Genomic DNA, 139,703 nt, shown 5'->3' with positions numbered 1-139,703 from the left:
TTCATCCATCCCTATTTACTAATGGCATGGAAAGGGGGTTCTTTAACAAAGCATTCTATGTAACATCTCTACCAAACTAAACATAAACTTTTTTTGGTAGTTAAATGCAGAAGGTTGATTTTTTTTCACCCTTTCCTCCTTCTACATGGTAAGTGAAACTCTATCTGGCTTGAGAGTAGACTCTATCTGCTAATCTTTAGCCAGTGAAGAAGATTCAGAGAAAATAATACAACCATCAACTAGAAAAAGAAGAGACAACAAAGGAAATATTTAAGCTGTGGCCTCAGTCATGCATTCTTGTGTAAGGTGCCATGATTTGCCACAGAAGTAACAGTTGACTTCACTTGTCTTGCTGCAGTTGATGGCTACATGACCAGTTTCGCTACACCTATAGCACTTCACTTTGGTGCAGTCTTTTTGAATATGTCCAAATTCTCCACAAGAATAATACTTCTGCTCATCTGCATAGTTACGGTCTTGAGCCAGATGGTCTGGTTTGCCACAGTTGTAGCAGCATTGTTCTCAGTCTCTCTTAGTTTCTTTGCAGTCCTTGGCAATGTGGCCATCTCTACTGCAGTTATAGCAGGCATCCTTCTGAAGATCACAATCCTTGGCAAGATGACCAGACTCACCACAGCAACAACAGATGTCTGGAAGAGAGGAGGAAACAAACAGGAAACCACTCTGCCATGGCTTCGAATTCCACAATCATGCCCTCCACCAGTAGGTCATTCCCAGGCCCATGGCCAGATCGTCCACTCTTGAAGCACTCACTGCTGCTCATGGCTGCAAGTTAGATCTTTGTCATCTGAGCTGGCCTGTAGCAATAGAGACTGAGATGCAGGCCAAGGTAGGTGGCTCATATGATAGCAGTTCTTTATTTTCAGGAGAGTCTTTGCCTGCACCACATCAATTTTGTTTATCTTTTCAAAGAACCAGCTGTTAGTTTCATTGTATCTTTTGGTATTGGATCTTTGGTATTATTTTTTGGACTCTATTTCATTTATTTCTCCTCTGAGCTTTATTATTTCTTTTTTTTCTTCTCACTTTGGGCTTCTTTTGATTTTTCCTTGATCTTGTTGTTAATCCATTCATTGTTTTGTAATATGTTATTTAGTCTCCATGTGTTTGTGTGTTTTTTACTTGTTTCCTGTAATTGGTTTAATGCCATTATGGTTGGAGAAGATGCTTGATATGGTTTCAATCTTCCTATATTTATTGAGACTTGTTTTGTGCCCTAACATGCAGTCTTTCCTGGAAAATGTTCCATGTGCACTTGAAACGAATGTATACTCTGCAACATTGTTGTGAAATATTATAAAAATATCAATGAACTCCATCTGGTCTAATGTGTCATTTAAGGCTGCTGTTTCCTTGTTGATTTTTTGGTCTGAGAGATCTATCCAGTGATGACAACAAGATGCTGAATTCCCCTACTATACTGTATTACTATTAATCTCTGCCTTTATGTCCATCAATATTTGCTTTATATATTTAGGTGCTTCTATGTTGGCTGCATAAAAGTTTATAGGAGTTTAAAGGTTTGTTGGAATATGTATGTATATTGTTGTACACTTTCAATTTATACAAAGTTATTTGTTAATAAATATCAATAAAAGTGGGAAAATTAAAAATTAAAAAGTGGTTTGTTGGCTTGATTCCTTTATCATTCTGTAATGTCATTCCTCTTTGCTGGCTAAAGTGCAGACATAATAATTAGAGCCCCAGCAGTCATATTAGACCATGAGAACTCTTGAAAATGCAAGTCACAAGCCATCCATAAAGTAGAAAGAAGAGGAAAAGAGCCTGGTCCCTCACACCAGGGAGATAAAAGCAGTCTGAACTATTGCCCCTTGGACTTCTTAAACTTGAAAGAGATATAAACATCTATCTTGCTTGTCATTGTTATTATTCTGTCTTACTAACAACTAAACTTTATTTTAGCAATACACCTTGAAAGAGAAACTAAATTTCAGATAGGCTTGAGTTTTGTCCCTTATAGATTTTCTTTTTATTTGCCATTTTATTTTCATTTCTCTAATGAAAAGAAAATATATAGTATTTTATTTTGATTAATTTTACATACTATTTAACCTATCCCCTGCATCTTCTTACCCTTTAGTGATTTAAAATAAATTTGATTGTATTTCACTTATAAAAAGCATACAATCATATTTTATTTTTAAAGAAAAACTATTACTATACTTGAATTTAATAAATAGTCAAATTTATAATGCAATCAAAAGATAATTTGTAAGATTATAAGGTACTAGTTTATTCTAATTATTCTATCTTTAAAAGCATATTTGCACTGATCATTTATTTAACCTGATGAGTTCAGTTTTAGGGGAAAATTCTGATTAGTCATATTATCTACCTAACCTAATTTATATTATTTTATGGTCAAAGTCTTTGAGGCAACATCTGGTTTGATTAGTGGCCTATAACATTCCATTTCTAGATCAGACCTTAGTAGCTTTTGAAGGTCACTATCTTATTGGTTGGATATATTTGGTTGCCCATTGTTTGGATTTCTAACTCAGGTATACTCATACATGAAGTTCATTTGAAATTCCCATTATTCCTATAAAATATTCCTTACTTCTGGAATCCTGAACTAGTTATAAACTCATACTTATGAGCAGGACTAGCAATGTAATTTGCAGGACCCAGTGCAGAATGTAAATGTGAGGTTGCTTGTTCAAATTTTTTAAGAATTTCAAGATAGTAATATCAGAGCACAAGTGCAGGGTACTTCTGAGCAATGAGGTTTTGTGTCATGAAGCTGGCCCTTGGTAGACCCTCAGTTGAATCAATTCACATACTTATTGTCTGATAGAAGAACATGCACACCCATGTCTGGAGATAAATATTATTTACCTCAGTTTCTACTATTCTTAAACACACCAAATCCAACATTCAATTCAAATTACAAGAGATACCAAAAAGGAAAGTAAAATTAGATAAAGCAGTAACCAGAGTTAAACAAAGAGAAGGTGCAGATGTTCAAACTATCAAAGACTTTAAAATAACTATGGTGTGGGAATTGACTGTGGGAGTGGGGACTGGAATGGGCAGAGAAGAGCAAAGGGAGGAAAATTGGGAAACTGTAATAGAATAACAACAGAAAATGATTTAATAAAAATAAATAAAAAATAACTGTACTTAATGTGTTAAAATGTTCTGTGGAAGAGGCGAACAGTATGCATGATGGAATTTTAACAGATGGATGGAAACTCTAAAAAAAGAGTTACTTGATAATGCTAGAAAAGAACACCATTTTCTGAGACTAAATTGTCACCTCTCCCCTTCCTCCCCAAATTTATATGCTAGTTCAACATTAGTCTGTTAGTTCAATATTGGTCTGTTAGTTCAACATATAAATTTTGGGAGAAATACCCCCAATTTGACTGTATTTGCAGATAGGGCTTGCCCTAGCAGACTAATGGAACCATGATATGAGACATGAAGAATTCCTTCAACAGGCTTATTAGCACAGTGGACATAGCAGAGGAAAGAATCAGTGAATTTGAAAATAGGTCAACACTGAAATGTAAGGGGTAAAACAGGACAAAAAATAACAGTATTCAAAAGTGGTGGAATGATATGAAATGGTCTAAGCAGACACCTAACTGAGTCCTATAAGAGTAAGAGAGAGAGGAAGACAGAAGATAATAGCTGAGATTTTCCCAAAATGAATGAAAAACAACAGATTTCAAATCCAGGAAGCTCAGAGAACCCCAAGTAATATAAATACAAATAAAAACACAACTAGCACATCATAGGCAAACTGCTGAATATCAGTGATAAGGGGGAAATCTTGAAAATGGCAAGAAAATAATGAAATAGTCCATAAGACATATATTCAGCAGACTTGACATCAGGCACTGTGCAAACCAGAAGATGATGAAGTGGCATATTTAAAGTACACGTGGTTCTAACTTATGATGGTGCACCTTGCAGTATTTCAACTTTACTATGGTGCAAAAGTGATACACATGATAAATTACTTGAGATAGACAACACTTTATTATAAATTAGGCTTTGTGCTAATGATTTTACCCAATTTTAGGCTAATGTAAATATTCAGAGCACATTTAGGGTAAGCTAGGCTAAAGTATGATGTTTGATGGGTTAGTTGTATCAATTGCATTTTGACTTCATGATGTTTTCAACATTCAATGGGTTTATTGGGATGATACCCCACTGTAAGTCAAGGAACATCTATACTGAAAAAAAAAAGGTCAACCTGTAATTCCATATTCAGTGAAAATATCTCACAAATGGAAGTTTTTTTTAAAGGCAAGTACATGCTAAGTGAATTTATCACCTGTAGACCTGCATTACAGGAAATATTAAAGTAAATACTTCAGGCAGAAGGAATATGAGACTAGAAAGAAATATGGATCTACATAAAGGAATGTAGGGTGCTGGAAATGATACAAAATGGGCAAATATGAAGACTGTCTTTTCTTATTTTTAATCTTGTTCAAGGATAATTTACTTTCTAAAGCAAAAATAGTATCAATATATGTTGGAAATTATAACATGCAGAAGTAAAATGAACTTCAGCACTAACACAAACAATGGGAGAGAGGAAATGGAAATATACTTTTGAAAGATTATTGTGCTTAAGGTAAGGTGCTACAATATTATTTGAAGATAGATTGTGACAGGTAAAAAAAATGTGTATTATAAGACCTTAGAGCAACCACTAAAAAAGAAAAAGGTAGAGCTAACAAGCCAACGGTAGATATAACACAGAATAATACAAAATAATTAAAAAGTTAGGAAACAAGAAAAAAGTAATAAAGAACACATGGGACAAATAGAAAATGCATAGCAAGATGACAGATTTAAACTCAACCATATTGTTAATTAAATTAAATATAAGTGGTTTAAGCAGTTCAATAAATTAGATTGTCAGATTGGATTTAAAGATTACTTATTAATTTATTTAGAGGGCAAGGGAGGAAGAAAGAGACAGAGAGAAACACCCATTGGTAGCCTCTTGCACACACAACAACTGGAGACCTGCCCACAACCCAGGCATGTGCCCTGACCAAGAATCAAACTAGCGACCTTTTTTTTTGCTTTGTGGAATGATGCTCATCCAATGGAGCCACATAGGTCAGGGCTGTCAGATTGGATTTAAAGAGCAAAACCCAACTATATTATCACTATAAGAAATCCATTTTAAATATAAAGACACAAATGGGTTAAAACAATGGGGAAAGACATCATGCTAGCACTCAAAAGAAAACTGGAGCTATATGAATATCAGATTTTGAATTCAAAGAATTTGAATAAAAAATAAAGACTATTACCAGGGATACAGAAGGACATCATATACTAACAGGATAAATTAATCAAGAAGGCACTACAATATAAATGTTAAAGTACTTTATAACAGAGCTTCAAAACACATCAAACCACCGCAAGGAGAAAGGAACAAATGTTTGGAAAGCCAGTGAAACATTTCTAAATAATTCATGGTTCAAGTTAGATGTCACTAGATAAGACAGAAATTTTTAGCTGAATGATATGAAGATACATTTCAAAATTTATGAGCTGCAGACAATGCAAGCTTAGAGGAAAATTTATCACATTGAATGCTTGTATTAAAGAGAAAGATTTCAAATCAATGATCTCAACTTTCACCTTAGGGAAATAGAAAGGAAGAGCAAAAAAAAAAAAACCTAAAAGTAAGCACAATGAAGAGATAACTATATTAGCAGATCACTGAAACTGAAACAGAAAACCAATGGAGAAAATCAAGGACACTAATAGGTAGTGTTTTGGAAAAGTAACAAGAGACACAAATTACAAATAATATGAATTAAGGAATACATGTCACTACAGATCTACAGATAATAAAAAGATATTATTTATGAGTAATAATTTGACAAGATAGATGAAATGATCAAATTCCATGAGAGACAGAAACTCAACCCAGGAAGTGCTCCAAGGGAAGTGCTGGGTGTCACTCTTATGTCATAGTGCCACAGTGCTTTGTGAGCCTACAGTCAGAATCTAGAATCATTTGAAGTCAGAGTTCAAGGTACTTGAGTCTGGGCTTTCCTACATACTAGCTATGTCTTAGCTTCCTTCTACCTCCAGTTTTTCATCTGCAAGTTGCAAATGGAAGTGAGGTTTTTGTGGGTTGCAGGCTCCTCCAGAATGGTCTATGAAGCGTGTTGTAACCAAGGTAAAGCTGGGTCAGCAGGGAAAAGCTATCGGGGGGATGTTGCTGGGGCCAAGAGAGACTAGGGCGCAATTTATGACTGCTGCAGCTCAGAACTCCAGCTGGGCAATCAGTTTTGAGGTCTGGAGACACAGAGGATGATGGTCTTTTAGCACCCAGGTTGTTTCCCGTGGGCATGAAGTTGCATGAACCATTCTCCCCCACCTCCCCAGCTCCACACTATCTGGAAACCATTTTAGGGCAAAAAATGGAAGGAGAGGATATTTGAGACAATGAGCATTTTTATTAAAGAGAGACTGAACAATGCCTACAGGATGGTTTAAATTGGATAGGACATTTTGTTAGTTTCCCTATCAATTAGTAGGTGGGGTCTGCCTGATTCATTACAGATTTATTATAGATTATAGAAGTTATAATTTGTGAGCATCACCGAATAGTACTATATCAGAGTGAGGCAGGTTAGGCTTCAGTGACAAACCACCCCCAAATATTAGCAGCTTATAACAACACATGTTTTATTCAAGTTACATTTTAGCATAGTTTGGCTCAGACTCTGCCTCAGCTCAGCTTCACACTGAGAACCAGGCTAACAGAGAAATGTCTGTCTGGAAAATTGCTGTGGTGAAGCATGTGCTGTAACTTAAAGCTTCAGCCCAGGGGTTACGCCCATGTTTCTCATACTTATTAATCAAAGCAAGTCACATGACCATAGCTGAGTTTAAGAGGGTGGACAACAGAATTCTCCTCCATGGTGGGGCACTGAATATTTGGGAACAGCTGTACCCATTAGAGGTATAACATGACCTGCTATGCTTGCAGTTTATTTATTCTCTAATACTGCCTTGTAGGGTTCCTTTGAGCTGCAGTAAATGGTTTGTCAATTTGTAAAGACTGATACAACTCTAAGGAGGGAAACTATTGGAGAAGAAGAAAGGGAAAAACTGAATCCCAAAGGTGCACTTTGTGGAGCAAAGATACCATCTGATTTTTTTCCCAGGCAGATTGAGCAGTTACCTTTGCAGGGGCCAGGGTGCCAGGAGCATTTTAGACATTTGATTTCTGATTCTAAACCTCTGATCTTCCAGGTGCTTTCAATTGAAGCTTATCCACTCCATGTTTCTGTTTAGTCCACCTTATTAATTTCTTAGGCCAATTATTAACTGAGGCAGAGTTTAGTTCAAAATCCCACCTCAGGATTCCATGCCTTCTCCCTCTGGTACTTCTGTCAGGGTGCAGGCAGTCTGGGATTCCTGGAAGGAGAGGCTGGTGGTGGTTACAAATGGCCACACTTTGGAGACGAGGCGTTGGGGAGTTCGGGGGTGGGGGGTGGTATCTCCTGTTTCTGCCCCATATGGCTGATGATTCCTGTTCCTAGTCCTGGCAGGTGGCAGCAGACAGGTCTGTGGGTACCATTCACTTCCTAGCTCAGAGACTCACTAATGTTCTGGGCCTCCACTCCCTTGGGGCCTATGGAAAGTTCTCAGGCTCCTTGCTCGGTGATGCCCTGGAAAGTGTGCCCACCCATGCCCTAAGTTAACCTCTCTTCACCATGTGGATACACAGGGACATTTAGGTAATGTTTGGGCTGGAAGAAAGCTCAGAGGCCTTTCTGGAAGCTCTTTCTTGTTTTTCCCACTTCTAGTGGTACAGGGTTGGTATTCCTGGCTGTGCTCTCTAAATAGCCAAGTGCCCCTAGCACCCTTCCCCAACCCTTTTAACCGCTTCACTGAGATATTTTTGACATAAAAGTTATATATCCTTAAGGTGTACAATTTGATATTTTGATACATGTATGCATTGTGAAAAGATTACCACAATCAAGCTAATTAACATCTCCATCACTTTACATAGTTGCCTAGGTTCCCAGTCCTCTAAGTTTAATGGCATACTGTGTATCAGAACCTCCCCTTCCTCCACAGATCCCAGGGCAAGGGGAAGGTGGAGCCATTAAGCATAGATGTCACTATCTCCTTTCTGCTTTTCCTTCACAGCTTGGGCAGTGAGAGTGGTATAGGCAAGGAAACCAGTTCTCCTGGTTGTCCCATATTTCCCTACCTTTTCTGTCCACACCCAGTGGAGCGTTCTTTGAAACCAGTAGATAAGCACCTGGTGACTTTGTTTTTATGGGTCTAAGAGTAGGTGGTTGCAGGGGTGTGCAACATAATGTGATGCTTTAATTTCTACCTCTGCCAAAACGTAATACTTGGCATGTCAGCCTATCCCACCAGCTATGGAGCCTTCTGTTTGCGGGTTTTCCCTTGGGAGTGGTATTACATACTTGTAAAATGAATACATGGAGGTAGACCCTCCCCAGAAGTGGCACCAAGCAGAATCTGGTAGCACCTGGGCAATGGTGGCCAGTGCAGCTGTCTGTCACGCTGCGGAACCTGCCCAAGCACTGAACACGAGACGATCCCGCCATGGGATGTGCTGCTTGTCCATCACAAACAGGACTGCTTCTTCACAGTTCTAGGGCAGTTCTGAGATGGCCAGTGCATCTTCTGGGCCTCCCTGGCCATGGCAGCCTTGGGTCAACCCATTCCCAGCACGACAGAGTTTCCAGACTGGGGCTGCTTGGGTATGTGCACCACACTCTGGCGCTACAGCTTGCTGGTAGTCTGTGGCACCACCTGTACCCTTGTACTTGTGCTGATCTTCTCCTTCTTCTCTACGCATTCAGTGATACTATAGGAGAGCCCAGGCTATAGATGAGCAGGTGACCCTAACCACTCATGCCCTTTTTCCCTTGGGTGCCCATTTCACTTTTCCCTTGAGCCAGGTATCCTGCATGGGGCCAATGGGGTGAAGTCCCTGCCCTGTTGCCTCTAAAGGTCAAAGGCCAGTGACTACTTCTTGGACAAAGCTGGACATTTCTCAAACACAGGAAGCCCTTGGAAAACACTGTGCGTGTCTACCATAGCCTGTGTAAAAACAGCCTCAGGACATTCACCCCTTCCAAGGCAGAATAAAAACTGAACATGAGGGATGGGGTGACAACCAGAGTCACACAAGTTGGCCCAAGATTCATGAGCAAAAAATAAAAGCAGCCATCCCAAGTGCAGATGCCTTAAAACAACAATAGCAACGAAACAACAAAACAAAATGAATAGTGGAGTGCTGTAATCCAGAGGCTCTAACAGATGTTTCAACACTGTCTTCTTGATATATGCAGATTGGAAGTTCAGTTGGCCACTCACTTGAATTGGCCAGTGGAATTTACATGTCTCTGGGCATGTCTGATGAACTGACAGGGCAGAATGAAGGAATCAATTTGCCGTTTTGGAGGAGTGAGCCAAGGGGAGAAGAATGGGGAGGAATAGAGAGGACATCCTGGTGCTTGAAACTGCTCCATTGTTCTGGCCTCAGCCATGTGTGAGAACCCGATGGAAAGAAAAACTATAGGCATAACCTGAGGATACATGTTTCTTGGAGGACTTGGTGGGAATCTAGGGCACAAGTACCTTCTTTTAGTGCAAATGCAGTCCTGCCAACTGGATCATGGAGATGCCCAGAAGTGTTTGAATGAGTCTGTGTGTGTATATGTGCATGGGTGCATGTAGGGTTGAAGTTCTGCAATAGCAGATGGAGCAAGAATCAAGGAATTATGGGTTACTATCAATAGCATGACCTCACCTACCAACTGGTGAGACCAAGGAACATTTCAGTCAGAAATCAACCCCACCACCAACAAATAAAAAAAGAGAAACAAATTAGAAACCTGAAAAACTCCAGAAACTGGCCAGGAATTTCAGAGGTGATTTTTTCTTTTTCTTTTTTTTTTTTTACAGAGAGTTTTATTGAGGGTTTAGTTGACATGCAAAAACTGCACATATTTGAAGCATATGGTTTGATGAGTTTCAATATGTCTACACCTGTAAAAACCACAATCAAGACAATGGTCCTTTGCAATCTTCTCTCCTGCCTCTTTCTACCCTCTCCCCTGACAATCTGCTTTCTGTCACTGTACATTTGTTTACATTTATATAAAATAAATGGATTCAAACAGTAAGTATTCTTTTTCTAGAAAATTGTGGTAAAAACACATAACACAAAATTTACCATTTTAACCTTTTTAAGTGTATAATCCATGGCACTAAATACATTCACACTGTTGTGCAACCATCACCACCATCCATCTTCATAACTTTTCATCTTGCAAAACTAAAATCTGTGCCTATTAAACAGTAACTCCCTAAACTCCACTTTCTACAGCCTTGGCAACCACCATTCCACCTCTGTCTTTAAGATTTTGACTATTCCAAGTATTTCATTTAAATGGAATCAGACAATATTTGTATTTTTATAACTAGCTTATTTTATTAGTATAATGTCCTTGAGGTCCATCTGCCTTATAGCCCATTACAAAATTTCCCTCCTTTTTTTAAAAAAAATTATTTTAATCATTGTTCAAGTACAGTTTTCTCCCTTTTATCTCCAGTCCAGCCCAGCCTCCCAACCCTCCCCACTTCTCTCCAATTACCACCCTCCCTCCCCCTAGTTTTTGTCCATGTGTCCTTTAAATTTGTTCCCGTAAACCCTTCCCGATTGTCCCCTGAAATTCCCTCTTCTCTCCCTTGTGGTCACTGTAAGCCTGTCCTCTATTTCAGTGTCTTTGGTTATATTTTGCTTCTTTCTTTGTTTTGTTGTTTAGGTTCCTGTTAAAGGTGAGATCATATGGTATTTATCTTTCACTGCCTGGCTTATTTCACTCAGCATAATGCTTTCCAGCTCCATCCAAGCTGTTGCAAAGGGTAGGAGCTCCTTCTTTCTTTCTGCTGCATAGAATTCCATTGTGTAAATGTACCATAGTGTTTTGATCCATTCATTTACTGATGGGCATCTAGGTTGCTTCCAGCACCTATCTATTGTAAATTGTGCTGCTATGAACATCGGGGTGCAAAGGTTCTTTTGTATTGGTGTTTTAGTGTTCTTCGGATAGAGTCCCAGCAATGGAATTGGAGGGTCAAAAGGCAGATCCATGTTCAGTTTTCTGAGGAAGTTCCATACTGCTTTCCATAGTGGTTGTACCAGTCTGCAGTCCCACCAGCAGTGCACTAGGGTCCCCTTTTCTCCACAACCTCTCCAACACTTGTTGTTTGTTGCTTTGTTTATGATGGCCATTCTGTCTGGTGTGCAGTGGTATCTCATTGTGGTTTTAATTTGCATCTCTCTGATAGCTAGCGATATTGAACATCGTTTCATGTGTCTTTGGATTGTCTGTATGTCCTCCTTGGAGAAGTGTCTGTTCAAGTCCTTTGCCCACTTTTTAATTGGATTCCTTGTCTTTTTATAGTGCAGTCTTGTAAGTTCTTTATATATTTTGGAGATTAAACCCTTGTCTGAGGTATCATTGGCAAATATGTTTTCCCATACAATTGGTTCTTTTCTAATTTTGATACTGTTTTCTTTAGCTGTGCAAAAGCTTTTTATTTTGATGAGGTCCCATTTGTTTATTCTTTCCTTTATGTCCCTTGCTCTAGGACACATGTCAGTAAAAAAGTTTCTGCATGAAATATCTGAGATTTTCCTACCTACATTCTCTTCTGGGATTTAATGGTGTCACGGTTTATATTTAAGTCTTTATCCACCTTGAATTTATTTTTGTAGAAGGTGTAAGTTGGTGCTCGAGTTTCATTTTTTTGCACGTAGCTGTCCAGTTCTCCCAACACCATTTGTTGAAGAGACTATTTTTATTCCATTTTATGTTGCTGCTTCCTTTGTCAAATATTAATTGACCGTAGAGACTTGGGTTTATTTCTGGCCTCTCTGTTCTGTTCCATTGGTCCATGTGCCTGTTTTTATGCCAGTACCAGGTGTTTTGATTACAGTGGCCTTGTAGTATAGTTTAGTGTTGGGTATTGTGATCCCTCCTACTTTACTCTTCTTTCTCAAAATTGCAGAAGCTATTCAGGGTCGTTTATGGTTCCATATAAATTGTTGAAGTGTTTGTTCTATGTCTTTGAAATAAGCCATTGGTACTTTAATAGGTATTGCATTGAATGTGTAAATTGCTTTTGGTAGTATGGACATTTTCATGATATTAATTCTTCGAATCCATGAACACGGTATTTGTTTCCATTTGTTTGTGTCTTCCTTGATTTCTTTCCTGAGTGTTATGTAGTTTTCTAAATACAGGTCTTTTACTTCTTTTGTTAGGTTTATTCCTAGATATTTTATTTTTCTTTTAGCTATTTCAAATGGGATTTTTTCCCTTGATTTCTGCTTCTGCTGTTTCATTGTTGGTGTACAGAAATGCCTTTGATTTCTGGATATTGACTTTGTATCCCGCTGTTTTGCCAAATTCATTTACTAGGTCAAGCAGTTCTTTTGTGGAGTCTATAGGATTTTCTATGTATCATGTCATCTGCAAACAGTGACAGTTTTGTTTCCTCCTTTCCAATTTGGATGCCTTTTATTTCTTTTTCTTGTCTGATCACTGTGGCTAAAACTTCCAGGACTATATTGAATAGAAGTGGTGAAAGTGGACATCCTTGTCTTGTTCCTGTTCTTAGTGGAAAAGATTTTAATTTTTGCTCATTGAGTATGATGCTGGTTGTATGTCTCTCATATATGGCCTTTATTATGTTGAGGAATGCTCCCTCTATTCCTACTTTGCTGAGTGTTTTTATCATAAATGGGTGCTGTACCTTATCAAATGCTTCTTCTGCATCTATTGATATGATCATATGGTTTTTGTCTTTGCTTTTGTTTATTTGATGTATTACATTTACTGATTTGTGAATACTGTACCATCCTTGCATCCCTGGAATGAATCCCACTTGGTCATGGTGTATGATCTTTTTAATGTATTGTTGGATGCGGTTTGCCAGTATTTTGTTGAGGATTTTGGCATCAATGTTCATCAGCGATATTGGCCTGAAGTTTTTTTTCTTTGTTGTGTCTTTATCTGGTTTTGGAATTAGGATGATGTTGGCCTCATAAAAAAGAGTTTCGGAGTCTCCCATCTTTTTGGATTTTTGGAATAGTCTGTGAAGGATGGGGGTTAGCTCTTCCTTAAATGCTTTGTAGAATTCTCCTGTGAAACCATCTGGCCCAGGGCTTTTGTGTGTTGGGAGTTTTTTTGATTACTGCTTCAATTTCTTTTAGTTGTTATTGGTCTGTTCAGGCTTTCTGCTTCTTTTCCATTGAGTTTTGGAAGATTATATTTTTCTACAAAGTTGTCCATTTCACCTAGGTTTTCAAATTTCTTGGCATACAGTTCCTCGTAGTAATTTCTTACAGTCCTTTGTATTTCTGTGGTATCTGTTGTAATCTCTCGTCTTTCATTTCTGATTGTGTTTATTTGGGTCTTCTCTCTTTTTTTCTTGATGAGTCTGCTTAAAGGCTTGTCGATTTTGTTTATCTTTTCAAAGAACCAGCTCTTGGATTCATTGATCCTTAGAATTGTGCTTTTAGTCTCTATATCATTTAATTCTGCTTTGATCTTGGTTATTTCCTTCCTTCTGCTTGCTCTGGGCTGTCTTTGTTGTTGTTCCTGGAATTCTTGTAGACGTAGGGTTAGGTTGTTTGTTTGGAATGTTTCTAACTTTTTTAGGTGGGCCTGTATCGCTATGAACTTCCCTCTCAGGACTGCCTTAGCTGTGTCCCATAAGTTTTGGGTTGTCGTGAGTTCATTTTCATTTGTTTCCAGAAACCTTTTGATTTCTTCCCTAATAACATTCTTGACCCATTCATTGTTTAATAGCATGCTATTTAATCTCCATGATTTTGAGTGTTTTGGGTTTTTTCCTTTGGGTTGGTTTCTAGCTTCAGTCCCTTGTGGTCCGAGAAAATGCTTGGTATGATTTCAATTTTCTTGAAATTCTTGAGGCTTGTTTTGTGTCCTATCATGTGGTCAATCTTTGAAAATGTTCCATGTACATTTGAAAAGAATGTGCATTTAGCTTCTTTTGGATGGAGGGCCCTGTATATATCAGTAAAGTCCATTTCATCAAGGGTATTTTTCAATGCCACAATATCTTTGTTGATATTTTGTTTAGAAGATCTGTCCATTTTTGATAGTGGGGTGTTAAAATCCCCCACAATAATTGTGCTGCTGTCCATATCTTTCTTGAAGTTCTCTAAGATTTTCTTTATGTATTTCAGTGCTCCTATGTTGGGTGCATATATATTTACAATGTTTATGTCTTCTTGGTGGATTCTTCCCTTGAGTATTATGAAGTGACCTTCTGGGTCTCTCTTTATGGACCATTTTTGGAAGTCTATTTTGTCTGATATGACTATTGCTACCCCAGCTTTTTTTTCCTGTCCATTTGCTTGGAAAATTTGTTTCCAGACCTTCACTTTCAGCCTGTGCAGGTCTTTTATCCTGAGGTGGGTCTCTTGTAGGCAGCATATATGTGGATCATTTTTTCTTATCCATTCAGCTATTCAATGTCTTTTGATTGGAGCATTTAATCCATTTACATTTAAGGTTATTATTGATACGTACTTATTCATTGCCTTTTATGTACATGTGTTCCTCTCTCTCTCCTTTCCTTCCCTTCCTTAAAGAAGTCACTTTAGAATCTCTTGCAGAGCTGGTTTGGTGGAAGTGTATTCTTTTAGACTTCTTTTGTCTGGGAAACTTCTTATTTGGCCTTCTATCTTGATTGAGAGCCTTGCTGGGTAAAGTAGCCTTGGTTGCAGACCTCTGGTTCTCATTACTTGGAATATTTCTTGCCATTCTCTTCTGGCTTGAAGTGTTTCCATTGAGAAGTCAGCTGTTAGCCTTATTGGGGCTCCCTTGTATTTTACTTCCTGTTTCTCCCTTGCTGCCTTTAAGATTCTCTCTTTGTCTTGAAATTTTGCCATTTTAATTATGATGTGTCTTGAGGTGGGCCTCTTTGGGTTCCTCTTGATTGGGACTCTCTGTGTTTCCTGGATTTTTGTGACTTTTTCTCTCATCAAATTAGGGAAGTTTTCCTTCATTACTTTTTCAAATAGGTTTTCAATCCCTTGCTCTACTTCTTCTCCTTCTGGTATCCCTATTATATAGATATTATTACGTTTTATATTGTCTTGCATTTCTCTTAATCCCTCTTCATTCTTTCTGAGCCTCTTTTCCTTTTCTTGCTCTTTCTGGGTGTTGTTTTCTACTTTGTCCTCTAGCTCGCTAATCTGATCTTCTGCTTCATCAATCCTGCTGTTCATTCCTTCTGTGTTCCTCAGTTCAGAAATGGCATTCTTCATTTCCTCTTGGCCCTTGTTGAGAGTTTCTATTTCCTTTTTCATGTTTATATAGTTTGCAGTGAGATTTTTGTAGCTTCCCCCTAGTTTCTAATAGCTCATTGTGAGTTCATTGAACTTCCTGATAATCATTGAACTCACCATCTGATAATTGAGTTGCCTCTATTTCATTTAGCATTTTTCCTGAGGCTTCCTCCTTTCCCTTCAATTGGGGATTGTTTCTTTGTTTTCTCATTGTTCGTGGGTTTCTTCTTGTTAGCCTCTGTTTCTTAAATTGATATGTTCTGGTTCCCTGTAATCATGTTGTGAGCTTCTGTGGTAGAATACTTGTGAGATTCAGTGGTGCAGTCTCTTTCATGTATCCTGGTGTTCACAACTTCCCCCTACTCTTTTTTTGTGATCAGTTGGAGGATTAAGGCAAAATGGTTTAAGACAGCAAGACAGTATGCTATGATATTTACATTAGCAGCCAGTAGAGAAGAGATGGGTTATCCTTTGGCTCCTTGTAGTGTTAACCGTGATTCTCCACTCCACTAGCCACGTTTTGGAAAGGATGGAAAGAACATATGACTCTTACTGGGGACAAAAGGATTGTTAGTTGGATCTAGCATGCTGTGAGGCTGTGGGAGGTCAGATTCTAAGGTAGGGTTGGAATAAAGATTAGTAAATAGGAGTAGTGTGTAAAAGAATAGAGACAACCCCCACAATATTATAGTTCTGGAAATTGCAAAGTGGGCTGAGATCAGGTAGGGGTGTTGAGTAGAATTTACAATTGTATGAACTAGGTCTTATTTACAGTAATAGTAAAGCAACAGTCTTGTGGCATAATCGATGAGATCTAGATAACAAGAATAAGGAGTATAGAACCTTGAGAGGTGTATTAATGGAACACAGATGAAGGATAGTAAATTATCAACACACTGTGAGTGAGATATCAGGGGGAACCTATCAAATGACAGTATAACCAGCCAAGCAAAGAAGATTATACAGAAAGAAAAAGACTACCAAAATATTATTAAAATAAAAAATGTCGGAAAAGTGAGAAAAAAGATAATACAAATTTGCAGTAACTTGCAAGATCTAAAAAAAAAAGGGAAAAAAGCAGGAGATGGAGTGCAGGAGAGATAAATTTGGAGTGGAAAGAATAATATTAGGATGAATGGAAGAGAAACATAAGGGATTGAGAGATATAAAAGTAATAAGAATTGAAAAATAAAAAGTCACTTAAAACACAAGATAAAATCAATCACCAACAACAGCCAAAAGAACAAAACAAAACAAAACATAACAAGTCAAAACATAACAAAACAAAACAAAACAAAAAAACCTCTTGTTGGTTTCTAACTGGCTAGACCAGTTTTTCTGATCTTGCTGGCTTCAGCTGGCTGAGGGACATTTGAAATGCTCTTCACTCTTCCCAGCCAAGTCTCAGTAAGTCTCTCAGGTACTATCCCCAGGGCCAATCTGACTTTCCCCTACAGGACCCTGGGCGCTCCCGAGCAAGCTTGCTCTCTGGAGCTCACTGCCATGGTCTCCCGGGGTCCGGGGCCCCACAGGGCTCCTTTGACTTTTCGGTTTCAGGATGCATGCTCTGGGATTGCAAGGAGACTTGCCCATCCCCCAAATTACACGATGGCAAGCTCTATGATCTCAGGAAGCACCCTCGATGTTTTGGGATTCATGGTGTCATCTCTGAGGATCGTAAAAGGGCGCACCCATCCACCAAATTTTTGAGTTTTGGGCTCTAGGAACTCACTAAGCTCTGCGTCCCTTCCGGGTTCACAGCTCGAGAGTCAGGATTCCCGAGGGGGTGCGTGCTTCCACAGTTCAGCACCGCAGGCTCCAGAAACCTGAGAACGCCTGCACCCTTTCCTTGCTCAGAGCTGCGAGGTCTGGGTTTTCCACTGATTCACACTCCCACTGGGCTAGGGGTGCGGGTGCACTTCCAGGCCACCCCTGGTCGTGCCAGCTGGAGGCACTCACTTCTCCCAGGGGTATGGGTGGGTGCTCACAGTCCCTGGGCGATTTTTTCCCAGTCCAACTGGCCTCTCTGTGCCTTCAAGCAACAAGGTCTCCCCTGGTGTTGCTCAACCCCCATAGTCCTGGAAGGGAGCAGCAACTCCCCTTTCCCGGGTGCCCTGAAGCAGACCCGAGAGCACCGGGCCTGGGGACTGCAACCCCCCCTGGTCCCTGCACTGATCCCTGGATCCCTTTTGTCCTGAAGCAGTCTCCTTACCATCTGGTTTTTCAATGATCGCTATAATTTTTGATGTCCTGTTTTCAAAAATGTTTCAGTAACCTAGGCCACTTGCTCTGTTCCTCCACCAACCCGCAAGTTTCCCTCCTCTTCACAGAAGCCTAGAATCACACTGCCTAGAGTAAAGCCGCCATCTTTCCCCCTCCTCCCTCCTTCTTAAGGCTGCATAATATCCCATTGTATGTATAGAGCACATCTTGTTTATTCATTCACCTGCTGAGGTATGGGTAGCTTCCATGCTTTAGCAATTATGAATAATGCTGCTATAAACATGGGTATACAGATATGTTTTTGAGACCCTGCTTTCAATTTTTGGGATATATATCCACAAGTGGAATTTCTGATTCATATGGTGGCTTTATTTTTAATTTTTTGAGGAGACTATATACTGTTTTCCTCAGTACCCCACCATTTCCCATTCTTATCAATGGTGCACAAGAGTTCTAATTTTTCCACATCTTTGTCACCACTTGTTATTTTCTGTTTTGTTTTGTTTTAGCCAATCTGATCCATGTGAGGTGCCCATCATTGTAGTGTTGATTTGCATTTTCCTAAGGATTAGTGATATTGAGGATCTTTTCATGTGCTGTTATTTTTTATTTAGTCTTTTTTCCCTCTGTGTTTTATTTCATATAGTTTCTTTTGATTTTTTTCCCCAGAGCTCACAGTTGTGTTTTGTTTTCATTGTTGTTATTTTTCACTTTCTGTGTTTTACTTTACATGATTTCTATTGCTATGTCTTCAACTTCACTAATTTTTTCTTCTGCAATATTTAATCTGCTGTTAATCCCATCCAGTATATTTTAAAATCTAAGATAATGTAGTTTCAAGTATAAAAGTTTTATTTGGGTTTTTAAAAAATTATCTGCTATATCTCTATTAACATGTATGACCTTTCCTCTAGCTTTTTAAACTAATGGAACAGAATTATTGTTATTGGATTTGGTTTTTTTGCCTTTGTCTTTTTTTAACATTTGTTTTATTGTTGTTCAAGTACAGTTTTCTGCCTTTCCCCCCTGTTGTTACTGTTTGAATATGCTTGCCTGCTAGTTCTAACATCTATGTCTGTTCTGCTTTTATTTTGATTGATCATCATATCATTGTGAGTCATGTTTTCCTGTTTGTTTGCATGGCTGGTAATTCTTGACTGAGTTGTGAGTTTTACCTTCTTGGTTAGTGGATATCTTTTGCATTCCTGTAAAAGTTTCTGAGCTTTGTTCTGTGATGTAGTTAAGTGCTTGGATATATTTTGATCCTTTGGGGTCTTGCTTTTAAGGTATTAGGCAGGATTAGAGCACCTTTTAGTCCAGGGATACTTACTCCCCACTACTGAGTCATGGCCTTTCTCAGCACCTTACTTAATGATCCATGAATTATGGAATTAGAAGGTGATTAAGGCTGGATGATGGAAACAGGCATTATTTTCAACTCCATGTAAGCTGAGTGTTGTTGCCTCTAATCGTTTAGGGTGGCTCTTTTCCTGGCCTTGAGAAGTTTGTGTAAGGTACACACATTTGGTGATCAGTACTCTGGTGAAATTTAGGACACTAAAGCAGTCTTTCCATAATCAGCAGGTCTCTGGGTTCTCTCTCACTGTTGCCCTTTTCTCTCTGTCCTCCTCCCTGTGAGCTCTAATGGCCTTGATCTCTCTGGAAACTCAGCTCCTTCTCCAACTCAGGAAATCTGTTGGTCTCCACCTGGGCTCCTCCCCCTGGCACCATGACAGAAAACTCTCTCAAGGTAGCAAGCTGGGACTGGCACAGGGCTCAACTTGTTTCTTTCCTATCTCTCAGGGATCAGATTCATTGCCTCATACCCAACGTTTTAAAGATTGTTATCTCATATATTTTGTTCATTTTTAGTTGTTTTAGACATAAAGGTAAAATTTTTTCCCTATTACTCCATCTTGGCTAGAAATGGAAGGCTAAACAGAACTTTTATTTTTAATACAAGGATGTGGTTACATAAATGTTTTAAGGGCTGAGGAACAAAATGGAAGTAACTCAGAGATTTGTACTGCAGGAAGCAAAGTCTAGAGAAACAAAAAGAAGGAGGTGATATTATATGAGTCTAGCAGTACTTAAGGCTAGTACTGGTGAAAACTGTTGCTGCTATTAAAATTAACGCTGCTGTAACTGCAAAGATTTTCAGAGTCTAACTCCCAGAAGCCGGTGATGGTAGTCAACCACTTCTCTCTTTGCTGGAGCTGCCACAGGCTGCTGGAGCCTGGAACCATCTCTTGCTGATAGAGATGCCTGATGCTTCAGCACTTCCGCTGTTGCTTCTTTTACTCCATTGCTGATTAATGGTACTATTTTCACAATTAATTACTTTGTTCTAAAGCATTTATTCCACCCAAAATGCTGAAGATTTCAAATATTTAGTATCCTCTCTTAGTAGGTCCTATTTTTCAAGGTCATCTAAAGAGCTTAAACCAAATTTTCTCTCTTGATCTAATTAGAAATGAAAAATACCTAGCTGCCTGCCTTACCTGACTGCTCAAAGATAGCTCGCTAGCTATTAGTCTATTTTCTTCAGATACTTTATTCTCTTAGTGTTGTTTCCATAATATTTTGTCATTTGATCTTTGTATAATTTTTTCCTTGTTGGTCTGTTCAGTGTACCACACAACATTTTTCTTTCATAGTTACTTATGGAAACACATCTGCCAGGGATTCCCAAACACCAGGTATAGGAGGTGGCAGTTGCATATCCTAAACAACTCTGGAACTGGTTGTGTGCATAAATGTTGAACAGATTAATATAAGAATAAAAACTATCTGGTGACTGGTTTAAAGGAAGAATTTCAGAATCTTTCACAAAAAATATTCTACATGCCAAACACAAAGAATGTAAGAGAAAAGAATTATTAGTGGGCAGTAATAAGGACCAGGATCTACATCTACAACTCTGGGGTACAGTTAAAAATATCTGTACTCTTATGTCTGATGCCCAACCAATAGGTGTTAATTGGTAGGTCTAATGAGGTAAAAGACCCATTTTTTCCTCAAATATTAAGGGATGGTTATTATTTGCATAGCACTAAGGTAAATAGTGGAATTCTATGACATACAACAAGCTCCAAATTGGGGAGGTAGGGAAGAAAAATAAAATACAAAGAGTTTACTCACATGGTACAGCCATTGTGAAAATTGTATACAGGTTTCTCAAAAATGAAACAGGGACTATCTTACCATTCAGCAATTGCACTTTTGTGAATACCAGAGGAAATAAAACTAGTATATCAATAAGATATCTGCACTCTCATGTTCACTGCAGCATTATTCACAAGAGTCAAAATATGGAAACAACTTAAGTGTCCATCAACAGATGAAGAGATAAAGAAAATGTGATATACACAGAGAAAAAATATTATTCAACCCTAAAAAGAAAATCCTGTATTTGTGACAACATGGATGAAACTGGCAGATAGTGTGCTAAATTAAATAAGCCAGACACAGAAAAACAAATACTGTATGACCCCACTTATATGATGACTCTAAAAAGGTCAAATTTATAGAATTAGAGAGTAGAATGGTAGTTACCAGGGGTGGGGGTGTGGGGTAAATGGAAGATATTAGTCAAGGGTTATAAAGTTTCAGTTATTCAGGATGAGCAAGTTCTGGAGATCTAATGTTTACCATGGCAATTATAGTTAATACTGCCTTGTGTATTTGAAATTTTCTGAGACCATATCTTAATTGTTTTCACATATACACAAAAAGGTAACTATATGAGGTGATGAATATGCTAATTAGCTTTGATTGTAGTGATCATTTAATAATGTTTATATACATCAAACATCACATTGCACACCTTAAATATATGGGGGGAAAGTTAACTGACAACAACTGTCAACTAAGTGAAAATGAATGCCGAGTTGAAAGGACGAGACTGTGATTGGCACATGGCAGAGCTCAGGTGGTGGGACTTGCAATGGCTCTGGTCGATGGACAGAAGTGAAATAAGGGGAGTAGCACTGGTGTTTAGAGGACAGCATGTAATAGAGCATCTCGGTCGGAGTGGAGGGTAGAAAAGTTTAAATTGACAGACTGAGATTATGTACTTGATCTTATAGCTGGTGGAGTCTTTGAACCTCCTGAGCAAGAGATTGGTGGAGGGGAGGAAAGAATCATTGATGAGTATCATGGAACATAAGGAGGATTGGGCACACATTATATATTCTTCCAGTGCTCTCTGACTGGCACAGAGCTGTGTCCCAGACCACACACACACATATGTAAGAAGAGGAGAAAATTTTCTAAGCCCATCTCAACCCTTTTCCTTCCTCATTCCCCATCTCCAATCTCTATAGTCTGCTGGTGCCTGCTTTTTAATATCAAGGTCCAAGTGCTTCTGAGTCTTCACCTTCCCCTCTTCTGCCCAACCCAACACTCCCATCCCAATTCCATTCTAATCCATAGTACTACTTCTCAGATACTGAGTCCAAGTTTTGCTTGGACAGCCTAGCACACTGTCAATGGAAGAACATCAAAGAAGTTTTTCTACACCTTTAAAAATTCCCATATACAGTCCTAACAAATTTTTGTCCACATTTTTTCCTATTCTCATGACTAAGCTTTGACCTAATTCTTTCTAGGCTTTGTGATAGTATGATTATTGTAAAAATTTAGGATTTTAAAAATAAAATAATACTTCCTCATGGGAGATAAAGAAAAGTATGTTTATTTATCCCTATATCAATTCTCCCTTCTTTTGGTGACAACCTACTTTTCATTTGTTTTTTATAATTCTCCCCACTCCAAGTAGCCAATGAGGGAAGCTGATTCCACTCTTAATTCTAAGGGTGGGATATGTGGGTCAAACCCAAGGAAATGTGTCATTTTATATGTTTTTGCTACAGTGCAGAGTAGACATGAGGCCTAATTTGAGCCAAAAACACTGAAGAACCCATTTCCTGGGACCGCCTTAGGAAAGAAGCTCTTTTTATTTCTAGATATGGTGATCTGATAAAAATTCTGGAATATTTACAGCTTATTTGACACCATGAAATTAATCTTGTTATTGGATAAAGTTGACATCACTGGAAACAGAGGAGAAAGATGAAAAATCCCCCAAAAACTATGTTCTTGATAAGATGGTTGAGCTATGAAGGAAACTAATTCTTATCTTTTGATCACATAAATTTCTTTTGGTCCCTGTTCCCAAAGCAGTAGTAGAGCTACAAAGGCATATTTCTCAATATTGTAGAAGAAGAGGACATTTTTCAAAAGAGGAGTGGAAATAACAGGGATTGGCTTTGAAAATCTCAGCAGCTCCTTCTTTCTGATTCCTGTCTTAGTCAGAAAGCACCATCTGTCAGGAACATCAGTTGTGAGCCAATATTTTTGGAAAGCCTTCAGGGACATTGTAAATTAACTGTAGTCATTCTCTGAAGATGAGTAGGGAGCAGTTAAATTACTACAAAGAATTGACACTGTTTTCTCTGTTATACTTATTTACCTCCCAGAGGAAAAAATTTTAAGGTAGTATTTATGGAAATGAAAACATGTATTTACCTGAAAGTCTGCTTGAAGGGTGAAAGCTATTCTTGTATCATTTTCTACTGAAAATATTTTAATGCTAATATTACAGTATAAGTCAAGTTGGGGGGAGGGGCATGTACATGCCAGATATTAGTAGAGATGGATTACTGTTATAGGATGCTGGTATAACTGCTCCAAGGAGGGCAAAAACCACACTGGCCTGAATGGGAGGGTATTTCTGTCTCAGGTACAGTACAAATGTAAACAGTCCTGGTGTGGCACCTCCAAAGTGTCAGATATCCAGGCTCCTCTGGTCTTGTTTCCTAGTCATACTTAAGATTCAGTTTCTATCCCATTGGAAGTTCTAACTCTCACCAAGACCACCTGCCAGCCAGTGGAACAGACAAAGAAGGAGAAAGGTATACCTTTTCTCTTCAAAGACATATCCTGAAAATGTCACACTTCTGCTCATGTCTCAATGGTCAGAACTTAGTCATATGACCAGACTCAGCTACAAGGGAGGCTAGCAAATATTATCCTTAGCTGGGGAGAGGGATGTGTTCCACTGAATCCTGGGGCTTTTACTACCAATGGAAGAATAAGAGGGGGAATTTAGGGGGACATAGCAAAATATGTCAGAATGATTTATTTCCCACAGTTGTTTTAAATCCCTAGTCTCATAATTCCAACATCTCTGCCATAGCTGAGTTTGGTTCTGATACTGGCTTTGTCTCTTCAAACTGTGTTTTTGCCTTTTAGTGTACCTCATAATTTTTTGTTGAACGCTGAACACAACGTAGTAGGTAAAAAAACTGAGATAAGTAGGCCTTTGGTGTGTGAGGCTTTATGTTCATCTGGCTAGGAGTTATTATGTGTTTATTCTTTGCTGTTACTGTGGTGTTAGAGACAAAATTTTCTCTATTGTCTTTGTCTCCTCTATTGTCTCTGAGTTTCCCTAGAGACTTCTTAAATAGAATATGAGACCTTTAGTTCTTATGGCTGCCTTTCCCTATTGCCAGGAGAAGTGCTATTTTTGTGATGCTATGGTGTGGGGGAGGGAATTGTTCCACGTCCTACAATTAGGAATTAGATTTGTCTTTTAGCGAGATTGTTGTGTTTATCATTCCAGAAAAACATGTATACCCAACAAGTAATCACTCTCTTCAAGCCCTGGTAAGCACTAATTTACTTTCTGTCTCTATGAAGTTGCCTATTCTGCATATACCATATGAAAGAAATGTGTGACCTTCCGTATCTCGCTTCTTTCACTTAGCATGTTTTTGAGGCTTATCTACATTGTGGCATGCATCAGTACTTCCTTCCTTTTTGTGGCTGAATAATATTGCAGTGTGTGGATATACAACAATTTCCTTAGCCATGCTTCCATTGACAGGAATTTGGGTTGTTTTTACCTCTTGGCTATTTAGCTATAATGTTCTTATAAATAGTCATGTGTAAGTTTCTGTGTGGACATAGGTTTTCATCTCTCTTGGGTATATACTTAGGAGTAAAACTGCTAACATGTAGTAAGTAATTCAATGTTTAAATTTTTGAGGAACCATCAACCTGTTTTTTTCACAGTGGCTATATCATTTACATTCCCATCAGCAATGAGCAATGCATGAAGGTTCCTATTTCTCCATATCTTACTCAACATTTCTCCTCCCTCCCTCCTTCCCTCCCTCTCTTCCTTCCTTCCTTCCTCCCTCCCTTCCTTCCTTCCTTCCTCTCTTCCTTTTTCCTTTCTTTTTCTTTCCTTCCTTCCTATCTTTGTTTCTCCTTCCTTCCTCTCTTCCTTTTTTCTTTCTTTCCTTCCGTCCTTTTCTCCTTCTTCTCCTTCTCCTCCTTCTTCTTCAAGTCATCTCATTGTGGTTTTGATTTGCATTTCTAAAATGACTAATGATAATGTGCTTATTAGCTATTTTTCATGACCTCTGTAAGTTATTAAAAGTATTGAGGATCCCAAAGAGCTTTTGTTTATGCAGTTACATCTAGTAATATCATATTTAGACAATAAAATCAGGAAATGTTTAAAATATTATTTATTAACTCCTTTATAAACAATGGTAATAAACTCACTGTATGTTAACATCAGAGTGATGACATTATCACATTATGTAGCTTCTTGAAAACTCCACCCTACACTTGTAAGACAATGAGAATGAGAAAGGAAAATAAACATCTTATTTATTATGAAAAAATTTGATCTCATAGTCCTCTCTCTCCCAAATGAGTAACAAAACTTCCACTCAATTTTACTCAAGTAAGATAGGTAAGATTAAAGAGAATTTTTTTTTGTCTGAGTATCCTCTCAACTCTAACCTCAAAACACAAATTTGGGGGGGGGTGTCAGGCGAGGAATACTGACAATGGAATCTGTATGGTACTTGGTGGGTCACAGAAAGGACAGAAAGTGGTTCTTTAATCTTCATATGGACCTGCTGACACCTGCCCATTTTTTTCATAACATTTTCCTGCCCTTCCAGAAATGAAGACTGGTTACTGGTTTAAACTTCTCATTAATTTCCTTAGTCATGTGATTTTGTCCAAGTGGGACATCTGAAGTCAACCAATTTTAGCACTGAGCTCTTATGTAAAAGTCTGTACAAGAAATTTCACTGAAATCCCAGCACCTGTAGCTGTTGTTGTTTTTTTTTTTCAGTAGGCATTGAGGATCAGTGGGCATGGAGAAGTATAACCCAATGGTTCTCAAAGTATGGTAGATGGACCAGAATCATCAGCCTCACCTGGAATTTGTTAGAAATGTAAATTTTCAGGACCAGCCCAGACCTGTTGATTCTGAAACTCTAGAGATGAACCCAGTCATCTGTATTTTTTTCTCAGATTTTTATTTATTTATTTATTTTTAGAAAGAGGGGAAGGAAGGTAAAAAGAGGTGGATAGAAACATCAGTCCTGTCATAAGGTCGCCTCTTATATGCACCCTGACCAGGAACTGAACCTGCATCCTAGTCATGTGCCCTGAGAGGGAGTGAACCAGCAACCTTTTAAAGTGTGGGATGAAGCTCAGCCAGCTGAGCCACTGTTTTGGGCAACCATCTGTGTTTTAACAAGGCCTCCAGGAGATTCTGATTTGCTAACAGTTTGAGGACCACTGGTATGTCCTTTCTCATAGTCACACCTGATCAGTATGATCTTCCTTTCCCCTCCTCAATTCCTTCTTCTTTCTTTCCTTCTTTCTATAAACGTCGAATGTATTTGATCTCTTATTGGTGTTTCTATGATGATTATCTGGAAGTGTACACATTTGCACATCATATGTCTGTCTATAAACATCAAATTATTGCAAGACTAATTCAGAGTGTCATTTATAGCAACCCCAAAGAAACTAACTCTTAAAGAAACCTATTAGTAATGAATAATTGAAGCTTTTTAATAGGTATAATTAACTGGGACTCACCATATTTTGCCATGCATAATGTGCACCCACTTTTTTGGTCCAAACTTTCAGGGAAAAAATCTTTCATCTTAACTTTTTAATTCAATTTTTTATTTATATCTAAAACTTATTATGGTATTCCAGAGTATTATTTTGCATATGGATATTGTTATTGCTTTTAGAGTTATACTTTTAATGCATAACCACAAATAAAAGAATTAAAAATGTTTCCATAGATATGAAATTAGTACTACACATGTATAGTGTGTATCCTTATTTTCCCCTCAGAAATTTGGGCAAAAAAGTGAACATTATAGATGGCAAAACATGGTAGTTTATCTTTCTTTTCTTGACATGACCTTCATTAAAATTCTTTCAAATATTGAAGCTCTACAATTCCAAGGCTTGATTTGCTGTTACCCAAATATAATTCTGCCATGACCTCTGTTCTTTTGAAATTCCAAATCGAAGTTTCAGTGGAGGGGGTGCTAGTTTAGAGGACTGACCTAAGAACAAAAGGGTGCAGTCAAGATACCAGTCCAGAGTTCTTTGAGGGTATTCACTAAGAGATATGAGCAGGAGAATGGGCTAGTCAACTGGAGGCTGGGAAAGGATCTTTGTGGATCAAGGGACAAGGTCCTATTACATATGCTAGAGAGCCTGTGTGTGCCTTTTAAATTAGGGCTGGAGTTTTCCTTGGGATGTCTAAACTGGGAAGTTGGGATAAAATTCACATTAAGCCATTTTCTTTATACTATATAGGGTGTGGAGAGAGTTCCTTGCTTATCAAGCTTCACATACATGTGAAAATAAGAGTGAGAGTTCTGGTTGTTCCACTCTGTTCCCCCAATGATCTTGGAAGTGCTACTTAGAAGCAGGTTGAGCTCACTCATTAATACTCCAGAGCTGGCTTCATGATGGGGTTGCAGCTGCCAGTTGTTCTGTGATGTGTCTTCAGAGTTTTTTAAAACCCAGGGGATCACAGGAGATGCAGCTTGGGAGAATGTTTAATTTCTTTGATTTTGCTTGTGCTTCATGACTTCTGTGGGCTCTTCTTGGCTGTGGGCTATACCACTCTGAATTTTTAGATTGTTCTTCTATTCTTCCTCCTGTAGTGATATAACTAAGTCTTAGTTATCAGTGTAATACTGCACCAAGAAAAATGTGGTTCCACCTTAAACTGATGTGGGTAGAACATTCAACTAAGCCCCATTGACCTACTAACTATAAATTCCACTCCAGGATATTAGTACCTTTGCATATGCTGACATCTGACCTCAAGACTCCTCCATCTCACCAAGACTGCCCTGTGGTTCTTACAGAATAAAAATCCAATCATTGTGCAGTGAGTCAATCTGGGAAAGAGCCTGAGAAAGCCCTTCCATTTTCCTGCCAGTTCCAGGACTGAACAGTTAAGGTGTGGAGGCTGAGCATGTCCCAGGTAATGGACTACAGGATGGGCTCTGCTTGGGGGTTAACCTCCACAGGGTATACTACTGTATACCCTCACTTTACATTTCATCCCACTGTGTAGTGACTACTGGGTCCTACCGTCACACTCTATAACTGGGACTCATCTTGAGTCACCCGTCTTCCTTACCCTCACTTCCAATCAGCTATCTTAATTTCCTTTATGTGTTTTTTTATTCTTTTGCTCCTTTTTAACTTGTGCCTGCTGACCTAGTTTGTGCTGTCATCCTCTCCTATGTGGATTTACTCCATCGTGACATAATCAAACTGCCACCACTATTACCCACCTTAAATCCAGCCTCTGTTGTAGCTAGACCATTCAAGGGGCTGATGCTAATTTGTTCCATAAGTAAAACTTCTGTGGTGCTCTCTGTTGCCCTCTGGATAGGCTCTATACCCCTCAGTCTGGCCTGATCTTCCATGACTTGATCACTGTCCATCCCCAGGGCATCATCGTCACCACTGCCCCATGCACTTTGTGTTCAGAACTCTGTGGCTTCTCCCAAACATTATTATGCTCCTTCTCACCACTTTCTCTGTCCCTTGCTCCCTCTGTCCAGCAGCTATCTCCTGCCTTTTAAAATCTGGCTTCAGGTATCTCAGGCACCTTCAACTCTAAAAGCCTTCTTGGTGCCCCCATGTAGGGCTAAGTGTCCTTTTCCTTTGTTCCTGTAAACACCTCAATCTTATGCTTTCACAAATTTATTTAAAGTTTCCATTTTTTCCCCTTCTCCTCTACTAGCTATAAGCTCCTGAGAGGAGGGGTCATTTGTATTTATCTTTGGGTCCAGATAAGTACCTGCTACATGTTAGATATTCTTTAAAAATATATATATGTATGTAAATATATATGTATATACAGGTGTGAGCAAAAGTAGGTTTATAGTTGTGAGTACACAAAACACAGAGTTTATTCTTTTATTATTTTTATTATTGTATTATTTGTCTTATTATTATTGTTATCATTTTGTATTCTTAGTTATGATTTATCCTTTAGGTAATGATAGCTGGTGATTTAACATATTTTGCTGATCCTTGTATATTTTTATGAAATTTATTGGGGTTACATTGGTTACTAAAATTCAGATATTCATGTAATAATTTTTTGAGATATAATTGACATATAATATTGTTTGAGTTCAAGGTATAAACCTGTTAATTTGATACATTTATATATTGCAATATGATTACCACCATAGCATCAGCTAACACCTCCACTGTGTCACGTAATAATCGTTCTTTTTGTGGTGAGAGGAGGTAAGATCTAGTGTCTCAGAAACTTCGAAGTGTATAATGCAGTATTGTTGACTATAACCACAGTGCTGTGCATTATATCCCCCGAACTTGTTCATCTACTAACTGGAAGTTTGTATTTTTTAACCAACATCTACATAGGAGATACTCAATACATTTTTTAAACTATATGGAATACAATAGTTTCTGAAAAGGAATAATAATAGTAATGAGCTATGCTAAGTGATGTTCATGAACTGAAAATGCTCAGTTTCTAGCCAGCACTGTGCTATAAGAACTTTGTGATGACGGAAATATTTTGCATCTGTGTTGTCGAATAAGGTAGCCACCAGGGCTTTGGAACACTTGAAAAGAGGCTAATGCAACTAATGAACTGAATTTTTAACTATATCTTATTTATCTAAGTTTAAACTTAAATAGTCACATGTGACTAGCAGCTAGTGGTATTGGATAGTACAGTTCTTACTTTCCCCAGCTTTTATTTAGCCCAATTGGATACGTTCTACCTTGTCCAGAACTCCCATGGGAGCTGAATGTTTAACAACCAGCTCTCCGAAAAAGTTTGCCTATTTTTATGGTGTAAACACTCCCACATCACCTAGTTTCAAGCTACTAATATGACATCACTGAATACAAAGTTGGAAAGAGATGTGCAGTAGCAAACCATTACACAGCATTTTCTTAACATAGATGCAATAGATGTAAACAACCCTGAGGACAAAGAAAGCAGTGAAATGCAGTAAAATAATTAGAAATGTGATTACTTTTGAGTACTTAATTTTGTATTTAATGTAATTTATTTAATTATATGTTTATATACTTTAATTTTTCATAATGACTATGCTTAAAAACAGTTTGAAAAATTTCTGAACATTTAACTTTAGCTCTTAGAGGCCAGTATAAGCCAGCTCTGACTCATCACTAGCCCCTATTAATTGCTAAAATAAACAAATAAATGAATGAATAAATAAATTGTAGGATTCTGTTTGGCCATAAGAGGGCACTATCAGCTGAAAATTGATTTTAGGAGGAATTTGGACTAGCCTCTGGCACACTGGGTCTGAGTCTCCTGGAAGATTGTCAGTCTGGAAGAGCTTGTGGGAACTCAATTTTAGGCTGTTCTTTGTTTCACAACATAAATTCCAAAACCTTTACCACTCCCAAATACCTTCATCCGTTTGTGTATGAAGGTGGTTGGTCTTTAAGCTACTGAAATGAAAAGATCCTTGAGATGTATCTTCTTGTCATTGAAGGAAGGAGAGGACCTAACAAATATCTTCTCAGGGTCTTACTGGGGAGTTTATATTAGGGTTGGCCAGAGTGCACTCTGGTGTGCGGGTAGGGACTCCCTGGATCATCGAGAGAGTGACATGCTAGGTCTCTATAGTCTGCTCTCTAAAGGGAGGGAGAAGTGCGCTCTCTCTCTCTCTCTTTCTCTCTCCCTCTCTCTCTCTCAATCTCTCTCAAAGAGAAATGACTTCACTCTCTTGATTCTTAACATTGTTAGTCTCATGCAATGGTTCTCAAAGTTTGGTTCTATAACAGAAGTATCCAGATGATGTGGGAATTTGTTAGGAATGTACATTTTCAGGTCCTATCCCAGACCTGATCCCAGAATCTCCACCAGGAGATGCTGGTACCCACTCAAGTTTGAGAGCCACTGGCTTAGTGCAGAACTATCAAAATTGGATGTGTATGTATTTGATGCATCTGAGAAGATCTTAAAAAGTACTTATTTTCTAGTCCAACGAGGTTATATATTATATGATTCCATTTATATGAAATGCCCAGAACAGGTAAATCCACAGAGATGGAAGTAGATCAGTGGTTGCCAGGGAATGGGGGAAATGGGGAATTGGGAAATTCAGGTTTGCTTTTTGGGGTGATGGCATTATTCTAATGAATAATTAATGGTGGTGTATATACAACATTGCTAAAAACCACCAAGTAATGCACTTGAAATTGGTTATAATAATTAATGTTATCTCAATTGAAAAGAAGAAAGTACTTATGTCTGGGGCCCACCCCCAGAAATTCTGGTTGGGGCCCAAGCATTGATATTTAAAAAAGTACCTCCTGGTTGTTCCAATGTGTAGTCAGGATTGAGAATCCAAGTTAATGCAAATAAGGCCACACATGGGTCATATTCCCAGTCAAGGATGCTCTGGTGTAGCATCTGCTGGAGATGGGGTGGGGAGCACAGGGGAGAAGAAACTCAGGATAGACCTACTTTGCTTCTAGCCAGGTAATGGGGCAGAAGGGTCCTGGGCTCTTGATTCAGACTGCAGTTGGCACCTCTGCTGTGCAATCTTGTTTACATTACTTAATCTGTCTAAGATGTAGCCATGAGAAGGTTTCTGAGAAGATGGGTTGTGATAATGCTTATTAGATAAGCATTGAGCTTGGTATACGGCAGGGGTGTCAAATTCATTTTCACGGGGGGCCACATCAGCCTTGCGGTTGCCTTCAAAAAGCCGATTGTAATTTTAAGACTGTATAAATGTAACTATTCTGTAATAGTTAAGCGAGAGCTTGGTGCTGCCACCAGGGAGAAACAGGGTGCTGGACCAGATGAAACAAGGTGGAGGGCTGGATTCAGCCATAGGCCTTGTGTTTGCCACCTATGGTATACGGTAAGTGCTCAACGAATGTGAGTTTCTTTTGCTCTCCCAGTTCCCTGTGGCTTTAATTCTTGTTGATTGACTCTTTGGGAGTGTGTACACTGGCCAAATCTCCCTCTACTGTTCCCCAAACTGCTGGTGGGTAGTAAGACAATGGGGTGGGCTGGGGGCATGGGTATGGCTGCCTTGGTGCTTTTCCTACTCTGGTTTCACTGATAGCTTGGGCAAGGGCTTCCTTAATATGGGACTCACCATCTCCGCTGCCCGGTGAATGCACTCAGAAGGAGGATACTGATCAGCAGGAGAATGCAGCCAGCCACTGTTGACAAAGAAGCAGTTCAGCAAAGGTATGCCCTGGGCCAGGTCACAGAGCAAACTCAGAAAGTCCCCCCTGAGCAAGGATTTTCTGAAGAGGTGAGCCCTGCAGCTTCTGATTTCCCCTCCCAGAGTGCAGCTCCCTCCCTCAACAATTTCTTACGGGGCTCGAGGACTAGGCTAGGACTGGGTGAGGTGACATGGGCCGAGGAGGGAGGAGGGCATGGCACCTTTCCTTAAAAGGCTTTCAGGTGAGATCCCCCTGACAGGCACTCTCTTCAGAAAGGTTCAGAGACCAGACCTTGGTTTAAGTCGGCCCTGAGTGAGGCCTGTGACAAGTAAAAGAGATATTGAAATATAAAGATAAATGATAAACACTTTAGCATCTCTTGAAAGTGTCCATATTTCCCAACTAGTACTGGAGTGAGCCACCTATCTATATATGTATCTACCTACCTACCTATCTATCTTAAAGCCTGTGTCTCAAAGCCTATTTTTCTTCTTTTCCCCCTGGCTTTATCGAGATATAATTGGCATATACATGGTGTAAGTGTAAGGTGTACAGCTTGTTGGTTTGATACACCTACGTATTTCCATATAATTACCATGACAGCGATATCTAATACCTCCATTACGTCACATAATTACCATTTCTTTTTTGTGGTGAGAACAGGTAAGATCTAGCCTCTTAACTTTCAAATATGCAATACAGTATTGTTAACTGTAACCACCATGCTGTACATTCCACCCGACTTACCTTCTAACTGGAAACTCATGTCCTCTGACCACCATCTCCCTATCTGCCCCAGCTCCTGGTGACCAGGTTCTACTCTTGTTTCTGAGCTCGTTTTTTATTTTTTATTTTCTTGCTGCAAGGCATATTTTTCCCCTTCTCACCAGGAAACAATGATAGTGCTTACAGAATGTTTTTTTTTCCTTTGCCTTATTGTAGTGCCTCCCTCCTCTTTTGCCTCACCCCTCACATACAGGCACAGGGTATTTTGTCATTTAGAATCCATTCAAGGAGGAACTGATTGGGGCAGGTTTGAGACTTCACACAGAACTTACTGTAACTGATTACTGTGATTTTAAGTTATGTTAATTTCTGGATTAGTCTTTGACTCTTATAAACATAAAGTGTAAATAGAGGGCCATTTTAAACAACTAACCAATCTATCCAACAAACAACATGCCCCACAGCCTCTGTCTAGGGTACATTTTGTCAGTAACAGAAGTGGCTCCTACCCACCTGCTATCTGATACTCGGTGGTAAATATGAACATCTTCGGGGTTGTACTCACTTCAATATGTTCCGTATATTTTTCAAAATCTGTGCAAAATAGAAAAGGGAAGATACTCTGTTTATGCAATTATCAGGCTGCACAGGCTAGAGAGTGTAGGGCTTCTCCCTGAGCTAGGACCTCTGAAACTGATGGACGGGATGTAAAAGACAAGGGGAGGCCATTCGCAAGCATTCTGTTCTTCTGCCTTGATACATCGCCCTCAGTCTGGTTTCTCCTCTTTCTGACACTCACTTTCCAGCGAGGATTTGAGGGTTGGGAGAATGGATGCAGATGCCTGATGATCTTTAAACATCCATGGGGCAGCTCTCACCCATCTGCTGGAGGTGCTGCTCCAGGCAAACTGTCTTCCCTTTCTCCTGTTATCATTCAATGACCAAGCTTTTATCTTCACAGAAACAAACTCTAGCCATACCTGTAGTAGTACCTGTCGTTATTAAGGGACAGGAAGTTTCACTCTCAGAAGGAGTGTCCGTGCTTGCTTGAGACTCTTCATCACCTGGAGGAGACAGTAAGCAATGCTATGTAACTGAATGTGGGGGGTACTGGGGAACCTCACATCCAACCCCACCTGCCCTCCTCAGTGGACTTCAGACATACTAGTTAACGTGTCAGTCTCAGTTCTGGACACGTGCTCTATGCGTGCCACATCACATGGCTCCCTATCAGAGTCACAGGGAGGTGGATAAGTGGCCTCTGCAGAGCCCTGTAAGAGGAAATTCTAGTTGTGATTCTGGTTTTCCATAGAACTCTGAGAAACATTCCTACTCAGCCCTGGTTTCCATCTGTGGCTTGGAGACAGGTTATGATAATACAAATTCCATTGAACCATCAAACAAAGTAGAAAGGCATGAAAGGATAGCTTTTCTCTGACAGGTCCCCCATTACTAATGGGTATGGTCAGTTACCTGGGATTCTACCCTGCTTTCTCATCCTTTTACAAAGGAAATCAGGAGCATGCCGTGACCAGCAATGTGGCTCACTGAAGACAGTCTATGGGAAAGAAACACAGAATTCCCGAGGAATCCAAGAGGAAGACATGGGACAGGGGAAAGGGTGGTGAGCAAAGAAACCAGTAATCCATAGTTAAATGTAAGTGGCTTTTTATTGTGGAAATAGTAACATGATTTCAGAATGAAAATAGCAGAAGACCTTAATATAGGTTGGTTGTGTGTATGTGTGAGTGGGGGTGTGCATGTGGGGGGGTGTGCGCATGTTTGTGCTTGAATAAATCCCTTCCCTGTATATTTGCACTCTTATCAAAGCTCAGTGGGAATGATACAGGGGAAGTTGCATGCCAACAGTGTAGTGCTGTACAAAAAAATGGATTTATATTGTACATCAGTAAATTAGAAATCTGTGGGTTACAGACTGGACTTTCCCCTTTATGTTGTTTTTGTTTGTTTGTTTTAAGATTTTATTTATTTTTAGAGAGGGGAAGGGAAGGAGAAAAAGAGGGAGAGAAATATCAATGTATGGTTGCCTCTCACACGCCCCCTACTGGGGACCTGGCCCACAACCCGAGTATGTGCCCTGACTGGGAATCAAACTAGCGACCTCTTGGTTCACAGCCTATGCTCAATCTACTCAGCCACACCTGCCAGGGTAAGGACTTTCCCTTTTGAATGAGAGGAAGTCTTGGTAGCTTAGAGGAAGAAGTGAAATTTCAGAATCATCTAGGAAAGGGGGAGAATTATTATCATTGAGTGATCTGGGGGCTTTGGGACACTCAAAAGACCTTATCTCATCTTCTGTCTCCTGCTACTTATCCCCACTCAGGGTACAGGGGACCTTCAGTGCTAGAGACCTTAGAGTTTATCTAGTGGTTTTTCTAGAATGAGAAAAAACAGAGACCCAAGGAGATTAAGTGTCTTGCCCAAGGTTACACAGGTGGTGGGTCAGGAATTCCACCCTGGTTGGCCTGATGGAAAAACCAAGGTAGTGAACTCAAGAAGGTGCCCTCCATATCTAGGAACTGGTTGTTCTTACCTTCCCTTATGCACTTGAGCTGGGGCTGTGTCCACCTCCTCTCCCCACAGATCATTTTGCAGGTGCTCTTGGCAGGACCTCTTTGTAGGGCCCTGAATCCCTGGGCACACTCATAGTGAATGATCTGCCCCTCCACGAAATGATAAATTCTCTCTGAACTTTCGTGTTCCCATGGTGGAGGCTCCTTGCAATGACCTTGAAGAGGGAAAGAAAATTCCAAAGTCAAGGTGGGGAAGCAATATGAGTAAATCCAAGTTTCCCCTTCCTAGAGTCTGGACCTTGGTTCTGATTCTTTTGTTTATTCACTTGCTCATTCATTTTATTTCACTTAACCAATATGTATTGAGAACAACTGTGTGTCAGGAAATTTCCTGGGCACCTTGTGGGAAGGCACAAAGATCCAGTCACTCGTGCAGGAGGGGTCAGTTAATTGGGTAAGAAAGGCACATGAAGGCAGGATGTACTGAGTGTTAGAGTTAAGGAACAGACGCTTGCTACGCAGAAGGATGAGTAATTGCTTCTGACCACAGTGAGGGTTTTCATAAGTGGACAGGAGCAGGAAGGGAGGTCTCAGCTGAGAGATAAGGGCAGGCTTAAGCCAGTTTGAGTCACTGAAAAGTGAAGACCACCCTGGATCTCCACTGCCGATTGAGGAAGTTACATCCTTGGGTTGTGCTAATGGTCACCTTGAGACCATGGTAAAAGGGCTGGGGACAAAGCCAAAGCCATGAGGAGAGAAGGGCTGAGAGAATCTCAGAGAACTAGAGCCTGATCTTTAATCAAGCCATACCTGAAACTTGCCCTCCCTGAGTCCATCAAGGCCTCTGAAAATTCCCCATGCCCAGGAGCTTCCCACTTACCAACCCAAACCCAACTATGACTGACCTTTAACCCCAGAGATCATGTCCTGCTCTAAATTAATGTCAGGGTTTTCTACCCCACCCCTTATCTGAACCTATGGAACCACATGTATCCTCTATCCCCAGACATGTGAAGCTACACGTATTCTCTGACCTTTCAGATTTTTTACAACCTGACTACCCAATATAACCTACAAAGACTCTGTGTAACCTCTCTGCCACAGCAGGAAGCCTAGTGGTTCTGTCCTGAGGGCCTGCTCTGGTGTAGCACCTTGCAAATCATGACTGAACTTATGTTTTAGGCTCAAAAAAATTTCTTGCACAGCCAATGAAAACCAGAATGTCTGAACCGGTTTGAATTGGGTTTGCTTCTTTTACATGAAAACATCCTAATTAAGACAATCTGTGAAATATCCCATAGCCAGAACCAGCTGCTTATTTATTAAGGAAAACAAACACTGACCTTCTGAGAAAAAATTCAATAATTGTGGAGGGTAATGTAGGAGAAGTAGAGAAAAACAAACAAATGTGTTTTAAAACATCATTCCATTACAAAGTTTGAGGGGCAAATGGATAAAAACTTCATGTTGCAACAATGCCCCTGGATTAGTTTTTTTAATAATTAGTTTTTAAAAATAATTAGGCAAGTCTTTTACCTTCTTGATAGCTCTATTTCTTTTGTAAATTGAAGAAGTAATACCCTTGCTCCCTGACTCACTGTGTCCTGGGGTTCAAGTGAGATCATATACACTATGATAAAGTTCTTTGTAAAGTTATAAAATCATCATGGGACCACAAGGTTTCATAAGGTCAGCTGGTTCCCCCGCAAAGCTCAGGCTTCCCCAATAGGCTCTACTTCCTCCTGACATTATGGTGACTTCAATCAATATGATTCATTGTAGAAAATTGCCAAAGTAACTGGGTAGTTATGGTGTTCACTCATCCACAGGCCATTAGCTAGGAGATATTTGTCTACAACTTCGAAACTCACCAGTATGGCCCAGCACATTTCACAACCCCACGGTGAGAAACATCTTGAAGTAAATTGTTTTGCTGGCAGTTCATTATCTTCTACTTAGGGGAAAAATAAAGTATTTCCCTAGAGCAGGGACTATTGTCTGATCATGTCTGTATCTTCTTTGGCAGTGCCTGGCACCTTTAGTCCCAACACCTGCTAATTGAATTAAATTGGACTGGATTGGATTGGACTGGATTGAATTGAATCATATTCAGCTAGCTCCCAAACCAGGAAGAAACCCAGAGCCCAGGTTGGCTACTGTGAGACTGACTTGAAATGCTAAGCCAATAGCCTGCAAATTCTATACAACAGTTCTTGGTGACATGATAACCTTGGAAGAGAGGATAGTGGGACAGACTTCCTTCCTCTGGGGAACACATCACATACCTGCAAGAGAAAGGTTGGGTCCTTGTATTCAGCTAGACAACAGTTGTTCAGATTCACCTCTTACCTTGGTTAACTTGGTCTGTGGACTGCATTTGGCTTTGCATTTCTGTGTTTTTTCCTTTCTTCTGTTCATCAGGTTTAGGAGTAGCTTGTTTTTGTTTGTTCCCAAGGTCTAGAGAATATGAACAGAAGGAAGCAAATAACTTCACAAAGGTTTATAATAATAAACCTTCTTCATGTATTATTTACTCAGAAAGTGTCTCTCTAGTGTTTGTGGTGTGCCAGGAAATATCTAGGTGCTGGGGTTACAAAGATGACCCACACATATGCCCTGCCCTTAGGGTATTTTCAGGGGGCCTTGCTCATGTCAAGCCCAGGACAGTACTAGCCTTCAGTATTCCTGTGTGTAAAGACAATGGCCTCCAGCATGTTTCTGAAAGGACTAAGAGATTTTCTGGTGGAATTTTTTGTGTATGTGTGTCTCCCCAAAAGGGACTGCATCCTGGCCATCTACCCTGACGACGCTGTGCATGGATGTATGTGTGACGGCACTGAAGAGCGATCTGACTCAAAAGCCCACTGACTGACTCCCTTGTTTCCCTGAAGCAGCTCATTTAAAAGTTGGAGAGATGCAATCTTAAAGTAATGAGAAGAAGACCTCTCTACAACCCCTCTTCTATTATGAAGATTTTGGCAAAGGAGTTGAGTAAGGGCACCAAAATGAGGGGGAGTTGGGATTCTAACTTAGGGTTCAAGAAGGGATCTTCTGGGGAAAAAGAAATGGGGTACTTCAACAGAGCAGCAATCTCCTGACATGCAGTCTGTTACGGTCTAGGTGGGACAAAAGTCACTGCCACTCATCAACACCATCTCCAGGATTAAGAAGTAAAAGGACATGAATCCACCACTATTCACCACTTTCCAATATCACAGAGTGGACACAGGGCCTCATAGGGAAATTGGACTCACGAGAGAACTTTCAGGATTCAAAGAAGAACGTTAAATGGCAAAGTCATGGTATCAGGTCAATTTAGGTTTAGAAAGCATCTTGGGGGTCATTCCCATCAATTCCGTTCCAGGGAGGCGATCTACCTACAATATCTGGGAAGTAGCTCTGCAATCTCTTCTTGCCCCCCCCCCAGCAACCTTGAGGCTGAGACTCATTCCACCAGTGATGCCAGTCATGTCTGGTAATGAGGGCCTTGAGCTCTCAAGCCATGTTTGGAAATTCAGACATAAAGAAATGCTAAGTGAACAACTTCCTCTGCCTCTCTGCTTCCCTCGTGCTGATTTGGGGCCTCACCCCCACCCACACCAGTCTGACCTCCCTGTGGCTTGTTATTCTGACCCCAGCAAGGGGATGTGGAACCTCTGGGGAATATTCCTCATGCTCTGGTATGCCAGTTCCTGACAGTGGGCTGGGGAAGAACCTGGATTTACAATATATTTCTGCTTGACTATATACTTCCTCTCCAAAGGAATCTCCCAAAGGCCTCATGGTACCCAGAGTGAAAAATGTCAGTAATAGATAAGACTCTAGATTTCAGTAGCATGAGCTTCTATTTCCTTTTTACCCTTGTCAGGGGAGGAAATGCCTTTCCCATTGCTCCTGTTTTTGTACCTAGAACTTTTCCCTTAGGTTTGCAGAGCTGGTAACCAAAAAGGAGAGGGAGGAAGAGGGGTCATGGGGCATTCTTAGGAATACACATTGCTGTGTTTCTGGAGATGGAACTAGAATAAGTATATTTCATCAGTCAGGATATTGATGGTATGAAGTGTGAGCTTTGGAAATCAGAACACAAACAAGTTAATGCAGCCCTGTAGAATTCAGCCCTATATTGGGCAGCCCTATATTGCCCACTAGAATTGGCTTTTTACTATATGTATTCTTTATATAGGTTTATTCACACTATTCCTTTTTTGAAAATGTGATAAAATAAATATAACATAAAATTTACCATACCAATCATTTTAAATGTACAGTTCAATGGCATTTATGCTGCTGTGAACTAGAGTTATTTTTTTAATTGTTCAGTAATTATTAGTGTAATATCTGCTCTCTGCCTATCCCTGGAATATGTTTCTTGAATGTTGGGTATCCCGCATGCCCAGACCAGTCCTTGGAACTAGAAGATGCTCCTTAAATATTTGTTAAGTAAATGAATATTCCAGGAACTACTAAAATTAGTTATATAGTTCAGACTGGTCAATTTTTGTCTATGAGGCTGAGTAAACAAAAGCTGGAGCTCTGTCTCTCTCTTTGCTACAGCTCCCTTCCCTTTGGTAGTTACAAAAGGAAACACTTACAAATGCTTACACACTGACATTGGTTTTCCCAGGAAGAGTGACCAGAGTTTTCTGTACAATTCATGTAGGGTAACCTGTTGCTCATTCTACGGAAGCCTTTCTTGCATTCACAGTTGAGCAGGGTGCCGATTTTGTACGTGAGGGCTTTGTATGTGGCATGGCTGACATATGGTAGCTTGTGATGACAATGCGCTGCAAAGAAAAAGAAGCATGTTAGGAATTCAGGAAGGCCCAGGCAAACATTCACATATTTAATCATGTAGTGATTTAGTCACCCATTTCTTCATTTTATTTAACGGATTTATGTACACCCCACTTTTTCCTAGAAAGAAACTAAGGCTGTTGCCATTGTTCTTTAGAAACCGTTGTATGACACAATTCAAAATTTAATTTCAACCAAATCCCTCTTTAGACTACAATATATTTCAAAGTAAATGAATAGAAATGAATATGGTTTTGTTCTGAATATGCCTCCTGCTGAGCAAGTAGAGAGAGGAAGAGCTGAAATATGAGGAAAAGAAGAGAGGAAAGCCATGTAAATTTAATTAAGGGACAAAATTTGTGTGTGAGTGAAGTAAGAACTTTTCAGGAAATAAGCATTGTCTAACTTTCTATAATTAATCATTCTGTACCATTAAAAAAAGAGGAATGTAAAGTGCTTCTTCACTCAATGTCTAGCTGGGAGGAAGAGTGTATTTCTCACCCACCTACCCACCTGTGAGTTTTCCAAATCCCTTTGCATGCTGTAAAGACCTGACCCTTTCTCAGCCCCAAAAATGGACACTAGTTTCCCATACTTGATACAGTGGCCAAATACTCAACTATTAAGGGGAAAAGGCATTGGTCTAATCAGAAAGATGACTTCATTGCATATCTTGAAACAAGTTCTCTTGCCTCAAGAAACTAGATTTTTAGGAAAAAAGCCACCCACTGGATGAAAGAAGTGGATAGGAAGGATCATGGGAAACAGGAAAAGGTGAGAAAGCAGGGGCCTCTATCACAGCCAGCCTCTCCATCCACCAGAATAGACTGAATCTGGGCTGGTTGCCACACTCATTGCTGGCAGAGGACCATCCGCTAATTGCTTATTAATCACTTGGGTTGTAGTGAAGCTTCTCTGTGCCCTCACACTCTGCCCAGAGTCTTGTCATCCTAGAAGCCAACCCATCCAAGATTTAGGACACCCCTATTACCCCCGGGAACAGAAGGTGAGGAGATCGTGGGCAGCTTGCCCCACGTCTATACAAGAAGGCATTAAATGAAAGCAATTTGAGTGGTTCAGTGGGCCAGCAATTGTAGAGGAACATGTACCATAAGCACTCAATAAATTCTGGTAATTATAATAACATCTACTAAGACAAGAAAGGCAGCATGGTGGAAAGGGGAGAGAGATGGTTTTCTAGATTATACCTCTACCACTTTACTAGCTATATAGCTTTATTATTTTTGCTTATCTAAGATGTGGCTTCCTTTTCTGTATAGTGGCTGTTATAGTAATTATTTCCTTTTCTGTATAGTGGGTATTATAATAATTATTTTACTGATTTGTTTTAAAGACTGTATGATATAACATACTAAGATAACTTACAGAGCATCTGACACAAAATAGGCATAGATAGTTGCTAGTTCCATTTTTTTCCTCTGTCCAGAAAAAGAGGATAGTGGTTCACATCCTCTGGGTCACCCCAGAGGATGTTTATCCCTTAACTTCTGCAAAAGGGCATCTCCCTCTATAGCCCATATGATTAGTACCACTCTCTAGCACTTATCAGACATCAACACTAACCAACTTTTTAAGTATCAGATGGTGAATCTGTTTCTAAAACAAACTATGTATAATAATCAGAAAAAACAGTGGAGGAACATGGCAAGGACATTACCTTTAACAGCTGCTTTTCAACCTTGTACTAGTCCTAGCTAATGTAACAGAAAAAAAAAAGAAAAGAAAAGGTATACAGATTGGGAAGGAAGAAATGAAATTTTCTGTTTGCAGACATCACGACTGACTATGTAGAAAATCTGAAAGAACAGACAAAAAAAAACCTGTTCATACTAATAAGTAATTATAACAAGGTTACATGATACAAAGCTAATTTACAGAAGTCAATTGCTTCGCTATATAGCAGCAATGAACAAGTGAAAATTGAAATTAAAAACACAATAGCATTTAATTAGCAACCCAAAAATAAAGTACTTAGATATAAATCTAAGAAAATAGGTATGGGATCTATATGAAGCAAACTATAAAACTCTGATGAAAGAAATCAAAGAACTAAATAAATGGAGAAATATTCCACATTCATGGATAGGAAGATTCAATGTTGTCAATATATCAGTTGTTTCCAACTTGAACTATAGACAATGCAATCCCAATCAAAATTACAGCAGGTTGTTTTGTGGATGTCAACAAGCTGATTCCAAAGTTTGCATGGAGAAGCAAAGCGCTCAGAATAGCCAACACAATATTGAAGGACAAAGGTGGAAGATTGACACTACCTGACTTCAAGATTTCCTATAAAGCTACAGTAATTAACACAGTGTAGAATTGGTGAAAGAATGGACAAAAAGATCTATGTAACAGAATAGAGATGCCATAAATAAATTTACATGAATATGGTCAACTGATCTTTGAGAGAAGAGCAAAGCAATACAATGGAACAAAGGCAGTCTTTTCAAGAAATGATGCTGGAACAACTGGACATCCACATGCAAAAAGTGGATCTAGACAGACAGCCTATGTTTTCCACAAAAATTAATTCAGAATGGATCACATACCTAAATGTAAAACACAAAACTATGAAACTCCTAGAAGATAACATAAGAGAAAGCCCAGATGACCTTGGTTTTGATAATGACTTTTTAGATGCAACACCAATGGCATGATCCATGAAAGAAAGAATTGAAAAACTAGATTTCATTAAAATAAAATATTTCTGCTCTCAAAAGAATGAAAAGATAAGCCACAGACTAGGAGAAAATATTTGTAAAAGATATATTTGATTAAGGACTGTTATATAAAATATACAAAGAATGCTTAAAAGTAAACAATACAAAAATTGACAATCTGAATTTAAAAATGGGCCAATCGCCTTGGCTGGTGTAGCTCAGTGGATTGAGTGAGGGCCTGCACACCAAAGGGTCACCACTTCAATTGCCAGTCAAGACACATGCCTGGATTGTGGGACAGGTGCCCGGTAAGGGGCATGGGAGAGGCAATAACACATTGGTTTCTCTCCTTTTCTTTCTCCCTCTTTTACCCTCTCTCTAAAAATAAATAAATAAAAAAACTTAAAAAATGGGCCAATGACTTTAATAGCACCTTATCACAGAAAATGTACGCATGGCAAATAAGCATATGAAAAGATGCCCCAAATCATATGTCATCATGGAAATGCAAATTAAAACAATAAATGTGATACCATTAAACACCTTTAGAATGGCCAAAATCCAGAATACCAAATGCTGGTGAGGATATAGAGCATCAGGAACCCTCATATGTTGCTGGTGGGGATGCAAAATGGTGCAGCCACTTTGGAAGACAGTTTGGCAGATTCTTACAAAATTAAACTTACTCTTTCTGTGCAATCCAATAATCATGTTTCTTGGGATTTACCCAAAGGATCTGAAAACTTGTGTCTCTGCAAAAACTTGCACATGGATGTTTATAGCAGTTTTATTCATAATTGCCAAAACTTGGAAGCAACCCCACAGATATCCTTCAGCAGGTGAATGGACAAGTAAACTGAGGTACGTCAGACCATGGTATATACTTCAGCATTAAAAAGGCAATGAGCTGTCAAGCCATAAAAAGACATGAAGGAAACTTAAATGCGTATTATTAAGTAAAAGAAGCCAATCTCAAAAGGCCTCATACTGTATAATTCCAACTCTATAATTCCAACTCTTCTGGAAAAGGCAAAACTGTGGAGATAGTACAAAGATCAGTGGTTGACAGGCATTAGGGAGGGGGGTGGGATGTATACAAAAAGTGCAGAGGACTTTTGGAGCAGTGAAAATACTCTGTATGTTACGATAATGGTGAATACATATCATTATATGTTTGTCTAAATTCATACAATCTATAACACCAAGAGTGAATCCTAATGTCAGCTGTGGACTCTGGGGGATAATGATGTGTCGGGGTAGGTTTATTGGTGTAACAAGTTAGAAACAGATAGCAAGAAGATAGACTTAAAGCCGTTCATACATGAAACATAAATTAAAAGTCAGATACTTTCAGACTGGGTAAAATGACAAGGCCCAACTATATGCTATTTGTGAGAGAACACACTTTCAATATAAGGACAATGATAGAATAAAAATATGATATATTATGCAAAGGTACACATAAGAAAGCGGGTGTGGCTATATATACACATATATACACACATGTGTAGATATATATATATATATATATATATATGCAAATGTCAGAAAGATTTTAAAATAAGAAACATTATTCACAGATGATTTGATTGTTTACATAAAATTAGTAAGAAATCTACCAACTAACTACTAGAACTTAGTAAATTTAGTAATCTCAATATATAAAAATCACTTGTGGTTAGTTCTTTTTTTCTTTTTAAAAATTTATCTATTTATTTATTTGTAGAGAGAGGGGAAGGGAAGGAGAAAGAGAGGAAGAGAAACATCAGTGTGTTTGCCTCTCACATGCCCCCTACTGGGGACCTGGCCCCCAACCCAGACAAGTACCCTGACAGGGAATCAAACCCGTTACCCTTCAGTTCTCAGGTCAACACTTAATCCACTGAGCCACACAAGCCAGGACCACTTATAGTTAGTTTTAAGTACTGGAAGAAACCAATTATAAAATAAAAAATTTTTAAACAATTCCCTTTACAATAGTATCAAGAACATAAAATACTCATGAATAAAGTTACCAAAAACTTGCAAGACCTCTAAACTGAAAACTGTGAAATATTGCTAAAATAAATTAAAGAGCAATATAAGTGGAGAAATGTACAATGTTCATGGATTGGAACATTCTTTTTTTAAGAAAAATATCTCAATTCATCTTAAATTTATCAATAAATTCAATGTACAATTACGATGGACAATTACAATTAAATTAAATTACAATTTTAAAAATCCAGCACACTTCTGGGTAAAAATTTGGCAGGCTGATTCTAAAACTTTTTTGGAAATGCAAAGGACCTAGAATTTCTTAGACAACTTTAAACAGATGTACAAATTTAGGGGATTCACATAATTTTATGTCAAGACTTTCTATAAAGTTACAATGAACAAGACAGTACATATTAGTAAAGGATTGACAAATAGAATAATAAAACAGAACAGAAAATTCAGAAATAGATATTTCTGAGTAACATGTAAATTCAGTTGATTGTTTACAAACATACTAGAGCAATTCAGTGAAAAAAGGGAAAATGCTTCTGGAACAAATGAATAGATATATAGTGAAAAAAAAAAGAACCTCACTCCATATACAAACATTCATTTTATTATATATCTAAACATTTATGTACTAGATCTGGATATCATAGATATAAACATAAAAGTTGAAACTATATGCTTCTAAAAGCAAATAAAGGTAAATAGTTTTGCAAGCTAGGTATAGTCAGAGTGTTTTTAGAGAGGACACAAAAAGCACTCACCATAAAAGAGAAGTAAATTAAAAACTTCTACTCATCCTAAGACATTAAGAAAATGGAAAAAAATAAGTGATAGAAATAGACTTGAAGAAAATGTTTGTGACATATATATGTGATAAAAAGGCCTGTATCCACATTATATAAAGAACTACAAATCATTATTAAAAGGCAAACAATCTAATAAATAAATGGGCAAAGACTTGAAGGATCACTTCTCCAAAGAACATATATGATTATCAGTAAGCACAGGAAAGAGTGCTCAACATCAGCAGACAGAAACGATAAAAAAGCAAATTGGAAATGACCATGAAATAGTTCATTAGAAGGGGTAAAATGTATAAAAGAATGATACTACCAAATGCTGGAGAGGAAGTAAAGCTACTGGAACTCTCTTACATTACTGATAGGACTGTAAAATAATACCATTACTTTGGAAAATTGAAAGTTTTTAAAGTGAAGTTAAATACATATCTATTCTACATCTAGCAACTCCATTTCCAGATATTGGTCTAAAAGGAATGAAAGCATGTGTCTACAAAAAGTTATATAAAATATTTATAGTAGCTTTAAATAATCTCAAAAACATTATATTGAACAAAAGAATATAGACATAAAACGCTACATATTGTTTGATTCTATTTATATGAAGTTCAAGAAAAGACAGACCTAGTATACAGAAAGTAAGCAGGTTGCTTGTGGTAGGTGGGGATTGACTAGAAGGGTGGGTCACAGAGATGTTGATTATATGGGAGTACATATTTGCTAAAATTCATCAAATTGTACACTTAACATCTGTGCATTTCACTGTCAGTAATTTTACCTCAAAAATCATTAAGAAGTATACTTAGCAACTCTTGTAGTTATTAATTACCAGAAATAATCAAGGGTTAACCTCAGATGCATTTGGAATCTGATAACTTAACCACAAACCAAGACAATTTCTAAACACATAAATTTGAAAAAAGACATACAGATGTCCTTAAAAACTTTTTAATTATGTAATAGCATGCTTTTCTAAGTAATGCCATGGAAATTTCCATAGTCATTATAAATTAGCCTGAGTATCTGAGGAGTTCATGTGGGGATAAGGGGAAGTTCCAGAACTTCTTACTGCCATAAATTTCCCTTCCATAAAAGCACCTTTTCTGTAATTCAGAAACACTGAAACTTCTCTGGTCTATAGCTAAGAACCAATAATAAGATAGATTATAATTCTTTTCCCTAAAATGCCTTACCAAGGGTGTTCCAAATACCATCTGAAGAAAATGGGAGGTAGAAGAGTACGTGGGTGAGGTAGCCCTGGAGGTTTGTTTCTTTTTACTCTAATGGGAATAAATCTGGACTGTTTTTTTGGCCCTTCTCAGTAGGGTGTCATAAAAGAAACAGCAGTATATTTAAAAAAAAGAATTGAAAGTACGTTGTCTATCCTGAAGTCTTGCAGAGGAATAATAAAGAATTCTATTTTCATGACTCAACAAAATGTCTTTAAATCTTCTTTCCCTGTATTATCCCTTAAAAATGTCTTCCTACATGGAATAGCATCTTTGCTTATTCTCTCTGTTTACTCACTAAAGACTTTGAAAATTCTTTCTTGAAATTCAGCTAACAGGGAGGGGCTTTTCTCCACCTTTCCTCTTGTACCTGTCCTTCTCATTTCCACCAGTGGCTCTGACTCTTTAGCAGCCATTGGTCTGTGCTCTCAGCTCTACCCATTGCCCTGACTTGCACTGCAGTGGGCCTAGAAGCTCAGGAGGCAAACAGAATTTTCTTTAGAAGGTGGGAAGGGAAATGTTTTTCTCTCTGTAATTTTTAAGTATCAGTACAAGTCTGGATATAGATGTCATTTCCTCTCCTGAGAGCATTTAAAGTATCTGCTGCTGATGGCTGCCTGCCTGTGAAGGGTGCGAAGATCTCCAGCCCCAAATCCCTGCCCACCCCCGCATCCAACTGCTCATGAGGTGGTACAAACCATCCTTCATTTAGTCATCCTTTCCTTAGGGTTTTCTCTCCTTCAGCATCCTCTTTCCAGTGCTCAGAATATTAGGTCATTTATCATTAACTCTTCATTAGGGGCTGAATCATGTCCCCTCAGATTCATGTATTGAAACTAACTCCCAGAACCTTGGAATTGACTGTATTTAGAGAACCAGCCTTTAAAAAGGTAATTAAGATTAAATTAGGTCATACCTGGCTGTTGTGGCTCAGTGGAATGAGTGCTGGCCTGCAAACCAAAAGGTTGCTGGTTCGATTCCCAGTCAGGGCACATTCCTGGATTGGGGGCCAAGCACCCAGTAGGGGGCATGCAAGAGGCAACCACACATTGATATTTCTCTACCTTCCTCTCTCTCCAAAAATGAATAAATAAAATCTTTAAAAAACAAATTAAAAATATAAGTTTACATTAAGTCATATGGGTGGGCCCTGATCCAATCTGACTTGTGTCCTTACAAGAAGAATTAATTTGGACATGCAGGAGATGCCAGGGATTCCCAGAGAAAAGACCCCGTGAAGAGGCAGTATGAGGGTAGTGTCTTCAAACCAGAGAGAGGCCTCAGGGGAAACCAGCCCTGCCAGCACCTTGATCTTGAACTTCCAGCCTCCAGAGGTTTAAGAAAATAAATTTCTGTTGTTTAAGCTGCTAAGTCTGTGGCATTTTATCATGGTAGGCTGAGCAGACCAATACCACTCCTTAATGTAAAGTAGTTTATACGGCCTTCTGCTCTTTGCTAACTAGTTGAGGTTTGGAGTAGAAAACTGGAAACAGGTTCTCTCCAAGAAGGGAAAGATCTGGATTCCCAAAGAATTATAAAGGAACTAAGTGCATGAGAGGGGTGGTAGATTGGAAGTAAGAGATAGAGAAAGAGAAAGAGGAAGGTTGGTATACTACTAATATATGACATTTGTATGGATTATTTGGTTCCAAAGGGCTTTCATATTAGCATTTCATCCTGACAACAGTGTTTGAGGGAAACGTTGTCTCCATTTCACAGATGAGGAACCAGAATCTCACAGATGTGTGGCTTGCTCAGGGTCATCCTCAGAACCTAAACTCAGACCCAGTACCATCAAGTTACATAGATGACAAGTGTTTTTGGCTTCCCAGGTTTGTTGTGGCCATCTTGTGCATCCCACTGGTGCTTCCACTGTGCTTCCTGGCCTGTGTGATCTTGACTTTTACAGGGAGAAAAGGCCAAACCACCAGTTAACCCAATGGTTTTATATTGCAACCTCCTACCACAACTGAGACCCCCTACAGGGCCAGAACTGTCTTAGTCCCCTTGGCAGCCTCTTGCAACACCTGATATAGAGCCTTATACAGATGAGCACAATATTTGCTGATTGAACTAACATGGCCCTACTTTATTTCTTGCAAAAGTGAGGTCTGGATTAAATCAAAGCCAGTCCCTTTAAACCATCATTGTGATAAAATTCATTCGTGTGGCAGTGTGTTTGGAAAACTCAGAGTTCATTTTCCAATTAAATAAGTGATATAAAGACATATCAAAAACCATGGATGTATTTATAATCATTGATCCCAGAATCCCACTACAAGGAACATGCCCTAAGCAACCAATTCAACAGGAAAGAGAGCAAAGATGTTCAGTGATTCCTCTTGTTGTTAAACCACAAACGTAAATACCATTGATTGTGCCATAAACAAAAATGGTTAAATAAGAGAAATCAGTGTGTTGTGACATTATGCAAATATCGAAAATCATTATGATATTTTATTACCTGGGAAATATCTATAATATAAGATTAGACAGAAGATATATCTGGTATGTGGACCAAGATGGTGTCATATTATTTTTAAAATAAAACAATACAAAAAGTGATGCAAAATTTAGTTAGTTCTCTGCATCAGTGCAAAGAAGCTCTTTAACTTAAATGTAGTTAACCTAATCATTCCATCCTCAGTTCTAGGGCCTGAAGAAAGACTCTGCAAAAGTAAAATTGGAGAGAGAGAAGAAAGAATTGAGGAGGAGGGGAAGGCAGAGGAGAAAATGATGGGTAAAGATTTCCAACAATCTTGCTCTTAGTTCGTATTTGCTTTAATGTTTGTCTCAACCTAGCTTCTTTAGTTTCCTAAATTAACACCTTCCCTGAGTTACAATTTCTTTTCTGATTTTATACGTCTCTCCAATTGAACACAAGATTCTCTCTTCAGTTAATATTATTGTAAAACAAGATCTATGGGTATCAGTAAATACTTGATTAAAACATTTAAAAAGTGTCTGCTGCTTATACTTGTAAGCAGAGTAAAACTTCAGATTTCTTACCTGGTGTTGAGAGATGGGGACAAGTAAGTGCTCAGAGCTTGCAAAGCGGGGCTCCCAGTAGGGACTCTTACTATAAGCGCAGAGATACAATAATGTGCCCTTACCTTTTAGCTCTTACACCTTTTATGTGGGCAGTGGGAAAAGGAGACAGCCAACACTTATCATTAATCCTGAAAATCCTGAGGGCTCCAGCATCCACTAAGAGAGTGTTAAACTGGGCTCTTCTGGTGTTGAAAATGTTTCATATCTTATTTCATAATTTTTCTATGAATGGCAATTTGAAAGACACAGGCAGGATCCCAGAGTTCCACTCCCTTATCATACCCCATTTCCATCACTGCCTTGAAATATTATTATGGGTGGATCTTACCTTGGGATATTTATGGATTCGTTGCCTCATACTCAACTGAAGTGTGACTCTATAGGTACTTTTGGCTTCTTCAGCTGACACTAGTGATAAATAACTGAGAACAACTTTCCTCTGGCTTGTATCACCAAAGAGATCTGGGAGAAAGGTGGGTGAAGGACCTTTTAAAACCCTTCTCCTTTCACTGTTAACTTTTTGTTGTTGTTGATTTCCCTCCAATGGATTGCTGGGGACTCAACTTCTCCATCTCACTCACCATGACCATGCTGGGCTGGGAGAGATTAGGCATTTGTAGGATACACAGCAACAGATTTAGGGGTTCCAACCAGCTTCCTGTCTCCCAGGTATCTGCTTTCTCCTTTCAAGAGTTAGACCGTATCATCAACCGCCCATCACTATTCCCAGAGGAACAAATGTGTAGCTTCTCCTGCTTGGGTTTCAAATAAAAGATGAGAAACATAGTGAAGTGAGGTGCCCTCTTTTCTTCCTGTAAATGGGTGGCATCACCGCACAGTAAGAAGGACAGGAGCTAGAGATCCAGGAGTCCTTAATCAGATTTGGAATCCTGACACCCTTTTATTTTGTTTTGCCAACTCCCCCTGTATTTTTTATTGTTTTGTTTTTTAAATGGAATAAAACTAAAATGAGTTTTGTGCTGAGATATTTTTGTGTTTCTTGAGTTAACTAGAAATGTCAACACTTGGAGGTCATTTGATCTGGGAGAGTGATGTCTAAGTTCTCTCCAGCCAGTAGAACTTATGTCTAAGCTGTTCATAGCCATGCTTCTCAAACTTTCACGTGCATGCAAGTCCCCTGTGGGGTCTTGTTAAAATGCTCATTTGGATTCCCTAGGCTAGTGTTGGGGCTAACATCTGACAAGCTCCCAATTGCTGCTGGTTCTGCAATCACACACTTGAAGTGGCAATGGCTGGGATAGCCTCCCTCTCCAGCTGCCCTCTTCCTAAGGACCACCTCCCTGAGTAGGTAGACAGCAGGGGCCCTGAGGTGCTATGCAACCTGCTGACAGCATCTTGTTCCCAGGCACTTCACTCAGTGTCTAAAATGGTGCAGTGAAAATTTCCTTGACTGGAGGGAAGATGGGTGGGTGAAAACCAGTTGTGGGCTAGGTAACTTTTTTTTTTGTCCAATGTTGTTTAAAATGAGAAAGAATTCATCTGGCTCTTGTAGACCCTGTGAGCAACATGAAAGGTAAAGAAAGGGAAGGGGCTTCAAAAGGATGTGGACAGAGTCTCAGATAAGATTCTTTGCTCTGTGGGGGAATCAAGGTCAAGTTATATTTACCCACAGCCCAGCTAGCACTGTTTCCAAAACTCAGTAAAGGCTTCATCTTTGTGCCTCTCCACTTTTCCATTTAGGGTGTCCAACCTTTTGGCATCTCTGGGCCACACTGGGAGAAGAACCATCTTGGGTCACACATTAAATACACAAACAATAACAAAAAACTGATGAGCAATAAAAAAAGGTTTTAAGTAAATTTACAATTTTGTGTTGGTCTGTGTTAATAGCCATCCTGGGCCACATGCAGCCTGCAGGCTGCAGGTTGGACACCCCTGATGGGGGATGGACATTAGAATAACTCACTAAGCACAGAAACTTCTAGATGATGATTCACTAAGCTTTACACTGGGGCATAGAAGTACATCAAAAGCTTGGGGCGCTTGATAAAGAAATGACCTTGTTCTTGACCTAAAGCCATTTATCTATGTCAGATCTAAGAAGAACCACAATGCTATACCTAATGTCAAACATAGTATACAACTTCCTTAGGAAACCCAACCAGCAAAAACCAAGTGTTTCTGGTGCAAAATACCATAGAACCTGTCGAATATAACTCTTACTAGGATCCTAAGATCTGAGAGCTTAGAGAAACCCAAAAGATCATTTAGGACAACCTCCACATTTTGTGGCTGAAAAAACAGGTTGTGTGTCATTCTTCCAGTCATGGGAACCCTGATTCCCAGCTCAGTGTTTTCCCATCATGCAGAATCATAAACTTCAGGAACGAGTGTGCTTTTCACCCAGCAGTGGAGTCTTCTTTTTGCTGAGAAGTAGGGCTATATCTAAACTATCTGGGTCACTGGAAAGTGTTTGTGAAATATTGTGGTTTAATTCTGATCATTATCTTTGAAGAAGTCAGAGAGCTCAGGGCCTCCAGTTGGGGCCATTTATGTAATAGTAACTACATTATATGAGCCTGCCTGTGTGCTGCTACTTTGTCTAGATTACCTTTAGTGCTCACTACACTCCTGAAAGGTAAATACTGTCATCCCAATTTTACATAGCAGGAGATTGAAGTTCAGAAAGAGGTGGATGGACAGGAATCACGAGAAATCCTACTATTGCTGCCCTCTTTTCTGCCTTTAAAAATTTGTTGTTTTCACTTTAAGGAAATTCTTTCAAGTAGCAAACTTAAATGTGTCAAGAAGGAGAAAGGATGAAGAGGACAGAAGTGTGGATAAAAGGTGTGCATGGACCTTAGGAAACTATAAAAACTCAGAGGCTGATGCCATTGGCTTTTTGCAGGAACAAGATTCAAAATATTGAACAAGCAGGCTAGCAGGGTCAGGGACAAATGTGAAGGAATGCCAATGTAGGATGACATAGAGGGTCCTGAAGCCCCTGTGGCTAAGCATTAACACTTTAGTTGCTGATGTGTAGGAAGGGCCAAGGTAATGAGTACACAGGGGTCATTTGAGAGGCTCAAAGCCAGATATGTATCAAGAAGCTTGGAAGTATTTAAATTTTTTAACAACCAATATGACTAGGGCAGTGATTCTCAAACCATTTGTTATCAGGACCCTTTTACACTTTTAAATGTGACTGAGAGCCCCCCAAAGCTTTTGTTTTTGTGGGTTATATCAATCATTGTTTACCATATTGGAAATTAAAACTGAGACTACTTAAAAGTATGTACTTACCAGGTAATTCATTTTACAATAACAATAATGAGCCATTACACTAACAAATAATTTTTATGAAAATGACTAAATTTTCCAAAATTTAGTGAGAAGAGTGAAATTGTTTTACATTTTTGCAAACTTTTAAATTTCTTCACTTAATATAAGGGGAATTATCACATTCATTTCAAGCTACTATAATACGTTGTTTTGGTTGAAGTACCTGAAGAAAATGCAGCCTTTTACAGTTAAAAAAGAGAAAAGTATTTTAATAGCCTTTTCAGATGATTGCAGGTATTATTCTTTGATATTAACTCAATAGGTGGTAGTTTCTTTATTGCAGGTTGCAGATCGATGTTTTACTAGATTAAAACCCATAGGTCTATTTTGCACTTTGAATGGGTCTTGTGCTTATACCTGATTTTGAATCAGTCATTTGGGGGGAAAAATGGTTCACTGAGTTATACAGAGCTCCTTAATATTGACACATTCATTATATAATACCAACAAATCAGATTTGTTAATGTCACCTCTGATCTCATCAGAAAAATCTTTTAAGCACTGAAAAATAGTCAAGCTCACAGTGGAAACACAAGTTTTTCAGAATTTTAATTGTGCTCACATTTGATCATTTTATCAAAATTTATCAATTAACATTATGAAACCTCAAAAGTTATCATAATAAATAGTATGATTGTTTTCCCTGGAATTGGCAGACTCACTGTCCAATTTCAAGAAATGCCTGCAAACCATATACTTAGAGAACTTCTCTACTAGGGTATACCAGGTGAATATTAGTTTTGCTCCTCAGTTTCCTGAATGTTACGTCTTTCTGCATGTGCTGGAAATGTCACAGGACTAGAATTAATTCCAAGATTCACATATGATGAGTTGTTAAAAAATCTGTTATATTCTATTACATGTTTGATTCAGTTAACTTCTCTAAAATCTATGTTGATTATATATAAATACAACTCTTTGTCCCTTTTAAAGAAATCTATGCTGCCTGAGTAGTAGAAAATTAGCATGAAATTCCAGCTTCCTCCCAGAAACCCACCCTGGAGTGCCTCAGGAGAAAAAGGGTTCTGAAGAGATCTATGAAACTAGAACAGACACAGTGGAAAGTGGCTGGATCTTTCTTTCAGTTTGTGTTTGTGTGTAGGACAGGGGTCCCAGCTCCAGGGCCCTGGACCAGTACGGGTCAGTGACCTGTTAGGAACTGGCTCAAGAGGGTAGCCCGCTTGAGCTCTGCCTCCTGTTTCGTCCTCCTCTTCCCCATCCCCCCACCCTTGGAAAAACCGGCCCCTAGTGCCTAAAAGGTTGGGGGCTGCTGGTGTAGAAGACTTGAGGCAGCCAAGATTAGGAGGGTGGGAAGCATGCAGAGGGTTTTTTTTTTTTTTTTTTTTTTTAGAGAGAGGGAAGGGAGGGAGATAGAGAGAGAGAGAAACATCAATGTGTGGTTGCTGGGGGTTATGGCCTGCAACCCAGGAATGTACCCTGGCTGGGGATCGAACCTGGGACACTTTGGTTTCCAGCCTGAGCTCAATCCACTGAGCTACGCCAGCCAGCATGCAGAGTTTTTAATTGTGTCCTTAGCTCTCCCTTACTTACACTTCCTTCTCTATTACCTCTCTAACGCAGAAAACCAGCAACCAGACCAATACCAGCAAAGTGGAGTGGATTTACCCCGGGGGCAACTTTAAATATAGCTGGGTGAAAAGAGGAAGAGTGACGGACCTGGGGACTGCCTGATCCCTGGGCACTCTCTCCTCCTGCTGCTCTTTTCCCGTCCAAGGCTAAGTGAATACCACTGAGAAAGCTCTTGGAGAAACGCAGAGCCCTTCTCTGCTGAGAGGCTGCCTGAGAGAGGTGCTGTGGCCAATGTGGGAGGGGAAGACAGATTATAACAACAGAATTCTTTGGCCTGAAGAATGTTCTGCCCCCTCCCAATTTTAATTCAGCATCTGGCCACTACTGGGGCCAACCTTTGCCCCTTCTCATAGGACATTTGGGTTGAAATCCCCAGGAGGAATGATCTCAAAAGGGAAAATAAAAGGACTGAGGATGGCCACCATTAGGAAAGAAAGAACAACAAACTGAAAGGCTTACACTTGCCAAAGCAGAATAAATAGAACAAAATAAATGAGAATTTTTATAAACTTTTAATACCCTAACAGGGATAAGAGAGAATATGGAAAATATGAGACATAAATTAAAAAACATAGGATTGGTTAAAAGACCTGATATAAAGGACTCACAGATGGATTGAACATGAATGTAGCAGTAACATGAATTAAGAATTTGACAGACCTTTTGTTGAGAAAGTTTCAAAAAGCATCAGGTAGGGTTAATGACAAATTAGGTGATGCAGAGACCAGAATTAGCTGTGTCACCATCTCTGGATTTGTAAACTTACCCTATAGTTTTGTCAATTTTTGTTTTGTCTATGTTGAAGCCATATTATTGGTTGCATACACGTTAATATGTCCCTAGTGTATTGAACTTCTATCAATATTAACTGATCTTGGATTTCTATTAATTTTCTAAACTGCAGAGTTGGTCCATTTATATTGATTAAAACTACTAATGCATATGTGTTGATTTTTATCATGTTACTTTGTTCTAATGATGTATTTCAAAGAGAAAAGTAATGAGCCCAGAAAGAAAATATGAATTGCAAGAAGAGATGGTAAGCGAAGGTAAAAGTAAACTTGTGAGTGAATTGAAGTCAATATGATAGTATATAACAATCAAAATGTCTGTTTTGTGAGGTTAAAATATAGAACTCAAATCCTCGTAGTCAGAAAGGTGAGTAGAGTTAAAGCATTCTAAGGTTATTTATGTTTGTAAGGAGGGTTATGATATTGATTAAATCTGAAATGTTTAAATTCTGGGTTCATGTTAAAAATTTGAAAATGACATCTAAAATGACAGTAAAGTAAATACCTGAAAACTAGTAAAGAGAAAAGAATTAAATTGAGTTAAAACTTATTTAAGATGAAAGAAGTGAGGAAAAAATACATAGAAAGAGAAGAGCAAAAATAAAGAGAATAAGATAGTGGGAATCAATCCAAACATATCAACTATAAGAACCAATATAATGGATTAACTCTGCAGGTAAAGAAAAAAGAATTTAAAATATAAAGTTATGTGATGTTTATAAGAGACATGCTTAAAGCATAAGAGCTCTGAAAGTTTGAACCTAAAAAAAATGGGCAATTACAACCCAAAATAATGTTGTATTAACTAATATCATACTTAAAGGCAAAAACAATAATAGAAATCCAGAAGTCTTACAAATTGTTAAAGGAATACAAGCTTCAAAATATACAAAGCAAACACCAAGAAAAAAAAATTCTTTACTTGTATGGACTAAATAACATAGCTTCAAAACATATGAAGAAAATATTGATGGAGAATGATAAATTTATAAGTCTACTATCATAATGAGAGATTTTTTAACAAAGCCTTCCTTTGTGGTTGATGAATCAAGCAGACAAAAAATAAGAATATAAAAAAATGGACCAACACAATTAACAAAGTTGATATAGTGGGCAACTCTAGGAAAATACAACAAAAACAGAATCCACTTTTATTTCATGCATACATGAGACATTTATACTGTAGTCAAGGAGTTGAAGGCCAACTAGGGACATAAAAGAGGGTGTTGGTGGGGAAAATGAAAGTCTAAATAAAGAATAGAGAGAAGGAAAATAACAATGAGAGAGGGATGCTGTGCAGATGCATGAGAACAGTGTACCATGAACCAATAATAATGATTAAGCCAATTCTTGATCTAACTGTAAAATGAATGAATGAGTAAATAAAATTAAAACCAAAGTAAAGGTTTAATATAAAATCAGTGAGTCTCCAGAGCATAGTAAGGTGGCTCAAAAAACAAGGAGAGGTTTTTCTATTGTAGCATCAGGATGGTTGTTTCTAATAATGTGTTCCAGCTCCCAAGATGAAAGACTTGCTCAAAAGGTCTTTTCCTGGGAGAAGCCGTACCCAGAACTTGTGGAAGAAAAATGGGTGAAATCATATGATATTTGATCTCACCTATAAATGGAACCTAATCAACAAAACAAACAAGCAAGAAAATATAGCCAGAGTCATTAAAATAAAGAACAATCCAACAGTAACCAGAGGGGTGGTGGGAGGGAGATAATGGAGGAAACAAAGGGAAGGGTTGTTAAGGAACATGTATAAAGGACCCATGGACAAAGCCAAAGGGGGATTTGATCAAGGATGGGAGGTTGGGGTGGGTGAGGTGGGGGAGAGTAGTTGGAGGAAAAATGGAGGCAAATATACTTAAACAACAATTTAAAAAAAAAGAAGGAAAGAAAAATGAAGAAAAGAGGGAAAATTATTTCCTCCTGGGTATGAATTGCTTCTGGTTGTTTAAAAAGGAAACTTAAATTATTTTGAAACCCAGGAAAGAGGTGATTAACAGCACTGAGTTCCTGATGGATTTGTAACAGTATCCCTCTTCAAAAGGCATTACTGATATGACTTAAGTACTTTACAACTGACAGTGAACTAGATTGCAAAGTAGAACACAGATGTGGAGCACTGTATGTGGAGCCCTTGCTGAGGCCTGGGGATTAGCATGAATAACAGAGATGGACCCCTGCCCTCATGGATCTTATATTCTAGACAGATATTATATTAAGATAGATATTAAATAAATTTTACAAATAAGCAAACAGTTACAAAGATGTGAAATGATAAAAAGATGTAGTATAAGCTACTATCAGAGTGCATTTATATTTAATGTTTTTCCCTTTAGCTTTGATAGTGACATTCTGTTTATGATTGATGATGTGAATTAATGTTGGTTCCTTATGGATGATTCATCCAATGACAATGACTAAGTATTCACAACCCAAGAAGATAACTAAAAAATGAAGGTACACAGCAAAAGAAGCCATCAACAAGACAAAAAGGCAACCAACCAAAAGGGAGAAGATATTTGCAAACAACACCTCCAATAAGGGATTAATATCCAAAATATATGAAGAACTCCTACAATTTAACAACAAAAAATCCAATTAAAAATGTGCAGAGGACCTGAACAAGCACTTCTCCCAAAAAAGACACACCAATGGCCAACAGACATACAAAAGTATACTTAACTTCACTAACTGTTAGGGAATAGAAATCAAAACTACAATGACATGCCACACCTGTTAGAATGGCTATTATCAACAAGACTGGTACAACCACTATAGAAAACAGTACGAAGTCTCCTCAGAAAATTAAGTATGGAGCTGACGTATGACCCAGAAACTCGTCTTCTGAGTATCTATCTGAAAAACTTGAAAACATTTATTTGCAAAGATATATGCACACCTATGTTCATTGCAGCACTATTCACAGTGGCCAAGACATGGAAACAACTGGAGTGATTAGTCATTTGGGGGAAAAAAAAAACAACTGGAAGCCACAAGATGTAATACATCTATACAATGAAATATGCTCAGCCATAAGAAAAGATAAAATACTGCCACTCCTGAAAACATGGGCAGATCTTGAGAATATTATACTAAGTGAAATAAGTCAGGTGGAAAAGGTCAAGAATTATATTATTTCACTTATATGTAGTCTATAAAACTGAAGCAACAAATCTATAAACAACAAACAAAACAAAACTCGTAGACAGACAACAATATGGTGGTCACCAGAGGGAAAGGAGGATGGGATAGAGGTAGTAGAGGGTAAAAGGAGTGAAATACATGGTAACAGAAGGAGATTTGACTTGGGGTGGTAAATACAGAATGCAATACACAGATGATATATTATAGAATTGTACACTTGAAACCTATATAAATTTACTAACCAATGTCACACAAATAAATTTTTTAAAATGAAGCTGCAATCCCTGCCTCTATGTCTTTGTAATTTAGTAAAGAAGATAAGGACAGGTATGCAATTTTAAGGCAAAGCAGAAAAGTGATAACTGGTAGGAAGAAAAGAACAAATGCAAAGTGATATGAGTTCCCAGAAGGAAGCCATTACTTTCATATGGTAGGTAAGACAGTGTGAAGAAAGTTATGGAAATAATGACTCTGTAAGCACACCTGGAGGGATTAAAAGCATTTCCCAGGCACAGATTGGTAGAATAGCACAAGAAAGGCAAGGTGATGTGTTGGAGAAATACTGTGTATGTATGAGGAACTTTGAGTGGACCTATTTAGTTCAGGTTATCATTGAGTCTGAGCACTCAAGATATTTAGCAGAGAAAGCAAGAAGGAAATCATCAGAATGAAATCATGGAGGAAATCATGTGAACATCACTAGGGAGCCATTTGAAAATTTATGACTGTGGGGTGCTGTACTCAGGTCTATTTTTTAAGAAGAACATTTGTTGGCAGTAGTGTACAGATGGCTAGTTGCGGGCAGCAGAAGGGTAGACAGAGGTGGGCGGTAGAGTGACCAATTGGGCTAGTGCTTCCCAAACTTTTGTGTGCACAAGTTACATGGGGGAATTTATTAAAACGCAAATCCTGATCCAGCAGATCTGGAGGGGGGCCTGAGAATGTGTATTTCTCTGAGGGATTGCTGATGCTGTTCCTACCACAGTTTGAAGGGTAAGGAATTAGTAGACCATTATAATAGGCTGAGTGAGAGCTAAGAGGAGTCTTGGGAATGGGAAAGAACAGAGGGGACAGGTAGGTTGGAGAGATGGAAGAGAAGGGATATTAGTATGACTGTACAACCACTAGCAAGTGGGGAGCAAAGGAAGAGGAAAAATGAGAGATGACATCATGGATCTCAACAGAGCAAAGAGAGTTTCTGGTGCAGTCAACAGAGTAGATGTTGGTGAGGTAAGAAATGTGAACACTTTCAAAGAAGAGAACACTTTGTCCTCATTTTAAAATGTCAAGTGTTTAGCAATGATGACCTTGAGTTTAGAGCCTGTTGGCTGATTTGGATCTGCCACCTAAGTGTAGAAGGAAAGCAAATCAGTTCTGAGTGTTAAAGGCTCAAGTCTTCTTCCATTTCCACTCACTGGTTCACTGTAGTCTCACCTTGGATGTTTGTCCATGAGATGGAGTAAGAAGAATTCCTCCTAGGTCCCTGGTCAAATTTCACAGTGCCTGAAGCTCATCTACCCCCTGCCCCCGGAGGAAATTCCCATGGGAAGTTAGGAAGAGTACCATGGAATGAGAGACTGCCTTGATAGTTGGGTGAAGTTTATAAGAATTCGAGAACCTTTAGAGGGGCTTTTCTAGCTTGAAAATTGTAATATTTGGCACACAGATTTTTTTTAAGTTTACCTAAGATTTTTTGTGACATGCTTTTAAAAGGAATTCCTATCTTATTCATAAATGAGGAAATGTAGCCTAAGAGTCTGTCTGATTAGCTTATTCAAAGTTATACAGCTAGTGGTACAGAGCCAGTGCCAGAAGTCAAAAGATTAGGCACTGTTCTGCATTCTACTGCCACCCCAACCCTTAGTGATACTACGAATTTGGTCAGGTGAAGTATTTGCTTCATTGCCCTTTTTCACTTACCTGCTACTTTCTCCCTTAGTTTTGAAGTTCCTCAACATTTCTTTCAATATCTCAAAATGGGCCCATCTTTACTCATCATTTCCTCTGTTTTCTCTTTCTACATAAAACATATTCCTGATCTCTTTAAAGTTGACACCAGTGTGCCTTGTATCACTTCTTCTCTACAGCCACTGGAGCTGTGCCCTCTCAGCTGTCCCTGCTGCAGCATCCCCACTCCCACCAGATCCCCTCCTCAGCCTATAAACATCTCAGTTACTTCAAGTCCCCCCCAATCAATCATTATTTCTTTTCTTCCTAATTCAGTATTTCATAAGAACTGTTCACCTCATTTCTATTTCCTGCCTACCCACTCATTCCATAACTGTTCAGTGTGTCTTCTGCTTCCACTGGAAATATTTTTTTCAGAGCAAACCAATAAGCCACCAGTCAAGCTTCTTGTCATATCTAATGGTTCTCATTCTCCTCAACATTTGTCTAGCATATGCTTCCAAATTTAACTCTTCCTTTTTGAAATTTCACTTTTGGTATCATAAGGCATCACAATCCCTTGGTTGCTCATCTCTTTGGCTTTCTTTTTCTGAATGAGCACTTTACTCTCATTTTATAAATTTCCTGACCCAAGATTTCCTTATTACTGATATTTTACATTAGTATGTTACATTTGTCACAGCTAATTAACCAATATGGATACATTATTATTAACTAAAGTTTATACTTTATTCAGATTTCCTCACTTTTCCCCAATGTCCTTTTTTTTTTTTCATTGTTCCAAGATCCCATCCAGGGGTCTGAATTACCCTTAGTTGTCATGTCTCCTTAAGTTCTTCTTGGCTGTAGAAAAGATATGATAGTTTCTCATTTTCTTTTTTTTTTTAATGACATTGACTGTTTTGATTAACACTGGTCAGGTATTTTGTAGGATGCCCCACTACTGGAATTTGTCTGATGTCCTTGTCATGATTAGACTGGAATAAGAAGGATGATAGCTTTCATGAGATTCTCAGATTAATCCATGACCAAAAAATTGTTAAGAATGGGTCAGTCTAGGAGTTTCCCAATGATCTGACCTTGGCTCTTGTCATTCTATTCTTTCTCAGAAGTCTCATCATTTCAGTCCTCATCTCTATGCCGTGGCTTCCAAATGATAAAAAAAAAAATCTAATATTTATTGAGTTCTCACCAATTTCCAAGAATAATTTTAAGCCCTTTATAGATATTAACTAATTTAATTCTGAAAACTATGCTATGAAGTAAATGCTGTGAATATTACTGCCATTTTTCAAATGAGACATTGAGGTCCGGGGAGGTTTGATAAATTGCCTGAGGTAATCCCTCGCAAGGTCACACAACTAGAGGACCTACAGTAATGGAGCTGAGAGTCTTGTCTAGGCTTCAGAGCCCATGTTCTTAGTAATGATGCTATGCTGTCTCTTCCAGATCCGTATCTCTATCCCTGAGCTCCAGCGCCACTCTGTGCCCTTCTACCTTCCACTTCACTGTCCTCTGGTACTGCAACTCTGTTCAAAACTTTGTTACTAGTCTTCCAGCCAAAATAATAGTGTAGGTAAATACACTTTGCCTCCTCACATAATCAAAAGAAGGACAATAACAAATTTAAGCACAAAATACAACCAGAACTGCCAGGAAATTGAACTGTATGGAAGTGTGACAGCCAAGAAGTTAAAGAAGAAACATTCACCTAGACTTGTACACAAAGACAAAGAAATATGGCCCAAATGAAAGAACAGATCAAAACTCCAGAAAAGGAACTAAGCAACGAAGAAATGGCTAACCTATCAGATGGAGAGTCAAAACACTGGTCATCAGGATGTTCATAGAAATGGTTGAGGTCGCAAAATAGAGGAAAAGGTGAAGGCTATGCAAAGTGAAAAAAAAGAAAAATATACAAAGAACCAACAGTGACGGGAAGGAAACTGGGAAGGAAATCAATGATTTGGAGCAGAAGCAAGAAATAAACATTCAACCGGAACAGAATGAAGAAACAAGAATTCAAAAAAAATAAGAAGAGGCTTAGGAACCTCTGGGACAACTTTAAATGTTCCAACATCCAAATTCTTGGGGTTCCAGGAGGAGAAGAGGAAAAGCAACAAAGTGAAAATTTATTTGAAAACATAATGAAAGGAACTTCCCCAATCTGGCAAAAGAAATAGACTTCCAGGAAGTCCAGGAAGCTCAGAGAGTCCCAAAGAAACTGGACCCAAGGAAGCACACTCCAAGGTACATCATAATTATATTACCCAAGAATAAAGATAAGGACAGAATCTTCAAAGCAGCAAGATAAAAGAGAAAAGGAGAGAGTTACCTGAAAAGGCGTTCCCATAAGACTATCAGCTGATTTCTCAAAAGAAACCTTGCAGGCAGAGAGGGGCTGGCAAGAAGTATTCCAAGTCATGACAGGCAAGGACCTACATCCAAGATTGCTCTATCTAGCAAAGATATCATTTAGAATGGAAGGGCAGATAAAATGCTTCCCAGATAAGGTAAAGTTAAAGGAGCTCATCATCACCAAGCTCTTATTATATGAAATGTTAAAGGGACTTATCTGAGAAAAAGATCAAAACTGTGAACAGTAAAGTGACAACAAACTCACAACTATCAACAACTGAACCTAAAAAAAAAACTAAGGAAACAACTAGAACAGGAACAGATTCACAGAAATGGAGATCACACGGAGGCTTATCAGCAGGGAGGGGGAGGTAGAAGAATGGGGGAAAAAGTACAGGAAGTAAGAGGCATAAATGGTAGGTACACAGTAGACAAGGGGAGGTTAAGAATAGCACAGGAAATGGAGGAGCCAAAGAACTTACATGTATGACCCATGGACATGAACTAAATGTGGTGGATCCTGATGGGAGGGAGAATACAGGATGGAAGATGATAAAGGGGAGAAAAAAATGAGACAACTGTAATAGCATAATCAATAAAATGTACTTAAGAAAAAAACTTTGTTCCTAGGCTACTATTTTATCTTTGTTCCTAGAGTACTATTTTATCTTCTACTTAACATTGCCATTGAGGTTTTAGCCAATGCAATCAGACAACATAATGTAGAGGCATAAAAATTGGAAATAAAAGAAATAAAACTATCTCAGTTTGCAAATTATATGATAGTACATCTAATAAATCCAAGAGAATAAATGATTAAAGTACTAAAATAATTTTAAAAGATAGCAATTCATGGTGATGCTAAAAAACCATGGGGTGTGTAAGGGGGGGGCAGAAACCTGTCTTTTACAGAATAATGCCAGCTAAAGAATGCAGAAAGATGTATCTCAAGGGACTGAATTTGAATGAGAAAACCCAATTTCAAAGATTACATATTATATTATTCCATTTATTTAGCATTCTTAAAATGACAAATTATAGAAATGGAAAATGTCTTAGTTGTTGTCAGGGGTTACGAAGGAAGGAGGTAGGTGGCTGTGGCTCCATCAGGGTAGCAGGAAGGATTTTTCTGATAGGAACTGTTATGCATCTTAACTGTGGTGGAGGTCGCATGACTGTATACATGTGATAAAGTTGAATAGAACTAAATACACACATACACTATTGAGTCCATATAAAATTGGCACAATCTGAATAAGATTGATAGATTGTCTCAATGTCAATTTCCTGGTTGTGATATTGTGCTATAATCATGGGGGAAACTGAATGAAGACTATATGAGACTTCTATTCTTATTTACAGTTGCATATGAATCTACAATTAACTCAAAATTAAAAGTTAAAAACAAATACACAATCTTCTGATCCTTTTCTTGGACTTGTTTCTGTTAATGACCCTCACAGTCTCCCAAGCTTGACCCTTCTGCATCTTTTTAAAATTCCACCTGTCCTTTGCCCTCATATCAAATAGCTTCCCAAGAGTCACTATTTTTACCTCTGCAATACTCTTGTTCACATCTTTTCTCACCTCCACTTTCATTACCTCCTAACTGTTCACCTGCCATAGCAACAGTATTTTATTGTTTCTCTCTACCTTTGATCTCTCCATCCCTCCAATATATCTTTAAAATATTGTCATATCAAGCATCCTAAAATACAGAACTGATTATACCAGTAGCATAACAAATGGCCTAGAGGTGAGGTTTTATGTGTTCTCCACCTGTGTGATTTATCTCTGGCTACAACAAAAAAAAAAGTCTCCCCCCTTTTTTTTTTAAGAGAGAGAAAGGGGAAGTGAGGGAGGGAGACAGAGAGGGAAACATTGATTTGAGAGAGAAGCATTGAACCAAACCTTGCAACCCAGGCACATGCCCGACCACCAATAGGACCAGCAACGCTTTGTTTTATGGGATGGCACTCCAACCAACTGAGCCACACTGGCTAGGGCCTCCCTTCTTTTTCTTTTGATCCAGGAAATGGGTTTTTCTCACATGAACTAAGTTTTTGTTGGGAGATATTGACTGCATTTTGTTGCTTCACTTTGGCAACTGAGTTTGCCAGTGAAAAAGTAGATGGCAGATTCCTCAGAGTCATTAACCAACATGTGACCATAGGAGCTTCTTAGATACCCCAAGTTGTTGCCTTTGGCCATGCTGATTGGTCTCAGGGTCTCCTGACATGGTGCCCCCTGTTGAGGAATCTTACCCCAGTCCATGAACCAGATAAGGAGAAAAGCTGCTCTTGGCTGTATCATGTTTGAAGAGTGAATAGGGTTTCACCTGGGAGGTTCCACAGAATAGCTTACCTGGCAGAGGGAGTGTTATTTTCAGGGGACTATAAGTAGAATGTTTTGCTGGAGTGTGAATCACAAGGTTATGGATGACAGAAATATGTCAGTGGAGCCCTGGCTGGTGTGGCTCAGTGGATTGAATGCTGGCTTGCGAACCAAAGGATCGCTGGTTCGATTCCCAGTCAGAGCACATGCCTGGGTTACAGGCCAGGTCTCTAGTAGGGGGTGTGTGAGAGGCAACCACACATTGATGTTTCTTGAAATCTTTTTCCTTCCCTTTCCTTCTCTCTAAAAAATACATTAAAATATTTTTAAAAGAAATATATCAGTGGAAATAATGTAATTGAAAAAATCTTAAAATCTGTAAAAAGCCTCATAAATCCTGTGTATTGCCTTTATAACTTCTCAAACAGTGCTGTTTTTAGGACAAAATGATAAAATATGTAAGGTTGCTTTGTGACCTGGAAAAAATTATTTAACATGTTAATTACTTAAAGCTTCATTGTGTCAGAGCAAGGAAATGGAGTTCCTTTTGAATTCATCTTCTAAGAACTATTTATGAGAATTTTATATCAGTTTCCTTCCTCGTACATATATTCACATGAATAGTTTATAATGAATTTCAAATCTATTAAAATATGGTCAATTCCCTGATCACTGTCAGCTAGGTCACCATCATTTAGTTTGAATACTTACAGTCACTTTGGGCTGTTGTTGGGGGCCCACATCCCCCATTATTTATTTAAACTATTTTATCAACACAGGCAGCAGTAGGCACTGAATAAATGATTGGGAGTATTGCTAATGGTATTACTGTTCATTAAATCATTCATTCAAACAAATTATCCATCTTTGTTCAGCTAGGAAAATGCTGAGGGGAATGTGACAGAAGCAAGTTTGGTGTCACTGGGATGGGAACTGGGGCAATGAGGTCAAGGGAAGTTACTGTCATCAAAGGTACCTGGTTCCCTGAATAAGAGGGGAGGCTGTGTACTCTGAGGGAGAAAGTCTTGGTGCTGTTGGGCACATTAGTAATGTGCAGTAATTAGCACCTGTGTGTTATCTGACCCACAGTTCCTTGAGGCCTGGCTGGGCCTAGTAGGTCAAATAGTCAGAGTTTCCACAACTGAAGAATGAGTGACTCATGGGGTAAGACCCTTCTGGAAAACAGCTTGTGCCTTAATCAACACTTGTTACCAAGAATAAAAGGGGGAGGGAGGATGGGAATCCAGTTATTTTCTCTTAACCTTGGAAGAAACAAAAGAATGCAGGCAACCAAAAATATCCCTCCCAGCAGCTGTCTCTAAGTCAAAACTGTTGTGTTTTGGTATCTCAAATGCTTCTGCAAGTGAAAAGTTGGGACTGGTTATTTTCTGCCCCTGGAAGTCGTTTCAGTTGATAAAAAGCTTCTGTATATGGAAGGGTTAACCACAAGTTCACCACAGAATGTCAACCTGATGAAAATTAAAGGGTTATCAGATAAGAAAAACATGAGGGTAGAAAAATACTCTTGTTCTTTCTCTGAAATCTAAAAGTAGTTTTCCTTCAAATCTATGAAACCTATTTCTTGGGACAGAATAATATTTTTAGTAAAAACATGCTACATGGGTGAATTCCACCCACAGTCTTCTGCAAGGAGAGCTTTCTACGAAATTGGACTTCAGAGTTGAGGATATTTTCAACAGGATAACAACAGAATTTCTTCTGAGATTTTAAAGAATACTGGATAGGTAAGTATGATGCCAGGTAGAAACTTAAGACCAGAAGAGAAACAAAGAAAAGATGAAAAAAAGGAAAAAGTCATGTGAAACAATGGAGACTTCAGCAAAAAAGTGTTTCTCCTCAGAACTGTGGCCCAGTCTGGGTGTAAGGCAAGGCCAGCCACATTGACACAGGCCCTAACTGTGTCTGGCACATCAAATTCACCTGTACACAACCTGAGGTGCCCCTAGTTCAAATGTTGCCATCAGCCACCCCTCTCCTGCCATATCCTCACACTTAGACCCCTCTCTTTGAGGCACTCCCTGCTCTCAAAAATCACACTCAATTTTAAGCTAGACACAAGCACATACTGTTTGGATTGGGTGTCTCTAGCCCCGCATCCCCAAATTCATATGTCAAAACCCTACTGTCCAATGAGATGGTATTAGAATGTGGAACCTTTAGGATTAGATGAGATCATGAGGGTAAAAATCCTCATGAGTGGGATTCAAGCCCTTCTGAGAGTCGTGAGAGAGCTGGCTTCCTCTCTCTGCCACATGAGGACGCAGTGAGAAGACAGCCATCTGTGACCCTGAAGCAAGTCCTCCCCACACCTCCACCATGCTGGCCCCCTGACCTCGGACTTCCAGGGGGACGAGAGGGTGAACAACACAGGGTAGGGAGGAGGTTCAGTTAAGATTTTAGACTGATACCAAAAATCCTCTCTTGTACTCCAGGGACTGGCCATAGAAAAGCCAACTTAACCGAAAGGCCTTAGTTGAGTTCAGTCTGTGGGCCACTCTCCCTCAGCCAGGGCTGAAGGAAACAGCCTTCCGTGCTCCCCAGTGCTCCCTTTAGAAGTATTGGCTCTACCGTTCCCATCTTATGTAACTTCTTAGCTGACATACTAAATCATGGTCTCTGATCCTGCAAAATGGGCATTATCATTAGGCTTTTATAGAATTTAAATCCAAGGTGGCTGAGTTTTCTAAGGACATGGGAACTTAAGATGTTTCCAAGATTTACTGGGAATTGCTTTGTGCTAAAAAGTAACCAGTGGAACTCATCAAGGATGTGATAATTACAGAGACTGAACTAGATATACTTCCTTCCTTGCCTTGGACTAATACCTTCAGTCCTGCTTATGAACTGACCCAAAGCAGGTAGGGGAGCTTGCCATCCCCCTAGGTGGTTAAATGGCATAGTCAGAATGATGTTGAAAAGATGTTATCTTTCACTCCACTATAGGGCAAGTATTTATTAAGCCACAAGTCAGGACTGAAAGGGGGCATAAACACCCCCTCTCTCAGTCTGCTTCCTTGTAGGGGAGTGCTACTTGTTCAAACTATCTCAGGGTAACTGCATGCCAGGAGCTCTTCTAGGCACTTTACACATACTGACGCCTCTAATCCTCTCAGTCACCTATGAAGTAGGCTATTATAAATATTAATGCTAAATAATATAATCATTGTATCATTATAATATAATTAAAATATACATATTATACAAGGTACTATAGTATAATTATAAATAGGAATCATTGAATACTTAATTATTGGATGAATGGTTCTTGTTGTCTACATTTTCTAGATGATGGAAGTGAGGTACTGATAGGTTCAGTGAGTGACCTTCCCAGAGCCCCGTAGTCGGTTGGTGGCAAAGGAGACATTTGGACCTGACAGGCTAGCAGCAGATGCATTCATACCTTCCTTGCCTTTGTGTCTTAGCTGCATCTGTTCCTATAGTCACTGTAGCCTCTGATCTCCCACTGCCCCTGTTCTGCCTCTGTCCTGCATTGTGGGATCGTTATTGCAGGCCTTCTCAGTGGGATTAATGAGTGAGACCATGGAGAGAGGTTGCTAACGTCCAGAGATTATAAGGGCTGGAATCTCCAAGGATTTGGGGCTTGATCGGGTGCATAGGACAACTGATAGGAAAGAAACAAGGAATTTGCCAGGTTTCCAGGGCAGTTGGGTGGATGATGGTGTTATCATTGAAACAGGAAATAAGGGAGAAAGAGTAGACCTGGGGGAACAATTCTGGATGTATCAAGTTTGAGAAGGCTATGAGATATTCATGTGGAAAGATCCACTGGGCCTTTGGCTATGCAGATTAGAAGTCCAGCAAGTCATGTTTATTGACTGCCTACTGCATCCTGGTTACTTTAGGCTACTTTAGGTTACTTTAGGTTACTTTACTGTCTTACATGGCCTTATAGCCCACCCAGTAAGGAGGGTGGGCGTTATTCCCATTTTATATTCTCAGCAACTGAAGCCCATGGAGGTTTAAGGAACCTGCCTACCATCCATTATCACCTAACCTAGCAGCCTAACTCAGCACATTTGGGGTCGGCCACTCCCTGCCTCCCTTCTTGTCTGCCGCTAATCACTCACAATGAAGCTAGTGCCAACACTTTAAAGTACAGATCATGTCTTTCTCTCACTTAAGATCACTCTGTGGTATTTTTTCCTCTCAAAATATAGTCTATCCTTGTGCTTGGCAAGGCTTTATGATATAGCTCACACCCAGCCTCAAAGTCTCTACCTCTGCCATATACCTGAATGCTCTGGCCTGGTAGAACTACATGCAGCTCTCAGAATTTACCATGTCTTTTGTCTTTGGCCATGCTCATTCTATATTTAAGACTTAGTTCCTACTTTCTTTCTTGATCCCTGCTTGACCTACAGACCTTCCTCATTGCCATTTTTCCCTAGGAAGCTGCCTGGACCCTCTCAGCCCTGGTTTTAGGACAGTCCTCTGCATTCCCAGACTACCTTGTCATTTCTGTGGGCTGTGCTTATTGCACCATGTCCCTCTGATCTCACCATCTTGCTAGTGCCTGCAGAGAATGGCACTCAATGATTACTTTAAAAGAGAGGTATGCAAGTTCAAGCTGGGATCTGAATTCAAGCCTGTAGATTTCCTAGTTCGTGAGCCCTTTCTGCTCTCCCAACATGTTGTCCAGTTGAGCAGAATTCCAAGGAGGCAGATGAGATGTGGAAGATGATTCCAGTAAGGGGGGAAGTAAGACTCCCCTAGCAGGCAAGCTTTGAAATCACAGGTGAAGTAGTTGTGCCTGCAGAAAAGAAGAGCTGCTGGCTGGGGTGCATGGAGCTGGGGTACTCACTATGCAGAGGGCATGTGCATATCCAGGGAAGAATATTAGATGCCAGGCAGAGGAAATGTGTCCCACAGACAGCAGAAAATTATTTGAACTCTTTGATCAGGGAAATGTCATCATGAAATCTGCTTTCAGAAGAGATTAATTTGGAGATGGATCAAGAAACAGCTTCAGATGAAAGATAGAAGGCTTGCGTTAAAAGCCATGGGAAGTAACAATACCTGCTGACAGCTGCTTTCCTTGTACAAGAGTAGAGCAGATAGCCTGCTTCCATTGCTTTCTTAGGCCTCATAACCTCAGTTTTTTCATCTGCAAAATGGGGATGATAACAATGGTACCAATCTCACAGGGCTATTATGAGGATTCTGTGAGACAATAGATGCAGAGTATGTAGCTTAGTGCCTGACTGGCCCACAAAAAGTCTCTGGAGCCAAAATTACTATCACATGAGGAGGAGGAAGGCAGGGTGCTTAGGCATCCTGGCTCACTCTGACTCAAAGTTGCTTCTGCACCAGCCTATGGCAAACTCAGACCACAGAAGTGAAACTCAAGAACCCCTGGGAGAGTCTGACAAAATGAGGGGACAAATAAACATGGCCCAAATGAAATAGTAGATAAAGACTGCAGGAAAAAGGCTAAATGAAATGGAGATAAGCAATGTATCAGATGCATAATTCAAAACACTGATTATAAGGATGCTCAAGGAACATAATGAGGACCTCAGCAGCAAAAAAAAAAGAAACAAAAAACAAAAAACAGTCAGAAATGAAGGATTCACTAACTGAAATAAGGAACAATTTACAGGAGAACAGCAATAGAGTGGATAAAGCTGAGAATCAAATCAATGATTTGGAAACATAAGGAAGCAAAAAATAACCAATCAGAACAACAAGAAGAAAAAGGAATTTTAAAAAATGAGGGTAGTATGGGGTAGTATAATTAGCCTCTGGGACAACTTTAAGAGAGCCAACATTCACATCATAAGGGATCCAGAAGAGATGAGAAAGGGTAAGAAATTTGAAAGCTATTTGAAAAAAGAATGAACAAAAACTTCTCTAATTTAGTGAAGGAAATAGACATGTAAGTCCAGGAAGCACAGAGAGTCCAAATAAAGTTGGACCCAAAGAGGACCACAGCAAGATACATCATATTTAAAGTGCCAAAGTTTAAAGATAACAGAGAAACTTACAAGCAGAAAGAGAAAAGCAGAGAGTTACTTACAAAGGAGTAACAATCAGCTCATTTCTTAAAAGAAACTTTGCAGGCAAGAAGGGGCTGGAAAGAAGTATTCAAAGTGATGAAAAGCAAGGACCTATTTTATTCAGCCAAGATTATTCTATCCAGCAAACCTATAATTTTGAATGGAAGGGCAGATAAGCTGCTTCCCAGACAAGGTACAGCTAAAGGAATTCATCATCACCAAGCCATTATTAAATGAAACGTTAAAAGGACTTATTTAAAAAAAAGAAGATCAAAGCTATGAGCATTAAAATGACAACAAACTCACAACTATCAATAACTGAACCTAAAAAAAAAAAAAACTAAGCAAACAACCAGGGTAGGAACAGAATCATAGTTATGGGGATCATTTGGAGGGTTATCAGTTGGGAGGAGGAAGGAGGAGAAAGGGAGAAATGGTGCAAGGAATAAGTGTAATTGGTGGGAACAAAATAGACAGGGAGATGTTAAGAATAATACAGGAAAGGGAGAAGCCAAAGAACTTACATGCATGAACCATGGATATGACCTAAGGGGCGGGGATTAGTAGAGGGAAGGGGGGCGCTAGGGGAGGGGGACAAAGGGGAAAAATGGGACAACTGTAACAGCATAATAAAAAAAATTTTTACTTGGAAAAAAAGAACCTCTGGGAGAAGGAAACTGAGATTTATGGCCCCATCTGTGAATGCAGTGAAAGCCAAAAGTGAAATAAATGACAAAATGATTAAATACCGAGAGCTGAAATGCTAACCATTTGCGGTCACCGTGTTCTCTTGGGTGTTAGCGGGATGTCTGAGGAAACTGCCCTTTTACTTTAAAATGGGTTTTGGTGGGGGTTTTTTTGTAGTTGCTTGTTTTGCTTTTCACTTAAAATAAGTTCTCTTTTTACAAAATCCTTTTATTCTAAATTAGGTGGTGAACAGAGGTGTCACTACCACAGGGGCCGGAAACAGATACCACACAGGGCTCAGCTGGGTTTGAAGGCTCTGCCTGCTCTCATCAGCGGGGGAAGCTGAGATACCCCTGGCCACAGCCAGGAAAGATGTCAAATGTGCAACCTTGTGTAAAGTCATCACCCCCCAAAACTCCCGGGAAACTCACAGAGCTCTGAGACAGGAAGAAGCTGACGTCAACTTATGTTTTGGGGACTTCAAGCAAAACTCTTAGAAATGATTCCTTCACCCTTTTCTTGGTATCATAATAACTGATATTTTGAGGAGGAAATGGGCCACTTTGCTCCAAAGGGCTCATTTCATGAAATAAAAAGAACAAAACTTTTTAAAGAAACATTGTTGCTTTTCTTTTAAGCACATAATAATATAATCAAACTGATTAAGTTCCCTTGGAGAGGAAAGTCCTTTCTGATGTTTAGTACAGGGGAATTGTTCACAGACAGCTGGGGAGGGAGCAGTTAGCACCATCTGTAAGTGGGACTTCCAAACCACTTAGAACATGGGTGGCAAACACAAGGCCCGTGGGCTGAATCGGGCCCTCCACCTTGTTTTATCCGGCCCAGCACCTTGTTTCTACCTGGTGGCAGCGCCGAGCTCCTTGCCCCTAATTAAGGAGTAGTTACATTTATACAGTCCAAAATTACATTCAGGAAGACAACCAAAAGGCTGATGTGCCCCCTCCCCATTGAAAATGAGTTTGACACCCCTGACTTAGAGGCTTTGGGAGAAATCAAGCAGTTTGATCTTAAAGGACTGTAGATACCCCCACCTGAAATGTTCCCATTTTCTTGTAAAGGAATTTCTTGAGCAAAAGAAGGCTTCTGCATATCCTCTCTATAAAGTATTGCAAATTCAAAATCAGTGGTGATTGATTTTAATAATTTTAGTTATTAATACTGACTTAATGTGCTCAGCCTCATTTTGTCCCAAATGATAGTGTAAACACGAGGCTGTTATTGACTTCAGTTTTGGGGACTTGCAGTAAGAATGAACATCTGTGTGTTCCATCACTCTTTCTTCACACTTGTACCTTAGATCTTGTGCTGTAATTATCTGTGTAATGTACTTCTCCCCTGCTGTCTGGTGAGCTCCTGGAGACCACGGATTGGGTTACATTCACCTCTTATGCTCTATCTAGCACATAGTAGTGGCTCAATCCATACTTACTTATGGAAGGAAGGAGGGAAGGAACAAATGACCACAGGCAAGATTGTCCCCAGTCACCTTATGGCTTCCCTCTTCCGCCTGTCCCACCCATCCTGTGTGTTGACTCTGCCTTGGCAAGAACATTTTTACTCTGAAAACCTTCTCAGCAGAGAAAACTCCCACCATGTTGCCTTAGAAGCACCCACCTATCCTTGCCTTTGTTTTTTTATTGCTGAGAGTACAGAAAGCAGTGAGGCTGCTGAAGGAGGTATCTATTTCTGTCCCAAACAGAAAAGAGTGGGTGATTCCGTGGGTAGAAATGGCAATTCCTGAACATGGTGTGGTTGAATCATGCCCGGAGGTGCTCAGAATTTCCTCTGTTTTGTGGGCGGCTGGGGCAGACTTAGCCCGACTGAAGTTTCTTTGAAGCACAGTGAAATACAAGAAAGACATCGCAAACTGCTCTTTTGGGGGTAGAACGAGCACTGAAGTGGAATGCAAGGTTCAGAGGATTTCAGACTCCAAGGACCTGATGGACCCTAAGAGACCAGTTCCTCCAGTACATTAGAGGGACAGCTCCGTGGCATCATGGGTCGGTTTCTGTAGTCACAGGCACATTAATTTATGCAAAACCACAGAAGAAGTGGGATATACATCACAATGAAAATAAACTTTGTCAGTACAACACATATATCTTTGGCTTTTAGAAGCAATTTAGAAGAAGAGCAAAGAACACAGGCTCTGGAATGAGACTGCCTGGCTCAGAGCCTAGATGTGTGTCATTGGGCTGCTTATTTAACCTCTATGAGCCTCAGGTAGCCAGGTGTAAAGTGGGGATAATAAGGATTAACTGAAGTAATGCTACATTTTCACACAATGTCTAAAAGATAGCCTATAAAATATGAATAGTCACTTGTGTTATTATCATTACAGTTCAAAATGTTTCTTGGAACAAGTTGAAAGCAAATGAGCCTGAAAGGAAAATTGGTATTGGTCTCAGTATTCATGCTCAGTCCGCCTAAACCAGCCATCTGTTTTCCTGTTCACACCTCATTCACTGGTTCACCTTTCTCTCTCACTATAGGCGATCAGTGCCTACTGGAAACTAGTCAATTTTCCATGCTCTTTTGGGTAAAGAAACCAATTGCCTACTTAGAACTTCCCTTTTATCTTCAGAAACATGTTACTTTTCCTTTTTTTTTTGAGGAAAAAATACTCAACTTCTCCTAGTCTGACACCAGCCTATTCTTTCACTGTATCTGGAATGAGAGGTGTGAGGACAGCTTGGAAAGGGAGAAAGCAGTCACAAAATTGTGTCGGACTGATCTGACCCTCTCCTGCCACTGTGGGCCAGCCTGCCAGAAACACAAGCTTCTGATCAGCAGCTTACTCCTTCCCTTTGCCTTCCTCCCAGCGTGGTGGCCACCCCCCCCCCCACCCCAATGCCCCAGGAATTGAGTGGTGGGGAGTGTAGGTGGAGCTGTCAGAATGGATAGCTGAGACTGTAGGTACTGGCATGTGGTCAGCTGGGGCTGGGTCAGGGGTGAAATTTGGATGTGGGAAAATAAGCTCCTGGCCTTCCTAACTGTTAGCCAGAGGTGTCATGTGGCTCTGGTGATGATGATCCAGTGATCTATTGAGTGAATAAAGTTTACCAGGTACCAATGATGTGTATAGACACTAGAGGATTAAAGTGAGATGAGGAGCGCTCAGATGCTTTTTATATGAGAAAAAGTATTTTTTTTTAATCACTAGCCATTTGAGCCTCATTTTGCTCAGCACACACACATATGCACAAATACTCATATATGTATGTATGTGTATGTGTGTATGTGAAATATGAATCATCAGTTTCATTGCCCTGATAAACTCCTCAATTTTTAGTTTGTTACCCACAGAGCATGCTCCATGAATGCAACTTTAGCAAAATCATTAGAAAACACCATCCTCCAACCCATCTCCTGATATTCACAAGCACAAATTCAGAGCCATTAAGTCCCAGGACCATCTCCTATGAGAAGCTTTTCCTAACTCTCCAGGAAGCATATTATCCACTTAATATGATCACTATGGCATGTGTCAATTTTTTGCTACATACTACTATACAAAGTTTGATCTTGAATCTTTCTCAGATTGGTTTGCCCATTTTAACTGCAAGTTTTGTGTGGGTAGACACAACTCATTTTTCTTCTCTCACGTGATGCTTACTACTCAAAATGAGGTCCATGCACCAACAACATGGGCCTCATGTAGGAGCCTGTCTGAAACAGAATCCCAGCCCCTCCCCCAGACATCCTGAATCAGATTCTGCTTCATAACAATATCCATAGGTGACTTGTAAATACATTAAATTTTGGGACATACTTCACTAGAGCACTCATTCTTAGTGAATAGAAAGGGAATTAGAGAGTCATACTAAAATAGGAATCATTATTTTGTGGATTTCAGTCTTAAATTCATGTTGAATCATTGAGGAACTTTTTAAAACTTACTATTGTGTCCAGTTCTCAACCCCAGAGAATTTGAACTAATTAATCTTACTTATTCTGCGGTAGGGGATAGACATTTGTTAAAGCATCCCAGGTGCACACAATGTGCAGTTTGTGCTGGGAACCACCACTCTAAATACTTTTCCCAGTGGGACTTGTGTTTCCTTATTGATGGTATCAAATCCCAGAGTAACCTCAAAGCAAGTCAAAATAGCCAAAAACTATCTGAGTAATCTTAGAGTGGAAAATACCTAAAATCCCTAGAGACAATTATATTACTCTTTTCCCCTAAATGGATGACTTATTTGAAAGCCTGGTGGGGGGATTCAGAGATGGGTTGTTGACTCATTGGCAAATACTGTTGGCTTCCCTTGTCAGTCTTCAAGACAAGAATTGCTCAGCAGCTGTTTCATCCCTGATGTTAGGCCAAAAGCAGTTTGAGGGCAAGGACTGTCACTTTTGTCATCTCAGTAAACCTGATGTGTGAATGGATGAGTGGGTGCATGTCTTTGAGAATCTATGTAAAGAAATGCAGGGAACATTGGACTGAAATTTAGGAAGTCTAGGTTGTAGTCCTGGCTTTGTCACTTTTCTTGCCTGGGATACCCTTTACTTCCATGGTACCCTTTATTTCTCTCTTCTCTAGGCACCAAGCCTCTTAGGTGGCCCTTGCCATTTATAGTTCCCTTACCAGGGAGAGTAACTTCCTGTATCTCATTCTCTCTATTCATGACAATGAGTCTTAAGATGTCAAATAATGGAATCAGAGGTCTTGCCTGGGAACCCTGGTTTACAAAGAGGGTTTAAATCCAAGAATTATATTCAAAATTGGGTGGGTATGCACATTTTTTCTAAGGAAACAGTTAATAGATCTCATCACATTATCTCAAGGATTTACCACTCAAAGAAGATTAAGAACCAAAAGCTAGATGAATTGTTGCTATCACACTGTTTTTCCTGTTGAGAAATTCAGACTGTGGATATAGGAGCCAAACATGAGGATCATCTTTGTGTAGTGAGGTTCTCAGGGCTTTCTTGTTTTCTTTTTGGCCCCATTGATGCCACCTGGGGCAGCAGCTGACTTTACCAAACCAAACTGCAGAAATAATCAGAGAGGGGCACCAACAGGAAGGCAGGATATAAGGAAGCTCTTTAAGGTTCTCCAATCTCTCCCTATACCTGCCTAGACAAAGAATTGAACAGAAGAAGAGGGTCTCAGGAAGTGTAGAGATCCCAGTAACAGAAGGCTCCCTGGTGGGCCATAGACTGATGCCAAGGTGGCTACACATTGTCAGTCCAGGTGGAAGGAATCCTAGATTTAACATCCAAAGGGATCAGAGCCCACCATTTCAGCTTTCTGCTTGGTTTGGGACATCTCTTTTCATTTTTGACAAATTTTCATGTAGGATCTGCTAAGGTGCTTCCAGAGAAAGGGAGACCATGTTTTTGTGGAGAGGACAGGAGTGGAAGAGCTCTTCACTCTGAGTGTTTGTGTTTTGGAAGTTCACCAAATACAGGGTTGGGCAAAAGTTAAGTTTACCATTGTAAGTACATGAAACAGAGCTTATTCTTGTATTACTATTTATTAATTACTGTGTTGCTTTCCAGAAGAAAAACTGTAAACCTACTTTTGTGCCCCCCTGTACAGATAAACCCATGATTCAAATTTTACCTCTCTAGTGGCTTCCCCTCATCCAGCCTCAATCACCTTCCCTTCCTTTTGTATTTGTTGCTGATGCCCAAAGTTTGGTGTGGGGGAGCAGGCAGTGGGTTAAAACCAAGAATCCACACTTAGATGTGATCTGGATGCTTTTGGATTTGAAAAGTGTGAAAATCACACATCCCTAGTTTCATTTTCTAGGAGGGAAGTGAAAAATAGTGGTTGGAAGGCAGCAGAAGAGAACCATAATAGATAAGTGGGAAGGAGCCTGAGTGCCACCCTGTCCACCTTCCCAGCCAGCATGTGCACCCCCCATGGCATCCCTCAGAAGTGGCCAGTCAGCCCCTATTTGAACATTTTCATGGGTGAAGGGCTTATAACTTTTTGAAGCAATCAGTTGAATTAAAATACTTTCCTTTTCTCACAGGGAATGGCCTGGGATAAAGAGAAGAGGAGTAGGTTGCCACTCAAGTAAGACCTCTCCTGTGAGAAATAAGGAAATGTTTTCAGGCAAAAACTCCTTTAATGAGAATCAGCAGAAGGCCTCACCAACATTAGTGGTGTCTTTGCCTTGACACGGACAGCTGCAACAATTACGGAAGCACTGGGTCATGCCTGAGTGCAGTGGAGAGAGTTGGAAATAACCTACAGTGAGATGTTAGTGTGAGTACTTTGACACTCACAGGTCTCTTAACTCAGACCTTGTTTTGTATGTCTTAAGTTTAGAAACTTTTTCATCCACAAGTACCTCAGCTTGAAAATGCCTTTTAAGCCAAGCTTATTTCCTTTTCCCTTTTCAGAATTCCTGACAGACTGGAAGGAGACCTCAAAATCATCTCTACCAACATTCTTATTGTACAGAGAGAAACTGAAGACCTGGGAGGTATAGAAATTTGTAAAAAATCACATCCTTCACATGTCTTTTCTTTAGTTCTCCAACAATGCTTGTAAAGAGGTGTTTTGACCCTCTATCAGCTCCCTGAAAAGTTCAATTTCCCTCTAATTCTTCTCTCCACTGACCTCAGGTGACTTGTCCCACTGCCTAAAGGAACACTGTCTATTTTTAAGGTTTCTACTGATCATTGAGCAATGAGAAGAGGAGGGAAATTAACTTGAACGGCTACTGTATTGAGAGATAGCCTGACTCTAGCTATTAAAAGAATGACTTCAACAAGAAATTACGCAGAACTATCCAGAATACTCAAGGATTTAGCTTTAAAAGTTTAAGAATACTTCTGTTTGAGAAGAGTGGGGTTATATGGTGGGGTTGTAGAGCTCATCCATAGTTCTTTACTAGCATCTCTAACTGTCTGTTAGCAAAGTCAACTCTTTTATGCCTCAGTTTTCTCAAGTCTAAAATGGACCATAGGTATGGCTGATATACAGCACTGCCTATTTAAGACACACTGTTTTAAAGAAAGTAGCAACTATTTTATGAGGTACTCTCTATGCTTACCAAAGCCCTTTTTCACCAAGGTGTATCTCTTTTTTTTTTTTGTCTTTTTTATTTAGTGATTTGAGAGAGGGGTGGGGAAGTGAGGGAGGGATTGACTTGTTGTTCCATTTATTTATGCATTTGTTGGCTGATTCTTCTTTGTGCCCTGACCAGGTATCAAACCCACAGACTTTGCATATCAGGAAGACACTCTAACTGAGCTGCCCCTCCAGGGCCCACCAAAGTATATCTTTTTAAAAAAATCTTCATCCAACTATATGCTTAGTGGTTTTAGAGAGAGAGAGGAAAAGAAAGAGAGAGGGAGACATCAATGTGAGAGAGAAACATCCATCAGTTGCCTCCCTACATGACTGACTGGGGATGAAACCCACAACCTAAGTATGTGCCCTGACTGGGGATTGAATCCACAACTTTTTGGTGTATGGGACAATGCTCCAACCAAGGCAGGAGCACCAAGGTGTATCTTGAAGGTGAGTAATATAACAGTGGTAATAACATTTTAGGATCTAGAGAAATTGAATGATTAACTGTGAAGAGTTAAACATTTTGTGTTTTAATGACAAATGTGAAAATGGGAAATTCCAGTGTGGGCAATAATCTTTATAAGAAAGGATAATTAGAAATATCATCTTAATGTGTTTCTGTACCTTTTTTTTGTTTTTTTATTTTTGAGTCTAAGGGATGAAGATTTGATCACAGAATTCCTAGAACGAAAGAAAGGTGATCAAGGCATAGATAAACTCTCAGAATTTCCACAGTTCTGAGAACAATGCCTTCAATAATGTGCTGTGTTGGTAATATCAGGAGAATTCTCTTTTAACCACATCCCAGGACCCAGTAATATAGAGACTAAAAACACCCAAGTTTATTAATACATCCCCTGTAACCCATCACAATTTTAAATGGTGGCTTTGGAAACTTTCAGAATGAAAACCTGCCTCATGAATCAGCTAGAAATTGTGTCTGTTGACAATGTTTGATTTTGTTGGAGACCTTTCCCCTGAGGAATAAAGAATTGTTTAAGGACTGAGTTCTTAGAGAATAAAGTCTGAGATGAGATTATTTTTTACCCAACCCATTTCACTCTCTTTAGCCACCAAGTTCTCACTTGCCTCTGGATTGGACTATTTCAAGAGCCTCATGAACTGCCTCTGTGCACCTAATGTCCTTCCACTCTTTGCCAGAGTCCTTTCCATAGAGCTCTGACTCTGTCTGGAGTGAACAAAACAGAAAGAGCACAAGCAAGAGAGACCTGGGTTTGAGCCTCAGCTCTGTCACTGCCTGTGTGACTTCCAAGTTTTGTGTTCTTCATCTAGTGGATTTGTGACATCTACACTGCAAAATCATTATGAAGATTAAAATAAGGCATATATCTGGCAATAGAAGGTATGTTATAAATGATAATTTTTATATTCTAGTAGTCTTTTATAGACTACCAGATGAAGTTAAAAAATTTTGGCCTGCTAACCAAGACCTTGGGTCATTCATTTGACCCCATCCTACCTTTCCAGTCTTAATTCCCAATGTCCTCACCTCACTGTCCCATGCTCAGGGCCACAGCGGATCACATGCTTTCCCAATGCTCCATTGCCTTTGCTCACCGGGTCCTCCCGGTCTGGAATCTCCATTTATGGGAATTTACTAATCCATCAGGGCTCTACTTGCATGCTACCTTCATGAAACCACCTCTGTAGCTTCCTGATCCCATAGATCTTCATATTCCAACTTTATTACTGTATTACTGTTATTATATCTATGCCTTTCTCCCTTTCACTAGGTTACAAATCTCTTAAGGATAGAGAGTGTCTTATTTATTTTTATATTTTCTATAGTACTGAAAAGTGGAATAAAAGGTATTGAATAAATTTTTGGAGGACTGAGTGAATGAAAGAGTCCTCATAATACTTCCAATTGCCCTGTTACCACCAAGAACATTCATATCCTCAGATAAGTCATAACTTGTTAGCAATAACATGAACTTACTTTAAATGTGTTTCCCAGGAATAGGGCATGAATAATTGTAAAGACTTCTCTGTTCTGGCTTGGACTGACCTCCCACTTTGCAAAGACCCTGATAAGACAGAAATTACATTCGAAGCACCCCTAAAATTATACCCACTTCAGCTCCAAAGTGAAGAAGTACTTACACCTGGGTTAGTTCACAGCCCAACATAACTTTGCCACTTCCCCCAAAACAAGGAAAAGGACTCCATGCACAATTGTGTTTCACTTATTGACACATCATTCTGTAGCCAGTTTGATTATCATATAGGGGTGGAAAAAAATAGGTTTATAGTTGTATGTGAAACACAGAGTTTATTCTTGTATTATTATTTATTAATTATTATATTATTTTCCATACAAACCACTGTATAGCAAGCCTACTTTCACCCATACTTGTATATCTAGAAAACAAGGATATGAAATTACAGACTTTGCTACCTTATCTTTCTTTCTAGGTAAACAAGAGAAGTCATTAGAAAATTCACACTCAATTAAGAAGGATGGTTTGAGGTAAAAGTTGGTGGTTATTTCTTTAAAAAAAACAACTTTGACAAAACACATTTGAAGGATGAATGAAATATGAAATTTGCATATATAAAATATCATATACACATACATATAGTGCACACACAAGAACATAAGAAAAAGTAGTGTTCTGAAAATGAGCATTCTTATATTTCCAAAATTTCTATAGAGTTGCACCTATAATGGGCTTCCTAGGTATGATTTAAGCAGTGAAAAACAAAGTATACATCCTTGAACCTAAACTATTCTGGGATCTTGAATTATCCCAATATTTCATATATAAGTTACTGACATTGCAGACACATTTACATGGTTTTAGAGTTATTTCTAGCAGATTTTTAGTATTATTTTAACAGCTGGTGAGTGAGGCAGGAAACTAAATCCATGGAGAAATGAAAGAAAATTTCTTTTAAAATACCAGGCCCCTTGATTCATCCCAGAATTAACTGTCAAAGACCTTGAGTCATAGGAAAGTCCACCATTCCTAGCTCTTATATGGATCAGGGGTAACTGAGGCATGAAATGGAGCCCCAGAGGGTCATGAACAAGAAATACAGCCCAGGATTCAAACCCCTTTTCTGCCCCTTCTATTTGGTCCCCTCTGTGATTCTGTGGTTGGGGAGATATAACACCCATTAGCCTTTCCACACTCCTGAGGGCACCCGTGACCCCTTACCTATCACGCAGTCAGTTACCATGATGAATGTGAAGAACCTCCACATCAGCAAGCTTCGCTCCATCTTCCTGGCACCTGGGATAGACTTAGCGGCAGTGAAGAGAAGATCTTTCTCTGCAAAATTCTGGGTTTCCTGTCAGCCTCTTGTTAGCATTGTGCTGGGAAGATGGGAGACAAAGGGATTGGTCCATTAGGTTGTCATCCTTGCTGGTCCTTCCAGTCTCTATGATAGTCAGGAGTTGTACTTTATAAGTGTTAGGCTGATTTGTTCAGCCAGGAAATCGTGTCTGGCAGTCTCTTCTCTAGTCTCAGATAGGAAGTGGTTTCAACCAGATGTTTTTCAAGTTCAGTTACTGGGAGGTGTGGGCTGAAATTGGTGAGAAGGATTGGACTTTGTTGATGAGTCTTCTTCAGCTTCACCCAGAACAGGAAAGGGAGATTCCCCTGCCTGTGAAAGGAGGGTGAGCAAGCACTTCTTGGCAGTGGTCTCATCTAGCACTTCATAATTGACGTCACCAAGAAATTGAGGTCTTCCCCCAGACTTGCCGCTCCAAGAGAAGTTAGCAGGGGCCACACAAGACGGTGGAGCATGGCCATGCCAAGAGGATGGAAGAGGATCCTTGGCCATAGATGACAATTTCCTAAAGCTATCTGATCACTGATCCCTTTAAAAGTCCTGATGTAAGGACAGGTCTCCAATATTCAGGTATTTGAAGAGGAATCAGCAGACTGACCCATACTCAGAATTCATGGAGAATCCTCAAGATTATAATTAATACTAGTCATAGTCATTTTACCAGGATGTCCTGTGTTTCCAAATGTGAGTTGTCATTTCATATTTTACCTTCAGATTAGTCTTTCTTTTTGGTTTTAAACTCTGGACTTTTTGTGAATTAAATCTTGCTTCCTAGTTTAATTCTCAGAGAACTCTCTCCTGGTTTTCATGAAGTGGTTGACTGTGTTTTGCTATCTGGAAATTCATGTCCATTAACAATCATCTTGTTATAGTAAAATACAATTTTAAAAATACTAGAAAGAAAGCAAAGGTATTAACAAAAGGAAGACTATCCAGGCATTCCACAGCAGTTCATGGTTCCAGTATGTATTTCTTCTACCTCTGACCCCTCAGACAACTACCTCTGAAAAGAGCATTGGGATTCTGCAAATGAAGTAAGACTTTGTAGAGAAAAATAGCAAACCAATCTCTTTCTCTGAGTGGTATACTTATCAAAATGTGACAAGATTATCTTTTAAAATTTCATAACAAACTTAACCTTATTGCTAGAAACCTTTTCAACTGTATGGAGTATGTAGCAATTCCTGTCACTAAGCTGGAGATTTTTGCTCCCTATAGTAATCATATAATTTTGAAACAAACTTACAGAAAAATTGGAATTATATTACAAATAACTTTTCTCCCCTAAATCTTTTACAAGTATTGACAATGTGAGGTTTCCTCACCCTTAAATACGTCAGTGTGTGTTTTCTATGAACAAGGACATTCTCCAACATCACTACAACCATTAAAATCAGGAAATGACATTGATGCATTACTACCATTCAATCCTCAGACCCAGGTTTCTCTACTTGTCTCAATAATGTCCTTTACAGCAAAAGGATCCAGTTTAGAACCACTTGTTACATTTAGTTGTCATGTGTCCTTAGCAGGTCCTTTGTCTTTTCTTGATTTCATGACCTGGAACTTTTGAGGAATACAGGCAAGTTATTTTGTAGACTATCCCACCATTTGGATTTCTTTGTTTCCTCGTGATTAGATTCAGGTTTTGCATCTTTGTCAGGAATCACACAGTAGCAGTACTGTGTACTTATGGCATCCTTTCATCCCATTACTGATGATGTTCACTTTGATCACTTGATTCAAGCCGTGTCTTCCAGGTACTCCAACTTTGAAGCCACTGTTTTCCTCTTTGTAATAAATGTTTTGTGATAAGATGTTAATATCCCATTACACATCAAATTTTCAATTTATTCATTTACTTATATCAGTATGGACTCATGCCCTTTTCTATTTTATTCAGTGGGTTATAACCTATTACTGTAATTTATTTCAAAGCCTAAATTGTCTCCTGTTTATCCATTAGAATTCCATTCAGGCTGGCTTCTATTCATGTCTTTTTGACATGTCCCATCATTCTTTGAATACTTCCTTGCCTTGGAGGCATAAAAAGATTTTCCAGTCTCATCTTGTGGTTTCTCTGTCAAATTCCTGATTTATTCAATCAGCCACTTATCCAAAGTTCCCTAGTTCCTTTAGAGGAAAATAGTCATTATAAGCCAAGATATGCTCATTGCTTCAGGGTGACACTCTTCCCAGGCTCTTCCCATGGGCAAAGCTAGGGATTATATACACGAACACACACACTCACCTTTATATCTATATTTATTTCTATATCCATCTACACATATTGAAAGCCACGAATTCACACCAATACAGCCCAACATCCCAATTCCAATTTAATACCACAATGCTGAACTCTAGTTTTGTCCTTTTTTGTATTTGTAACTCCCTTCTATGACTCTGAGAAATTTGGCTTCCATTATCCCTACTCAATTTACTTTTTGATCTTCCTATGTATGTTATCAGTCTCTTATCTCTGCCACCACCCCCTTCCCCATGTGGATATCCTGTTCTCTCTGCTCAGGCTATGAATCCCTATTCTGAGACAATGCCCAGGCTCTGAGAGAATGGCCTCCTCAACCTGATCAGGCTCTGACACTCCTTACCTGGTTTGCCCCCATGGTCCCATGGATATCCTTCTGACCCTGTGTGAGTGCTGCAAGCTGATATCGGGCCATTGCCCTTGGGGTCCACCTCCTCCACTTGCTTGGCTCTGACACCCTTTGCCTACCAGCTCCATGTGTGTACCCTCTTCCCACCCCACTTGGGCTCAGATAGCCCTTGAGTATCAGCCTGTCTTTATGGACCTCCTCTCACCCTGATCAGGTTTTGATTTCCTCCACTGGGCTCCTCTCTGTGGGGGCACCTGCTCCACTCTGCTTGGGGCCTGACTCCCCTTGGAGACACCATTTTCACCCCTTGGGCTGTGACCCCCCCCCCACACTCCAGGCTACTATGTCATTTTCCACTGGACACCACAGTTGCCTCCCTTGCTTTGTTACATCTGAAAACTTTAAGGATGAATTGTTCAGAAAGGGAAGGAGAAGAGGAAGTCTTATGGCCACTATTCAAGAGGAACGCAGTAAAGGGAAAATGAGGCCAAATGTCAAATCCAGGCAACTTTACATAATGAGGTTACATGTATGAAGAACAAAACAAAGCCATGATGACCTACAAGAATTTAATGTGCTTCATATTTTTAAAATATTTTATTTATTTATTTTTTGAGAAAGAGGAAGAGAAAGAGAAAGAGAGGGAAAGAAACATCAATGTGTGGTTGCCTCTCACACGCCCCCTACTGGGACCTGGCCCACAACCTAGGCATGTGCCCTGATTGGGAATGGAATCAGCAACGCTTTGTTTTGCAGTCTGGCACTCAATCCACTGAGCCACACCAGCCAGGCACTTCATATCTATTAAAAGCTATAGAACATCTTGAGAATTAATATTTCTTTTTTTCTTCTTTTTAATTGTTCAATTATAGCTGTCCCACTTTTTTCCCACTTGTTCTCCCCTGCCCTACCCCACCCCACTCCCACAGTCAATCCCCACCCTGTTGTCCATTCCCATGGGTCCTTTATACATGTTCCTGGACTTGCCCCTTCCCCTTCTTTCCCCATTATCACCCTGCTCCCTCCCCTCTGATCACTGTCAGTTTGTTCTTCATTTCAATGTCTCTGGTTATACTTTGCTCACTTGTTTGTTTTATTGATTAGGTTCTACTTATAGGTGAGATCATATGGTATTTCTCTTTCACCACCTGGCTTATTTCACTCAGTATAATACTCTCCAGTTCCATCCATGCTGTCATGAAGGGTAGGAGCTCCTTTTTACTTTCTGCTGCATAGTATTCCATTGTGTAAATGTAGCACAGTTTTTTGATCAACTTATTTACTGATGGGTATTTTTAGACTGTTTCCAGCACTTGGTTATTGTAAATTACACTGCTGTGAAGATTGAGGTGCATAGGTTCTTTTAAATTGGTGTTTCAGGATTCTTAGGGTATAATTCCAGCAGTTAAACTCAAAGTGGATAAAAGTCTTAAATGTAAGTCACAACACTGTAAAAGTCCTAGAGGAGAACATAGGCAGGAAATTTCAGATATTCCATGCAGCAGTGTTTTCACTAATATGTCTGCTAGAGTAACGGACATAAAAGAAAGAATAAACAAATGGGACTTCATCAAGTTAAAAAGCTTCTGCACAGCTAAAGAAAACATCAGCAAAATGAAAAAAGATCCAACCATATAGAAAAACATATTTCCTGATGATACTTCGGGAAAGGGTTTGATCTCCAAAATATGTAAAGAACTCACACAACTCTACTGCAGGAAGGCAAACAATCCCCCCCAAAAAAAAGGGCGGGGGGCAAAGGTTCTGAACAGACACTTCTCCAAGGAGGACATACACAGGGCCCAGAGACATATGAAAGGATGCTTAGCATCACTAGCCATCAGAGAGATGCAAATTAAAACCACAATGAGATACCACTTCACACCTGTCAGAATGGTCATCATAAACAAATCAGCAAACAAGTGCTGGAGAGGTTGTGGAGAAAAGGGAACCCTAGTGCACTGTTGGTAGGAGTGCAGAGTCATGTAGTCACTGTGGAAAACAGTATGGAATTTTCTCAGCAAACTAAAAATGGAACTGCCTTTTGACCCAGCAATTCCACTGCTGGGATAATGATATTTATTTATAAATATTTTGAGGATCAAAGAAATATTAACCCAAGTTCATTACATGCACTTAAATTAAGATAGACAGGAAAAATTAATCTCAAAGATTAATTCCTTACTATATAAAACAATCAAAATTTGAATCTTGATTTTTTTTTGCTTTACAACAGAGCTCTCCTCAATCTCTTCTCATCATAATTAGAAGAACTAAATCCATTTCTTAGAAACAAAATAATAAAATATTAGCAAAATAGATTAAATATCTTATTTTACATTTTTATTATTTAAAGTGATACACAAATCATTAAAATAAAAATAATGATTTGGGGAACCTTTTTAATAAAATAATGATGACTTCTATGAGTAGCGTTGCTAAGTTAGAGCCTCACAATGGAGGCTACTACATTTGTCAATGTTTACATCCTTCCCTGAACTGATATGTTGGGGGAAACAGAGGAATATAGAAATTGCTCACTGCTCCAAAAAATTACCAATTGATTTGCTTTGGGAAACTCATTTTTCTGTGTGTAAGAAATTTCAGGTTGGATTTTTAAGTTTTTACCTTGAAATGTTAGGACTTGTTGCTTGCTTCCACCAGTCCCTGTTGGAGAACCATGTAAAAGTTTTTTAGTCACAAAGCCAAGTGAACATGATTGTGTGATTAAAATCTTGGATGTTCATTAAACGGAATAGTACCATAAACACATGACGAAAATAAAACTCAACTTATGGGACAGAGACCAATAAATCATCAACATGACAGTTAGTATGATGGGGAATACCAGCAGTTCACCAAAGTCATTCTATTCTTCCCTTCTTCTTGGGCAACTGAACAGAATACATTCCTCAACCTCCCTCAGTGAAGTGTGATTATGTAATGAAATTCTCATCAAGAAACATTAGCATGAGTGATGGGTAGCACTTCTGAGTCATTTGTGTAACTGGAAATCCTGGCATTTCTCTTTTCCCGCTGGCTGGAATGCTGTGACCAGAGTATAACCGCCAGAGCTGGGTGTTGAAAATGGTAGCACTGTGCTCCACCTGGGTCCTTGAATGTCTGGAGCACCGGACCTGTGACCCAGATCATGTACCTCAAATTGTTATGTAGGAAAGCCATTAACTTTTTTGTACATTAAACCACACAGGCCTGGCCAGGTAGCTCAGTTGGTTAGAGCATTGCCCTGATATGCCAAGATTGTGGGTTCAATCCCTGATCAGGGTGCATACAAGAATCAACGAATGAATGCATAAATAAATGGAAAAACAAACTGATGCCTCTCTCTATATATCTATCTCTCTCAAAATTCAATCAATAACAAAGTGTTAAATCATATTATTATTGTATCTTTTACTATAACAGCTTAGCTTATCCTAATATAATTGGTCTCAATGGGTAGATCAAGCATCTCATGCTCCTATTATCAGTGATTTACTGTGTGGCAGCAGTCTTGCTTAGGAATGTCTTGACAAGTCTCAAATCACATAAGAATATCATAATAATGAAATAGCTTATGTCAGACTCATCATCAATGGGGAAAAGCAGCATTTTGTGAGCTTCTAATAAACAAAATCTTATCTTTTGAACATATGGGGACTCTGCCATTTTGCTCTGAACAACAAATCTAACTAAATGATTCAATTGTTTCACATGTTGTTATTGAAGGTTTCTTCCTAATATAATTTTAAGGTTCATATATACTTTGCCTTGGTATTTGAACCAACATATTGCCTCTAGCTCAAGTAGCAAAGCAACTGGTAAAGCAGCAGAACAAATATTGTCAAGTATTTAACTGACTATAATTATAAAATATTTAAATTCATATTAATGAAAAATTTTAAAATACCATATCACAAAGCCCCCACTTTTTTTTGACAGAATAAGAGGACCAACTCTTGGTGCTAAGATGGACTAAGCAAAACAAATAACCTAGCTGACTTTTACAGTTCACACTGAGCTGAACTTTCAGTCTGAATTCTCCATCATTAATGATCTTAAGCTTTCTAGGTGATGTTCACTGCACTATGCAGAGAAAAGAGAGAGAGAGAGGAGGAGAAGGAAGTAGATCCATTTTGTCATGAATTGTGTACAATCTCATACAGAGGCTGTATATACCAAAGCTGCCACCCCTAACGAACTGAGATGGAAAGACACTTGCGTATCACTTCCTCCGGGAGGCCTTTTCTTATCCTCTATACTCACTCTTTCATGGGATTTGCCATGCTGTGTTGTAATCCACTGTTTATATGTCTTTTCTTCCTTTGGTCTGGTGGTTAATAATTGGGGCAGTTAAAAACACTATTGAGAATCTGATGTAATCTATGGTTTCTTCCCATGGAAAAAAGAAGTTCATCAGCATATACTCAGTAAGTCGGCAGGCTGTTTCAGAAAAGTCATGGGCTCTTTGAACTTCAAGGGCCTGAGGGTCACAGATTAAAGATCTCCATGCAAAACTGTGGGCTTCTAGAGGATAGGCCTGACCCAATTTATCTTTGAACTCATGTCACCCAACAGGTTGGGTCACACATGTGGTGTACAACTGCTATTTGTTAAGATGCATCTGCATTAAAATATCACTAACATATATTAAAGCGATTTCAGACAAATTCTCTGTGGGTATGACATGACAAAGTTGTGCGTCAAGCCTGCTGCAAGGTAGTACTTTCTAGTAAGTCCATTCAAAGATTTCTTTCCTAGTAGATATATATTTTTTTCTTAGAAAAAAAGGGTAGCTAGATAACATTTATAGATTAGATTCAAAACAGGAACATTTGGTTAAAGGTAACTAAGTTTCTCACAGGACAAATGGTCAACTATGCAAGTTGAGTCTATATTTATCAGAAAATTGCTCAACTCCATTATCAGAAATGTTTAGTAATTCCCAGAATAAATGGTTTCTCTGGTCAGACTACAGATTTCTGACCCAGATCACCTTATCTTTGGCTTGACACAATTTTCTAACAGTAAAAATTGACCAACACTTATGTTCCTTATAACAAGAGCAATAGAAATTCAGGAAGGGGGCCCTGGTTGGTGTGCTTCAGTGGACTGAGCCTGCAAACCACAGGGTCATCAGTTCAATTCCCAGTCAGGGCACCTGTCTGGGTTGCTGGCCAGGTCCCTAGTTGGGGGTGCATGGAAGACAATCACACATTGATGTTTCTCTCCTCTTCCTCTCTCCCTTCCCCCTTCTCTAAAAATAAATAAATAAAATATAAAATAAAATAAAAAAAGAAAAAGAAATTCAGGAAGGGTAAAGTTACCAGGTTGATATGACTTGGAAAGGACTTATCATCCTTGAAGAATGTGTGTAGCCTTGGTGGGTGGACACTGAAGTAGCAAGTCATGGTCTGTGGTTCACAAGAATAAGAGTTCCACAGTCAGGTAGTGGAAGCTAAGGGTAGAAACATGAGTTGGATTTAGAGTGGGGTGAACTTTGAAGGATTGCATAAGACATTTGGACTTCAGCCACTGAAAGATATCTAAATGGGGCAGAACATAGTTTAAGTGACATCATAATTAGCCTGAGCTGGTGCAGAGTACAGAAGAGAGCAGTTACAGGGGAGATGGATACATAGAGATGCTAAGATGCTCTCCAGGCATGAAACAACAAGGATCTAAATGAGGTGATGCAAATTAGAACAGCAAAGTGGTATGATGTCAGAATATATTGCAAAGGAATAATGTAGCTTTAATACCCGATATATAGAGAATGGAATCTGTGAGCTCTGGCAGAGGTAAAATTCACTGACTAAAGTTTCTTTTCCTTTCCTTGAACACTCTCTGGTGAAGAGGCAAGTAAACACAAAATGAAGAGACCAGCAGGGGCACATGGAAAGACAACAGATGATGCAATTTAGGTGCATGAGGCTGAGGTTAAGTAAGTGGCAGAAAGGTGGTACCACTAATGGATAGGAGCTAGTTGTTTACTTTTGATTGTTCTCTCATTCTCACTATACTGGATGATCCTTGAAGACAGAAACTTTGTTTTGGCATTTATCATCCAGACTATCTTAGACCTTGGTTCCCCAACCTCTCCCCACACTAATCAAGAGTGGCACATATTCTCCTTTGAAAGAAAAAAAATAAAAGAAATGGATTATGATAATTGAGTGCAGAAATAAAAAGTAAGGAGAAAGGATGAGATAAGGGGAAAAAGTGAACACAGTGACAGAGGGTGAGTCCCACTTGATGATGGGCTATCATACCTTTCTAATTCCTGATCACTGAGGATGCTGTCATACTGGAAACTAAAGGTTGTTAGCATGAACTCTCTATTAAATCCACTTATTACTGTTTTCAGGTATTAAAACACTAGTTCTCCAAAGTTTGGTTGACAAGGTGTGGACATGAGTATGCACATTAGAGATGCCAGGAGAATAAAATTGCTGGTAGAATAAAAGACTATGGAGAAGTAGAGTTGAGAGAGAGTGCCAAAAAAGAGATTAGGATAGACTGAAAAATTAAGGGGAACTTAAGGGAAATAATAGAGTCCTTAAAAGAGATTTTTAAAAATAATTGGAAGATAATAGTTTGCAGTTTGTTTCTCAGTGTTAAACCTTTCCCCTAACATTCCTCAAAGATCTTGAATAAGATTCCCATTTTTATAATCATGACTTCTGAAGTTAATTAGCTTTGAGAATGAGTTCAAAAGCTGAGCACATCATTCTCTGTGAGATAGTGTCGAGGGAAGCCTATTTAGTTTATGTAGTTTCTCTCTTTCATTTCCTGTTCCTGCTCTCTTTACCATTTCATTGTTTACTAGCATCTTTCCCAGAGAAGAATAAAAAAGGGAAAGGTGAAACTCAGATCAAGAAATTTCACTTCTATCAGGTAGTCTATCAACAGATGTTCACAGAAAACCTACAGTTAAAGAATTATGCTAGGATATAGGAGAGATCTAAGAAATTAAGCTCTAGCGATGCTCACAATCTACTCAAACAGAAAAGATGGGCCTTGACAAGGGAAACGACTGATGGATTTTGCAGGGATCCTTTAAACACTCAGCCTTGCTCTGCCTGACCCAGCTGCACCACATAAAAGCAGCCTTGCTCTCTCATCTCATACTCTACTTTCCCTAGCAGAGTGATGGGCTGAGTTGCGGTTTTAGAGTCACAATCCAAAAAGAACTCTTTGCTTTCTTGGATAGTGGCAGCATAATGACCCAAGGTGGTGAAAAGAGCCTATGGTTGACATAGTTGATGTTCTTGTTCAGTCCAGTAAGAGGTTGTTCTCCCAGGCCTGTGGTATCCCAGGCCTTTCTGACCTTTATCTTTTACATGTGGACCTGAAGTCTCCATTTAAGGTCACACAATTTACTTTTTTTTAACACTTCATTCACTCTTGGGTGCATACTTTAGTATTATTCAATTCAGTGAGTACAGACTAAGAATCCAGGAACGAGATATTTTGCCCAAAGTCTGGGAGATGCAAGGACAAATAAAAATAGGGTTCCTGCTCTCAAGAAGTCCACTAGCTAATTATGGGGAGTGGGGAGCAGAACTAACTAACTGCAGGCCATCTGTCAGATTTATAACCCCCTAAATAGCAAATCCACCAATGAAGAGAAGCTGGAGTATCAGGGTCTTCAGTGCAAGTTTGTTGAATGGATGGTGGAGAGATGTATGGTATCTGCCATGATTGATATCTTCTATCACTGAGAGATATGTAATACTACTCCAGATTTTGGCACAGTTGGCTATATGCAAACAGTCTTATTTCTCTCAAACTAGTGTTGAGAGAAGGCTGCTGCTAATTCTACGAAATCTGCAGGTGCATCCTGTTATTGTTACACTGAGTTGAATTTCTAAGGTTTGTAATTTCCACCAGATTTTACTAGATGGGGCTCAGGGGTTACTGTGGAAAACCAAAATGCACTATGAATCAAATAACTCCCCCCAACTTATATGTCTAGTTCCCAAGGAAATTTTTCACTGTTGTAAATTGCCCCCCCTATAAAATACTGGAAGAAAACAGTTGGTTTATATGAATCAAAAACTGAATCATCTGTCTTTGATAGTTGAAAAATGACTATTATCATTTTGCAGCATACGATAACCATTCTTATTTCTGCTCACAATCTAACAGGGATTGTCTAAAGTAAAATTCATATTTCCTCCTTCTGTAGGGCAGGATGTGTTTGCTGGATGAATATCAGGAAAAGCCCCTCACCTCTTCTGTCATAACTTGGGTTTAGGTGTGGGTAATAATACATTCTGTCTTTCAAGCCATTACTGATCAATTACCACTGGCTGTCTGGAGAAGATTCTGGGGTGCCAGCGGAGTTCAGTGGGCTAGGTATCAGGAGAAGGCCTCAGGCATGCCAGTGTAACTTTTTGTCTAGACCTCTACCTAGCTGTCCAGGTGGCTTTCCAATGCATCTCTTCACACCTCCATCATTCTTACCCATTTCTTCCAGTTCAATCTTTGTGAAGAACCCTGTTTTTTTAAATCCTTACCTGAGGATATGTTTACTGATTTTAGAGAAATGGGAAAGGGGAGAGTAGAGAGAAATAGAGAGAGAGAGAGATGAGAGAGAAACATTGATTGGTTGCCTCCTGTATGTGCCCCAGGGATCGAACTCACAATCTAGGTATGTGCCCTGACCTGTAATTTAACCCGGAACCTTTTGGTGCATGGGATGACACTCCAACCAACTGAGCCACCTGGCCATGGCAAGAACACTGTTATTTTTCTCTTTCTGTACCCAACACACAGAGTCTATAGAATGTCCATAATGGAATTCTGGCCAAGATGGAGGTGTAGGTACAAATGCTTCACTTCCTCATGCAACCAAAAAAAGGATAACAACCAATTTAAAAACAAAAAAACAACCAAAACAAATCATACTGCATGGAAGTATGACAACCAAGGAGTTAAAGAAACATTCATCCAGACTGGAAGGATGGGCAAAGACAGGCCGCTGGGGCAGAGAGGACATACAGCAAGGCAGCAGACCATGTAGGTGAGGCAGGGGCTGGCAGACCAGGCACTTCCACGTTTGCAGGTGGATAAACTGAGGAATGAGACAGATGTGAAATCCAGGGTGGCAGTGTGAAAAACTATAGACTCAAAATCTCTGGCTGTAAAAATATGTGGGGGTTGTGCTGGTGTGAGAAACTCCCAGTTTCACAGAAGAGTTCATGGGAGAGGCTCAAGGGGTCCTAGAATGTACACCAACCCATCCACCTAGGAATCAACATCTGAAAGGACACAATCTGCGTGTGGTAAGCAAGGGAAGTAATGGAAAGTGGGGTAAGAACCAAGCAAGTGGCATTGTTTCCTCTCTGACCCGCTTTCCACATACAGTGCCACAATGCAGCAAAGAGGGTTGCCTCACCCTGGCGAATAACTAAGGTTCCACCCTTTACAATGTTACAGATGCACCAAGACAAAGAAATATGGCCCAAATGAAAGAACAGATCAAAACTCCAGAAAAAGAACTAAGTGATGAGGACATAGATAACCTATGAGATGCAGAGTTCAAAACACTGGTAATCAGGATGCTCACAGAATTGGTTGAGCTTGGTCACAAAATGAAGGAAAAAATAAAGGCTACACAAAGTGAAATAAAGGAAAATATAGGGGGAACCAATAGTGAAGGGAAGGAAACCATGACTAAGATCAATGATTTGGAACAAAAGAAAGAAATAAACATTCAACTGGAACAGAATGAAGAAACAGTGATTGAAAAATAAGAGATAGTCTAAGGAACATCTGGGACAACCTGAAATGTGCCAGCATCCAAATCATATGGGTGCTAAAAGGAGAAGAGGAAGAACAAGAAATTGAAAACTTATTCGAACAAATAATGCAGGAAAACTTCCCCAATCTGGTGAAGAAAATAGACTTCCAGGAAGTCCAGAAGCTCAGAGTGTTCCAAAGAAATTGGATCCAAGAAAAAACACACCAAGATACATCATAATTAAGTTAATCAAGATTAAAGATAAGGAGAAAATATTAAAAGCAGCAAGAAAAAAAGAAGAGTTACCTACAAGAAGTGCCCATAAGACTATCATCTGATTTCTCAAAAGAAACCTTGCATGGTTTCTTGTCTTGCAGACAAGAAAGGGCTGGAAAGAAGTATTGGAAGTCATGAAAGGCAAGGACCTACATCCAAAATTACTCTATCCAGCAAAGCTATCATTTAAAATGGAAAGGAAGATAAAGTGCTCCCCAGATGAGGTCAAGTTAAAGGAGTTCAACATGACCAAACCACTATTATATGAAATGTTTACTGGACTTATCTAAGAAAAAGATAAAAAAATATGAACATTAAAATGACAACAAACTCACAACTATCAATGACTGAACCTAAAAAATAAAAACTAAGCAAACAACTAGAACAGGAACAGAATCACAGAAATGGAGATCATGTGGAATGTTATCAGTGGTAAAAGGGAGAAGATGAGTGGGAAAAAAAGGTACAGGGGATAAGAAATATAACATAGACACGAAATAGGTAGGGGAAGGTTAAGAATAGTGTAAGAAATGGAGAAGCTAAAGACCCATGGACATGAACTAAGGTGAGGAGGAATTTAGGAAGGTGGGAGGATGCAGGGTGGAGGTAGATAAAGGGGAGAAAAAAATGGAGACAACTGTAATAGCATAATCAATAAAATGTATTTTTAAAAAAGAATGTCCATACTATCTATGAAATTAAGCCCAGATTCCTTAGCTTGGCATTCAAGATCCTTTGTAATCTGCCCTAGCCTATCTCTTCAACATAAATTCCCCAATACTCTCCTTCAGTCTGTCTTTGCTACAGAAAAATAAACAACAACAAAAATATCAACAGCTCACTAACCCCCCAACTTGAACTCTTCTTTTCTTGGTCGTGTCTGCCAAATCCCTAAGTCCAAATCTAACTCACTCTTTAAGATCCAACTCAAATGCCACTTTTAAAGGAAATCTCCCCTACATCCCTATGTCCAGAAGTGCCTTCCCTCTTCATTCTCAGTAATATCAATAATAATCACTAGCATTGATTAAAGATATACTACCTTTAAGGCCATGTGCTAAGCATTTTATATGTATTATCTATCTCATTGACTTCTCACAGCAATTGGATGAGATCACTGTACATTGTGATAACAATTTCCATTTTTAAAATGAAGACTGAATCTCATTGTGGTTGTGAAATGCCCACACTCACAGAATTATTTAGAGGTGGTATCATGTCTAGATGCCCAGGTCTATCTACCTCTTAAACAATGTTACTGTTCCATCACTCTGCATTTTCATATTTATACCTGTGTTATCAGTCTCTGGAGACATGGCCGGTCATTCAAACCTGTTTTTAGAGGGAGGAAATGCTTCTAAGTCAGCCTCTTATTTTCAGTGCCCAGTTCAGTACCTTGTACAAAATATGTTGGGAACCACCCTGACTGGTATCAGAGGCTGAAACCCCCGCCTAGCTAAGGCTAAGGGAACGCCCTTGGAACTGTAAGCCAGCAAGGAGACAAAAGCTTATCTCCCTGGCAGGAATGCTGCTTCTGCTGCTTTATTCATGACTGAACCCCCAAAAGCTTGGTCGGTTAGCCAAAGATGGGTAAGATTCCCCACGGGGGGAACGACCTAAGCCAGGCACAATCACTTTGGGAGGCCCCCAAAAGAAGGACTTGGGGGGCTGCAGCAAAAGAGGGTGATGGACCCTTGCTCCTCGGCTTTGACAAAGTCTGAGTTCTCATCGTCTGGGAGAAAATCTCCTTATCTCTTGGTTACCTAGTTCCCTTGCTCCACCTAAGCCTGAAACAATGACAGGGTGGTACAGCTCGGTACTGAGAAGTGCGGATTTCCCGGGGTGATCAGGCCTAAGAAAGAATATGTAAATTACGGTGAAACCTTCTTTGTTTAGAATGCTCTCAGTTGAATGAGAAGGGTCTTAGGAGGAAGTTATTTTGTTCCTCAGTCTTACAGCTCTTTGACCCCCAACTCAATAGACGGGCAGAGTTCTTTGTTTTCTATAGTTCCTTACTTCCCCTAATGAGTACTGTACTTTACCTGAATTATTATGCAAAATGAGCCTAATAAAAGCAGGTACGGAGGGTAAATCAGCGCGCTCCTCACTAGAAGGGGTGGCCATTTCGTCCCTACTTCCCCACAGAAACTAGTTTGTCTCTGTGCATGTGTTGTTTTTTCTCGCGTGTTTATTGTCGAGCCATCCACAGCGTTCCGTGGTCACTGCTGGCCAGTGACCCACGCGCAACAAAAATAGATGCTTAGTAACTATCTGTTGCATGAATGATGGCATGAAGAACCCTTTTGCAGCTCTGCTTTGGGGAGACAAGATTAATATGGTACCAGACTCAACTGGTTTTCATCAGGCATTTACTTCATGTAATTCAGTTGTGAAATATCTGAGTCCACAATTATGCAATGTGTCCCATGGGTTTGAGGAGAAATATTCAGTTGTGAAATATCTGAGTCCACAATTATGCAATGTGTCCCATGGGTTTGATTGTGCTTATATCTTCAGTTTCAGTAGTTGGGATAGTCAATATTCTCAACAAGAATATAGAGAAGTAGATGCAATTGGCCAGCTGGTGTAAGTTCCTTTTTTTTTTTTTTTTTAGGAGCAGAAGGTACTGTTCTCTTTTTCTCTAGACTTGCCTCTTAAGAGCAGATGGGTCTCCATAAACTGAGCTGGGTAGCATTGTCTTTGAGTGTGTGAGCCCAGTGAGAATAAGGAGGAAAAAGGATAACATTTTGCTTTTGGTTTTTAAACAACTTTGACCCTCCATAAAAACTGACAGCTTTCCCCATGATTCTTTTCAGCAGCTTCTACTTTCAGACCTTGAGGAAACAAATGAAACAAAATAAAAATTAAAAACAGGAAAAAAAATAGGGAACTTTTGGGTAATTTCAAAATAGGCCAACTTTTTTTTATATACGACACCTGGAGGATTAAAATAGGACAAAGGAGCCTATCTGAAGATTCTAGAAGTGACGTTAGCAAGTGGTTAAATTCATGGAATCCACATATCTGTCTCATCAGTTGTGGCCAGGTGGGGTATTAACAATACCTCGAATTGATGAAATTTATTTTTTCTGAGAAGTTCACAACTTTTTATTTGAGTTACCTCTTTTTTCTCTCCCAAACTACTGTCAAATATTCTGTTTATGGTGTGATAGATGAAGAGATAGAGATCTGTTGACATTAGGTTAATTTCATCCACGGTGAAGACAAGATTAATTTCTAATTTTTTCTCCTTTTTCTGAAGTACCTGTATCTCTCCTATTATTACCCATATTTATCCACATTGGGTACTTGTCAGTCTGATTTACACAAAGAAGATAATTTTTCATTTCCACTGAGCTCATTTTGGTGCTCTGTTACTGCTACTATTTATTGAGTACCTACTGTGTGCCAGGCACATTGTATAAGCATTAAGTGAGAACTAAACAGAAAAAAATCCTTGTTATTTTTATGGTGCTTAAATTCTGATGTGGCAGACAGACAGTAAGCAAATAAATATATAGCATAGTGTTCCATAGTGATAAGTGTTACAAAGAAAAATAATGCAAATAAGTAAAGCATTCCTGGGATAGAGATGGAAATAATGCTTTTTTAGGTGGAAAGGTCAAGAAAAGCCCCTTTGAGAAGGTGGCACTTGGCCAGAGACCTCAGGAAAATGAGGGAACATACTATGTAGCTGTCTGGGGGAAGAGCATCCCTGTGGCATGAATGAGCTTGATGTCCTAGTACCAGCAAGCAGGCTTGTGAGAGTGGGTAGGCCAGAAGACAGCAGTAAGAGATACAGGAGAATAAAGCAATCAGGTTTTTGCATTTATCCCGGTGAGATGAATGGTGGCTTAGTCTGAGGCAATAGCAATGGAGATGGTGAGAAATGCCCACTTTTGGGATCTTTTTTAAAGTAGAGCTCACAGAACTTGCTTGATTACTTGGATGAAGGATGTAAGGAGAATAGAACCAAGGATAACTCAGCCCTTTGACTTGAGTCGTCAGTGAAAGATGTTGTCATTTACCAGGATAATGAAGGTGTGTAGAAGGTAGTTTAGGGTTCTAAGGGAGAGGTGGAATTAAGAGTTCTGTTTTGGCCATGGTTAATTGACATTTCAGTGGATATTGTATAGGTAGTAGATAAACAATTCATTTAAGGAGCTGTGCTCTAAAGGGGGGACACAGAATGTAAGGCAGTAGCTGGAAGTAGTTGTGGGACTATTTTTTAATAGGCTATTTTTTAGAGCAGTTTTACGTTCACAAGAAATTTGAGTGGTAGGTACAGATGTTTCCCCTATACTCACTGCCCACCCCCAGTCTTCTCCACTATCAACATCTACCACCAGAGTGGTACATTTGTGGTAATTGATGAAACTACATTGACACATCACCATCACTCAGAGTCTGTTGTTCACATTAGGATTCACTGTGGTACCTTCTGTGGGGTAGTATATCATACAGGACAGTGTCACTGAGGCAGGATAGTGAGAAGCTAGGAAACTTCCTTGACAAGTGGAATATGAGAAACTGACACAAAATAAGGCCAAGTAATTTGAGCAATTTATAGCCAGCTAATGAAGTACAAGGTTTTAGCTTCCCTAACCAAAGATACTTAGAAGCAAATGGTTTATACATTTCAAACTGTCCCAGGGCAGATCAGCCTTGGTCGGGTCCCTCTTTAATAATGTCCTTTATAAATAAAACCAACCAACAATATCAGAAACAGAAATCAGGAACACAATCCCATTTGATATAGCACCCCCCCAAAATAATAAAGTACCTATGAATAAACCTAACCAAGGAGATAAAAGACCTATACTCAGAAAACTACATAACACTGTATAAGGAAATTAAGGAAGACACAAACAAATGGAAGCATGTACCATCCTCATGGATTCAAAGAAATAACATCATCAAAATGTCTATATTATCCAAAGCAATTTATAGGTTCAATGCAATCCCTATTAAAGTAACAGTGACATATTTCTCAGATATAGAACAAACATTTCAGAAATTTATATGGAACCATAAACAACCCTGAATAGCTGCAGCAATTTTGAGAAAGAAGAACAAAGTGGGAGGGATCACAATACCTGATATCAAATTGTATTACAAGTCCACTGTAATCAAAACATCCTCGTACTAGCATAAGAACAGACACATAGACAGAACATAGAGCCCAGAAATAAACCCAAGTTTCTAGGGTCAATTACTATTTGACAAAGGAGGAAGAAACATAAAATGGAGTAAAAAAATAGCCTCTTCAACAAATGGCGTTGGGAGAGATAGACAGCTACATGCAAAAAAAAAAAAAATGAAACTCGATCACCAGCTTACACCATACACAAAAATAAATTCAAGGTGGATAAAAGACTTAAATATAAGTTGTGACACCATGAAAGTCCTAGAGGAAAACATCAGCAGGAAAATCTCAGATATTCCATGCAGCAACATCTTCACTGATATGTCCCCTATAGCAAGGGACCTAAAGGAAAGAATAAACAAATGCGACCTCATCAAATTAAAAGGCTTCTGAATGGCTAAAGAAAGCAGCAATAAAATGAAAAGAGAACAAACTATATGGGAATACATATTTGCCAAAGATACCTTGGACAAGGGTTTGATCTCCAAAATATATAAAGAACTCACACAATCCCACTCCAGGAAGACAACCCAGTTTAAAAATGGGCAAAAGACTTGAATAGACACTTCTCCAAGGAGGACATACAGATGGCCCAGAGACACATGAAAAGATGCTCAGCATCATTAGCCATCAGAGAGATGCAAATTAAAAACACAATGAGATACCACTTCACACCTGTCAGAATGGCCATCATAAGCAAATCAACAAACAAGTGTTGGAGAAGATGTGGAGAAAAGGGAACCCTAGTGCACTGTTGGTGGGAATGCAGACTGGTACAGCCACTGTGGAAAATGGTGTGGAATTTTCTCAGAAAACTAAAAATAGAATTGCCTTTTGACCCTGGCAATTCCACTGCTGGGATTATATCTTAAGAACCCTGAAACACCAATCCAAAAGAACCTATGAACCCCAATGTTCATAGAAGAACAATTTATAATAGCCAAGTGCTGGAAGCAACCTAAGTACCCATCAGTAAATGAGTGGATCAACAAACAATTGTACATTTACACAATAGGATACTACACAGCAGAAAGAAAAAAGGAGCTCCTACCCTTTGCAACAGCATGGATGGAAATGGAGAGCATTATCGTAAGTGAAATAAGCCAGGCAGTGATGGACAAACATCACATGATCTCATCTTTAACTGGAGCCTAATCAACAAAAGAAAAAAGCAAGCAAAATATAACCAGAGACATTGAAATTAAAAACAATCTGACAGTAACCAGAGGGGAGGCGGGAGGGAATAATGGGGGGAAGGGTTTCAAGAACATTTATAAAGGACACATGCACAAAACCAAGGGGGGTGGTGGAAGCAAGGGAGGAAGATGGGCTTGACTGGGGTGGGGGTAAATGCAGACAACTGTAATTGAACAACAATAAAATAATTTTTTAAAAAAACCCAACCAGAAAAATAACCCTGATCCCTTTATACACACATTTTGATGAATCAATATATGGAAGAACAAACCTGAAAAGCTAACGAATGTTCTGCAAAGACCCTTCCCTGAGACCTCCCATAGGATTCTGTCCTGAGGCCAAAGAAAGATACAAAGACTCCAGACAAAGCATCCATGGCACACTTTCACTAGAGCACACTCAAGCCTTGTAACTCTGATGTGTTTCTTCTAAACTCTAAGGGTCTCCATGACACTTGCAACCAGAGGATCAGTAGGCAGTGGCAGCTTGATTTGGGCTTACCCCCTGAACCTGTCTCCAAGGCCCTCTTTTTTCTGACTTTCTCCCTCTTGTTGCTTCTTGTACCTTAAGCACTTCCTTTGTTTCACTGTCCCAACTTTAATAACACTCTCAAAGTCACCTGGACTCGTGTTGTAAAACCTTTCCTATACCAACTCAAGAATCTACACACTACTGGCAGGCCTGAGGCAGACTTGTTTGGGGCCCAGATGCTGTCCAGTACTATCATTGTCCTAAAAATCCTCTTTGTGCTCCAACTAGTCATACCTCCCTTCTCCTAACCCTTGGCAATTAGTAAGTTTTTAATTTATCTTTTGAAAATATTTTTAGGAGGCATCCAATATGGTGGTATAGGCAGAAACACTTTGCTTCCTTGAACAACCAAAAGAAGGAAAACAACCAATTTAAAAACAAAGAACAACCACAACTGCCAGAAAAAATATTTGCATAGAAGAACAACAACTAAGGAGTTGAAGAAACATGTGGTAGGAAGGGCAGAGATGGGCATCGTGGTTGAGAGAATGCAGTGAGGTGGGGACTGGAGGGCTGTACAGGCAATCCCACATTCATGCACAGGCAAGCCTGGGGGAAGGCAGGGGAATGAGATGGACTGTGAAACGCTGGGTTTCAGTGTGGGAATCTTAAGACTCAAAGCCACAGTTTGAGGAAAAGATCTGTGGGAATTGTGGCATCAGGAGAAACTCCCAGCTTCACAGAAGAGTACACTGGGGAGACCCACAGGGTCCTACAATGAGCACAAATCCACCCACCTGCAAATTTGCACCTAAAGGGCACAAACCACTTGTGGGCAGCAAGGTAAGTGATGGAAAGTGGGACAAGATCAGGGCAAGTGGCATTGTTCCTTCTCTGACCCCTCCCTCACAGACATCACCACAACCCAGCAAACAGGGTTACCCAGCCCTGGCGAATAACTAAGGCTCCACCCCTTACATGAAACAAGTGTGCCAAGACAAAGAAATATAGCTAAAATGAAAGAACATATCAATACTCCAGAAAAAGAACTAAGCAATGAGGAGATAGCCAGCCTGTCTGATGCAGAGCTCAAAACACTGGTAATCAGGATGCTCATAGAATTGGTTGAGCTCAGTCACAAAATGAAGGAAGAAATAAAGGCTACACAAAGTGAAACAAAGGAAAATATAGGGGGAACCAACAGTGAAGGGAAGGAAACTGGGACTCAGATCAACAATTTGGAACAAAAGGAAAAAAAAAGCATCCAACTGGAACAGAATGAAAAAATAAGAATGCAAAAAAAAAAAATGAGGAGAGGCTTAGGAGCCTCTGGGACAACTTTAGATGTTCCAGCATCCAAATCATAGGGGTGCCAGAAGGAGAAGAGGAAGAGCAAGAAATTGAAAACTTATTTGAAAAAACAATGAAGGAGAACTTCCCCAATCTGGCAAAGGAAATAAACTTTCAGGAAGCCCAGGAAGCTCAGAGAGTCCCAAAGAAGGGATCCAAGGAAGAACACACTAAGCCACATTATAATTACATTACCCAAGATGAAAGATATGGAGAGAACCTTAAAAGCATCAAGAGAAAAGGAGACAGTTACCTACAAAGGAGTTCCCATAAGATTATCAGCTGACTTCTTAAAAGGAAACTTGCAGGCCAGAAGGGGCTGGAAAGAAGTATTCAAAGTCATGAAAAGCAAGGATTTCCATCTAAGATTACTCTGTCCAGTAAAGCTACCACTTAGAATGGGAGGGAAGATGAAGTGCTTCCCAGATAAGGTCAAGTTAAAGGAGTTCACCACCACCAAGCCATTATTATATGAAATGTTAAAAGGACTTATCTAAGAAATAGAAGATAAAAAAACTATGAATAGTAAAATAACAATAAACCCCCAACTATCAACAACTGAACCTAAAAAACAAAAACAAAATCTAAGCGAATAACTAGAACAGGAACAGAATCACAAAATGGAGATCACATGGAGGGTTATCAGTGGGGAGGGAGAGGGGGACAATGGGGGGAAAGGTACTGAGAATAAGAAGCAGAGTAGGTAGGCAAAAAATAGTCAGGGGGAGGTTAAGAATAGTATAGGAAATGGACAAGCCAGAGAACTTGTATGTACAACACATGGACATGAACTGTGGGGGCAGGGGGAGTGCTGGAGGGTGAGGGGTCTGGTGCAGGGAGGAGGGAGACAAAGGGGAGAGAAAAATGGGACATCTGTAATAGCATAATCAATAAAATGTACTTTAAAATATTTTTAAATTTATTTTTGAAAATATTTTATTTATTTATTTTTAGAGAGGAGAAGAGAGGGAGAAAGAGAGGGAGAAAAACAACAGTGGGTGGTTGTCTCTCATGCACACCCTACTGGGTACCTGGCCTGCAACCCAGGCAGGTGCCCTGACTGGGAATTGAACCAGTGATCCTTTTGTTCACTACCTGGCACTCAATCCACTGAGCCGCACCAGCCAGAGAACTAGTGAGTTTTTTTTTTAATAAACCTCTTTTACTTTTTTATTTTTATTTATTTTTATTTTATTTTTGTTCAAGTACAGTTCTGCCTTTCCCTCCCACATTCCCTCCCCACACCAGCCATCCCCACACTCCTCCCCTGGCCTCACCCCCCTTGGTTTTGCCATGTGTCCTTTATAGTTGTTTGTTTTTAAGAAGGGAGTTATGGTATAGGGGCATGCTGATGAAAATGCTGATGAGAGAGATACGTTATTATTTTTTATTATTATTACTATTACTATTATAGGCACAAAGCTTTTGAATAAGAGAAAGGATGGAGGATTTGGTACATGGATGAAAGAACCAGCCTGAGATGGTGGAAGATAGTGAGTAATGAGTCAGAGTAGGTCTCCTGGTAAATGTGGTGGTGGGTGGTGAGATGAAACTCTTCTCATTGCTTAATTTTCTCAGTGAAATGAAAAGCAAGGTCATCTCCTGAGAGACAGAAGAGGACAGAGGGTAATAGATGAGAGGTCTCATTCAATACATTCTACTGAGTAACTATTATGGGCAGTCACCCTTTTGAGACCTAGGGAAAAGGCAGTGAACAAAATCATGTCCCTGTTTTCATGGAATTTACGTTCTTGTAGATTTGAGAAGGTGTGAGAGACAAGATGAGTAGTAGTCAGTTTTGCCACAGTAATGAATGACTCCAAAGTTTCAGTGCCTGCCTTATGACAAAAAAAAAATCTTACCCATGCTGTATGTCAACTGAGGGTGATCTACAACTCAAGGGCATGTTATTGACCTGAGAGAGAGAGAAACATCTATGTGAGAGAGAAACTTCGATCAGTTGCCTCCCTCACAGGCCTCCACCAGGGATTGAACCTGCAACCTAGGCATGTGCCCTGACCAGGGATTGAACCTGTAACCTTGTGGTGTATGGGACGATACCCTAACCAACTGAGCACCCAGCTGGGGATGGTTTCTACATTTTTAAATGGTTTAACTAAAAAAGAAGAAGAATATTTTGTGATACATGGAAATATATGAAACTCAAATTTCAGTGCCCATATGTAAAGTCTTATTTAAACCCAAAAATGTTATTTACATATGGTCTATAGATGCTTTTGTGCTACTATAGCAAAGCTAAATGGTGGCACCTTATGGTCTGCAAAGACTTAAATATTTACCAACTCCTGCTTTCTATCCTTATAAGTGGTACTAATTATTGCCATCCTTCCTGTTCCCTGGGGCATGGTATTTGTTTTTGTCTTCTATCTTGTTTTGGGAGAAGAGATCTTCAGAAGCTTCTACTTGGCCTCACCCATAAGCCACTCACATTGGCCAAGGATCCAATATAGGGAGTGTGGCAATTCCCAAGTATGTCAATCTCTATTACACACTCAGAAACTGTGAAAATGGACCACTGGTTGAGTCCATGTAAACTGACTTTGACCAGGACTTCATTTATTACCTGTCCTCTCATACCCCAACTTAAACAAGGGTGCCGTATAACACTTCACGTCTCCGTGTATCAGCGTCAACAAGAATCCTCAAAATGTTTTGTTATTTCTCTTTCCCCAGTACAGTTGCCCAATTAAAAGTGCCAAAGCTCCCTTGATGATGGATTGGGGGAATTAGCATTATATATATTTGCAGAATTGGTATTGCAGAGTTCTTCCTCCTGGGGAACCATCCTCCTCTTCTGTCAATAAGTTCTGGGTCTAATAACTAACTGGCTCAGAACTGGAAATTGGGTTAGGGATCATGACTTTTTATGGGATAATTCCCATCAGCCTCCTGGGAAGCCATCTTTTATTTCTTCTGACAGTACAAGCTGAGTAGGACTCTTGCTGGCTGCCCAGCTAGGCTCACTGATAGCAATGGGAATAATACTTCTGTAAGAGAGACCAGGTCCCAGCTCTTCATTACCAGAAGATGGGGAAGGAAAATGAGGGGGTGCAATGATCATAATGAGCAGTGGGGTTGTTGGAATGGCAGCTCTGCAGGCCTGACCTGCAGAGTTATGGAGATGGTTGCTGGCATATGACATCTCTAGGGACAAGAAGATCTCTGCCTGGGATATGCTGTTCCTCAACCCTAGCTAGAGTCTAATGGCTGGGGGGAAGTAGGGAGAAGATCCTTTCTTGTGGAGAGGAGGTCTCTGCATTGTCTTAAAGCAAGGGGGAATGTGGGTGGGGCATAGTTTTCAGTGTTCTCTGCCTTCCCACTTATTCAGGAGGTGAAAGCCCCTTTGTAAACTACTAAGGAATTCCTCTGGATTGCAAACTTGACTTTCAGTTGCTTGTTAAATACTCATAGCTTTCTATTTTATTTTTGTAAAATATTGATGGAGCCTAACAATAACCCTGTGCTATGCCTTCAGACCCTGTGCTATGGTCTGAATGTTTGTGCCCCCCAAATCCATATGTTGGAGCCCAATGTCCCTGTGTGATGGTGTTAGGAGATAGAGCCTTTGGGAGGTGACTAGGTCCTGAGGGTGGAGTCCCTATGAATGGGTTAGCGAGTGCACTTATATAACAGGATTAGAATCCACAGTGCTCGCTAACCCATTCCTGTGAATATTCAACAAAAAGACACCATCTACAAAGCAGGAAGTGGATTCTCACTGGACAATGAATCTGCTGGCACCATGATCTTGGATGTACTGATGTTCAGAACTATGAGCAGTAAATTTATGTTATAAGCCAAACAGTCCATGGTATTTTGTTATAGTAGCTTGAATGAACTAAGACACTATCCAATCCTATTGTCCTTATAACTCTTCGAACTTCTCGCACTAGCTAGTGCATTCCCTTCCACTGGTGTACCATTCCAATTCACCCAGAAAGTTCTCTAAAATTATAACCCTGTTCACATCTGATTAGGTTTCTTGTCTGTTCTCAAAGTCTTGCCATCCAGGTCTCATATTGTGTTTTCAGCTGGGCTTATTATCAGATGTGCCGTTTCCACTGTGACCTTCGTACTAATTTCCTGAGCACAAACACCTCAGGTTTCACTTCTTTTATACATATCATATCTTTTTTTTACATCTCTGCTATGAGCTCTTATTTATAAAGACCATTGTTTCACTGAATTAAAAAAAAACTCATGGCAATGTATTTGGTCCCAGGACTCCTCTGTCTCATCACAGTATTTTTTCTTGGGTAACTTTATTTTCTTTCTTCCTTTCCTTTAAAGGTATAACATTGTACTGATTTATGTCAGGTATATTTTCCTGTGTGTGTGTGTGTGTGTGTGTGTGTGTGTGTGTGAGAGAGAGAGAGAGAGAGAGAGAGAGAGAGAGAGAGAGAGAGAGAGGGAGAGAGAAAATTTCAATAGGTCAAGTCCCTCCTAAACAAGACATTTGCAAGGGCTTGGATAGGAAATACCCTAGGGCCATGGTCCAGAGTAGCAAAACTTCTTAGGCATGCAGATTTTGTATTGGAATCTGTTTTTTAATTTTAGCCTTTATTTCTCTCCATTGTCAGCTACAGTTTCTGTCCTCTACCCTACTTCAGTTACAGACAGTTTCCTGCGCAGGTGACTTGCACCCCACCTCCTCTGCTTCTCTTACATTTCATTTCTCTGGTTCAAACAAGAACATGTTGGTGTTGCTCATCAGTGTAATCCTCTTACTCTGGAGAGCTGAGTTCTGGTGACCGAGATGTCTGGCTGCAGAGAGCATTTCCTGTGCTGTTTTTCTCTCCCTGTGTAGAACAGCCCATCCCCAAACTCCAAAGTCAGGGATGCATTTTGCTTAGAGGTGGAGTTTGCACTTCTGTTTCTGATTCTGTCTGTGGCTTTTGGTGATACCTGAGAAGACAAAGAGCAGTGACAACTCTCCCATTTGCTTTTAAAAGTGGAAGGATAATTTAGCCTTGGCTTGAGTATTCGAAGTTCTTAACTTTCTCAACTATAATACTGATCTTGGATACATTTTTATTAAACTGGGCTCAGAAATTCCAAGATGAAACTCAATAAAATCTAAGGAAGCATCCAAGAATAGTAAGTACTACTGCAATGTGGTTAGAAAGAAATAAGATGTTTTGTAAGACTTACAAATATGTTTGACTTTATACAGATGGCATGTGACAATGAACTTGACATCTGCTCATGTTTGACTAGTGGAATGATGCATAGAGTTTAAGTGAGCAGGCTTTGGAATTGGGAAGTTCTGGGTTCAGGTAGTTAGGACCTTAAGCAAATAGTTTCTCTAAACTGTCATTTCTTCACCTGCAAATAAGGATGATGATGGCTACTTTATAGGTCTCTTATGAGGTATAAATTGGATAATATATGTAAATCACTCAGCCCAGAGCCTGGTACATAGAAAGTGCTTGATGAAAGGCATTGTTTGTCACAGTGGAAAGGTCAGGGGAGTTCCAATGGGAGTGAGGACACTAAACTGCAGAGTACCATAAACCACAGAGTACCGCTGGGGGTAGCATCACTGTTCTGCTCCTTAGTTAAATTGCTTTCTTAGTTAAATTGCATTTCTTAGTTAAAATGTTAAAAGGTATACTAACTTCAGACAATGAGAGACCTGGGTTTTCATCACATTTAAGACATTTACTAATTGCATAATTTCAGCAAATTACTTGACCTCTCTTTCAGTTCCCTGTTCTTAATAAACCTGTCTTGTTGGGTACTCAGTGATCAATGGGATGATTTGTGTTAAAATCCCCAGCACTAGGTCAGCACTAGTTCTCCTACGCTGTTCTATGAAAGTTTTACCTCTGTGCTCAACTGTCACGACTACTCTCTGAAATGTGTTTGCTCCACGAAGGGAGAGTATAACTTGAAAGGGTTACTAATCCCTCAAAACCCACTAATCAGAGGTAAAGTCATTTCCCAATCCTGCCACGTAAGCCACTGATTTGGCTTTGATGACCTGATCATACATTGAGAACCGCATTAAGGTTGTCACTCAAAGCTGTACCACCATCAAAGTTCTGAAGTAAAACTTGCTTTTGCCCACAGGTTCTGGGGATGGCACCAAACTGCACAATGGAAAAGATAACAGACCCCATGGAGTCATCTCTCTCAGATCAAGGTCTTAGTCTCCCTGCTTGAAAAATGGGAGCATCACTGATGGAAAATGATAAAAGCATTTTAGGTGTGTGCATATGTAAACTAGATATCTAAAACATATCCACATTAAAGTAAAAAAATGTATGAAAATTGTTTTTACAAAAATGTAAGTTTCTTATTGAAAGATTAGTTTTCAACCATCAAAACAATTCAAAATTTATGGAACATCTTTCAAACAAGGAAAACAGATATCAATTGATAGAAAGGGAATTAAAATTTTGTTTAAAGATTTCAGAAAATTCTACACACATTTAAAAATTTTACTAGGAAAAAACACATATACACAAAAAATATAAATGCAGAGCTGCAATAATTCCACTTGCTGGGAGAAAACCATATTAGCAAATATCCCTTAGCTACTTTCTCTGCATATATTTACCTATTTTAAAACAAAAATGGGATTCTTCCATATGAATTGTCATCCCAAATAATTGAATTTTCCTGACTCTATTATTATTGACTATTTAGTTTCTTTTCTAAATTTTTGTTAAGATAAGTTACAGATCAGTAGTAACTGTATAGGATGACTTAGAAAGAAGAGGTGGGGGGACAAAATTTTTTAAATTTGGGCAAAACTGCTTGGAGTTATATAAAAGTGAAGAAAAATAATTCTTCACTAGTCCCTGGAAATAATCATTTTTTGTCAAATTATAATTTTGGGCAAACTGTCATCTTAACTAACACATTTTCCTTCTAGTGCACCCACACATTTGTTTAATTTCACTCCTCCTGGTCCTCCCGCAGTATCTGTCCTGCATGCTATGAAGTTTCATTCCAGCCACTTCCTGCCAGCCTAAGCCCCTCCCTCATCTCCTTTCCTCACAGAGCACCTGCCATGCTAATTTCTAGTTCTTGACTAACGCTACCATCTGCTTTCTACCCTCCTCCCTCAAGGCTGCTGAGCATTGCTGGAGGAACGTCATATAACTTATTTTGCTAGGTGTCATTAGGCATGTTTGCACTCCAGCCTGGAAGGGCCCCCATGCCTCCTGTCTTGTCCCTCTTCTGAATCTCCTCAATTTGTTCATCCTTCCTGCTAATAGCATGGCCTGGGTTACAGCCTTCATCTCATTAAGCTTCAGATTCTCAGTTGGTAGAACAAAAGTATGATTTCCAGTGAAGATAACAGGGGAGGCAGACATGGCTCACCTCCTTGCACAACCATAATTACAACTAAAATATAGAACAACCATCAGAACCATCAGAAATAGATTTGAACGGAAGTCTGACAACTACGGAAATAAGGAAACCACATCCACAGAGACTAGGAGGGGTAGAGACATGGAATGGGCTGGTCCCTCAACCACATTTAGTAGATAAAAATTCAAGAGGGATATCTCAGGAGGGAGGAGTTCCAGCCCCACACCAGGCCCCCATGCCCAGGGTTCCATGTCAGAAGGATAAGTCCCCACAACTTCTGTCTGCAAAAAAACAGCAGAGACTGAGTCAGTGGAAGAACCTGCTGGAGTCCCGAGCATTTTCTCTTAGACTCACACATAGACTCATCTACGCAGACACACTCCCCCGGAGCTCCAGCACCAGGGTAGCAACTTGAAATGCACCTGTGGTATACAGGGAGGAACTGAAGTGTCTGTCATCAAAGCACTCAGAGGCCATTGTGCCTTTTCTAAACTCTTCCCCCACAGAGCCTGCAAGTTGGTGCCATAGCAAGACTCCATCATCCTGGCTAACACTGTTGAACCCACCTTGGAGATCCCCAGAACTCTGCCCCACGTAACTTGCTGGTCCACCCAAACTACTTTTCCACTGAATGGCTAATCTTAGCTCATGCTTCATAACTTCTGAAATCCTCTCAAACAAGCAACAGCTGGCCTCAGTGAGCCCCAGGCTCAGCACTAGCAGTAGCCAGCCTAGATTCACAGCTTGGCTCTCCCTAGGCATCTCCAAGCCCAGCACAATAGCAGCCATCTCAGATTGCTTTATAGCTCAGGCAGGGTGGCCCCTGGCAAAATACAGGTAGGGGCTTATCTTGGCCTGTACCACCCGGGGAACCCCTGGGCCGGCACACCCAGTGGACAGGGACAGACCACATTTGAGCACCACCGCCCTGCCCCTGAACAGCTGATCCTCCACAGAGGGTGGAGGTTGGTGGTAAGTGGTCACAGCCAATCCTTGCAGCTGACTGGCCTGGGTAATTCTGTGCCATCGATCGGCCAAACAACAACCAAGGCTTAACCACAAGAGGAAGATGTACTCAGCCCACATAAAGTGCACACCTCCAGTACCCAACCTGGGTGACAGGAGAGGCTGTGACACTGAGCTCTAGAGGACACCTACTACATTAGGCCACACTACCAATACATTAATTTAAAGCAGTTCTACCTAATACATAGAAACAAACACAGGGAGGCTGCCAAAACAAGGAGACAAAGAAACACGGCCCACATGAAAGAACAGATCAACTCTCCAGAAAAAAAAAAAAAGCTAGATCAAGTAGAGATAAGCAATCTTTCAAAAGCAGAGTTCAAAATACTGGTTATTAGGATGTTCAAGGATCTTAGTGAGGACCTCAACAGCACAAAATCCAGGCAAAAACAAAGGATACATCAATTGAAATAAAGAACAGTTTATAGGGAATCCACTGTAGAGTGGATGAAACAAAGAATCAAACCAATGATTTCGAACATAGGCAAAAAACAACCAATCAAAACAAGAAAAAAAAGAATCTAAAAAAATGATAATAGTATAGGCAGCCTATGGGACAACTTCAAGAGGTCCAACATTTACATCATAAGGGTACCAGAAGAAGAGAAAGAGCAAGAAATTGGAGATCTATTTGAAAAAATAATGAAAGAAAATTTCCCTAATGTGATGAAGGAAATACACATGCAAGTGTAGGAGACAGAGAAAGTCCCAAACAAGATGGATGCAAAAAGGCCCACTCCAAGACACATCATAATTAAAATGCCAAAGGTTAAATATACAAAGAGAGAACCTTAAAAGTAGCAAGAGAAAAGCAGTTAGTTACCTACAGGGAATTATTCCATAAGACTGTCAGCTGATTTCTCAAAAGAAACATTGTAGGCTAGAAGGGATTAGTAAGAAATAATCAAAGTCATGGCAAGCAGGATCCTACAGCCAAGGTTGCTCTACCCAGCAAAGATATCATTTAGAATGAAAGGACAGATAAAGAGATTACCAGGCAAGGAAAAAAACTAAAGGAGTTCATCTTCACTGATCCATTATTCTATAAAATGTTAAATGGACTTATTTAGGAAAAAGAAGAAGATCAAAACTATGAGCAATAAAATGGCAAAATACAGAAATCTATTAACAATTGAATGTATAAAACAAACTAAGCAAACAAGAAGAACTGAGAAAAAATCATGGATTCAGAGAGCATTTTGATTGTTGCTAGAAGGGAGGGGAATGTGGGGGAATGGATGAAGAGTTGATTAAGAAGTACAAACTGATAGTTACAGAATAGCCATGGGGATGTAAAAAACAGTATAGGAAATATAGTAGCCAAAGAATTTATACCCATGACCCATGGACATGAACAATGGTGTGGAGATTGCCTGTGGAAGTGGAGGATGCTGAGTGGAAGGCAGGGAAAAAGGGTGAAAAATTGATACAACTGGAATAGCACAATCAATAAAATATAATTAAAAATAAAATTAGTGTTATGTCACCAAAAAGAATAAAGCAAAATAAAAAAGTCTTATTAGTTACCTTAGACAGTAAGTAGAAGTAAGAATGATATTTCTAATGTACTCAGAGATGAAAAGAAAAAAATAATTTCCTCCTGAGAAACTACAAAATTCCCAAACAACACAGGTGACTGTATCTATGGTCTGTAAATACAAAAATTGTCTGTCAATGTGTGACCTAATGATATGAGAATGCACAAAACCCCAACCAGGAGGGCAGTGGCAGGAAACAGCCTGCAACCTGGGGACCTCCAGCACATGAGTGAGACTTGGTAGACAGTGGATTACACATGGAGCATCCCGCAGGCTCTGGGTCACAGAGTCTGGGCTTTTGCCCACCCAGCTGTGCTTTGATCAGAGGGTGGGAGACCCAGTACAGACGTGTGCTGTCTTTGCTCTCCAGGCCCAGGGCCAGAAACTCTCTGAGGCATTTGGTAAATTCATTTCCTTTCTCAAATGTTCAATGAATACATCTCTCTCCTGAAGGACTCTCCCTCTCCTTTAACTTAGCCTGAGCACTCAAGTCCCCAGCCTGTGGTCTTACTGCCAGAATGTTCCCCTTCACATGGGTGAGCAGGTGGGGGCTGACTCCCAAAGGTCTGATAACAAACTATTCTAAGACTGAGGATTTCTGTCCCAATGTTCTACTAATATCTTATTCAGGATTTTTGGACTGAGAGTCATAAGTGAGAATGGCCGATGGTTTTCTCTGGGCTATATTTGTTGCGTTTCACTCCTGAGCTAGCTCCACACAAGAAATATGAAGCTCTCCTTCTTTCTCTAGCCTCTGAAACAACACATCAGACTTCACTGGCAGTATAGGTCTTGCAAATGCCCCTGTGGAAACATCTGGGCTTGGTGCTATTTTGGAGAGTAGCTCTTTGCCCTTCTTCCCTATTTCTCCTGTGCCACTTGGTCTATTTCAATTTTGTAACTCTTTTCAAGTCCCTTCTGAGGAGTGATATTGTCCTAAAAATTATTGATCTCATTCACATTTTCTAACTTATTTGACAAAACTGAACAGAGTCATCTCTGAAGGTAATTGTACTTTTCTCTGCATCTTGAGTTAATTCTCATTTCATATTTTGGATATTTGTGCTTTCTCCCCTCTGTCTTGTTGAGTTGACAGCTCAGCTACTTAGTTTTAAAGAATTGGTTCTTGGATTTATTGTTTTAATTCTACATTTTTCTGTTTTGTCCATCATCAGTTTAGTATTGTATCTTTATTAATTACATCCTTCTGTTTTTAACAGGTTTATTTTGTTCTGTTTCTATCATCTTCCAAGGGTGCATATCTTAGTTTATTATGACTTTGTAACTAACACTCATTTCAAACCACATGTTTCAGTACAATTTTAGCAAAATATAATGGGTTCTTCTATGTCATTTTCATTTCCTTACTTTTCTAAGTATTATCCATCTTGTTTGTTGTTTTCCTTTTTGATCCAAATGTTACCTAAGCATTAAAAAATTGTGATCAGATATTATCCATCTTGTTCTCCTTATTTGAATGTATTAAGATTTTCTCTGTGGCCTTAAATATGGGAAATAGTTGTAGTGTTTCAAGGACACTTGAAGAGATGTAATCTCTGTGTCAGGGTACAGAGTTTGATATATTAGATCTAGCATATTAATTATATTTTTAGGTCTTGTTCATCTTTAACCTTAATCTGAAAAGGACTATACTAATTATTTATGTCCATGTATTCCCTTTATATCTACTATAATCTAGCTATGAATGATGAAATCATGTTATTCAGTGCATAGATATTCCTATATCTTCTTCACTGTGAATTGTAACTCTGGTGACTGTAAAATGCCCTTCTTAATCTCTTTCGGTGCTTTCTGCCATGAAATCAACACTGTGCAATAGTCAGTTTGTGATCTCTGGTTTCTTTATGTTTGCATATTCCTGGTATAGTTTTTCTATTCTTGTAATTTCAAACTTTCAAAATTTTATATATTTTCTTATATACAACATACAAGAAACATAGAGTTGTGTTATTGTTCAAAACACAGAACTTTGGTTTTATGGACCATAACTCTAGACCTATGATTCAGAACTTTCAAAATTTTATATATTTTCTTTTATACAACATTCAAGAAACACAGAGCTGTGTTATGTTTTGTGCCCCAATCTGAAGCTGTATATTTTAAATAGGCTAATTTAGATAATTTATGTTTCTTCATTAAGAGGTTTGATCTTAGTTCTGCCATATTGTTTTGTATACTTTCTGTCTTGTAATGTTTTAAAATATTTTACTAAGTGATTTGGTTTGATTTGCTGTAGTTGTGTGTATGTGTTTGTATTTTTGGAGTGGGTTATAATAATAATTACATTACCTATTGTCCTTTATGATCTATTACTTTAGATAGTCTATTGACTCCTTACTATATCTTTTTCTTTTCTCCCTTTCTTAGCAGCCAGATTTTAGTTGATTATATTCTTTCTCAGTATGTTTCTTTGTCCTAAGATGTGTACTTAAATCTCTACTATGTGTACTATCAGCTTGAAATGTTTTACCCCCATTATACATATAAAATTATATTTAGACAAAATTCCATTTCCCCTTTTCCTCCCAACTTTTGTTATATCATTTTAAATTGTGAGGTATTACACTTATATAATAATCTTAAACTCCGTATCTACTGTTTCTTTAGTCTTACACATTGCTTGTTGCCAGTTCTTTTCAGCAGTTTTCACATTCATGTAGACTACGGTGATCAGCATTGTGCATATATTCAATAGATGAATGTGTTTGAATGAATAAAAACCTGAGGGATTCTCCCCTTCTCTCCTACTAGTAGACATTTGACACCGTCTTTGCAGCCTTGGACCATTTCTCCTCCTCACCATCTGGGGTCACTGCAAACTCTCCTATGAGTCTGAAATTTTACAAATTTGCACTACAGCGACACCTCTTGGCAGAACAGGAGACAGAGGAGAGGAGGTGCAGCGTGGTCATTCTGTCAACAAGGGGCGCCCCAGCTAGGGTACTGCTCGCAGGTGAATTTCTTGCCTCGCCCAGCGGACTCCGCATAGTGGTAGCGACGGTTGCAGGCCAGACCATTACAGACTAACGTCAAGTGCACACAGCCTCCAGTACCCTGTCGCCTGGACCTTGGTGTAAAGCTGCGGCCCATGGATAGAGTCAGCCTGGCAGGCCAGGTAAGTGGTGTCTCAGGCAAGCCTGCAGGTGCCCGGCAGGGGATACTTTGGATGCAAGGCCGTGGCTTTAGGTCCCTAGATCTGTGGGCGCCCTTGAACAACAAGCGGGCCTCGGTCTGGCCCTGGCGACCCTCTGTGTTTCCCTTTGCACCCCACCGCCACTTTCCTTTATTTGCCTCGGGTCACCAGGGCCTCGAACTCTTCCTCTCTTCCCATTCTTACTTTTCCCATCTGTTAGCATCTCCTTTGGACCCCAAGATGTTTTTTTTCTCCCCTCCATTGGTCTTGTTTTGAAAAAGTTGCTCGGTCCCGGTCCCTGGACCCCGGTAGGCAGGCCCCTGTCACCTGTGGCCCAGCACACTTGCACTCCTGCGAGACCCAGGAGAGAAGCTATTTCCTTCGTGGCCACAAAATACCAGAAGTCTTCGTTTCTCAAAGACGAGGGGGTTGCCTGGACAGGTGAAGGAAGTTCTGACTCCGATGTTAACTTGCCCCTTGTCCCTTTAAAGCTGTGCTTTAGCTCTGGTGTTCAGTCTTTGAGCATTTTTGGAGGGTCACCTGTGGCCTAGACCATATGTAATGAACGGCAGATGCGAGATGAGTATGATTCTACCCCTTCTTTCGGAGTTTGGTCTCTAGGGAACAATCTTAAAAACCTGTGCCCGGGTTGATCCAAAGACTAGGGTGGGATCTGGGAAGGCTTCTAAGAAGGGGTGGCGTTTGCAACTGAGTTTTGGAGGTGTTCCGTTAGATGTGCGAGATGGTGGGAAAAGGGCCCCTGAAGGGGAAAGAAGTGTAAAGGTAGCCTCGGCCACCAGGAGCACCGTAGTGCATTCTGGAAACTGCAGGTAAGGCAGAGAGAGGTTTGAGGGGAGTTAGGTCAGATTCAAATGTTCTTTGAGCAGACAGTACAGGACAGCCGTTGAGGAGATTCATTGTTAGAAGCAGGTGTATGGGTGGAAAATACATTCTGGACAGGGTTAGAGGAGGACTGTATCTCCCAGCAGCAGGTGGCGTTTTTACATGATGAAACTTAGTTTCTACATTCATATGAAATAGAGGATACAGACGTTTTGACTATAATGCTACTCGGGGAATATGGGATAATAAATTAGTAACTTAAATCCAAGGTGTTTTATTTTTAGAATTTTATTAAGAAATGTGCTGTGTGCTGTACTGTTCAGAATAAATTGTCAGACAGATAAAAATATAACATGGTGTGTAGTAGAAGTGTTCCCAGGGAAGAGCTGTTCTGATTGTGGAGTTCCGGGATGATTAAGGACAGTCTGGAAAATAAGAATTGGGGGGAATTGTTGCATTTTCCAAAGCATAACTTTATAAAATGTGTTTCTTTTTAACTGGTTTGTTTTAAATTATCCTCATGGAACAGATGTTTCAGGGCTACTAATCTCTCCAGTCTTTCATAATAGTATATTGTAAAGGATGTTCTACGGTACTCTTGCATTATGCATTTTGGAGGGAGAAAATAATTTATATAATCCTCTTTTCTTTTAAAGTATAAATGTTCATGGTAGAAATCGGAAGGGAACAAGCTAGGATTTTGTTTATAGCAGGGCGAAAGAACTAGATGGTTCTTATTGGGAATAGCTGATAAAATAGTTGTTATAAATATGAATTAGACAGTGAATGGTAGATTGCATTTTTTTCAGTGCATAACTAATGTTTTCTGTTGTTTATGCTTACATGCATAATGCTGTTTTATATTGAAAATACTACTATATTTATAGTCCATCTCAGTCTGTGATATGCTGAAATACGGTTTCTTTTTTATTAAATTTATTGGGGTGACATTGGTTATTAAGATCACATAGGTTTCAAGCATGCATTTCTATGACACATAGTCTGCATATCACATTGTGTGCCCACCACCCAAAGTCAAATCATCTTCTGACACCATATGTTTTCCCCACTTTACCCTTGACTACCTCTTTCTCCCTGGTAACCATCACACTGTTGTCTGCTTCTATTGGTTTCCATTTCATATCCCACATGTGAGTGAAGTGACACGGTTCTGAGCTTCAGCTGACCACTGACCTCACTTGGCATGATATTCTCAAGGTGCATCCATGTTGTCACCAGTTTTTCATCTTTTCTTATGGCTGAGTAGTTTCCATAGTATATACGTGCCACATCTTCTTTATCCAGTCATCTATCATAGGACACTTGGTTGTTTCCATGTCTTGGCCACCATGAATAATGTTGCAATGAATCTGGTGGTGCACATACCTTTGCAAATAAATGTCAATTTTTTCCAATGGATACGCAGAAAAGGAGTTGCTGGCTCATACAGTAACTCTAATCTTAATTTTTTGAGGAACCTCCATATTGTTTTCCCTAGTGGCTGTACCAGTTTACATTCCCACCAGCAGTGAATGAGGGTTCCTTTTTCTCCACACCCTCTCCAATACTTGTTACTATTTTTCATGTTGAGAATAGTCATTCTAACAGGGGTGAGGTGGTTATCTCATTGTGTTTTTGATTTGCATTTTCCTAATAGCTACTGAAGTTGAGCATATTTTTATATATCTGTTGGCCATTTGTAAATCTTCTTAGGAGCAGTATCTGTTCAGGTCCTCTACCCATTTTTTAATGGTTTGTTTTCTTGTTTGTTTGTTGATTTATATGAGTTCTTTACATATTTTGGATATTAACTCCTTGTCAGAACTGTTGTTTGCAAATATCATCTCCTATTCAGTGGGTTCTGCTTTTGTTTTGTTGGCAGTTTCATTTGCTGTGCAGAAGCTGTTTACTTTGATACAGTCTCATTCATTTATTTTTGCCTTTATATCCCTTGCCTTTGGGGCCTAATTTATAAAATCTTATCTAAGGCTAAGGTTCATAAGTTTAGTTTCTATGTTTTCTTCTGTGTAATTTATTGTTTCAGTTTTTTATTGTTGTTGTTGTTCTCGTGGCATTTTTAAAATTCTCACCTGAGGACATTTTTTCATTGCTTTTTAGAGAAGAGGGGCAGGGAGGAGAGTGAAACACTGATGTATGTGCCTCAACCAGGGATTGAACCCACAACCTGAATACCTGGCCTGAACAGGAATCAAACCCACAACCTTTTGGTTTATGGGACGACACTCCAACCAACTGAGCCATGTGGGCCACAGTTGCTTCAGTTCTTTTATTTGGATCTTTAACCATTTTGAATTATTTTATGTCATGGGAAAAAACCTGTAATTTAGTTTCATTCTTTTGCATGTGGCTTTCCAATTTTCCAGCACCATTTATTGAAGAAAATTTCTCTCCTCCATTTTGTGTTTTTTGGCTCCTCTGTCAAAAATTACTTGCACATCTACATATGGTTGTATTTCTGGGCTCTCAATTCTGTACCCTTGGTCTGTATATCTGTTTTTCTGTCAGTACTGTGCTGTTTGATTACTGTAGTTCTATAGCACAAGTTGATGTCAGGCTAGTGTGATACTTTCAGCTTTGCTTCTTTCTCAGGATTGCTTTGGTCATTTTGGGTCTTTTCTGGTTCTATACAAATCTGGTGGGTTTTTTTCTGTTTGTTAAAAAATAACATTAGGATATTGCTCTGGGTAATGTGGACATTTTTAACTATGTTGATTCTTCCAATCCATGAACATGGAATGTGTTTTTATTTCATTGTGTCCTTTTCAATCTCTTAATAGTGCTTTGCAGTTTTCAGTATACAGATCCTTCACATCCTTTGTTAAGTTTCTTCCTGGGTATTTAATTATTTTTGTTACAATTGAAAAGGAATTGCATTTTTCATTTCTTTTTCCAAAATTTCATTGTTAATATATATAACTTGGTGGATTTTTGTACACTAATTTTTGTATTCTGCAACTTTATTTGTTTATTGATTCTAATAGTGTTTGGAGGAGCCTTTAGGGTTTTCTATATATAGAATCATGACATCTGCAAAAAGTGACACTTTTACAACTTCATTCCCAGTTTAGATGTCTTTTATTTCTTTCTCTTGTCTGATTGTTCTGTCTAGGATCCAGAACTATGTTGAATAAGAGTGGTGAAAGTGGGCATCCTTGTCTTCTTCCTGACTTTAGAGGAAAAACTTTCCGTGTTTCACTGTTGAGTATGATATTGGCTGAAGGTTTGTCAAGTATTGCCTTTATTACATTGAAGTATTTTCCTTCTATACCCATTTAATTGAGTGTTTTCATCATAAATGATGTTGTATCTTAATCAAAGGCTCTTTCTACATCTATTGACAAAATCAAATGACTTTTGTCCTTTGTTCTGTTACTGTGGTGGATTGCATTGGTCAATCCACTCATGTTGAACTCTCCTTGTGCCCCTGCAATGAAGCCCCATTGATCATGATGTATTATTTTTAAAATGTGTTGTTGTCTTTGATTTGCTAGTATTTTGTTTAGGAACTTTTTCATCTCTATTTATCAGAGATATTGGTCTGTTGTTTTCTTTCCTTTTTTTTTAATCCTTGCCAGGTTTTGGTATCATGGTTATGTTGGCTTCATAAAATGTGTTAAGAAGTACTGCTCTTTTTTCTTTTCTTTTCTTTTCTTTTTTTTTTTTTTGAAGAGTTTAAGAAGAATAGGTACCAAATCTTTTTTTTTTTTAACGTTTGGTAGCATCAACTAGTGAGTCCATCTGGTCCTGGACTTTTATTTTGGGGGAAGTTTTGGATGACTGTTTCAATTTCCTCACTGTTGATCAGTCTATTTAGATTTTACAGTCCTTCATGATTCAGCCTAGGACGGCTTTACATAACTAGGAACTTATCCATTCCTTCCAGGTTATTGAATTTGGTGGCGTAGAGTCTTTCTCAGTATTCTCATATGACCCTTTGTATATCTGTGATGTCTGTGGTAACTTCTCCTCTTTCATTTCTTATTTTGTTTCTATTAGTCTTTTCTTCTTTCCTTGGTGAGTCCAGCCAGGGATTGGCAATTGTATTAACCTTTTCAAGGAACCAGCTATTTGTTGCATTAATTTTATGTATATGTTTTTGTTCCCTATTCAGCTCTGCTCTAATTTTTATTAACTTTGGGTTGCTTTTGTTCTTCTTTCTCCAGTTGTTTAAGATGTACTGTTAGGTTGTTTCCAGGGATTTCTCTTGTTCCTCGAGATAGGCCTGTAATGACCTGGACTTCCCTCTTATCACTGCTTTTGTTTCATCCCAGAAGTTTTCATGTGTTGTACTGTCATTCTCATTTGTCTCCATAGATCTTTTGGTTTCACCTTTTATTTCTTCTTTGACTCAGTCATTTTTAAAGAAGTTTTTTATTTAATTTTTAAATTCTCATTTGAGGACATGTTCACTGATTTTTAGAAAGTGGAATGGTTCAGAGAAGGGGAAGGGAGACAGAATTCTCTCCCATCAAGGTGAGAGAGAAACATTGATTGGCTGACTCCCCTATGTTCCCTGACTGGGCATTGAACCTGCAATTAGGATATTTGCCTTCACCTGCAATAGAACCTGAAACTTTTTGATGTATGGGATGATGCTCCATCCAACTGAGCCATACCAGCCAGGAAAGACCCAGTCATTTCTCAGTAGTGTGTTATTTAATCTCCACATATTTGTGGGTTTCTTTACTTCTTTTTTGCAGTTGATTTCTGATTTTAAAGCATTGTGTTCAGGGAATATGCTTCATAAATGTGTTGAGTCCAGTTTTGTGACCCAACATATGGTCTATCCTTGAGAATTTTCCATGTGCACTGGAGAAGAATGTATGGCCTGATGTTCTGGGATGAAAGGCTCTGCAAATGTCAGTTATGTCCATTTGATCTAATGTGCCATTTAAGGCCAATGTTTCTTTATTTTCTGTTTGGACAATCAGTCTAGATCTGTCAATGGAGTATTTAAGTCTCCACCTGTGATTGTCAGTCTTTTCCTTTAGTTCTGTTAGTAGTCACTTTATATATTTCAGTGCTCCCTGATTGGTGCACATGCTTTGAGAAGTGCTATGTCTTCTTCATGTAGCATCCCATTTATCATTATAATATGTCCATTCTTGTCTCATGTTACCTTTGCTATGTTGAAATCTATTTTGTCCAATATACGTATGACTATAGCTGCTTTTCTGTGGATGCTGTTTGCTTGGAGAATCATTTTCCACCCTTTCACTTTGAGTCTATCTTTGTCTTTGCAGCTTAGATGTGTCTTCTGAAGGCAGCATATAGTTGGGTTTTGTTTTTTGATTCAGTCTGCTACTCTGTGCCTTTTTACTGGTGAATTCAGTCCATTGTCTTTTAGGGTAATTATTTCTACATGAGGACTTCTTATCGTCATTTTATCTTCAGTTTTCTGGTAGCTCTGTGCTTCCATTGGTTCTTTTCCTTTGTGTTTCTCTCTCTTGTTTTTGTTTGGTGATATTCCATTTTTTTCTTCTGTTATCTTATCTTATTTAATTTTAATTTTAATTTTATCCTTACCTGAAGACAAGCTCATTAATTTAGAAAGTGTGGAAGGGAGGGGGAGAGAGAGACACATTAATGTGAGAGAGACATATTAATCAGTTGCCTCTTATATGTACCTGACAGGGGACCAAACCCCCAGTCTAGACCTGTGCCCTGACTGGGAATTGAACCCAAGCCCTTTGTGTACAGGATGACACTCCAACCAAATGAGCCAAGCCAGCAGAGGCTGTTCCCTCTTTTGCAAAGAAATATGTCTCAATTTTGTTTTGTTTTGTTTTTGTATGGTTACTGTTAGGTTTATGAAAAAGAAAGTTTAATATAAATAGTAGTCCTCTTTTTAAAAAAATGCATCTAATCTCTCTCTTCCTTTGCAAACTCAGACCTTTACACCTCAACTTTTATGTTTTGGTTGTCATGCAGCATCCTTGTTTATACAGTAAGCCTGTTGTTGATCTTCCTTGTAGTTTTGTGACCTTTTGTTCTTTGTTTCAGGTAGAATAACCCCTGTTGAGTATTTGCTGCAATGGAAGTCTTCTGGTGATAAATTCCCTCAGCTTCTGCATGTATGTCCAGAAAAGTTTTCATTTTTCCTTCACATCTAAAGGATAACTTTGCTGGATATATTATTTTTGGCTGGTAATTTCTCTTTTCAAATAGTTTGAATATTTGGTTCCACTTTCATCTAGCCTGTAAGAGTTTCTGCTGAGATGTCCAGTTATAAGCCTGATGGGTTTTCCTTTGTAGGTTACTTTCTTCTTTTTCCTGGCTGCCTGAAGAATTCTTTTTTTGTCATTAGTTTTAGATTTTATTTCTTTTTAGAAAGAAGGGAAAGGAGGGAGAGAAACTTTAATGTGCAAGAGAAATATCGATCCATCACTTGCCTCTCACACACCCTCAACTGGGGACTTGGCCCGCAACCCAGGCATGTGCCCTGACAAGGAATCAAACTGGCATATTTTTGGTTTGCAGGCCAATGCTCGAACCACTGAGCCACACAAGTTAGGGCTGTTTGTCATTAGGTTTTGGCAATTTTAATACACGTGTGTTGCAAAAGTTCTTTTTGGGTGGAAGTAATTAGCTATTCTATTTGTTTTTTGGATTTGAGGATCCAGCTCTTTCCATAGTTTTGGGGAGCTCTTGTCAACTATTTTTTTTAATAGGCTCTTCGCTCCTTTATCCTTCTCTTCTCCTTCTGGTATGCCTATTATTCCTATACTGCTCTTTCTGATGGAGCCAGATCATTTTTTATAGAGTTCTTTCTTTCTCTCTTTCTTTTTTGGTGCTCAAGTATCACTCTTTTTCCCTCTGCATCTTTTATTGATTTCTATCTTCCATATCACTAGTTCCATCCTCTACCTGGTCAGCTCTGTTTCCTATGCTTGCTAGTTCATTGTTGATGTCTTTCATGTCTTTGAGTTCTTCATGTCCAGAATTTATGTTTGGTTCTTTTTTCAAGTTCCAAGTCTTCGGTAAAGTACTCATTTTCTTTAATGATTCTGAGCTTGTTAAACTGCCTATATGTGTTTTCTTGAATATCCTTGAGTTTTTTCAGAACTGCAATCTTGATTCCTCTGTCATTTAAATCACACCTTTCCATGTCTTTAAGTTAGTTTTGTGGAGATTCGTCATTTTCTTTTTGAGCTGTCTTGTTACCTCGGTTATTCATGGTACATGATGAATTCCTTTCTTGTCAAGGTTTTACAAGGTCTGTCTGGAGAAATTGCTGTCATTGTTTATATAACGAGAATGGTTTGCACGACATCAATGTAACCTGGCAGCCAAGGAGACTGAACTGGAATGAGCATGCATGAACAATGTCGACTTCCATGTACTAGTCTGTGGGGGTGGCAGAGCACGTGTACCATGTGGCTCTAACATGCAAAGTTACTGAGGGAGTAGAGTAAAAAATGTATATCAGATTTTGTGTTGAGCTTGAACATTCCTCCATAGAAACTGTTCAGATGATTCAGAAGGCTTTTGGGGACAATGCAATGAGTGCAGTGCAAATAAAAGTGTGGCACGCATGGTTCAAAGATGGTTGAGAATCTGTTAAAGGTGATCCACATTCTGGAAGGCCTGCAACAAGCAGAACATCTGAGAATGTTGAATGCGTATGGGCTGCAATTAACGAAGAGTCATGTGAGGTCCTAAGGTGCCTAGTTTGAAAGGGACTGAGGTGCCATTGTCCTATGTACGTTTGTTGTATCTTCAGTAAAGGTCTCTGTCTTGCATGTTACAAGGCACTTTTCCAGTAGACAAATGAGAAGTCTTTCAATTATTTTCCAGTAGGTGGCGCCAAATGACAAGTTTTTAAATTGCTTGGAGCAGTTCTCCGGCTTTTCAGATCTCTATGGGGTGGGGGAGAATGGCTTGTGTTCCCTGGGAAGGTGGGTGCCTGTCCTATAATTTAGTTACCCTGGTTGCAGGGGTCCAACCCCGCAGGGGAATGCAGTGGGCAATGGTGCTTCAAATCCGTGAAATCCCAATGCTGTCCCTCTGCAGCCACACACAGCCTTTAGTATAGCCACATTGTGTGTTGTGTCGGGGTTGGGGAGCAGGGAGCTGTGGGAGCCTGACTGACTCGCCTGTTGCTTTGCCCTCGTGGTAATGGCGACCTCAGACCTCGCGGAGTACCCCTGCACCCCGACCCTGGGATTAGACAGAAAGTGCGCCCTTCACTCAGTGAAAAAAGTGATTCTATAGCACCAGTTCTCGTGTTTGCCCATAACGTGCTCTGCAACCAAACTGGAGGGGTAAAGTGAGGTGAGTTCTGGGAGGTTAAAGAGAGGCCAGGCTTCGAGGCTTTTTTTTCTCTATCTGGAATGCCGATTGCCAGACAGCAGTGGCCGAGCCTCTGTGATGTGTTCCTGCCCAGGACACGGGGCTAAGCTGCAGCTCCTACTGCTCACTCCTACAGGAATGCTCACTGAATATCTATGCCCCTCCCAGCTGAAGGGAGCGCCAGTCATAGTCTGATTCCTTCCCTCTGGAGTGTAGCCCCGCAGTGATCGCCCAGCTGTGCGGTTGCATCTGTGGCTCCTGTGAGCTTTTCTGCCTTCTGGTCTCCCCAGTTTTCGTCCACTTACCCACCGTTAGATGGTTCAGTGGGCGGGTATTTCAGGTGTGTTTGTAGTTGAGGAGGGGATCCTTTATTGCATTACAGCTATTTAAATTATTTTGAAACTTCAAGGGGAGAGAGAAAGGGGGTCTCTCACAATGCCAATTTTTTTAAATACATTTTCAGAACCTCTTTTAATTGCATTTCTGTCTTACAGTTCTTAAAATGAACTAATGCAGATACATCTTGGAAGAAATACTTGTCTATTTAGCATTTTTAATCATCTGAAATATGTCTCCAAAGTGACAATTAGGAATGGATTCTTAAAATATATAGGCCATCAATTAAGTTTGAAATACTTGCAATTTCACTAGTTTAATCTATGGTTTAAACTCACTTAACTGACTAACATATGTAATATATTTTATATATGTATATTATACTCTTCTGTCTCTACATACTTGAGTAGCATAAGTATAACTTAGGTGATCTAAAAGCATACATTATTTTGGATTTTTAAAAACTTGATATGATCTGTGTTTAAAGCTTATGAGATTTTTTAAGTGCTATGTAAAATGATTCAGGATGATGGTATAAAAGAATATTGTGACATATTCTAGTCAACCAAAAGAATAGTATAATCAACCAAAAGAATATTACAGCTGAAAGACATCTTAGAAATCTTCATGTCTATTCTCATTCATGGGGAAATATGGTTCTTACATGGACAAAAATGTCAGAACACAAAGCATGTCAGAACACAAAGTGTTGTGATTTACTTTGGAAAATCTGATGGTATTACTAAGAATACAGTATTTTACCTCCTGTTTTCTCCTTTATTTCTCTTCCCCTCTCTTCTGATGTAAAAGACTGCATTCTGGTCTGAATAGCAGGAGTCTGACTCTTAGGCATATTTTGAAAAGCTTACTGCTTTTACTGTTTCAGTAGAATATAAATTAGTTTTCAAAGAAATTTAACCCAAATTTCTTTGTGTTCCTGCCAAGGTACCTCCCCCTCCAGGTTTCCCCCACCCCCTCCCCACTGATAAACCTCCATGTGATCTGCATTTCTGTGATTCTATTCCTATTCTTGTTGTTTCCTTAGTTTGTGTTTTTGGTTTTTTAGGTTTGGTTGTTGATAGTTGTGAGTTTGTTGTCATTTTACTGTTCATATTATTAATCATCTTCTTTTTCTTAGATAAGTCCCTTTAACATTTCATATAGTAAGGTCTTGGTGATCATGAATTCCTTTAACTTGACCTTATCTGGGAAGCACTTTATCTGCCCTTCCATTCTAAATGATAGCTTTGCTGGATAGAGTAATTGTGGATGCAGGTCCTCGCCTTTCATTTTTTCCCGCCCCTTCTTGCCTGTAAGGTTTATTTTGAGAAATCAGCTAATAGTCTTATGGTAACTCCTCTGTAGGTAACTATCTCCTTTTCTCTTGCCACTTTTAAGATTCTCTACCGATCTTTAATCTTGGGTAATGTAATTATGATGTGCCTTGGCATGTGCTTCCTTGGGTCCAACTTCTTTGGGACTCTATGAGCTTTCTGGACTTCCTGGAAGTCTGTTTCCTTTGCAAGAATGGGAAAGTTCTCATTCATTATGTTTTCAAATAAGTTTTTCATTTCTTGCTCTTCCACTTATCCTTCTGGCACCCCTATGATTTGGATATTGGAACATTTCAAATTGTTTCTGGAGGTTCCTAAGCCTCTCCTCATTTTTTTGAATTCTTGTTTCCTTATTTGGTTCTGGTTCAATGTGTGTTTCTTCCTTCTGCTCCAGATCGTTGATTCAAGTCTTGGTTTCTTTGCCTTCACTATTGGTTCTCTGTACATTTCTCTTTGTTCCACTTTGCATAGCCTTCACTTTTTCTTCCCTTTTGTGACCATACTCAACCATTTCTGTGAGCATCCTGATTACTAGTGTTTTGAACTCTGCATCTGATTGGTTGGCTATCCCTTAATTACTTAGTTCTGTTTTTGGAGATTTGATCTATTCTTTCATTTGGGCCATATATCTTTGTCTTGGTGCAGCTCTTACATTTTAAGGGGCAGAGGCTTAGGTATTCACCAGAGTGGGCAAATCACTTGTCTGTGTTGTGGTGCTGTATATGGGTGAGGGGTCAGAGAGGGAACAATGACACTTGCTCAGCTCTTGTCTGGCTTTCAGTCACTTCCCCTGCTACCCACAGGCATATTGAGCCCTTCTGGTGCTGATTCTCAATTGGGTGGGTTTGTGTACACTCTAGGACTCTCTGGGTCTCTCCAATAAACTCTCCTTGAGTTTGAGTATTTCCCACCACAGCAACCCCCACAAGTTTTTACTGTCAGCAGTTTTGAGGTTTTATTTCCCCATGCTGGTACCCTGGGTTGTGCAGTCTGTCTCACTCCCCAATTGTTCCTCCTGGTTTATCCTCATGCAAATGTGGGACCACCTGGTCCATCAGCTGCTGCCTCGCCCAGTCTTTTGATACATTAGGGGGGAAAAGCAGAAGTATGTAGCCATCTTATTAATTCTAAAATTATTTCTTCACAGAAAGATGTTTCAAAAGACTTCACACAATATTATACATCCCTTCTATTTCCCCGTCTCAATTTACTGGAAGCTCAGACTTAGTAAGGGCTGCATCAGACAAAAGGTCATTCAGCCTAGAGTTTATTATCTTGCTGTTATTAAAATACCTTCTCACTCATGAGCAAACTATAGAAACGGTGACCTGGTCACTGGCACAAACTTTAAAAAAAGAAACCTTAAAAACACTTTGCCTGTAAGCTCTGAGTTGGCCAAAAGGCATGAGGATAAACTGACATGGGTGATTTACAGAGCAGGTTACCAAACTCAGCAAGTCGGAAGGTCCCACCACTCACTGCCTACCAGGCCAGTGTCCAAAGATGGAGTTCAGTGGGAAAGAAAGGAATCTTTTACTTAACAATCATGTAATTTGAAATGATGGCAAGTTTCTGCCTATAACATCTGGGTAACAAAAGTAAGTAGAAAGAAAAAGTCAAGAGTATGACATCAAAAATAGCTATTTAAATATTTGTCATTATCCATATCCATGACTCTGTTCTTATTCTGCTTGTTTGCTTAGTTTGTTATTTGGATCCAGTTACTGATAGATGTGAGTTTATTGCCGTTTCCATGTTCATCATTTTGGTTGTCTTCTTTTTCTTATATAATTCCCTTTAGCATTTCATATAATAATGGCTTGGTGATGATGAACTCATTTAGTTTTACCTTGCCTGGGAAGCACTTTATCTGCCCCTCCATTCTAAATGATAGCTTTGCTGGATAGAGTAATCTAGGTTGTAGGTACTTGCTTTTCATCACTTTGAATACTTCTTGCCAGTCCCTTCTAGCCTGCAAAATTTCTTCTGAGAAATCAGCTGATAGTCTTATGGGAACTCCTTGTAGGTAAATTTCTGTTTTTCTCTTGCTGCTCTGAAGATTCTCTATCTTTAACCTTTGGCATTTTAATTATGATGTATCTTGTTGTGGCCCTATTTGGGTCTATCTTGCTTGGGTCTCTATGTGCTTCCTAGACTTGTATGTCTATTTCCTACACCAAATTAGGGAAGGTTTCTTTGATTATTTCTTCAAATAAGTTTTTGATTTCTTGCTCTTCCTATCCTCCTTCTGCACCCCTATGATTTGGATGTTGCTATGTTTAAAGATGTTCCAGAGGTTCCTTGGCCTATATTCTCTTTTCTTTGAATTCTTTTTTCTTCCTGCTGTTCTGTTGGAATTTTTTCTTCCTTGTGTTTCCACTTGTTGATTTGATTCTCACTGCATCTCCTCCACTGTTTGCTCCATGTAAATGTTTCTTTATTTCATTTAACTTTCATTTCTGCCTGGCTCTTTTTTATGCTGTTGAAGTAACCAGTGAGTTTCTTGAGCATCCCGAGAAAGTGTTTGAAATCTGCACCTGATAAGTTTCTTATCTTCATTTCATTTATTTCTTTTTCTGGAGTTTTGTCCTGTTGTTTCATTTGGGCCATATTTGTCTCCTAATTTGGCAGCATCCCTGTGTTTGTTTCTATGATTAGATAGAGCTGCTTTGATTCCCTGTCTTAGTAGTGTGGCCTATTGCAGAAAAGCACATCTGGAAGTTGTGTGGGGAGGAGGCTTAAGTGATCACCAGGGCAGAGCAATCTGTGTCACTGCTCTGTAGCTCTGTGTGGGGGAGGGTGGAGAGAGGGGACAGTGCCAATGCCTAGCCCCTGGAGTTTTTCCCAGGAGGAAGTTGTCTCCCAGCACTCGACCTCTTGCCTGTCACTTCACTTTCTCCCTGTATGCCACTGCTGCCCTCCCAGCTGTTGCCCTGGTGTTGAATCACAGATGAGATGGGTCTGCATGAGTCCTAAGTCTGTTGTGGGCCCTTTAAGTGGAGCCTCTTGTGTATCCCCCACTTTCTGGGGCTGACCCAACCCTCAATGGTTTATACACCCAGTAGTTATTGGGACTTATCTTCCTGTTGCTGGAACCCTAGGCTGGGTGGTCTGGTCTGAGACTAGGATGCCTCACTCCCTAGGTATCCCTCCCAATTTTTATCCACCAGACATGGATGTGGGATGACCCATTCCACCTCTGTGTGCCTCTCTGCACCACTCCATGTCCTTGTGCCTCTCCACCTCTCCCCACCTCTCCACCCCTCTGCACCTCTCTGCTGTCTCTGCATCTCCACCTGTCCTACCAGTCTGTGGCTTAGATGAATGTGGCTTAGATCCTTGGTTGTTGGACTTCCATACCGCTTAATTTTCTGACAATTCTGGGTGATATTTATTTGCAGTTTAGTTTTATTTTTTTGCTATAGTTGTGCAAAGAGGTGAGGTTTGTTTACCTACACCTTCATCTTGACTGGAAGTCAATATTCATCTACCTTTAACTATTGTAAGGTTCATACTCTAACTCAGTATCAAGCAGCCACAAGTCTCTACATTTTAAACACATAGATCAAGTACGAAAGGAATACAGTCACTTTGCATTGGGGGTTGCTGTCTTCTTTGAAAGAGTAATTTCAAATCTCCTTTTGGAGTGCAGGTCCAGCTGTAGTTTTTAGCATTGACCACAACAGCAGCATTCAAACACTCCTCAGGCAGTGCCCATTTTATCCGTGTGTGGTGGATCCAAGGCTTAATTCCTGTGAGCTTTAGAGAAGAGTGTGTTGTCAATAGGACATCATAGTGAGGTAGAGGACAGCATAGAAAGAACTCTTACACTGTGCTGTCCTTACTGGCCAGTATCTAGCATCCTGGTTGCCAGGAAATGCCTTTTATCACTTAGGTAGAATGAATAGCAAACCAAGGCAGGGAGGAGGAGGGAGACATGTCTCACCCACTAACTCAGCAGTCTTGAGTCCAGTCGAATATCACCAGCTGCTCCAACATCACAAGAAACACTATGTTAGCAAGGAAAGAGGGAAGTCCTTGAAATTCTATTCAGTGTTTCCACTATCTGGGAAAGAAGGCCTTGAAACTATGCTTTCATCCCTGGGCCTGGAATGCGGGAGAGGGTCCACAGTGCCCAAAGAAGGAGCCCATAAATAACTTTGGGCACCTGCCCCAACTTTAATTAACTGCCTCCTGTCACATATCTGTTTTATAACTAGATGAACAAATGGAGTCTGGAGCAAGATAAGTGAAGAAATACAGATAATTTGGGCTAACAGACCCCCACACATACCTAAGTTTGGGTATTCATGTCCACCAGGGAAATTTGACACCACCTTTACCTGTCAATCAATATGTAACATTTTTACTCCCATCCTGCCAACTATATGAGTCCTCAGATCAAAGGGCTCCCACTCTTGGCTCTCTGGCCTCAGGCCACCTGGGGTTGCCACACCCCTGGCCTTCAGCCATCCTGCTTAGCCTTGAACCTATGCATTTGACCCCTGCACCACCACCCTAGCTAGGCCCATTCTCTTCCATGGGAACGAATCACCAATGCACCCTGATTGCACGCTAACAGATTTGCTGATCTGTAATTATTCACACGTGTCAGTAAGCAGAGCCAGGTTTCTCTCATCAGCAATAGGCACCGGGGTCTTGTTTCGTGAGCTGCTGTTCAGGGCCTGGAGTCTTCCAAGTCTTTAGTAAGACTCAGCCTCCCAGCTGGAGTGGGAGCAGGGGCTTCTCAGAGGGATATGTGAGCCTGCAATGAGCAAACTTGTGCAGAATGGTGACTTTGCCCTAAATGTTGCACATTTTGTTTAATCTTTGACTTGTGCTCCATATCTAAAGGGGGCATTCCTAAAACAGGAATTTGGAAGGGTCTTCCGTAACTATTTCAAAAGGGCTTCACTTAAGCCCCTCTCTGGGTACCGCCCTAATTCAGAGCAAAACAATGGCCAGTGCCTAGTCACATTTCAAATGCGTTTCCTGGCATATTTTTGCCACGGACTTTTTTATTACGTGATTCATTTTCTCAAAGTCTTTCCTGTGGATTGGTGTCTCCAAGACGCATTAACTTTCCTTCGTGTTTGCAGTGGCCGCCCGACTTTCTGGGACATCCCTGAAGTGGACGACAGCCCACTGTTGCTCTGAGTGCTGTGAGGGAGGCCAGACCTGGGGGGTCAGTCTTCCAGTGAAAGTTCCGCTACTCCGGCCACCTCCTCAGTTCTAGTAAAGGGTCCCTATATCCACATAGGAAGAGTGTCCACAAAAAAGAAATTGGAAATTCCCTTTGGTTTAGGCATTTGTGTAAAATCCACTTGCCAGTCCTCAAAGGGCACAACCCTTTCTACTGTTCTCCCCTGTGCACTGGGCACCTGCTGTCTCAGGACAGGTTTTGGCATGTAACTGGCATGCTGGATGATCCTCTGAGCAGCCCTTTGCATATGAGAGCCTTCTGAATAGGGCCGAATGAGGTCCATCAAAGCATCCCTTCCATAACGGGTCCCTTTATGTCAGTGTTTGTTGAGGGGATAACTAGGAAGTACGATCACACCAAGGGTGAGATCTTCCATTTGGAACTGGGATCAGTTTTAGTGAGTCCTCATTCTCAGGCCTGTCCCTCATCTCGTCCTGTGTAATGAGGTTGAACTTTTGACAGGTCCAAGCAGGGGATGAAAGCCCCTAGCTGTGGCAGCCCTCCTGCCGCTGGTCTCCCTGCTGCAAATCTGGGCCCTGTGCGGCAGCACCTTATATGCCCTTTTTGCCAAATGATTTAGGACTGTGATGGTGCTGGGCAAAAGTCCTCGTAGGTATTGCTAGTTATCAGCATGTCATCTACGTATTGCAGAACTCCTGATCTCAACTGAATATCCCTTAAGTCCTTGGCTAATACTTCCCCGAATACAGTTGGGGAGTTCTTCAATCCTTGAAGCAGCACAGTCCAGCAGTGATGGGGTGTAGCTTTTGTTTGTGGGTCCTGCAGTTTAAAGGCAGGCAGTACCTGAGCCAGTTTATCTTTTGGGATGCAGAAAAAGGCACCCTTCAAGCCTAGGATTGAAAACCACTTGCTATGTCCAGGCACCACGGTCCACAGAGTACAGGGGTTGAGCACCATAGGATGAATGTTCTGTGTGATGTTATTTACAGTTCAAAGATCCTGTAACAATCAAGATTCATCAGAGTGAAGCTCTTTGACTGGCAAAGTGGGAGTGTTATAGGGAGACTGGCGTTACCGGATTAGTCCTGATTTTAAGAATTTCTGCATTACTGGCTGAATCCCCTCTAAAGCCTCCTTTCTGAGGGGGTACTGTGTTGTCTGTGGAATTCGCACCCCCTCTTTTAAGCTAACTTTTATGGGTTGGACTTTAACCACTTTACTTGGGGTTCCATCAGCCCAAATGATTTGACCAACCTCTTCATGGATCTGAGGTGGGAAGACTTCACCTCCGGGACCTTCCGGGCAAGCCAGGAGTGCCTGGAGCGGGAGAGCTTTTTCCAGTGGGACCTCTACACACAATTGCTGCATTTCAGGAGAAAAAGTTGTTTGTGCATTTAATTGGCAAAGTAATCCTCGGCCCAGAAATGGATTAGGTCCAGCTGGCACAGAGAGAAAACTGTGTGCACCCTCTGGTCCGCAGGCTGGCCTTCCAGGGCTCGAAGGGATGCCTGTTTGTGTGGTTGTCCAGTCACCCAGTACCCTGACTGCAGCCCAACTTTTCTCAGCCAATTTCATATTCCACACCGAATATGTAGCTCCCGTATCTAAAAGGCATTCAGCTGGCTTGCTCCCCACCATTTACTGAACCTGGGGCTCATACAGGGACATGGTAATAGGTCGGGAGATGTCCAAGGGAGCCCCCTGGGCCTCCTCATTGGTCATCACTCCCCTCACCTTTTCAGCATTCGTCAGGGAGGCTTTTCATCTGTACTTCCCCTTTGGAGTTTCGGGCACTCCCTTCTGCAGTGACCCTCCTCCTGGAAATAGGCACATTGATGGGTGCCCAATGGACCTCCCTTTTTTCCCTTTAGAGTCTCTCTTCTTCTCCTGGTCTTTCTACCCTCAATCTAAGAACATTAGGGCCTGCTTTATCTTCCCTGCTCCCCGGGTGTTGTAGACTTTTAAGGCTATGTCTACTAGCCAAGAAGGATTCATTCCCAATGCCCCATCAAACTTCTAGAGTCTCCTAATATTCAGCGCACTTTGTCCAATAAGGGTCAAGGTCACCATCTGCACATTTTCTGGTGCCTGTGAGTCAGCACCAGTGTGCTTTCTATAGGCCTGGTAGGCCCTTTCTAAAAACTCAGAAGAGTCTTCATTTGGTTTGTGTTGAAGGGCTCGTAACATGCTGAGGCTCTTTTGCTGGGGCACCCCCTTTCTTAAGCCCTTCCAGTATGTACTTTCTGTAATGCTCCAGGAAGGCTAGGGTCCCACCATTTGGGGTCCAGTCAGGCTCTGTCAAGGGAATTGCCCCGCTGGGTCTGTGGCCCCATTTCAGGAGTAGCCAGTGGAGGGGCTGGTGATGGGGGAGGTTCTGCTGCCACCAACCCTGAATCCCCCGGGGTCAGGGCGTCGATGAGGTTTATTTACTCATTCTCCTTTCCTTCCTGTGTCTTACTGTCAGAAAGAGGTTTCAAGGCCCCTTCCCTCCTCTGCATCACCCAGCAGACCTCTGTCTACTGAAATCCTACTGCGCAGTGACGGGAGCGCCTCAGCGTAACAGGCTCCATCCCACTTGTGCAGCTGTTGGCGATTCTGTTCAGTGCATAATGGTTCAGGAATCTAGGGAACCAGCCACAGGCCACCTTACCCCACAGTCCAAAATGTATGTAGGGCACAGTATTACAGTTACAAGTCAATACCCCCTCGGGCACTGGATAATGGCACCACATGCTCCAGTCTGCCCATATCCGACCCAGCAGGCTCCCTCCTGGAGCCAGCACAGAACTGCCCTTATTGGCCCAGACATACAGGCCAAAAACTGAAAGACTGAGGGCAACCTGTGAACATATTAACAAAACTTGAACCCACAGCTCCTTCTCACAAGCAGGTTTTGGGGTCCTGTCTTCTGCAAACCGATGCTGCAAATTGTGGCTTCCAAACCATGGGTGCTCCTTAGCCAATCCTAGCCACATGGCCTTCCTCAGCCACTCCTCACCCAGACAGGTGCACAGGCCCAGACTCAGGTGACCGTTGCTCATCCTTAGAGTCTATTCCTTCCCAGACCCATTTCCTTTCCACCTGCCAGGAGAGTTTAAGCACCCATACCTCTAGCGGGTGTGCAGAGGAATTCCTAGCAACAGGGAAAACTCACAGTCCCTCTTCTCCAGGGGGTCAAACTCTCCACCTGGTTTCATGTATGAGTGTTTGACAGGTGGTGATATGGGATCTGGGGATGTGAGGAAAATCTGGCTTATCAACAGGACCCAATGAAAGAAAAACCTAATTAAGGGAAGCTGGTCACACAAATACCTAGCAGTTCAGCTGTGATTCAATTCCCTATTGGGAACTTCTTCCTGACCCTGGAACACTCTGCTGTGAGCTCTTCTCAGATCCCCACCTGTGGTGCAGGTGTTTTGGCATCTCGGGCTGTGAGCTCCTCTGGGATCCCCGTCTTGCAGGCTGGTTTTCTGCCACATCAGGCAGTGAGATCTTCCTGGATGCCTTTCCTGCCTGTCCTCATGCAAGCTCTTTGAAGACCACCGTTTTTCCTGCTCCAGCTGCTGCTTTGTGATTTTTAACTAGGGATGGAGGGTCTTTCCCTCACAGTGCTGCTGGGACTGCTGGCAGGACTCTCAATGTGTGATTCCAGGCTCTCTGTTCAGAGGCAGCACTGCTGAGCAGCGCGCCTCTCTGCTGCCACTTCCAAGGCCTGGCCCTTCCATTTCAGCTCCTTGTCTTCCCTCTCCCCCAGCATGCTCACGGCTGGCTCACTCAGTTGCCTCTCCAGTAAGGCTTTCTCCTGGAGGTACTGGGCCCGGGCCTTTGCAGCTGTCTCAGCTCACACTTTCTTTAGCTCCTTCTGGATTGTCTGCAGTTCCCTTTACTCTTTCTCCTTTCCCAGTGAAATGTCCCTCACTGCCTCCTGCTGCTGCTGGAAATTGGAGACCAGCTTTGCTTTCTCCAAGAGCTGTGTTGTTTGAGGCTCTGAAGTCTATTTTGCCTATTTGGAGGCTGATTCTTGTCTTGTTGGAAACATCTCACAACTTTCTTGAGCATATTTGTCCCACTGATTTTCCATTTCCCTTTGGTACTTCTTAGCTTTGTTGGAGAAGTTTGCTATCATGACCTTAGTATCAGCCTGGAATGAGAACTTTTCAGTGAGTATCAGGCTGGCCTCCTCCATTGCTGTGTCTTGTTGGATTTGAGTTTCTCTCATTTGGTGGTCCAACTTCATCACTTCCATTGTCTTTTTTATGAGCCCCATCACTTCTGTTGTTGGCATTTCTTGCTCTAAAGCAAGATTTATTAAAGGAAAATATGATCTAGGGGGGATTTTGCTGTCCTTCCTTAGGTGAAGTATCCCTAGTTCCTGGGGTCTGAGCCTAGCATTAGCATCCATTGTCCAGAAGCCTCCTGGTCCCAGCTCACCTGGACACTGGCCCAGTCAGTGTCAAGTGGTATGGATCCCAGTCGCTGCTTCGGCTGAGAATGGCACAGAAGTTCTGGTTGGTGTTCCAGACCTCAGAGGTACTGTGGTTGTACTGACTAGAGCAAGGGAAGGCAGTGGATCTATGCTCCCAATGGTGGGTGCTCCGGAGCTCTGCTGCACCGTGGTCATGTTGGTGGGAGCTACAGAAAGCTGTGGTTCCAATGGTGGGTACTCTGGACCTCAGAGGCACCATGGTCATGGCGGTATGTGCTCCGGACCTCCACTGTATCCTGATACTGGTAATAGGTGCTGCAGAACTCAGTGGCATCGTGGTCGTTGTAATGTCCACTTCAGACCTCAGTAGCAACGTGGCGACAGCAGTGGGTGGTCTGGGTCCTAGTGACTCTGTGATAACTTTGGTAGGTGCTCAGGTCTTCAAGGACACCGTGGCTCCATCAGCTGGTGATCTGGGTCTTAGTGGCACCATAGTCCCAGAGGTGGCTGCTCCAGACCTCAGGAGCACCATGTCTCCAGTGATGGGTGGTCGAGGTCTCAGTGGTGCTATGGTCCTGGTGATGGGCACTGTGGTACCTGATCTTCACCAGTCTCTCTGGTAGACTTCCACACGCCTGCACAGGATGATACTCCCGACTCCCTTTACTCTTTCCTCTCCAACAGCTCACAATGAGGAATGTTGGCATCTCTCTAGCCAAGTGTCCATAGTATTTGAGTGAAGAGGATGAGTCAAGGAACTCATAAGAGTGGCTTTGACACCACTGTGTCTGTAAGTGTTGGGCATATTTGTGCTTAGCCCAGTCACCCACCAACCACAGGTAGCATTTCCAGTGATCCTCACAGTCCTCTGCCACCCTGGCTGGATCTTCTGGAGAGGACACCATTTTTTTTCTAGGGTTAACACACCTCAGGGTCCAGTGACAGACACCTTTGCCACACTTGCCAATCACTCTGACCCCGCTCCCACCTCCCACATGGTCACACAGTCCTTGCCCTCACAGCACTGGCCAGAGGCGGGTTAAGGCCCAACGCAGTCCCTGTCGGGACCCGCATCTTGGTTCCATTGTTCAGTTGTTGTGTACATGCCACTTGTCTGCCCTGCACCCCTTTTCCATAGGTTCCTAAACTTGGGGTCCATTCTGTCTTCACCCACCTAGTTTGGCCTGGCTACTCATTGTACTTGCGAATTTGCGGGTCCGGCTTGGCAAAGTATTTACATTTCTTATTTTCCACAATGTTGATTATTTTGGGTCATGGCTTTTGTGAAACACTTGTCCTGCATGTTCCTGCAGCCTGCAGAGAGGCTGCCCGAGACCCTGTGCACCAGGGTCAGGATGGGTGTGGACCAGCCCTCCACCACAGCCCTCCTGCCACCTTGCTGCACTCTGTAGGTCCCCTGACCTGGCTTCTGGCTCCACAGCAGGACCTCTTACTCTTCTCCGGGCTCTGGACCAGGCCCCACCCCACTGAGGAGCCCTGTCCCCATCTGCCGCCTTGACTGTGTCACCGCCACAAAAATAGTTTTTAAGAAAAATTTAGAAATGTAGTTGCCCATATTCAATTTAAACCAGCCACTGACAAAATAATTCCTTTACATATTTTACTCTCTCAAACTCTGCCGCCCATATTCCTACGAACATCTTAGCCAAACGAATATGGTTGACTTTGTAATTATAAGAGTACAAGAATCTGCAAGCAACCTAGGTATGTGCTGTGACCGGGAATCAACCTGTAACCTTTTGGCTATGGGACGATGCTCTGACCAAGACAGCCACAGCTGCCACGGCTAAAATGGTACTTTTATAAAATTCACTTGGAGTCCTTTGGGTGCAGGTCAGATAGCCCAGTCTCATTGCATCTGAGGTACATAGTGTCACAAGGAAAAAATCAAGAAAACTGGGTTCTATACCCAGCCCCAAACCTGGCTGTGAAACTTCGACAGGATTATTACCTGCTGCGAGGGTAACACGGAAATGGAGGGACTGATATCTGTCCTCTGTAACTTATCAGATGGCAGTAAGAATTAAAATTTGCTTCTCAGTGAAAGACAGTGACCTCTGTCAAGAAAATTTTACACCAGGAAAGGAATGGTACCAGTGGTTTGCTGCCAAGATTGTCGATCTCACTCACTAATGTAAAGTTTTAAGTACAACTTTCCTGTTAGGGAGGTAGCGATGAGAGTGATTAGTAGGGGTCAGGTGTTGGTATATGATGAGTTAGCGGTTTCGATAATTAGGTCTTTGGCATGAAATCCTGTTAGGAAAAGTATTCCTGTTAGTGCCAGGCTTCCATAATGAGTGCAGTGAGAGGGAAGGGCAGTGCTGTGAATCCTTCAAGTGTCTCGTGCATCATGTAGGCTGTGAATAACAGACCCTGAACATAAGAACAGTATGGCTTTAAAAATGCATGTGTACACACACGGCGAAAGGCATAGGGAGGGCTTGTCAAGGCTCATGGTGACTATTATCAGGCCTAGTTGGCTTGAGGCGGGGAAAGCTATAGTTTCTTAATGCCATTCTGAGTGAGGACCCCGATTGCTATAAACAGTGTGGCGACTGCTCCTAGGCATAATATTGTTGTTTGAATCAGGTTGTTTCTTGTCAGTGGGTAGAGTCAGGTTAGTAGAGAAATGCCTGCCTGAGTGGAGTGGTGCTGAGATGGGTGTAGGGCCTTCCATGGCAGAGGCTAGTCGTGGGTAATCCGAATTGGGCTGATTTGCTGGTAGCAGCTAGGAGGAATCCGGTTAGCAGGAGGTTGGAGTTGTCAAGGTTGAGTAAGGAGATCTGTTGTAATCCTCTGTACGTGTTAGAGTTACATAGGCATCATGCTATCGGTGTAATAAATCCGG

The 139,703-nt window shown here is 40.0% G+C and overlaps 1 protein-coding gene and 2 pseudogenes across 2 annotated transcripts; 1 reads left to right on the top strand and 2 right to left on the bottom strand.

Moving 5' to 3' along the window:
- Window positions 1-270: 270 nt before the first annotated feature.
- On the bottom strand, window positions 271-784 carry LOC123831295 (annotated as a pseudogene).
- Window positions 785-3,465: 2,681 nt separating this feature from the next.
- LOC123831132 lies at window positions 3,466-9,051 on the top strand (annotated as a pseudogene).
- A 16,111-nt stretch (window positions 9,052-25,162) lies between these two features.
- Window positions 25,163-82,833, bottom strand: IL2RA (interleukin 2 receptor subunit alpha). 2 transcript variants are annotated; one of them, XM_045858186.1, is made up of 8 exons: window positions 82,418-82,833; window positions 40,059-40,250; window positions 37,816-37,923; window positions 35,487-35,681; window positions 33,913-33,996; window positions 33,446-33,526; window positions 32,134-32,200; window positions 25,163-27,645 (listed from the first exon to the last, which is right to left on the bottom strand). In XM_045858186.1, exons 1-8 carry the CDS (start codon window positions 82,479-82,481, stop codon window positions 27,621-27,623), a joined length of 816 nt encoding a protein of 271 aa, XP_045714142.1. In that variant the 5' UTR covers window positions 82,482-82,833; the 3' UTR covers window positions 25,163-27,620. The 2 variants fall into 2 exon arrangements, with proteins under 2 accessions (XP_045714142.1, XP_045714143.1); XM_045858187.1 differs by having other exon boundaries at window positions 40,077-40,250.
- Window positions 82,834-139,703: the final 56,870 nt, after the last annotated feature.

Source organism: Phyllostomus hastatus, unplaced genomic scaffold (genome assembly GCF_019186645.2).
Source record: "Phyllostomus hastatus isolate PE091 unplaced genomic scaffold, TTU_PhHast_1.1 phas_scaffold_1674, whole genome shotgun sequence".
In the NCBI taxonomy this organism is placed as follows: Eukaryota; Metazoa; Chordata; class Mammalia; order Chiroptera; family Phyllostomidae; genus Phyllostomus; species Phyllostomus hastatus.
The sequence above is the reverse complement of the archived record's forward strand: the minus strand, read 5'-3'. Positions and strand labels throughout refer to the sequence as shown.

Excerpts from the sequence above, each read along its gene's own strand:
- IL2RA (XM_045858186.1), bottom strand. The coding sequence starts at position 82,481 with ATGGAGCGAAGCTTGCTGATGTGGAGGTTCTTCACATTCATCATGGTA. Across the intron at positions 37,924-40,058 it reads ATGTCAGTGTGTAAGCATTT|ACCTTGGGAACAAACAAAAA; the intron begins GTAAGTGTTTCC and ends CATATTCTCTAG. Across the intron at positions 35,682-37,815 it reads CACAGACCAAGTTAACCAAG|GTCATTGCAAGGAGCCTCCA; the intron begins GTAAGAGGTGAA and ends TCCCTCTTCAAG.